At 39.3% G+C, this 144,179-nt stretch overlaps 4 protein-coding genes across 6 annotated transcripts in view; 2 read left to right on the forward strand and 2 right to left on the reverse strand.

The window, feature by feature from the left end:
- Positions 1-277: 277 nt before the first annotated feature.
- Positions 278-6,822, forward strand: cunh12orf29 (chromosome unknown C12orf29 homolog). Its single transcript, XM_036568240.1, has 7 exons — positions 278-530; positions 3,031-3,148; positions 3,328-3,423; positions 4,142-4,258; positions 4,481-4,678; positions 5,941-6,110; positions 6,267-6,822. The coding sequence occupies exons 1-7, from the start codon at positions 441-443 to the stop codon at positions 6,462-6,464; spliced, it is 987 nt and encodes a 328-aa protein (XP_036424133.1). The 5' UTR covers positions 278-440; the 3' UTR covers positions 6,465-6,822.
- On the reverse strand, positions 6,714-35,589 carry cep290 (centrosomal protein 290). 3 transcript variants are annotated; one of them, XM_036568237.1, is made up of 53 exons: positions 34,835-35,589; positions 34,260-34,337; positions 33,133-33,202; positions 32,996-33,042; positions 32,464-32,607; positions 32,197-32,250; positions 31,793-31,813; positions 31,477-31,623; positions 29,891-30,073; positions 29,633-29,722; positions 28,634-28,756; positions 27,329-27,452; positions 26,792-26,964; positions 26,198-26,360; positions 25,966-26,066; positions 25,596-25,662; positions 25,049-25,161; positions 24,751-24,835; positions 23,977-24,110; positions 23,566-23,730; positions 23,234-23,383; positions 23,021-23,136; positions 22,832-22,934; positions 22,386-22,616; positions 22,056-22,229; positions 21,068-21,179; positions 20,569-20,774; positions 20,257-20,408; positions 20,005-20,116; positions 18,892-19,347; positions 18,385-18,549; positions 18,092-18,199; positions 17,811-17,945; positions 17,256-17,519; positions 15,503-15,610; positions 14,975-15,174; positions 14,270-14,483; positions 13,925-14,062; positions 13,494-13,715; positions 12,877-13,011; positions 12,193-12,341; positions 11,918-12,073; positions 11,573-11,696; positions 9,918-10,052; positions 9,566-9,652; positions 9,237-9,401; positions 8,824-8,946; positions 8,543-8,715; positions 8,021-8,162; positions 7,853-7,926; positions 7,647-7,741; positions 7,496-7,554; positions 6,714-7,406 (listed from the first exon to the last, which is right to left on the reverse strand). In XM_036568237.1, exons 1-53 carry the CDS (start codon positions 34,928-34,930, stop codon positions 7,218-7,220), a joined length of 7,350 nt encoding a protein of 2,449 aa, XP_036424130.1. In that variant the 5' UTR covers positions 34,931-35,589; the 3' UTR covers positions 6,714-7,217. The 3 variants fall into 3 exon arrangements, with proteins under 3 accessions (XP_036424130.1, XP_036424131.1, XP_036424132.1); XM_036568238.1 differs by having other exon boundaries at positions 12,193-12,338; positions 34,835-34,930; XM_036568239.1 differs by lacking the exon at positions 31,793-31,813.
- A 676-nt stretch (positions 35,590-36,265) lies between these two features.
- Positions 36,266-72,468, forward strand: tmtc3 (transmembrane O-mannosyltransferase targeting cadherins 3). The gene is made up of 14 exons (XM_036568241.1): positions 36,266-36,379; positions 37,195-37,408; positions 38,993-39,211; positions 44,885-44,984; positions 50,727-50,842; positions 53,587-53,759; positions 55,708-55,960; positions 59,350-59,498; positions 61,347-61,467; positions 61,602-61,713; positions 63,434-63,537; positions 64,620-64,789; positions 65,534-65,760; positions 68,021-72,468. The coding sequence occupies exons 2-14, from the start codon at positions 37,220-37,222 to the stop codon at positions 68,914-68,916; spliced, it is 2,829 nt and encodes a 942-aa protein (XP_036424134.1). The 5' UTR covers positions 36,266-36,379; positions 37,195-37,219; the 3' UTR covers positions 68,917-72,468.
- Positions 72,469-119,080: 46,612 nt separating this feature from the next.
- Positions 119,081-144,179, reverse strand: part of kitlga (kit ligand a) — a 25,934-nt gene continuing 835 nt past the window's right edge. The window contains exons 2-10 of the mRNA XM_036568242.1: positions 131,403-131,510; positions 130,131-130,187; positions 129,873-130,028; positions 124,310-124,514; positions 122,560-122,595; positions 122,029-122,129; positions 121,639-121,745; positions 121,308-121,361; positions 119,081-119,246 (exon numbers count right to left, since the gene is read on the reverse strand). Of these exons, the coding sequence (XP_036424135.1) occupies positions 121,331-121,361; positions 121,639-121,745; positions 122,029-122,129; positions 122,560-122,595; positions 124,310-124,514; positions 129,873-130,028; positions 130,131-130,187; positions 131,403-131,510 (801 nt within the window). The 3' untranslated portion in view covers positions 119,081-119,246; positions 121,308-121,330. The remainder of the gene's footprint in view (positions 119,247-121,307; positions 121,362-121,638; positions 121,746-122,028; positions 122,130-122,559; positions 122,596-124,309; positions 124,515-129,872; positions 130,029-130,130; positions 130,188-131,402; positions 131,511-144,179) is intronic.

The following is a 144,179-nucleotide window of genomic DNA, read 5'->3' on the forward strand; positions in this document are numbered from 1 at the left end:
GCCACATCACAGTACCGCACGCCCTCTAGTGGCTGATCGCTTTATTCTGACTTGGGATTTCTTCTTTTTTTCCTTTTCGTTTCTTTTTTTATTAGCACTAGTAACGCTTATACTTACTACTAATTCAGTTTCTGACATTTATTTTAAATGATAAGAAGGCTAAACGGCTCTCTAATGTTATGAATATGGAGTTGATCTTTCAGTAAATGTCAGTTGAATCTTATTCTTATTGTAATGGCTCCGGACCACAAGGCGGCAGTAAAGAGCGTCGCTTCCCCGTCAGATTCAGCGTAGCGTGTAATATGGGCTGGTGATAACGTTATTTAGCCTGCTAACGCTGCGTGTGCTGAGTTATTCAGTTTGGCTCGTTTTTTTGCGCAGCGCTGGTAAATAAAATGTTATGAACTGAGGTGTTAAAGTTATTAAGAGCAGGATCAGCAATGCGCCGCCTGGGCTCAGTGCAGCGGAAGATCCCCTGTGTTTTCCTCACGGAGGTGAGAGAGGAACCATCCAGAAAGCGAGACTGTCAGGTGAGCGGAGAACAAAACGTCTGGCTGAAGCTCCTGCTTTTCCTCCACGCTGCTGTTTCTGTTACAGTGTGTTTCACACGAGGCTGAAGCTGGTTTCGTATTCATTTACCAGCTTCTGACTCGAATTGACGGTCCACCTTAAATTGAATAGCAGCTACATTCTGGCTCCTGGTTACAATGGGGCGCTATAACGCAGCTGCCGCATCATTTAAGGTGAAATGGGAAAATAGCGGGGTAATAAAAACATTTTTGCAGCGAGATCCAGAAAATAGTTTCTTCTTCTTCTTATTGTTATTCTTAGATTGCTCGTGGAGTCATATAGGCAGCTCAAGCAAATCACATTACTGGTAATACTTAACCACAGCAAGTGACTGCGTTCTGTACAGACATATTACAGCTTTTAATAACTTAAGTGCTTTTATTGCAAAGATGCTTTGATAATTTGAGCATCAACACTTGCTCACTTCCAGTCTTAGGGCATATGTCATCAGCTGGAAATTTAAAGGGCCCACATCCCCATATCCTACATTTTTCTTGTATTTTTTGTTTCTCCCGTTATACTTATGAGGTTTGCCTTTAAGACTGATAAATGTAAATCAGCAGGCTACCGTATATTTAAGGAATACAACCCGAGAGGGAGTGTGTTATCGCGAAATAACATCACGGCTGTGATTTGGTCGTAGATCATCACAGCCGTGATGTTATTTCGCGATTAACACACGACCTCGAGTTTTCTATTGCTTTTATACAACAGTTAAATAAATAAAGTAAGAAATTAATAAACTGGGCCGTGAACGCGGCATTCAATATGTTTTAATGACAGCAGGTCCTTCCGCCAAATTATAGTTCCTTAACAAGCAGCCTGTTGCTACGTCAGAGTAACGAGCTCCGCTCACTCGCTGCACAGCCGGCAGTTCGTTCTCCAGCTCCACACAGACCAACTGACAGTTTGGGAATTTAGTGTAGTCTCATCTCCAGACATCTTCCATGTCAAATGTGATCTTAAAAGTGTCCATTTTCTGTTTGTGCGCAAAGTAAGAAGTAAAAACGTTCAGATGGCCTGAGCGTCTCCTACAGCTGTCAAAGTCGTTGCTGAGCAACAGCGTGTCAGCGGAGTGATACAGTGTCTGTGCAAAAACCCGTGACGTTATGGCGAAATAACAGCGTAGTTAGAACGACTCTCAACCAATCAGCTTGCGTGGCCGGAACTAACTTGTATATTATGCCATATTCCAAAAGTAAACCAGTCTGAAACTCTCTTTGCTATAGTATGGATCGCTGTAGGCTGGATGGGTGGTCGTATGTAAATGTGTTGCTTTTCATGAAAAACAGTGCAGCTTAGTTTTCATATTGACCCGAATGATGGACTGAATGGTACTGAAATCTCAAAAACATTAAATTCTTTTGTTCAAATAAAGCGAGGAAAATGCAATATGGGCTCTTTAAGCCAGGTGAGGAGTGTCCAGAGGGAATGTTCCTTAGTTCCTCCTACTGGACTCATGAAAGCCAGTTGCATGGACTGTGAGGAGGCTTTTGCTGGAGGTGCATTCTTTTAAAGAAGGAAAAAGAAACTATAGTACATTCAAAATGTAGAAAGTACATAATGTAGAAGTGTAAAACAGCACAGTCACCTCTGCTGCTGTTGAGATCGACTCCACAGATGTCACAAGAAAAGAACGAGCCAAACTCCAAACTTAACCTACCACACAGAAAATCCAGGGTTAGATTGAAGCTAATTTCAACTGAATTTTAAAAAATTCTCCATAATTAAATGATTGAGATGTAGGTAAACAACATAATTCAGAGTGATTTGATGTGAAATGCTCTGTTCTAGAAAAACTTACAGAGTCAGAATTGTTCACAGTGGTACTGATAGGAACCAGACGTCTAAGGGATTTAATGCGTCCAGAAGCTCCCTCACAGAAGATTATTACAGTAAATGGGTGTGAATATGCTGCCTGATGTCTGGAGACATTGTTTTATTATAGTTTTGACATCAGCATTTGGGCTACGGTATATTTCTTTAAATCCATTGATGGCGGAGGGGTACGTACAGGGCGTTGTAAGGCAAAATAGTCCCCAAAGAAAATGGAAATTCTGTAAATTTATCTCAAATAAAGCATTTAACGTCAAACCACACTGGACGACTTTTGCAATGAATGAATTATATAGAAATTTTGAAAAATGAGTGGAGGTCCCCTTTTGAAGGTAGTAAGAAGTCCTGCTTCATGAGTCAGACCCCTGAACTAGAGGTGGGTAACACTGAACTGGAATAGTCACTAGTATTTCCACTAGTATTACAACCTCAATCGGGACAGCACCCTTGTAAACAAAGCATTAAATATTAAAGACAGGATTATATTTGGGGCAGGTTGCATGGAGTCATAATAAAACGATACTGACATGCTGGATCTGGCTTTAATATGGTCACTCTTTATGTTGCTTTTGGTTTTTTTTATTTGCTTTATTGTGTTAAATTCACCCCCTTGTTTGTGTTCAGCAATTTCAGGTGGTCGCTACAGAAAACGTGAATCCTGTGGCTCTGGAATCAGACATCGACTGTGCCCTCGCCACAGAGAAGCTGGATGGCACATGCTGCTATGTCACAACGTACAAAGGTACAAATGCACGACAGCCTGAAATATATCAACTAGAAACAGTTAACAGATGAAGTTCTGTGCTTGCACCGAGTGTTACTATGGAAACAGTAATTGTCTCACAGCTGTTCATATACTGTATAATATTTAGTTTTTTCATGCAGCTGTTTAAAGACAGTTCATTTTGTCTGCTTTTGAAGGTGAACCGTACCTTTGGGCACGCTTAGATCGGAAACCAACCAAGCAGGCAGACAAGAGGTTCAAAAAGTATCAGCACTCTCAGAAGACCTGTAAAGGTATTCACCTCATCTTCTCAAAGTTCAGCATATCATTGTTGTAGGAAGAAAACCTCGTATCTCCATTTTTGACATTTTTCAGTTTTTGACATAATTTGAAAAAACCTTTCAATTTGTTGTCCATTACATGGCATGTAAATTTCATGATGAATGTGCTAAAAGAAACGACCCAAAATAACTTGGGGGGGAAAAAAGTCTGGTTCCATTGACTTACATTAAAAGTAAAGTATGTTTTTTCCTTTTCCTGTAAAGTTACCATTTTGGAGATACAAGGTTTTCTTCCGACAGCAATAATTCAGCTTTCTCTTCATCAGTAGTACAGCATAGTGGGAGATGTGGCAAAAATTACATTGTGATACTTGAGGACATTTTCATGTAAAAAAAAAAAAAATCTGGTATTGTGACGTCTCTAATAAGAGTAAATAATTAAAGATAAAAATATAATGGCATAATGAGACGACATCCAAACAGATATGTATTACTTTGTGGTTTAAGGCGTTACTCTACACTGGTTGTTGCTGTTACAGGCTCTACAATTTGTCTTTTTTTATGGTGCATGCAGTTGTTTCGTTTTTCTAGAACTGACCATATACATGATATAAAGTTTGTCATAATTTATGTATAAATGGTCATCATATTGCCCATCTGTAGTAGATTGCCAGATAATATATCTGTGTTCTGAAGGTCAGATGGTGTGGTTTATGTTCTCTCATGACAGGTTTCACATGGAATGTAGAAGAAGATTTCAGAGCTGTGCCCGACTCCTGGATTCCTGCACACCGGGTCCAGCATGAGAACGGTCATCCAGTGCCTGATGAACATGGTCATATCCCTGGTAAACAGAGAGTTTTGCAATGTAGACACTCCTCAAAGCTTCTGTTGTAGATCACATCACAAGCAGATTCTCAATCCCAGTCCTGGGCACTCACATGTTCTACTTAATCACTTAATCAGTCAAGTTATCAAGACTTTTATTAGGCGAGGCAGATGTGCTCATGTACGTTATATTGCATTGAGTGGAAGCCAAGGTGATCATAAAACTGCTTTCACTTTGAAGGATGGGTTCCAGTGGAGAATACCAACAAGCAGTATTGTTGGCATTCCTCTGTGGTGAATTATGAAGCTGGATTAGCTCTAGTTTTGAGGCCTCACCCTGAGGATGAAGGTCTGCTGGAAATTGCCAGCGTACCACTGTCGGAGCTGATGGAGCAGACGCTGGAGCTGATTGGAACCAATATCAATGGAAACCCGTATGGTAAGCATCAAGCAGATTGGTGTGAAAATAGGAACCGATGGCCTGCAGCTGTTCTAATGTCCTTTGAAAGGGCTGTGTGACATAAGGCTAAAAATTGCAGAGAGCTAAACTGCTGTGGGCAGTTTATTGGTGGATATATTGAAATGTGTTGATTTTGATGACATCCCAAGAACAGTGATCTCAAAACAAGCTGTTTTTGCTTAATAGCTCCCTAGATGGACTGTATGGGCTAGTCCAGGGGTCAGCAACCCAAATATTAAGAAGAGCCATTTTGTCCTTTCAACAAAAATCAAACCACTTTGGGAACCACAACATTTCATGTCCATTTCACCATCTTGACTGTAAATATGTCCCAGTATGTGCTAATGTATTAGTATAGGCTAAAAATATAACGAAAATGCAGACATGCTTTGCTTTACTTTAAGCTTTAGCTCCGCTATAGCCACTTTTCTTGCATCTCTGGCAGGAAACATTTCCGCAAAAGTAGAACAGTTTCTTGTAAAACATCTCTCAACGTTCAAGTTTTTGTGAAGCTGAAGTCAGCTTCTCATTCGCCAGCTTCTTGTTCGAAGTCGCAAAGATGAAATCAGTTTCTTGTTCGAATTTTCCCGTTCCACCTTAAATGGTGCCTGAAGCACCAGAATGTAGCTGCGGCACCATTTAGGGTGGAACGGGAAAATTCGAACAAGAAACTGACTTCATCTTCATGACTTTTTAGTGTTTAACAGTTTCTCGTTGCAGATTAAACATATCAGGAAACCAGCCGACTGCTTCTAAATGCAAAAAAGTCTGTCCATTCGTCTCTAAATTATCAATGTTCATCTTAAATCTTTTTCTTTGCTTTGTCGTTAGCTGCTAGCTAGGTGAGACTGTTGTCTGCATTGCTGTGACCAGCAGTCTGCGTGCCAGGGTTCAAGGGTGAATTAGCAGATATAGGGTACATTAACTTAGTGTTAAAACTGTGTTAGAACTATTAATAGATCTTTATTTTACTGCAAAGGAGGATTATTTTATTTTTACCTAAAAATCTAATTTTGCTGAGGAGCCATAAGAGGGCAGTAAAGAGCCGCGTGTTGCCGACCCCTAGGCTGGGGGATTAACAGTACATTTTGGTACTTTAACGAGTTATTACGTACTACAACAAACTTTTTTTTATTTCAAAAAAGTGAGGAACATGGAACCGTGATATGGCCAACTTAAGACGTTTTTAGCAAAAGACAAAATTAACAGTGGTGTAGTGTAACTTTACTGCTTTTTCACAGGGTTGGGCAGCAAGAAGCATCCAGTCCATGTTCTGGTGCCCCATGGGATCCTGCGAGTCAGAAACACTCCTCCGGTGGAATACCAGCAGCTTTACTCCTGGTTCCAGGAATGCCACGAGGGCCGCGTGGAGGGAATCGTTTGGCACTGTAATGACGGGACTCTTATCAAGGTGATGTCATATCTCTCAGTCAAGAGTCTTGGGATTGTCCAGACACCAGTCATTTCTCAATTTTTTGTGCATAATTATATCTATTGCTTGTAGGTGTATGTGTTTGCACACCGTCTCTCAAGCTGTATGTTCCACTGATATTGGCTGTTGTTACAGGTTCATCGCCATCATTTGGGTCTGAAATGGCCCAACGGTGACACCTTTCTGAACTCCCGGCCTGTGGTTGTTCATGTGGACATGAAGGCGTATGATCCAGCGGGTTTGGCTGACTCACATAAGGACTTATTCTGCATACTGTCCGGCTTCAACGGAGAGCATTTCAACTCCCTCCGAGACATCCAGGTTGAAAACTGATAATTTAAGGTGGACCAGGGAAATACAAAACATTCCTGTATACTGTTCACCTTGTGCTTAAAATATGGTCAATGATGTTAATCTTTGCCAGCTCTTAAATGTTACCATGAGATCAAAGCTGCTTATTGTAAGTCTTTAAGAAGCCGCTGTGCATGTATTTAAGCACTTAATAATAGTAGGCACATGATGTATGGTAATGCAAGCTTTAAACAGTGGATTCATTCACTCTCGATTTTAAGAGGGAGAGTTAAAATGTATATAATTTATTTGATACGTCTGAGTTCTTCAGCACATCACCATCACTACAAATAAGTAAATAAATGACCTGATTACAAAAAAGTGAAAATATGAAATATATCCTACATGGAAACTGTTGTAATAAAGGCATTTAAACAGCTGGAAACTTGCTACAGACAGTCTCTGAGCTTTACTGTGTCAGATTTCACTGATGACTTATAGTACTGTACACATAACAGAGCTACTAAATGTAAAACAGCACATTTTGTAGGTACTTAATAAGGCCACAAAATAACCAGCATGGAGAAAAACACGCTCTAATCTTTGTGTTACAAAAGCACGGCTAATTTACAATGTACCTAAATATACTTCCACGAAAAAATTCTCATTAAAATAACTGAATCATGAAAACATTCCAAAGTCGTCATCCCCACACACTGTGTGTACTGTGTTTGGTCTTAATAGAGCCTTTTAAAATAATTTAAGACTTGCACCCTCCCGTACACATGTTTTGTGTTAGCTGAGCGATCCGTCTGTCGGGATGTCCACTGGTACTCCAAAGCGTTCTGAAAGTTTTTTCAGCTGTTCTTCCAGAATGATGTTTTTCTTCACTTCCACATTGTAATTGAACTTCAGATCTTCAAGCTCCTCAAAAAACGTTGGGTCAAAGTTTGCCAGTTCTTTGGTCATCCTTCTCACTTCATCCTTAGGATATGAGCAATTATCACATCATGTTAATGTGAAACAGTACTGTGGAATACAACACAAAAATGCTATGTTATTTGGAAAAATACCTGCAGCTGATTCTTTTCAGCACTGGCTACTTTTATTTGGGCCTGAAGCTCTTTGTATCCTAGAAAGAGAATTAAAGTTAGTCTGGTGAGCTAGCTTTGAGTAAGGTACAGATCATTTAATGGCATTCATTATTATTCAGTATAATGGTACCTGGTCCAGTTATGCTGGTTCCAAACTGCTCTTCATATTTCTTGATCTGCTGAAGAAGCTGAGCCTTTTCACGCTCCAGCTGATTGTTTGCGAGTCTGTAAAATGCATGTCGGCATGTGTGATTATGTGAGACTTTGGGAGTCTTTTGAAATGGATTACAATTATCTGTTTTCATTTACCTCCTCTCTACACTGTCTTAACATTACCTAACAGACTGAAACTCCACAGCAAGCCCCTCATCGGTAGTTGCTCCTATGGGGATATTTTTCAAGAGCTCTACCTGCAAAAATAACAAACAAAAATCGTATATATCCAGATTTTCACATAGCTAGATTTTCATATAAAATGGACCCCAAAATATCACTTTAACATACTTGTTCCTTCAGCTGTATGATGGTACGCTGTGCTCTCTGCTCTTTCTCGTAGGCCTCTGTAAGCTGCAGTTTAAGCTCTGAGAGACTTGCATTTTTCTTTGAGAGTTCACTCTCAAGCTCTTTCATTTTATTTTCAAACAGCCTGCAGGAAAAACAGGTTACTTTTTTTGGATTGTTGTGGAACAATATCCCCACTGATTTTTCTGGGAAACAAAGCAAGACCCTGAAAAGAATGCAGCTTATAATAAAGACAAAGGGTGGACACACTGAGTACTGAAACGCTTAATGTCATATTTAGTTGCTGAGACTTCAAATTTTCTGTTAAATGTATATGCTGCTTTTTTCCTTCTGATGCTCAAAAATGAACAACTTGTCCCTGATAGCTGTTTTAACTGGAAATGAAATAAATCAAAGGATGGCCTCTGACTTTTGCAGAGTTAATATTACACATTTAGTGACTGAGATCTTGATACTTCAAGGAAATAGAAATAAAAGGGAAAAGATTTATAGTCATTACAGTACCTGGTCACGACCGTAGATTTCCAGCTCTTGCTATCTGCCCTCTCTAACGATGGCCCCTTGGACTGAGCCAGCAGAAGCTTCTGGATGGTCTCCTCAAGCTCTGCCCTTAGCTTCTCATTTTTTACCTCCAGACTGGCCTTTTCCACTCTCAGCTTCTCTGCAGTCTCAGATTCCTGTATTGGAGCACACTACCTCTTTTACAATCCAAGTTATAATTTATTTTAACACATCCAGACGACTTTAAATTAGATACACTTCAGCCAAATGCTGGAAAGTCTTACCTTCTTGATATCCCTGCGTAGTCGCTCATTTTCCATCACAATTTTCTCCATTCCTTTAGTTTTTGATTCAAGTCTTGATGTCAGCTGAACTTCCATTTTCCCCTTCATCTTGTCATATTCAGCCTGTTGCCCAAAAATGAAAAAAATTGGTGGAAAATAAATATTATGTATAAAATGGACAAAAGAACAGTTTCAGGCTTCAAGATGACTACTACTGCTTTCAGCTATGCAAAATACTTTTGTCCATTTTTATAGATAACCATATGTCATACAGTGTCAGAAACCACACAAGCCTGTGTGTTTCAGATTACTTCACTTGATATGGATGCCAAACATGTCTTGGCTATTTATCTACATTCAAAGTAAAGGGAAAACAATGTAAATAATTTTTTTGGCCAAACTATCGCTTTAACCTTTAATTTCTCGTGTTCTCGTTCCAGAGTGGTTAGCTGCTCTTGTGTCGCGGCGGTCGAGCTCTTTTTCAGACTCTCATTCTCTTTTTGCACCTTCTCCACCACCTTTTTCATCAGTGCAATAGTCTTCTCCAGCTCAGGGACTGTTTTTCCACTCCGTCCAGACTGCACAAGAATGAGCTGTGAGAAAGCATTTTCTATCCAAATCCCTGTTTATCATGATGGCAGCACCACAAAGAAGTCAAACAACACAGATAATCCTCTCACAGCATACGACAGATGTTTTTTAATAGAAACCTCAAGATGAGATGACGGATACTAAGACCTACCCCACGGACATGCCCCAGCTTTTTTTCCACCTCTGCTTTTTCCTTTTTCAGCACATTACACATCTCTTTGAGGTCAGATACCTGATCCTGTTGACGAACAATAATAGGATTGTCCTCATTGTGCCACTTGTGCTATATTCAAAGCAAGCTATGTTGTTAAAATGCCTCAGAGGGCCTGTCCTAGATGTTTTTAAAGGAATATTTCATCCAATAAATGCTAATGTTGTGATTATGAATGAAAGCACGCAAGCAAGGTTACTTAGCACTATGCAAATAAGGTCAAGGTAGCTGGTCCACTCTCTGTTAGCATTTTTGGGGATGCATTCTCTTAAGAGTAAGAACTTAGCTGTACCTTAAGACGGGGCAGGTCTTTGTTGGCCTGCTCTAGCTGAAAGCGAAGCTCCAGGTTCTCTGTGGACAGTTTGAGGTTCTCTTTCTGTAGCTCGTGCTCCTTCTGTGATGGTGTACCAGAGCCCCTGCCGGATGTCTGTGCAGCAAATGACATCACATTTAATATGGAAATAACAAATTAATGTGAATAAAGTGAATAAATAACAATTCAGGATCAGGGTTTGACAAAAATGCGTGGCTGCTATAGTACGGCAAGATGCACAGCTCTGGGACACTGGAAAGGAACACAAGCAGGAAGCCTATGGAGCTTTCAGGATCTGTTATCTCTCTTGATGGAACACCCTAAGATCAAGTACCTTGGGAAACTTGGTTGGTTTCACTTTGCTATGCCTCCCCTGTTTATTTCCATCAATCATGGCAGCTCTTGATGGCACTGGTCTAAGGCCACCGTCTTCGAAGGTAAACTCACTCTCTGGCATGTCAAGAATGTTTTTGGGGTCAACAGCACTTGGGTCCCCATCATGCTCTGTGATGGAGGTCTCTTCAGTTTTCTCAATGGCTGGTTCTTCACACATGACTCCATCCTCCAAAGTACTCGGTCTTTGCTGCTCAATGGAGGGACCCTCTGTTTCTGACTTTTTACCGGTATGAGACTCTGTAGATACCTGCAAGTCCTTGTTTGGCTCCTCCAGGGCTGATTCTCCCTCAGTCACAAACGTTTCCCTTCCCTCTGTATATTGGTTGGTTTTACCCTGCTCTTGCTCGTCCTGTTCTTGTTCCTTAGGTTCCTCCTCTGGCCTATCTGGTTCCTCCTCTGGCCTATCTGGTTCTGTTAAGTCTTGCTTTATGGGAGCTGTCTCCCTTTTCTGCTCCTCCTCCTCAGTTTCAGTATGTTTTATTTCTGGCTCTTTTGCAGGCTGGCTTTCTTGGTCATCTTTAACATCCTCTTGCTCTTTTTGGTCTACCTTAGCCTCATCTATGGGCTTGTCATCACTTTCTTTCCCATCATTCTCATCTCCATTACGTTCATCTGTCCCTGCCAGGTCGCCCAATTCCTGGTCTGTACCGCCCTCTTTTGCAGGGATTGATTTATCTCCACTCTCTTCTGCAGCTGCCTCGCGTTCAGTTTGCGTTTCCCTGACCACCATGACTGTTTGCACCTTATCAGCTATTATCTCCCCATAGCGTTCTTGTGGATGGAAAGGTTTGTTGTTGCTTAATGTGGAAGACTGGATATTTTTATCTTGACTGTCATGTGTGACTTTAAAGTTCATAGAGTGAACACCTTTTGGAGACAAGCTGAATTGGGAAGATGAAACTCCACTTTTATCCTTTGCAAGCAAATGTTGGAAAAGAAGAAAAAGTAAAATAAAGATAAGAGAGAAGAGCAGCAAAACGTAAAGCAAGACGTTCTGCATGGCTAACGCCATGCATAGGTAGTATATGTAAAACAGGCTTTATCAGCCTGATCTTATTTGCTAAACAGCCCCTGTTTGTACAGTATTAGCCATTTTTGCCTTTAATGAGGAGTGAAATAAGTGAAAAGTGTTTCCTTTTCTTTATTCTTTATGGCATAACTTGTGTGTGAGAAATTGTGAAGAAAAAGGAAGAAGGAAAGAAAGAAAGAAGTAAATAAAGACGCAAAAGTGTGCTTACAGAAGGTCTGGATGGAGGCTCTTTTGCCAGCTGAGACTCCAGAGAATGAAGCCTCTCCTCCAGATAGCGGTTCCTGATGTTCATGTCCTCCATCGCAGCATCCCGAGGTAAAGCCTGTTGCTGTCTGAACAGTAAACAGAAAATTCTAACTATAACATTCTGACTGTCCCAAATACAAACTATAACACTGTGACTGTCCCAAATACAAACTATAACACTGTGACTGTCCCATCTATCAGCTTGTTTTCTAGTTACATCACATACAAATGCTATTACAACAGATTAGACCACAATCTTTTAACTAACCAATAAATGGAAGATGGTATGGTAAAATGTGAAACATACTTAATTATTTCAATCTGCTGCTCCAGCTCACAGTTCCTTTTCATCAGTGCCTCGATCTCTTGGTCAGTCTCGAGAGTCCGTGCACCTACCACCTGATCAGCTGTCACTCCACGACTTTTCAGCTTCTTCTGCAGGCCCACCTTCTCTTGCTCCAGCCTGCACAGCATAAGGAAAAGCACCAGCAGTGTTAAAGTCCAATTTTACATAATTTTCATCATCAGATATTTACGTATTTCAAATTAAAATGAAGTGGGATATGGTATCTTGTTTGTGACCTTCCATAGAGCTCTTTCAGGGTAGACAGCTGTCTGGAGAGGGAGTCTGTTTCTTTCTCCTTCTCTTTCAAAATGTTCCGGACTTTCTCCATCCTGGCCTGCCACTTTTTACCCTCCTCCCACCTCACCAGTTCTTCTTTAGAGGACTGCTAGGACAGAAACCAACACATTATCTGCAAAACTGCTTGTAGTTAAAAGTGAATATTTTTCTTAGAATATGTTGTCTACAATTCTTGTGATATGTTAATTCTTGTGATATTCAGTTGTATGCAAAAGTTTGGGCACCTTTTTTTGTTGATTTTTGAAGTGAAAAGAACATACATAACCTTTGCCCCAAACAAAATAAAAATAGAAAAAAGTAAAATAGTGATTGTGCAAGGGGTCAATAAAGATCTATTGAGTTAAATTGTGACTTTACAGCTAGAAGGGTGTCCAAACATTTGCCTGATTAAAATGATTTATTTTGAGTTAAATATATATTATAAAATATAATGTAACTGTGTATTAACATTAGCATAAAAATTTTCTTTTGAAAAGGTTGTGTTTATTTAACTATTTTGAACACCTAATCACCAAAATATACATTATTTATATATTTATACATATTTTACATGCTGAATTTTACCATTAAAAGGTATGTGCACCCTCACCTGACAGGTGATTAGAATTACTTTGCGTGCTCACCTTGTCATCCTTCACCGTGGTCTTTCTTTCTGCAGGCTCTGATACACTCTTCTTGTCCAGCTCAGACTCCAGCTTGCGGATCTTCTTCTGCAGAGCCTCTACAGAGGGGCCCTTAACTTCACTTTCAGCTTGACCCTGTAACACACATGCATTTTTGTATTAACATATACAGATGATGATGTAGAGATAAATGGCATACATAATGATACAGATAGCTTACTGCCTTGACATTGGCAGAAATACACTTTTGGATTTTTTCCCGCATTAGTATTCAATTGATACAAAAAATCTCTTTCTAGAAGCCTTAGAAGACTCAGACCCTTAGAAAAGTCACAGAGGAAAGAAAGAATGATGAATAGCAGAGCGTTGTCTAGACATATTTACTGCTGTAAAAGGGAGCCACTGTACTAGCAGACCCCATGTAAACGGGCTGTCACTTTTGGGATTCCCCTGATGCCTTTGCCTCCAATGGCATTCTTAGAGAATCACTGGTTCTCTGAGGCACTGTCAGAAATAGCTGTTTGTATTTTTAAGTAGCTACAGGATGATAAAGCGTGCTAGTTTTTTGGATAGATCAGGCCATGGGTATGACGATAAGCAATGGTATTCTGCCTGACCTGCAAGCCACTGCTGAGTCTCTTGACTTTCTGCTTGAGCTCCTCCAGCTGCTCTTCCAGAGTGTCCCTCTCACTCTGCAGCCTGCTCTGGCTCTTCTGACTCTTTTGCAGCTCCTTGTTGAGGTTCTCTACCTCCTCCTTCAGAGAGCTCTCTCGAGTTTTGGCCGCTCTCACATTCTCCTTCCAGCCCTGTAACTCCTCACTCAGCTCCTTCACATGGGCCTGACAGCAAAGGCATATTTGTACAAAGTAAGTACATGTAACTCACAGACACCGAAAGAAGGTTCACTTTTGGGGGGATCGGTTGCATAAACAAACATTGACCCTCAGCTAGTGTTTTCTCTGTGTCAATGCACATCCAAATGAGGCCTGGATTAACAGGCTTACTTTAAAATGCTTTCTATGCATTCATGTGTTTCCAGAGTGCTGACCTTGAGTTCTTTGGTTTGCTTGTCCACAATCTGCTGAATGTTAAGGGACTCTTCCTTTTGGGCTGCATTTGCAATGATCTGCTGCTCGGCGTGGGACGTCATCTCTGCACGAAGCTCCAGCAGAGCCTTACTGAGAGCCTACACTCAAAGACAAAGATACATGAACTGACAGCCCAGCTTTTCCTTTATGCAAGTACACCCAAAGCAAAGACTACCCAACTAAACACATTACTTATATGTCAAGTTGTGAGACGCTTCTCTCTCACAAAATGATGTAACAGTTACATAAGAGCTATTTTCCTAAGCCTTTTCATGTGCTTTCTGAAGCATGATAGTGAAATGTACCTTCTGTTGTTTCTCCTTGAGGGCCAGCTGGGCTTTCAGACGCTCAACCAGGTTCTTCATAGTGTTACTTGGTGAGCGCACGTTAGCCTCTTTCTGGGCCTCCAGCTCAGTACGTAGGTACTGTAGCTCTTTCTCCATCTGGAACAGCTGGGATCTCAGCTCTTCTGCCTCCTGAGACAGAGCCTTCATCTGGGAAGAATGCCTCTCCTCTAGCCTGGAAAACACAGCAAGTTGAAAATACCCAGGACTGTTGATCGGATATGAGATACAGATTCTATGTTAGCCAGTGCGGCACTTCAAAGGTTATAGTTGGAATGGTTATCTGACCTGCTGTAGGCAGTTACATGTAATCACAAAAATAATTAATTCAAAACGGGCTGTTTTTGCAACTTTGTTTCCATAAATCGAATATATGCATTAATGAATTTTGGAACTTTAATGCTTATATATGACCTCACACAATATTTATTTTAAATTGTGAGGAAAATCAGTTTTGCCATGCTATGGGCCCTTTAATGGAAAGGACTGGACTCAAATTCATGCATAAGTATTTCCAATATCATACTCTGACCAATTCATGGTTTTTTGTTGACATATAAATGCAACACTCTGTACGGCAATATTGAATTGGCACGTTATTGGGTGCAGTAACAGGTCAAACAGCTTTCCGAATCTGGTCTGCTTACCACATGCTCTGAAACTCACTTGGCTAATTGTGCCACGTGCTCTTTAGCCTGAGAAGCTGTGGCCTGTCTCTGTTTGTCCAGTTCAGCAGTCAGAACCTTCAGCTTGTGCGTTAGGGATGATAGAGATGTGTCCTGTTCTGCCACTGTCTGCTCCATTTCAGCCAGACGCGCCAGCTGCTTCGTGGTTGGCACAGAGATGGTGGGCTTCTTCATTAGCTCCTACAGAATGCAGCCATACGAGGAGTCAGTCTAATAGCTGGTATGATTCAGATCGTATAACTGAACTTGCCGTTTGATAAATTCCAGTGACATGAGAACTAAGGTACTAAACTGTAAGTGTTAAAATGTCAAGATGTTGCTTACATTGTAACTTATTTTTATATTTAAAAGCTCTGATGCATTCCAGCCATAGCCTTCCGCCAGGGAGACAAGAGATTTAAGTTTGAACTGCCTAAGGAGTACCACATGCCATATTACACTCTTGCACTACATCAGGGTCACACTATATGTTATAGAGCTATCTTTAAGACTGAGAACAGAAACTCACCAGAGCAGTCTTTTTGAAGTGGTCCAGAGACGTGTCTGTGTGTAGGTCCAACTTTTGGAGCAGGGTCCTCACTTCCTCCTCATGCTTTTTTGCTGTTTCCTCCTGCTCCTGTTAGAGAGAGAGAGAGAGAGAGAGATTACTTTATATTATACATTAAATTGTTAGATATTTTAATGAATGTACAACCCCATTTCCAAAAAGGTTTGGATGCTGTGCAAAATGTAAATAAAAACTAAATGCAATGATGTGCAAATCATTTAATCCCTATATTTCACAAAGACAACAAATCAAATGTTAAAACTGAGAAATTTTATTGTTTTTTGAAAAATATATGCTCATTTAGAATTTGATGCCAACAACACGTTTCAAAAAAGTTGGGACGGGGGGATGTTTCCCACTGTGTTTCATCACCTCTTCTTTAAACAAAACTCCTGTAAGCGTTTGGGAACTGAGGAGACACTGCTGTAGTTTTGAAAGTGAAATATTTTCCCGTTCTTGCTTAACATAGGGTTTCAGCTGATCAACAGCTCAGGGTCTCCTCTGTCGTATTTTTCATTTTATAATGTGCCAAATGTTTTCAGCGGTGACAGGTCTGGACTGCAGGCAGGCTAGTTTAGCACCTGGACTCTTTTAATATGGAACAATGCTGCTGTAATACATGCAGAATGTGGTTTGGCATTGTCTTCCTGAAATTAGCAAGGCCTTCCCTGAAAAAGACGTCATCTGGATGGCAGCATATGTTGCCAAAACATGTATATATCGTTCAGCATTAATGGTGCCTTCACAGATGTGCACGCGACCCATGCCATGTGCACTAATGCACCCCTATACCATCATGAATACTGGCTTTTGAACTGTGCACTGATAACAAGCTGGGTTAGCTCTTTAGCCTGGAGGACAAAATACAAATGGGGTTGTATTTATGCAATATACTTTTTGTCAGGTTTCAAAGTCTTATACTTAGTCTTATAATCTCAAACCATCTGTTACCAAAGCAAACACCAATATTCTTCCTAAAGAAAGCTGAGGGCTACTCATCACTGGTACTCAAAGCAATGAAAACACTGATATCTACTCAGTACAAGTGTTTTTGATATTCTAAAGACAGTAGATGTGTAATGCATGGAACTTAATTTGGGAACTGTACTGGCTGTTTGAAATGGATAAAAACCTGACTAAACTCTGGGCCTCATGTAGTAAACTTCTTGCACATGCATTCTGCCCATGTTATATACAAAACTGGCAGATAAGCCTAAAAACACAGTTTATGGGCCGTATGCAGGGAAAACGCAAAATGTGTTTCTCACGCTCAAGCATATGCAAAAAGTATGTGGATTGCACAGAGATGGGGTGGAGATATTTTGGCTCAAACTTGGTGATTGCTTCACTATTTCACCACTCCTTTTTTCTTGTCCTTGTTTCTTGTCCTCTGCGGAGCCTTAGTTAATTTGAATATTAACTGCAGACTCATTGTGAGGGCATACTGCTGTCATATTAAGACACATTTTGCTGCATCTGTGCTCATATATGTATCTGGCCCTCAGTCTTTATAGTGATATTTACATGACCACTGAAACCTCAGGGGAACGTATCCCAAAACAAGGCACCAGTGTTTAAACATCTGAACTTTTATTACTGAATTATATGAAATATGCTCCCATTTAGACATTCACTCAATGCTAATAATAATGAATAAGCTTTTATTCATTTTCAGCATCATTAGTATTTTTTTGATTAACTGCTTTTTAAGTACCTGTCTAGCCTTGGCTAGAAGGTTCTGGTACTTCTTCAGAACCTCCTCTTTCTGGTCCAGACGGCACTGCAGGTTGCTGATGGTCTGATGGGCGATCTTCAGGGCAGGCTGGGTGTCTGTGTCCTCCTGTTTGCTAAGGTCAGCGAGGAGCCTCTCCCTCTCAGCAGCGGCTGGAAGGCGGAGCCGCAGCTCATTGATGACCCGGTCTCGGGCCAACACGTTCTGCTCCGCCTGCCACAGAGCTGCTGTCTTCTCTTGCAGCTTCTGCTCACACAACATGAACAACAAAATATAGTGACGAGCATCACAAAACAGTGCAAAACTATAAATCATTTATTATATGGTTGTGAACACATTTAGAAGCAGATAGGTGGAGCATGAGTTGAAACAGTGCAAGATTATAAATAATTCATTATATGGTTGTGAATACATCTAGATACAGATAGGTGGAGCATGTGTCCACTTTTTGGAGTGATATTCATGTTTGTTACAGAGATGCTTCAGTTCATTCATTCAACCCTCACACTGTTCATTAGTAAATATTATACTACTGACCTCCTCCAGAGTTTTGCAAGTGGCTTGCGTCTCCAAAATGGTGCGAACGTGTTCCTTGATTTTACTCAGTGCATGGTCCAGTTGGTGGGCAAGAGGCTGGCTTGGATCTGGCAGAGAACCTGTTGCTTCTTCAAACTAAAACCAACCAAACAGGAAAAAAAAACGCATGCATTTTAGGTAAGAAGCAATCTTTTCAGCCAGCTGATGTAATGGAAAGAGTACTCTACATTGTCCAAAACAAGAACAAAGGTAAGAAGTCCAGAGTGAACTGCAGACAGCACCTTTTGTGCGGAACTAATAATTTGGCTCTGCTGTTTCTCATAGGCGTCAAGTTGCCGCTCCAGCTCCACCTCCCTCTGATCCCAAGAAAGCTGCCGCTCTTCCAGGAGCTGGAAGAGAAGAATCAAATTCTTTCACACCAGGTAATAAATATAATATAACCTACATTAGCTCTCTTAATGGTGATTCTCTTCACTGAAAATACTTCATAATTTTATCACAGGTCTTTGAAGCTAGCATTTTGTTGTGTTTAAGTAATTTCTATATAATTCAAAATAGCAAGTGGCAGTCGTACATTGTTCTGTTGCACTAGTTCTTCCTCCAGGCTGCTGATGGTGTGCTCCTGCTCAGCCACCATGTTCTTCAGGTACCTGATCTCCTCTTTCAGAGCTCCCAGCTCCCTGTTTTTCCTCAGTTCCTGCAGACGAGCTTCCTCCAGCTTTTTATGCCATTCACTAACCTTTAAAGGGCAGGGTGAGAAACACTCATGCTGAACAGAACACACTCACGGTGCCAGTGAAATACTACGCAACAATGACATTTTCTCAAACAAGTGAATTTTAACAAGTAGCTAATTGAAATAAATGAATTAATTCTAAAAGCTATTTTAAAAGCTATTATATATTATATGTATTATATGTTATATAAAACAATGCTTTTATAGGATTTCCAGAAACCAAACTACTCTGACATATCAGACATATTTAAAACATTAACAGTTACCTAACTACAGCTTTACTTTGCTACAACTCTTATTTGTAAGCTTATTTCACTAAACCTATCCCTGATGGTTAACCAGTACCTTCTGTGCTCCTTTGGTATCCTTCAGTGTTGCCATAAGCTCCTCCAGACCTTTTAGCCTGAGCTCCAGCTCCTGCACCCTCCCCTCTGCTGTCCTGTGCTCCTCCTGTGCCATGTGCGCCTCCTTTCTGGCCTTCAGTCTGTCCTCCTGCAACTTCAGCATGGTGTTGGAGAACTTCTCCTGCTGGGCAAGTGGCAGTGCCCCAGAGAACTGTGTGCGGAGGGCCTGTAGGGCGTGGCGGAGGTAACGGGCTCGCTGGCGCCCCTCCTGTCGTGCGTGCCACAGGGCCTGCTGCTGAGCATCCAGCTGCTGCTCTGCCCTCAGCTTCTGCGTCTCCAGCTTCTGCAGACGGGCAGTAGAGGCCTCCAGCTTGCTTATGGCTGCTGTCTCACTCAGCTGAAGGGCCACGATGTGCTGGTGGAGCTTGGCTATCAGAGCCTTCTCATCAGACTGAGCCTGGCCATGGAACATAGTCAGTATAATGTGATTAAAGAAACCGTCACTATAGTTCTTTATTATCTGTAAACACAAGAAGTATAAGAAACTAAAAGTATAGTATTTCAATATAAAAATGATTTAATATTGTTATTCATACTTGATCAGAACTTGATGCTTACATCATACAAATCTGTCACTTTTTTCTGTGTGTGTGTGTGTGTGTGTGTGTGTATATATATATATATATATATATATATATATATATATATATATATATATATTTGCACATTATAATGCACAGTTACTGTTTATTTGCTGAATGTAACATACTGGAAATTAAAATGTGGCCTGTAACTTATGGATTTTTTTCCCCCAATACCTTAGACTCAGCAAATAAACAAAAACTGTGAACTAAAATTTGCAGAAAGATGCCATATTTAAGTTGGTTCCCTCAACAAAACATGTCATTGTACATATTTAAAAATGACAAGATAATACTATTTAAAACTGTTCATGTCTTTTACAAATACCTGAATAAGTAAATGAAAAAAGTCTAGACATTTGCTTATTTGAATAACCATGCCTATCCGCAGCGACACAAGCATATCTAATGGACCAAGTGTGCATATCAGACATTCTTAACCACATACTCTGCTGAAGGAACAAATGTCTTACTTGATAATCGAGCACCTGCCTTCTGAGACTCTCCACCTCCTTCCCTCGGCATTGCTGTCTGGCTTCCAATGCATAAACCTGCATTTTGGCCACATCTGAAACCTCCCGTAACCTAAACATTTCACACTCAATTAGCACCCATGACTACCTTAAGTATGATTAATAAGATGTGAAAAGTACTGCAATTCCTGTAAAAAGGACAATAAATGAATTGCTTATTATCACTATATTACCATGTTTCATTGGGCTTACTTGGATGCCTCAGTCCTGAGCTGGGCTTCACTTTTCTCCAGCTCTGCAATGCGTTGCCGGTCTGCATCACTGACTTCTTTACTAACACTGTTGGCGAGTTCGTCACGTAGCTCACGCTCGATTCGCTGGGCCTCCATGTTTTGCTTTGCCATCTGGACACATGTGTTACAGATGACTTAAAAGAGACTGTTTTGTTGTGTTTTTATGCCACATTGTTAAACATCAGCCATCATTACAAAGACTTTAAAGCACTTGCAATGCCTCCACTTCCATTTATTTTAAGGTTTTACAACTGTCAAGCTGTAGACCGACCTCAGCAAACTTTGCCTCAAGCTCAAAGTTGCGCTCCTCCACTTGTTTGAGAGAGTTCCTCAGGTGCTCATACATCTTCTGAGCATGCTGAGCTCTCTGCCTTTCGTTCAGCTCCTTTATCTCCAGAGTGGTGATGCGTTTGGACACGGACACAATCTCACTGTTGGCCAGAGCCTTTGCTGCTTTGTCCATACTGCTCTCTCCACCTGTAGACAAACACAAACTTACCATCATCATCTAAATAAGCATAGCAAAGGTCCATTTGGCCTGCTCACTGGAATTTTATTCTAGTATTCAGCCATAGTTATGAAGCATCTCTAAGCAAGATTTAGGATCAGATACTGATTCAGGATAGGATCAGGTTCTCCCTGATAATGTAGCTGTAGTTACTAGGAGCCAAAAAAACCCACAAATACTGATTGATCCTAGATCAGCAATCTAACTCTGAAGAGGCTTCATAACAATGTAACTATGTAGAAAGTGAATTACTGAGCTTTACCACTGTCATTGATGTGTTCCCAGGCTTGCTCTAGACTGTGCAGCTTCTCTTTTGTGATTTCAAGCTCTTTGATGATGTAACTGATGTGCTCACGGAGAGAAACATTTTCATTCTGAAACCACATTAGTAACAGTGTGAGACTCAAGCTCAAAACACATTACACTGCAAAAATGATCAAGTGAAAGCATATCAAAATATTTTTTATTTTGAGACAGATGTAAGAATATTATAAGATTATTCAACCAATTACTGGATTTTTATTTCAATGATTTGAAATAATTATCATCTAGTGAACCAATCTTATTCTATTGGCAGATAATTTAGTTTGTTTCAGCATTGTTTCTGCAAACAAATACAGTCGTATGCACAAACTTTCACATATGACTGTATTTCACTAGATTGCATGACTTAAAACTAGTAAAAATATCTAGAAATACAGTCATATGCAAAAGTTTGGGCACCTGTGGTACATGTTTTGGTAATTTTCTAAATGAAAATAAGTAAACACAATCTCTTTAGACAACACACTTCTGCACATTTTAGTACACAGTTGCTGAATTTATGACATTCCTATTTTATGCGTTTTTTAATATGTTAAACAATAAACAAGCAAATAAATAGAAACTGTGCACTAAAATCTGAAGAAAATGCAATATTTAAGTCCTAGAGATCTATCTTTCTGCAGGTTTTACCTCCAACCTAAATTAGTCATACTTCATTCAGTTAATCAAGAACATCTAATGGTCAGGTGGAATGAATCAGGGTTGGATGTAAAGAGTAGGTCTCCAGACACAGGGTTGGTGATGTCTGCTGAAGAGGATCTTATTTCCACTTAGAATATCAACAAAACATTGTGTAATTTGAGCAAGGGTGTTCAAAGTTAAATAATCTTATGATATTTTTACAACAACCCCAGATATATTAACTAGATTTAAGATAATTCCTCGAAAATGATTAGACATGTAAACATCACTCCAAGACACCATACCTCCAAATGTTCTAGACTGGTGTTCCTCTGAACAAGGTGATTGTCCTTCTGAAGGAGATCTCTGTATTTGATTGTAAGATCATTATACCGCTTGTTTGCCCTCTCCAGCTCTGATGATGGAACACTGTCATCAAGAGCTTTCTGGAGTGCTGCCATTTTGAATGCAGCCATCTCCTGCCAAAGTCAAAACATACACACTTTGTAGCCAAATATACACTGATTTTTAAATTGCCACATTTTAAATAACTACAGTGTATAGACATGGTGTTCTCATGCCATATTTACACGGTCTTTTTGGATTTTGTAAATAAAAAAAAGAGAACATTGCACCTTGAATCTCTGAAGATAGCCAATCCTTTCAGTGACTGCAACCTCCATTTGGACAAAGTCATCCTTCAGCTTGTTATTCTCCTTCTTCAGGTGCTGCTCCTGCTCCAGCAGGGTGGTGTAACGGCGGGTCAGGGATTTCTCGTTCACTCTGAGCACGGTCATCTTACGGGCAGCCTCGGACACCTGCCTCCTGATCTCAACTGGGTCCTTCTCCAGAGCCTCCAACCAGTTCTAAGAATCCATGCACAACAGGATGAATGAATTAAATTCGAAATCTGGAATAGTAAGAGTTCATTTTGAATTGTATTTATAAAATTGACTGTATGTTGAACCACTTGGTCAAAGATAAGTCTTATAATAAGTCAGATATCTTACAGAGGATAAACTTTGTGCGTTGTGCAGGTACAGATGAGGCACAGATCATGAAATATCTCATGATGACTTACATTATACTCTTTTATCTTCACTTCATCCACCTCCTTCTGTTCCTCCATTCTGGCCTTCACTTCAGCAAACGAATCTCTCTCCTTCTGCCAAGACTCCTTCTCACTAAAACAAAAGTGGACAGTGCTCACATTAAAACAAAGCAACATTGTTCAGAACCTTCACTAATTTACAATTTAGGCTGCACAAACCTTTGATATTCTTTATACAGTAACCCTTGTTGGTGGCGGATGATGGCAGATTTCCTCTTATATTCTTCCAAGGCCAGACCGAGCTGCTTGCTGGAATCTTCTTTGTTCTTAATCTCCTAAAAATTGTTTGGTAGTTCCAAATATTAATTTAGTCTTTTAATATATTTCAGTACAGTCATATATACTGTATTATGTGGGTGGTCTGATGTGTACCTGTAACAGTTGGACTATATATTCGTTGAGAGAGTTAATGGTTTGCATACTGGTTGGTGCCATTTCCTTAGGTAATGAGAGAGTCTTATAAGGCACAGCTGTGCCAGCTGACAGCCTTACTGCCTCAATCTCACCCTCCAAGCGTGCAATCTGACCAGAAGAATTTGAGAAAATGAACAACCATCAACATTATTGTGCTCAAACAAATTTATAGCCTCTTTTAACTTTAGTTTTACAAGTGACTTTAATCACAAAGAATTTATAAATCAACTTCAAACCTACGTCACCACTGAACAACTCAAACTCACAAAAATTAAGAGTCTGAGACAAACCTTGTCATTGGCCTTCATTAGCTGAGTGAGTGTGCTGGCTGTTTCCTCTCTAGCTGCCTTCATTTCTTGCCTCAGTTCTTCATTCCTGCCAGTCAGCTGATCTACCTGTGCCCTCAGATGTGCATTTACATCAGCCTTCCCTTCTGAGTACTTCATTTCCAGAACCTGGACATAGTAAGATACATATTTGAATTAACAGCATAAGTATATATAATAACAGTGAGTTTGACTTTTTATATCATGTTTACTTTTTATTGATCAGGCTTTCATTAATTAGTGTTGTCCTATAATGTTACACCTCGTTGTCTTGCAATGTAATGTAATCTACTTGTACTGTACTAGTACAAATTACTAAGTTTTATTAACAATGTAGGTCAAGGCAGGCTTTGTGGTTTATGTGGAAGAACGTACACTGACAAGTCTCTCCAGGCTGGGAATTCTGACACTGGTTTGGGCAGGAGTTTTGCTCTGCGCCTCTTGGATGGCCTGCAGGATCTCCTTCATGCTCTGCTCCAGCTGCTTATTTTCCTTCAGCATCTCGTTCACTGCAGAGGGGACCAAGTAGTCAATAAACAACACAACAAAAGCTTTAAAGCAACATGCCACTGAGTTTTCAAAATGGCTGTAAAATTAAACAGTTAAGACAAACAAAGTCATTCAGAAAGGATTGATGAGAAATGCATGCTCCATTCTAGAGAAACTTACTGAGTCAGAATTGTTCCCAGTGGTGCTGATAGTGTAATGTCTCTAAAAGCTCACTCACAGAACGTTATTACATGAAATATTTATGCCTGAACTATTGACTATGATGAGTTTTATGAAAAGCTTTTCGCCTGTACATATTTTTTGAAATACATTCATTGCAGAGAAGTATGTGTAGGACATTGCATCCAAAGAAACCAGATTTTTTGGATTTACCACTGTTTTATCTTTATCAGCATTACATATAAAAACTGAGAAAACTTGTCATTTTACATAGTAAATAAAGTGTCTACATTTGCACTGTATACCCTTCCCATTACATCCACTGTAAAGAATTTTGAGATGAGAAGTTTCTGGACCATTTCACATTAAGCCTCTCTGAATGACTTGCATATCAGTAATTGAATTATTCAGAAATATTGAGAAATCTGTGGAATCGGTTCTTATTTAACATTGAAACAGGAAACCCGGGCTGGCACTCACGTTTGGCTTTGAACTGTGAGGATTCTGTTCTTTTCAGCTCCAGCTCTTTCTCTCTGCTGTTCAGTTCTCTCTGCAAGTACTCATTCTGAAAAAAGGGGGACAGGAAAACAAAGGCCAGAACTGTAGTCTGAGCTCAAGGTAGTACAAATCAAATGATGCAAACTGTTTATGAAGAGAAGTTTTTTTGTTTGTTATTCAATTGTTATTCAGTTATTGCTAATTTACAAACAAAACAGGTGAAAATGACTCTACTTTCGCAACCCGTCTCTGTGATGTCATCCCTTTCCTTGAAACTTACTTTCTGTTTGACCTGCTCATCAGTAGAACTGAAGCCTGGTCTTTCCCTAATGGACCTGCTCGGCCCCTCTTCGGCATCATCTTCGAGCAGTGAACTGTTGATCACTGTAATTCCTATAAAGAGGAATGGAAGATCGGTGAAAAGCTCTGCACACTGCTTTTAGACAATGTAAAAATGTTTATATTATTAAAACAGACATACTCTTCACTGAATCCAAATTTCTGCCTATTAATTCTGATCACTGATAGTTCATAGAAATACATCTACATTTACGACTTTTGGCAGTTTAATCACGTTACAGGCATAGATGAATATAGCATTAGTCTTGCCCAGGGACTCTTACTGGTATAGCAGTTGTGCGCTTTCTCTGGCAGCGAAATGAACCTCAGAGTTACCTGCACTATACCAATTAGTTAACTTAATGGCCACTGTGTAATCATCTGACTCCTATGTAAACAAATTTACAGTAGCCTACGTGAGAACCCCTGATTATCAGTCCTTGAATAATTTGTGGTTGGAAACGTACATCACCAACAAAGGCCTTTACCTTTGTCTTTCACCAGGGCACGGATACGCTGTTTCAGCTCCAGCCTCTCCTCCTCAAGACGTTCAATCTAAGAGAAGATCAAAGAGGCTGACACAACACACATCACAAAACTCTGAAGGTTGTTGCTGGTTTTATGTGACATAGATCAAAGTTTATTGTTGTCATCCATATTATTAGCACTTTAAAAGCAGTAGGGAAACAATCAGTAACCAGAGTACACATGTTGAGAAGCTCTAATTGGTGTGTTTACAATGGAAACTAAACTCTAAAGCATGGCTTATTAGACTTCTCAGGGTAAAAGTATACTGCACCATAAAGTTGATGTTAACAATATGCCTATTAAAAAGCTTTACAGCTTAAGTCTCAGTACCTCCTTCAGCAGAACCTGGTTCTCTGCTCTGTACTGTCTCTGTTTCAATGCTTTCAATCGCCGGAACTCAGTCAAATCCACTTCTTCTTTTGGATTTAATCCTAATAGCGACAATAACCAAAATATAACATCACAGAGACACTTAAATGTCTGAAAGCAAGAGAACAGAAAAGGGCCAGCATAACAGCATGTCTTCTGCAAGGTAAATATATTCATAATGCATGTGACTGACCTAGGCGCTCTCTCAGCTCTTCGTTCTCATCCAGAAGGTCATTGATTTTCAGTTCCAGTTGGTTTATTTCCTTAGTCATGCCTTCTATTTCCCGGTCCCGGATCCTGACCTGGGTTTTGACCTCTTTGATTTCAGCTATGGCAGCTTCCAGTCCATCAGTGCCCTGAAACAGAAACAGAAACATATATATTTTGTCCAGCAAAACATAGAGGAGAAAACGTACTTCAAAGAAAACATTCAAGTATTACATAATGTAGTACAACTCTGAATATGAGGTACCTCAAACAACATGTAGGAGATGCTGTCATGCTAAATTTTAGCTGCCCATTCTTAGTGACCCCATTAATTACTAGGCAGCCTACACATTATCCTAGGCCGCCAAATATATAGCATCAATTTGTGTGTTATACAGAAAAATAGAAAAAAAGTTTTCATTTCAGGCATAGACAAATTTTAATTATTTATTTACTAGCCTTGCTTTCAGAGATGTTAGTAAAAAATGTGGACTTTCAGTTGACAGAGAAAATCTTATTTACATCTCAATCATATCAATCCGCCAACCATATCTAGGTGGGAATCACTGGCTTCACTCACAGACTCGTAGAGGCGGATGCGACTGAGGCTCTCGCTCAGCTCCTTGTCTTTGTCACGGGCGTCAGCCTCAGCCAGGTGTGCAGCACGTTCAGCTTGCTGTGCCTTTCGCTCTGCTGCCTGTAGCCTGGCGTTTAGCTCCTCTATCTTCCTCTGCTGCAGAGTAGAACCCAGCCCTGCCAGGACCAACCCGCACAGTGTTATAACAGTAGTGTCATGGAACTGGTGGCACCAATGTTCTGCTGTTTTTTTACTGGATGGCTGAAGTGCAGGCTAGGAGGGTGTGGAATGCACATTCTTCAACATGAAGCAGCATACTCTACGATTACTCTGTTTTCAGCATATGGACAAATAAGCACTCATGAAGGGGTTAGAGGTCACTAACAAAATAGGATGTGTATGGTCACATTTACTGTAATATTTACTGAGTTACTAAGTTTTTTTCCAGCTGTTGTAAACAAAGGCCTTTGTTAACAACAGAAGTGACAAAAAAAGTAAAAACCCCATGATATTGCGTGTCTGTCAATAGCAGAAATGTACCTTTTTCTTTCTTCAGTGGCTTCTTGAGCTCCTCTATAAGCAAGGCATTTTTCTCCATCTCGCCAGTGTACTGCTCCACTCGTTCAGACAGCAGCTTGATCTGATGGTCTCTCTCTTGCACAGCCTTTGAATGGCAGATCACACAAAAACACATTCATCTTCAGTACAAATTATGTAGCACATTGATGTGAAAGACAATATAAGGGCAGTGTAGAGACAGAAAACAAGTGAAAATGCATTTACAAAAGGTACAAGGTCAAATACAGAGATGAAGCAGTTAAAACATAAACATAAACAAAGCTAAAAAGATACTTACACCACACAACTCATAAATGACCTGCATCATGCATGTAATGAGCCACAAAGAAAAAAAGAACAAGAGGACAAATGTGAAAGCATCATATAACTGAGAAACCAACAGAAGATGGACAGAGATGGAAGGAAAGGTGTCTCTTCACAAGCACAGTGCAAGAAATAAACAGATTTTGCTAAGCATTATATTCAGAAGTCAGTTTGCTGAATGCACTTTGTATGTAAAATGTGAGATGTGTATGAGTGGAAGAGCTGTTAGGTATGGAGAACATCTCTGCATATAGTACTTTGCAAGAAGTCAGAGACCACAGTCTTACCAGGTCAAAACAGCCATTAGGTACAAGTTGTTCATTTTTCAGTGTCTGGAAAAAACTAAATATTTATTTAACAGAAAATCACACAAAAGCTACTAAATACAAAATCAAAATTGTCAGTATTTGGGGTGCCCCTTATTACAGTTTCCATACTTTTTAGGAGACTCGCTTTGAGTTTTTCAAAGAAGTCTGCATAGATATTTTTCAAAGCTCAGTCTTAGAAAGTGGTTGCATTTTCTGCTTCTCATGATTCAAGCAATCCTAAACACATTTCATGAGGTCTGGACTCTGGGGTTGGCCAGTCCATTGTTCTGAGAACACCAGCAGCTTCATTGTTTGATTGGCTATTTATTTTTCTAAGTAAGGGCTTCTTGACATCCACACATCCTTTCAGACCCTTAGGGTTGAGCTGTCTACTCACATTTTTTCAGATCTAAAGATCTATCAGAAATATCACCTGAAAAATAAATCTCTTGTACTTAGTGGCCCTTTTGACTGATAAACAAATAAAGGTCTCTGTTTAGTACTTTTTGCACAATACTGTGTTTATGTATTTGCTGTTTTTATTGCAACTGAAATGAGGGTTTAACTGCTGTTTAGCTCCTAAAACACCACTATTAAAAAGCTTTGTATCTGGTCCACAGTGTGAGAATAGTAAGGCTTGTGATTAGCCCCGGACCTGCTGCAATGCGATGATGTTGCTTTTGTCTGAATCCATATGGGCAGATCTTAGCCTTTCTCTCAGGTCCCGAATCATCTGCTGGTACTCCACGATTTCCGCATCTTTTCCTGATAATACACTCTGCATACACACACACGCACACACACACACGCACACACACACACACACACACATGCACAACATTACACAAAACACACAGAGAAAACATTGAGAGTGACAAGTAACAACCACAATTAAATGGCTTTCTAAAGAAATGTTTTAAAAAGTAAATCAGTGTTTGTGTAAAATAACAGTTGGCACAAATCTGATGCTGATAGCATACAGATAATTAACCTGTCAACAGCTCTGACTCATGAGGCTAAGTGAAAACAATTCTTTAGATTACTCAGAGCCATGCTTGTTGTTTTAGAACAAAAAGAAAACAACTGAAAACACGCAAAACTGCCAGACTAGTTTTCCTTGAACAATGGACAGGCAGAGAACGAAATTACACATGTCCAACAAGATTTAAGCATACAGAAATTTTAACTTCACTTGAAAGAGTTGTATGTCTTGCGTTTTTTTGTTTTGTTGTTGTTTCCCCAGAATTTAGTCATGTCCAATACCACCCATTAGCCAAGTCTTCCCTTATCACACGACACAATCTGGGACGTGTGAAGCACCACCACATTTTCTCAAACTGCCGCTAATGCAACACCACTGAATAGCTTAGCATGCTTGGTGGAAAACACTAACTGCCAAGTATTTTAACAGACACCCATATTGGCTAGCATCACGCTGAGTGATGGGTTGAGAAGGAGGACCATTCTACCCACCCACAGACAACAAAGCCAATTATGCTTTCTTGTACTCTTAGCCACGGACGGATGTGGCATCAGCAGGGATGAAACTCATAACCTCACCATTTGGAAGCCTTCAGTTTATGGATGGGATTTAATTGGTGGTGGGAAAAACAACCACCAAACAAAGATGCGAAGGGTAGTAGTGCTATATTACCTTCCACTCCTCGACTTTAGCACTGACTGCAGCCATCACTGGATCATCCTCCTCAGCCCGAGCCTGGATCTGCTCTGTTAGCTCTCTCACCTATAGTGACAGTCAAGAAAAGACTGAAGTGAAGAATAATTTATTGTCAGTTAAATTTTCTCAAGCTCCTTTGGACTAGTCATTTTTTAACATAACAGGTCATAAAACCTCAAGGAATACTGCACAGCCTCAAATTAACTAACTGTAGATATAAGCTAATAAAAAAACCTGGAGCTTGGCTTGGTCTCTCTCTTTCCTCAGCTGGTCCATTATGCTGTCGGTCTGCTGGACCACAACCTTCATTTTGTTGTATTCATCTGTCATCTTTTCCATCTCCTTCACCGACTCCTCCAGATTTTTCTGCAAGTGCTCGTTTTCACTCTTCAGGTTGGCAGCCATGTCCTCAGCATGCTGCCAGATGAACATACAGGATGAATGGGAGTTATACCAGGCAGGCAGGCAAAATGTGACAATAAATTGTTTAACAAATGAACAAATACACAAAATGTAGAGCAGCTGTATTAACTCTGAAATCCATCTCATCTGTCTGGTAACCATGATAATTTCAGTGAGGATCTCATTTAGGAAAGTAGCTAATACAGAATAACATTTTGCCCATTATTTTTTCCAGACAGGACAAAACGTATTAGAGAAACATTCTAACTTACCAAAATCCCCTTTACAGTGTCGTAAATTTCAGCTAACTTCTATTTTAATCTTCCATTTTATTGAAAGTACAAAGTTACCCTGTAGCTAGATAACTACATAGATAACTTAGCTAACAAGTTCACTAGACTTCACTAGCAGGAATGAACATTTTAGACATATTTGCTATTGGAATAACTGAATTTTTAAACAAATAGTTTTAGAATATCCCAATAAGAAACTACTTTGTCATGAATGTGAAGCACCACTCTTCCATAGCACCCGTAGCTAAATTAGAGCTTTTTTTAGCCTAAGCTAACTAACAACCTACACCACCATAAAATAAACCATGAGATATTAGTTACAGTTCAATTCCTGATCTTTTGTCATATAATCATGAACATACGCTAATTTTATTATCTAGGAGTGTGTTAATGTAAATAATTTCACTCTATAAATATCCTTTATTTATCTGGTTAACAGCTAGCTAACTTACCAGATCTGCTAATGCTAATTTCTGCTAGTGGCCCTGAGGGGTTATGATGTCAGCGCCAAGCTAACAGTGTTGTACATTCAATTTACCACACTTGGTTTAATACTACTAGATTAAACACTGATATTTGACCACTGATATATTCTTTACCTTAAATGCTGCAGTTGTTTATGGTTGTTTTTCCTTTAGCATCAGTTTTAACTTAAAGCCTATCTGAGTGTTAGCTGTGCATGTCAGGTCGGTTGCTTGGTAACATACATGACAATTGACTGCCAACTTCAAGTAGTGTAGGATTTCCTAACTTGAGGTAAGATGGGATAATATGTACAAAATATGTACAACAGGATGTACAATAACTTTGTAAAAACATAGTTTAGGAACTATGTAAAAACATACTTCCTAAATTAGGTTATGATTTACTTTGTGGTTTGAATCCAAGAAAAACCTCATCTTGAAAAATCTTATCAAAAATCTTATCGATGCTGTATAAAATTATTCTTGATGTACCTCGATATTCAAATTCTTCCAATTTTCTCTACCATTTCCAAACCACTTTGAATGACTTTGCTGGCATATCAGTGATTTAATTATGAAGTCATTTTGAAAAATCATCCTTTAAATGTGACCATATATTTGCATGACAGAGATTAGATTGAAGCAGTGTGTTCCAGCTGACCTGCAGGTCTTCCATGCACTGGTAGAGCTGCTGGTTGGCTTTGTTGAGCCTCCTTTGAGTCTCAGTGCTCTCCTCTCTGGTCTGGAGGGAGTCCTTCTGCTCCAGCTCTTTCCTGTAGAACTCCACATCCTGATGGAGCTGTTCATTCTACAGGAGACCCAGCCAAAAACAGCATATATACAGCAAATCAATAGTGAACGTCATTTAAACCAGCGATCGTTCATTCCTGCTCTGGATGTTTTCTCAATTTTTTTTTCCAAACATACACACATACTAAGCTGAGACAGTCTGGTTCCTCTCACTCTGAGAGTCTTACCTTCTTCTTAAGCTGCTTTATCTTGGTGGTGAGAGCAAAGACAGCGACGGATAAGCGATGATAGTGCAGAAAGAAAAAGGCAACATGCAACATGCATAAAAATGAAAATGGGATTATGAAAACAAAACACTTGAACATGAACAAGCAGAAACAATGATGAGAATGGAGTGATTCAGGGATAGAGATGGGAGGGTAAAGGAAACACATGCCTGAAGCACCTGTGCTCGCTAGTGTCCATGGCATTCCCACAGAACAATAACACTTCGTCTTATTTCCACTGAACTACCAGTGAGAGCCCTAACAACCTCGGGAGCACATAACAAGAAATCTTATTTCAAATTAGCTTCTGTGTAAGCATGCATATGGGTATTATTACATGCGGAGAGACAGTGACGTGCATTTACCTCTCTTTTTAGCTTTCTGTTCTCATCTTCAGCCTCCTCTGCTCGATGTGACAGCTAGAGTGTTCAAAAAAAATGCTCGAAACAGTTATTATCTGGCCTTCAATCAACACGCATTAGTTGTTGTATTTACATGGTGGAAAATATATCACCAAAAGGTATCTGTCCTAAAAATGTACAGATTAAGACACAACAGATTAAGTAGTGTACTGTGCAGCTTTGTTTGAATGCATTAGTAGAAGAACTGGACAAGCAGTACAGATGTTGTACCTCCTCGTTGGTTTTCCTCTCTTTACTCATTTCCTTCTCCAGCTGGACCAGCTCCTTCTCCTTGCGCTCCAAGTGACTCTCCAGTTGGCGGATTTCGTCCCGGAGGAAGCGTGTGTCCCGCCCCCCCGTTGAGCGCTGTGCCATCTGGACATCCACAAGTGTAAATAAGCCTTAACAACACACCAAGAACATTGCATCTCCCTCTGCATGCATTACCTGCACTTCAGGATGGATTTATTTCACACTTATTGGCAGAGCATGTTATATATTCTGATTAAATGCACAAAATAGAGGTTAAACGAGGTATATCTGTAACTGACAACAACTCACAGCCAAAAAGATTAGCCTGCTAATCTTCTCAAGCTTGTCCAGCTCATAAGACAGAACAATAAAAGGCCACTGATAACACAGAGGTATTATTATTCTGTGTCTGGTGCCTCCCAAAGTTAGTAAACATTACTGCCAGGTTAAAATACTAACCCAGTGTTTCTGATTGTACAAGCTTTTATTTATTTTTGGTTCACATGCTTACCTCCAGCTCATTTTCCAATTTATATATCTTTGCATTGAGTTCGGTTTCTGTATAAAGAGAAAGATATTTTATTGAATCAGACCACATTTCAAATCTTTCTGACAACTTCTTTTCAGCGCCTGACAATGCAGACATACCAATTCTTGCTTGCTCGGTGCCAGCTTTGTCGACGACATCGTAGGCACAGCTTATTTCTTCCAACTTCAGCTGCAGCACAATCAAATCCGTTAGACTAGTGAAAACACAACTACTGCTAACACTACTACTAATAATGCTTTGTGTTACAGAACAGTTTCAGTTGTGTGCTTCATAATTACCAAAATTCAGAAACAGTAGAAAGGTTAAGCATAAATTAAAAAAAATAAATAACAAGTAAAAAAAAAATCAATAAGGTCATATAAAAATAAGCAAATGGTAAAAGCACAGCAAAAAGACTAGTATAGTGGTGGGTGATAGAGTAAAAAAATATCATGATATTTCAAGATGTTTTCACAATATGCATCACAATATTTTGTTCTTCTGTGGTTTGAAAAGTTCGAACAAACAGAACTTGTATAGCCACGTTAAAAAAAAGCTAGGGGTACAGAGCAATATCAGAATCATATCAGTATCAGCAGATATTTGCCTTAAAAAAATATATATCAGATGTTGACAGATGTTTAGATTTGGCCGATATTACATCCAATATTCGCTAACATATTTATGGTACTTTGGAAGAGCAGAATGTTTAGGTGACGCTGGGTTACTGCGCTAAAATTACTGCATTTTATCAATTATATCAATGTAACCCTACAATTTCTAAAAGTTTGGTTCATAAAACATGACAAATGTCTCCTAATTCTCATATTGGTGTATTTCTACAATATGCTCTCAAAAAATATGAATACAATGATTTTTATTCACTGTTTTACAAACTGCACTGCACTAAATTCAATTAAACCGGACCAATTATGCTTGCTTTGTAATGCAGTTGATCAGTCCATAAGTACTGATGATATCCATGATATGCTCAGAAAAAGTGTTGTGATGTAATGTGGCATAATTTGGCACGATAACGATAAATGTGGTCACGCTGCCCACCCCTAGACAAGTCCTTCAAACTTTCTTAAAAACAGCTGCTTTTTCTGAGGTTTAAAATCTGCACATGTTCAACTAATTACAGAAAAATGAGTCTGTGTTAAATATAATCATGATCAAAAAGCTTTTTACACCCATGAAAAAAAGAGACAGAGGAAAAGGAGAGAAAATATCTGAAGAGTCGTACCCTCAGTAAAGTCTGTGAGATTCTGAACAGCTGGATTATTTTCTCTGGCTCGCCCTCCTTCAGCTCTCGTGGATGGATCTGCAGAAGGACATTCATGTTGTTTAACGACATGCAGACAAGGATGAGCTGGGTTTGGCCCTCATATGTCCCTCATTCTGGTGAGTAGTGCTTTATAACTTTCTAACTATATGCCAGTTTTCCAAATAAACATTATTAATCAAGGGCTAGACTTAAGAAAAGAACTGGCCCATAGAAACCCACACAACAAACAATAAATAAATATAAGATTTCTATTTACAGCGTGGGTTAGTCCAAGCCTTGGCTTTACTTCCTTGAATCACTGCCCCAAATGTGGACAAATCCATATATTCCTCTCAGTTATGTCCTCAGGAAACTGGCCTCTGTTATATCCTCTAGTTTACTATTCCCAAAGTCTACGCCAGGAACTATATAGTTTACTGGTGACACAGTGATCATAGCCAAACATTAAAAAGCACTTGCATCTGGCAAAACTTTAACATGCTGGCTAGATGACTGATACTGTGATGTGCTACAGCTTACTTGGATTTCATTACCTTCAAAATAATGTCACAGATCTTCTGCTCCTCTTCGCTTCCCAGAACGTCAGGGTCCACACTCATCACTAGTTTCCAGTCTGTGGCTGGAGGCATCTTGCTTGTTTGTGTCCAAATTGGTCCAAAATCTTGGCAGTGGAGTTACACAAACAGCCAAGTACCTTGTAAAATACTTGTCTGTTTAAATTGAAGAGTATCTTGTAGACCTGGACACAGTCATCTACTTTGGGCTTGAGTTATGCAGGCAGTAAAACGTTACGGGTAATCTGATCAAGTCACATAACGAGCATATTTCCTGTGCACTCTGTAATATATTGCACTATTGCAGACTGCAGCGAAAAGAGTCACAGGATGTCAATTCTGTGGCCAGCATCAATGACAACAGTGGTCATTACCATCTGCTTCAAAGGTGCTGTTTTAGACATTTAGCTAGCACGCAATTTCAGAGCAACAGCCAACAAGACACTTAACGAGTTAGTTAGTTAGATACCAAAAGAAGAAAGAAACGGAGTAGAAGTGAACTGTTTAATTTAACGTTACTGCAAGGCGAACACAAACACAACACCGTTAGCTCAGTTTCTAAATGTATAGTTTGTTTATAGTCCACTAAAAAGCCAAGTCGCCAATTTCAATCTCTAACCAAACGTTAAAGAAGCTATTTATTGTCACACATTTCAGTCGGGCGTTTAAATTTAACAGCATATTCTCGATATCGTTAGCCAGCTAGCTAACTAAAACGTTCCATTTTCTCGCGCTGTTGCTAGGCTACCACTGAAAACAGTCGTATTTCGCTGGACGTTCGTTGCCGTTTCGCGTCATCGTCGTAAGATTGGGGAGGGAAAATCAAGATCTACACATTATGTGACAAGCAAGCCGCTCGTTCAATTTTTGGAAAGAATGATTTGGAGATCAGCAAACGTACAGCAGTTCTGCGTGAATTTGTTTTTCATATTAAAAGCAACATACAAAGAGCTCTTTGTAAAAATAAGATATGCCGATTAAAATGCGCGTTGGTTAAATCTGTTAAAACAGGCTACTTTAGCTGGCTGGCATATGCAATTTATTCACTAAAAAAAGACCTAACCTGAAAAAATGCGAATAAGAACCAGAATGCGACATAGACAACACATACTTTTTTAAACTCTCGTACATGATACTTTTCAATAACAATTTTGAAAATAATGTATTAATTCATTATTGTTTTTATTGTTATTATTTATAATATTTTTCTCTAAAATAATTTTTATTCCTCTGTGTTCTTTCCAATACCCATGTATTTATATAACATTCATTTATCATTTCTACTTATAATAATTTCTTTATAGATTATTTCCACTTTTAAATACTGAACTAAAACGCTTGGTACAGTAGTCGATATTGCCAAACAGGAGAGTTGCAACCCGGAACCTGTTTTTCGTTACACAGCTGGGAAAAAAGTCTATTAGCATCGAAAATCTGGGTTGCCGTTACCGAATTAAAGCAGCTGTGTTTTTTAAACCCATACTTACATTGTCTTTCCGAATAACTCCTCAAAGCCATGACAAGGTGGGTCTCCAGCGTTTATCGTTTAATAAGGCTCACCTGGGGCTGTTTTCAGTAGCCCCTTCTTTCAGTGCCGTTAGCCAGTAGTGGCTAATACAATAGCTGCCATAAGCTGCTCAGCCTTCACTCTGGGTGAGGACTGAGACTCAGAAGGTTTACATGATTTTAGATGACGGTCTTTAGATTTTGGTTTTTGGATGAAGGGGTAACGTTAGAGTGAGCCAAATTACTGTATGCTGTGATTAAGCGTAAATATTACTGTGTTGTTCACGAAGCATAACTTCAGCTGCTTTGATTTTTTGGGGAGGTTTCCAGTGTTTTCACTGAGCAGCTGAATGAAAATATAAATGATAGATCTACATCAGCACATCAGAGTGTTAGACATTCGAGTCACTTTCATATTTAATAACGAAAGTATGTTTAAAATTAGTTGTTTAAAAACCTGACTTTGAATATTCATTGTTCAAAGCCAAAGCCGTTTTGAGCTGTGACTTTCTGAAAACTGAAACGTGCCAGAACACATTTGTCATTCATTTTGTTAATGCCATGAAGTCAGTGCTTCTCAACCCGGGTCTTGGAGGTCCACTGCCCTGAAGTTTTTAGTGTTTTCTTTGCTCCCAACACACCTGATCCAACTGCTCAGCTCTGTATGAACCCATTATTACGTTAAAGTGGCTGTGTTAAAGCAAGAAAAGCACTAAAATGTGCAGAGCTGTGGGCTTCCAGGACCAGGGCTGAGTAATATGGTGAGGATTGTGTCAGTTTTGAGTGGACTGACTTGAATCTGTTCTGTGGACTCTGGTTTCTCCTCCTTACAGTGCTCAATGAGGTCACACGTCAGTGATGGCTGTGTTGTCGTGGAAGGAGATTTGCCTGCTGACCGGACTGGTGGTGGGCTGCTACTGGAACAGTCTCCTGTGTGGTTTCGTGTTTGATGATGTCTCTGCCATTTTGGACAACAAAGACCTTCGTCCCTCCACGCCTATCCAGAACCTCTTTCTCAATGATTTCTGGGGGACCCCCATGTCAGAGGTAGGGTCCCAACTGTTACAGAGAGGGTAAAATGATGCGTTATAATTCTGTCCTGTTGTTTGAGAATGCAAAATAGTGCTGGGTGATACTGATAAAGTTCAGTGTCTGTCTTTTCCAAGTGTCTCACAGTAACAGATTTGACGATCATGAAAGTTTAGCTGATGATCACCTGTAATATAAATAATTGTGAACAATAATTTGTTATTTTTTGTTGATTTGTATACAACTATTTAAATACAAGACTGAAGTAGCCAGATTGGCTGACTAGATATTTTCATCTTATTCAGCTTATTAGATTTTCATCTTATCAGCTTCCAGCTGAGTACAGAAGCAGCTGGAGCTCAAATAAACAAACATGACTCACTACTGCCCTCTAAAGGTGTTATTACACCAGTCTGAAATTTTGTCTTTTTTTATTGCACAAAATCAATTACATAGGTGTGTAAACATTTTCAGAAAGGAATCTTACTATTTATTAAGTTTTTATGTTGTCTAATATGTTCTTTCAAAACAATATGAATCACCATGTATGTGATATACATTGCAGCTAACTGTCAGGTCCTAGATACTATGTGTAAAATGCCCAAAATAGAATTACAAACTAAAAACAAATCACTTGGCAACAAGGACATGGCTATTTTATGGGCATTAGTTCAGTGTCTTTGCCTATCATTATCATCATTGTATATGCTCATTATCTACTTTGCAGAGGTCGGCGATATGGCATAAATATAATGTGGCAATGCTACAAGAGATTTTAAGATACATGAAATGTCGATATTTATTTTTTTCAGAAATCAGATCACTTGAAACTGAAGCGCTACATTTAAAAAAATAAAATGATTTTTATTTAATATTTTGCATACTTTGTTGCACTAAATCCACTTAAATGGGTCTGATTTTGCTCTCTTTATAATAAAACATGTAGTTGGTTAGTGTTCAGGCACTGATGATATGTTCAGAAAATCATATTATATTGTATTGTGATGTAATTTATCCCAGTAATGATAAATATTGTCAAATTGCCCAGCCCTGCTACATTGCTAAAAAGATAATTGAAAAGCAATATTATGGTTTGTCAGTATTGGCCTGCGGGCTAAATTTGGCCACTGAGGACATTTGATTTGGCCTAACAGAAGGGTAACCTAACCCCGCCTCCTCACCCATGGAGAGTATTTATCCTATATGTAACTTATTTTCCCTTTGAAATTCAATTGCACTATTATTATAAGTAACAAAGTGTAGTGTATCTTATATGTTTGTAAACTCTTGATTTGAAACCTAGCTATCTTCTTCATTTGTATGCTGTTTTGTCTTTTTGGGCCATTAGTCCACCACAAACACTGCAGACAAAAGTTTGTGCACCCTTGGTATAGATGATCTATCATCTAAAATATGAGAATCTGCTTGCTGACTGATCATGTAGGGTGTGCTCATTCTATTCCTGATTATCAGTCCTCCTCCAGTACTAATCTAACATTGGCTCTCAGTTAATGTTGAAGATTTGTTGCAGGGTTGGGGAGGGCAGGGTTGTGCAATCTTGGCAAGGATGTGTCTACCTGAAACCACTCTCTTTCTGTGCAGGAGAGGAGCCATAAATCTTACAGACCGCTCACTGTCCTCACCTTCCGCCTCAACTACCTGCTGAGCGAGTTGAACCCTGCGTCCTACCACCTGCTGAACGTGCTTCTCCATGCAGCCGTTTGCATCCTCTTCCTGCGCTTCTGCCGACTGCTCCTGGACCGCACGACCAGTGTGGTGGCCGCACTGCTGTTTGCTGTCCACCCCATCCACACAGAGGCTGTGAGTAAAACGCACAATAGTGCAGTTTCTAGCCTCTGAAACCCATATTCATATGAGTTTACGCATGCAGACGGTACATATTAGGGGTGTACAGATGCACCTCTGGAAGGTGCTGAATCAACTGCATTGATGTTGTAAATTCTCAGGCCATTTTCAAACCCAAGTAGACAAGATAACTTAGTGTTTTTATTGTCTGTCGCAGTGCTTTATAGATAGTTCCTCCAGTCCCATTTGTTTATTTGGTATATTTTTAAAAAAGTCCTTGAATCATTACAAAACCACTTTCACTTCAGATGAAATCTTGGTGAAATTTGAGTTTTCCTGATGTACTGAATAATTTCCTTAAGACTAACCATATGGAATCCTTTCTGTGTAGCCCTAGTTATGATTATTAAGTTGTTAAGTGCCATCAAATTGTTTCCGACACATGGTGACCATATGGATAGTGTTCCTCCAGAATATCCTGACATCTGTTTGGGTGTTCAGGCTTCTGAATGGCTGGTTCATGATTCTTCTGATTGTATCCATCCATCGTGTCGCTGGTCGTCCTTTTCCTCTTTTGCCTCCAATTCTTTCAAACATAACAGTCTTTTCCAATTAATCGGTTCTTCTCAGATTATGTCCAGAGTAAGATTTCAGTTCAGATGTCTGGGCTTTAAGTGAGAGATGCAGCTTAATTTGTTCAAAGATCCATTTGTTTGTTTTCTTTGCCATCCAGGAAACTCTCAAAAGTCTTCACCAACACCAAAGTTCAAAAGCATTTATAGTTTTGCTGCCTTTCTTGTTTATTATCCAGCTTTCACATCCATAAAGAACCACAGAGAAGACCACAGCCTGGACAGTTCTGATCTTTGTCAGTCTGTGATGGATCCTCTGTTGTTAATAACTGATCCGAGTAGACAAAAGCTGTTAACCTTTCCACATTTTCTCCATCAATGGAAAGTTGGTAGTCTACATAAATAAATGCATATATAATTTAGGGATGTGCTTGGGTACTCAAGCTGTAGGTTAAGCGTTTGAGATTTGAACACTGAAATCACTGTTTGTTTGTTTGTTACATTTCATCACAGGAAGAAGATTATACAGGCTAACAATTTAGTGAAATTCAAATTTTAGTTTAGATTTATACAGGACTGTAAAATATGGCAAATTTACTTGTATTTGTGAGGAAGTCTGTATATTCTAATAGCAATACTTTGCTGCTCTGAAATATGTGCCTTAATGTGGGCACATTAAGACACACATGTCTAAAAAGGCAGAAATAGCACAGGTTTATTTCTAACGCATGTTAGCTGTGTCCAGAAAGAGTGGAAATGAATGTCTCTGGCAAACTAATATGCTGCCACATCGTGCACTGAGGAGAAATGACCACCTGTAGAAAATGAGTCCTCATCAACATCCAGTGTTACCAGTTAGCTGTAGTTTTACCTCATTAAGTTGGCTGAGGCAGCCCCTATTATGTTACTCATCCAACACAAAAACCAACAGATTTCAAAGTCCATTTTTGTCCTTACCCAAAGTTAACTGATCATCTGCTCATAATCTCGTATCAAAATTAGTCGGAATGCACAACCCTAATATGAATGGGGCGAGCAAAATATTGAAAACAACGCATCAAAAATGAGTTCCATTGTAATGAAGGCTCTTCGAGATGGATTTCTCTCTGCAGACTCTCTCATTGGTTACTGCCTGAATCACACATTTGGTTATATAGTTGGCCAGCTGACACCATTCGGATTCATGAACGTCTTGATCTGTAAAAATCAGACATCACCGGTCACTTTGGAGCTTGTTCGGGAAGGCTAAAGGTTGACTTGTTTCCACTCTCAAACTACCAGATTGTTCATGTCACCACTTACTTCTCATCAAGTTTCTGACCTGGAAATTTGCGTTCGATTGTGAAAATTGGTTAAAATGGATAAAATGGGGTTAAAATTGGGCTAAAAATAGCTTAAGAAGCGGAATAACCCCATGAGTTTTTCAGTTACTCCATTCAGGCCACACAGCAACTACAGCGACCTCAGGTTAGCAGTGAATTTACAAAGGCTGAACATGGTAACACTAAAGTAACACATCAGTGTGTTACTATACAAAAAATCGATGGTGTATGCAACACTTTGTGATTGAGACTTCAGAAATAATAGATATTATCAACAGATGCCTGCTTTGAAAGACAGCTGAGTTTATAAAGCGACATTAGACGTGGAAAAGGTTTTGAAAGACATTAAGTAGAATCATAATTACTGACACAATAGTTACAAATTGCTAAATATGTTAAAAATCAAAATTATGTAAAATCATCATCAGTGGTATAACAGGTCTCACTTCCCAAAAACATCACAGTACTAAGATTATATTAAGTTGCTAAAGTCGCTGAGTTTATGGACTAGGTTTCTGCACACAGAGTCTTCTTGATCTAACATACTTTACCACTGGAGATTCCTCATTGGAAAAAAAAAAGTTAACCTTAAATCAAAATGTTTTTGGTCATATTAAGCAAAATTCTTTATATCATGCCAAATTTAAAAGACAGAATTTTTGATTTCTAGAAGATTCTGAGGAAAAAGTGTAGTGACTTTTGCCCATCTCTAAAATGCATTCTCAGTTTTGATTACATCACAGTGCACCAGCATGTGACTAAACAATAATATTAACCAATAATATCATGTTTTGCCTCCCCTTTCCTCCCCCCACCTGTCATCAAGAGAAAACCTCCCTGGTGGAAAAGTGTAATTGCACACAATGTGTGGAAGAACGTTTTGTAACATGGGTTGTGCTTAGGACTTGTTCACTGAGCGGATGAATCTGATGATTGCCAGGGCGTTGACAGAGTGTTCACAGAGAACTGAGTTCAAGCTTAGTGTTGCTGTCATATCTGCTTCAGAGTATTGTTGATTTTGCATTCAAGCCAATCTTCTTTTTGTGCAGTGTTGATATCTGACCTCACATGAAATTTGACCTAATACCTTCCGACTTTTTAAAGATTTATTTCAGACTTTGGTAGCTCGCAGCACACCATATTTTAGGTTAAATTCACATTGATTATAAATTACCGTTACACCGTGTCTGAAATCTAAGGTACTTTTAGGAAGCCCACACAGCTCATTATCTAATATAATCATATGTTGTTTTGCATTTCCATTTTTTTGCTTGGCCAGTGTGTACATTAATTTAACTGAACTGGAATTTAACTTTCACAGACCTCAAAGATACCCTACAGCATCAGAAAGAAAGACACTGTGTTGTTTTAGTGACCACTTGACCTTACTGGGTGGCAAAGGGCTGAGCTATATTTGCCAGGGAATTTTTTTGGCTGAGATGCTGAAACGAGGGCTCAGAGGAAGGCAGGCCTGTGATTTGTTATGTGTCAGTTGGTTGGTATTCATTCCATCTCTGCACAAAACAGGCTTTAGCAGCAGAGATTTAGCCCAAGGACGGTGGCGTCTGGATTGTCTCCCCATAAATGAATCTGGACTTGTGCATGATGATGCCTTTCATGAAATAATACAGACAACAGACTGTTCTGTTCAGGACTTCCTCTTCATGTTTATTTGTGTGAGTGAGCGTGGTGGTGTGTGTGCATGCTTGGAAGCATGCCTTCCTGTGAGATGTAGACAGTTTACTCTGTAATAAATTTGACTTTGGGGAAATGAGCCTCATCATTATTCTCATTGTAACTGATGGTTTTATTTAGTTATTGGATGGAGGGGACATGTGTGTGTTCAGACTATTTCTTCAGATGACTGGCCCCTTTTGTTTAAACTGCCATTGCAGACACCTCCATGTGGTGGCAGTAATGGATAGTTTGTTGTTTTGGTCTCATAAGCAGTGAATGGACCAGTGGCTGAAATGCTCTTCAGATTCTGTAAACGTGAAATGTTCAGGTCTGCTTACTTATTTCGTCTCATTCACACTACTGTGCAAAAGTAAGAGACCAACATTAATTTATTAAATTTCCAATTAAAACAGTTAATAACAGCATAATTCATTATTTTTCTGGAGATATTTCTGACGAAATTAGATATATACGATAATCCGCTTTCGTAAGTAAAGGAAAGGTGGAAAAACAGGAATTTCCGAAACTGGAGTTCAAAAAAGGTATTAAAATCTACAAAGAAAATGGGACTCGCTACATCCACCCAAGACCTGGCAGACCATCAAAACTGTCCCCGTCTGAGGAACAATAAAGCTTTCTCCTATAACAGAGAGGAGAAAATGAAGCTCCACTCTTGTTTCAGATCTGAACATATCCACAGGTTTTCTGTCCATCCTTCCACTGTGAGAAGACAACTCAGCACTATGAGACTGAAAGGATGTGCAGCTGTCAAGAAGCCCTTACTGAGAAAACAATATAGACAGAAGAAATCAAACAAAGAAGCTGCTGGTGTTCCCAGAACAATAGACTGACCACCCCAGAGTCCAGCACTCAACACCACTGGATGTGTTTGATATTACTTGGATTGTGAGAAGCAGAAAATGTGACCAACTTCTGAACTTTAGAGGTGTGGAAAATTTCCTGCAGATTTCTTTGAGAAACTAAAAGCAAGTCCCCTGAAAAGAATGGAAGCGGTAATAAAGGCAATACTAAATACTGAAAAATATATTTATTATTTATATATTCTGTTAAATGTTGTCTGTCTGTCTTTTTTGTGAGGTTGAAAAATGAATATCTTGTACTTAATAGTTGTTTTTGGATAAATGAAGGGTGACTTTTGCACAGTACTGTATATCTTCATTTATTCTCATTACATTTTACATAATTTTCCTCTTTCTGATGAAAATTGTAAAGTGAGAAAAAGTATATGTCCTTTCAAATATGCTTCCTTCTGTGCTCCAAAATATGTTTTGTCAGCTGTATTGTCTTACAGTTGTGTGTCATTTTGATGTTTTATCTGTGTTGTTGCTCCTGAGGTGAGAACATCTTCACTCCCCCCCTGACCCCAGATCCACTTCATCTGCTTCCCCACCCTCTTTGCTTCCTCCCCCTGATTCCCAGTATCTCTTCTTAAACCACGTCAGACTATTGTATTTATTGAACAGGTCACAGACTGATGGCCAAGCTGTGCCTCCTGACTCTTCCTGGTGAATTTCTAACACAAGCAATAATAACTGCTTATGTTATTATGTAATGATAAGCAATATAACTGGTTTTCACAGCTTTTATTAATTGTATGAATGCTTTGAATGAAACAGTGCAAAGCAAAAAAATACATTACCTGGATAAAAGGAATATTTTACACAAATTCAAAACTGAGCAACGTCTGCTTCTCTTGTAGTCCCAGGGACAATAGTTCTCAGTAACTGTTGCAGAAAAATCATTCTTGAATTCTTTCAGTTCATATTCAGTGTTTAGGGGAAAAATAATTTGCACTCAGTAACCTCCATAACCCTTACATGTCTGGCACATTCCATGCACTACTGGCAAACCACACTGCCTACTTTGCATTGCTGACAGTTGGTGTTACTCCGGGTCATAAATCAAGAGTTGTATTACGTGCTGATCTTATCGCTATGTGTGTCACTCTAATTCCGCAACATGGATTTAAGAGTTGACCAAATTGTTGTCCAGTGCAACATTCCTGACATGTATTCAATCTGCAGTTAAAATACCTGCAGAGTCAATTTTTCTCATAAGCGTCCAACACATCCCAGTTCTGTTTCTTTCTCTGTTAGGTCACAGGCGTCGTGGGAAGAGCCGAACTGCTGTCCTCAATCTTCCTGTTGGCAGCTTTTCTGACCTACACCAAGTCGAAAGGCACAGATCAATCCATTGGTAAGAATTGTCGTTTTTAGCCTTTTCAGTGTCACAAAGCTGTGCGTGCTTGCTGGAACAGGTTCACCATTAGGACACCCTGCACACGCTAGGACTTGTTCTTAGCACTTAAGCCTAAACTACTCCCCACCCACAGCCTTTAAGAACACAAACTTCAGTCTGTTCACATCTATCAAAGTAGCGTGTTGTTTTGACTCAGTACTCTATCACGTCGATGATTACGCTGCCTTTGACCAAGAACATCTACAGTAAGATCATTCCAGCCATTTTCTTTGGAAGAAGGAAGTACATTTCTCGACCTGAGATCAAGTGACAAGCCTTGCATGTGTTATGAATGACATCCCCTGCGCATGGCAGAGATATATGAGATAAATGATAAACTGGTTAGGTGCTCTTTGCTTGCACCATTAAGAACATGTGCATGTTCAGGAACGTGCAATGTTTTTTTTTTTTCCCATAACTGCAGCTCACGCTACTTAGGGCAGATGGTTGGCTAATTGTGTGTACGTGAGCTGGCAGCACCACTGTGGATTGACGGGAAACGAAACTAAACCATCCAACCAGAAAGCAAGGTCAAGTTGTGCTCAGCTGGACTCCCGGCCATGGATGGCTGTGGCACCATTGTGATTTAGATTCCATTGACAGGATGCAGCCTGCATCCAGCCCCCATCACTAGGTTGTTTTAATTCCTTACCTTCACACACTTGTTCATACTGCCATTCCTCATGCCTAATAACTTAATAACTCATTCTCAGTGTAATAATAATGCATACTTTTTGTATTGTTTTCTATATACACTAGTAGCCAAAAGTTACCTTCCCATACACACACACCTTCCCATATAAGGCTTTACTTATTTTTACTATTTTCCACAATTTAGAAACAAAAAAAATGTTAATTTTAGATTCTTTTTGAAATAATGCAGCATTGCACACTTTTACTGTTCTCTCATGCAGCTTCATTAGGACCTGGGGTGGTTTTCTAACAGGACTTTGGAGGATATACATATGCCATATCCCCAACCTTTTGCTGGGGGGCAATAACAATAATTATATTTTTTCATTGTTTGAATTTAAATTTAAAATTTTCTTTTGGAAATAATTCCATACAGTACTGTGCGAAAGTCGGAGAGCACCTTAATGTATTTAATTTTCTGTCAAAACAGACATTAAGTAGAGGTCATTCATTTTTCAGGTGATATTTCTGAGGGGAGGGCAGGGAAAGCCCAAGGTGAAAAAAACTGGAGTTCAGAAAATGACTAAAAGTTAGTGAGAAAAGGGAATCTTAACAACCGTACAAGGTCTGGTAAACCACCAAAAACTGTTACTGTCAGATAAACAGCACTTAAAGCTTTTCTCTTTGAGAGATCACAGAAGGTCAAGCTCCACTCTTGCTTCAGATCTGAAACAATCCACAGGTGTTTCTGCCCATCCTTCCACTGTGAGAAGACAACTCAGCGCTATGGCTGTAAAAGGATGTGAGGCTGTCAAGAAGCCGTTGAGAGAAACTGAGAGAACGAAATAGGTGAAAACAAAGAACATTTGCAGTTAAACAAAGAAGCTGCTGTAGTTCTCAGAACAATGGACTGAGATTTTGCAGTGTGTCTGTGGGAAGTTTTGTCCAAAGAGCATTTGTAAGGTCAGATACTGATGTTGGACAACAAGGCCTGGCTCGCAGTCTCCGCTCTAATTCATCCCAAAGGTGTTCGATAGGGTTGACGTCAGGGCTCTGTGGGGGCCAGTCAAGTTCTTCCACACCAAACTCACCCAGCCAGGCCTTTATGGACTTTGCTTTGGCTCAGTCATGCTGGAACAGAAAAGGTTCTTCCCCAAACTGTTCCTACAAAGTTGGTAGCATAGAATTGTCCAAAATGTCTTGTTCTGCTGAAGCAGTAAGATTTCCCTTCACTGGAACTAAGGGTTCTAGGCCAACCCCTACAAAAAACTCGATAGCATTATCCCTCCTCCACCAAACTTTACAGTTTGGAACAGTTCAGTCAGGCAGGTAATGTTCTCCTGGCATTCGCCAAACCCAGACTCGTCCATCAGACTGCCAGATAGAGAAGCCTGATTTGTCACTTTGAATGGTCTGATGATTCGTGGCTGAGTTGCTGTGCTTCTTAAACACTTCAACTTTTCAATAATACCACTCACAGTTGATCATGTAACATCTAGGAGGGAAGAAATTTCATGAACTGACTTGTTGCAGCGGTGGCATCCTATTACAGTACCACACTCAAATTCAGTGAGCTCTTTAGAACGACCCATTCTTTCACAAATGTTTATAAAGGCAGACTGCATGTCTAGGTGCTTGATTTTGTACACCTGTGACAGGTGGGACTGAAAACACCTGAATTCAATGATTAAGAGGTGTGTCCAAATACTTTTGTCCATGTAGTGCAAGTTTATTACTCGTATTTTCTGTTAAATATGAAATTATTATAAATATGATTTTTTTTCTGCTTTTTTCTTGATGCTGAAAAATGAATGGCAGTTTTCAGAGGAAATTAAATGAGTGAAGGGTGTTCTCTGACATTTGCAAAGTACTGTACATCAACTACACTATTTGTTGTAGAAAAAAAAATTTTCATTTAAGTATAAGCCTTTAGGTCAAAATGTCTAAGATTATGAAAATGCATATTTCAGTTAGGTGTTTCCAAACTTTTGACTGGCAGCGTAGCTACTGTATATTAAGCCTTATGTGCTGACATACCAAGAAGCTTATGAGTACAGTTACTTTAACTGCTGTTAATAGATCGTAACAACCTCTTGCCCTCTGGCACAATGAGCACATCTAATGCTGTCTTAAATGTTACATTCGCAGACATTTGTGCAGTTGGTGTGATGTGGTATGTTTAAAACAAGCCACTGATATTATACAAGACTCAAGCATTAAAATCATAAGATCTTAAATCTTTCGGTCATATTACTTTAATATAGGGAGTTTTCATTAGATGATTAAATAATTGAGAGATAATTGAGCTGAAGCTGACTTTCACTCACTGTCTAGCAACCGCATACACTTGTGCCTTTGACTCATAATGAAAATGAACTCATCTTCCTTTGTAGAAGCTGAAGCCCCACAAATCCCATGTCTCATTTTTCTGTAACTGGTAGAAAGCATTTGGAAAACCTGTAAAAAGACAAATATACGCTCACTGAAACAAAAGAACTGGGTCTCTTCTGGAAGACGGTGCCCTTTGATAAGTTGATGTGTTACAACCAGGAAGTTTTAACAAATAAACTTGTTGTAATGCTTGATCTGACAACTTGGGCACATCTGGTTGGTTGTTTCATTTCAAAATCTGTGAGAATGCAGTCAATCTTTTCATCGTCCTTTGAAAGGCATCTGGCAGTTCCAAATACTTTTTCACTCATCGCTTGTGTGTCAGATAAAAAGATTATGCTTCCTCTTTGCATGAAATGTCAACGTTCAGAATGATTCCCTCATAGAAGTTTACCAAGGTAAACATGTTTGTGATGTTTCTCAGAACTAAAATTCAGTGTTTTTTTTTTAAAAATTAAAAAAAAAAAGTCTTGATTAATGAATATCAGAAACACCTGCAAGATAAATCGTGATTATTCTAAGATAAAAAATCAGAGAAGATGCTGCATCCAACCAAGTTTGAGCAGTTTTGCCCGAATGCCATGAGAAATGTGGAAAAACCTGGAACTGCCAATCAAAAGGATGGACTGTTTTACAGAAATGTATGCTTTAGCATGTATTAGCAAGGCATTTTTTAAGATTAAGTATGAGTATGTTTCTTAGTACTTGTTGATACTGATAATAATACATACTGACTAACCTACTTGGAAGTAAATGTTGGTGTAAATTTACATTTACGGTATTTGGCAGACGCTCTTATCAAGAGCGACTTACTATTTGATCAATTTACACAGGTCGTTGAAGGTAGTGTTAGGAGTCTTGCCCAAGGACTCTTGCTGGTATAGTGTAGGGTGCTTGCCCAGGCAGGGGGATTGAACCCCAGTCTACAGCATAGAAGGCAGAGGTGTTATCCACTACACCATACCAACTACAAATGAGTGCAATGTACCTTAACTATTAAATCCTTAAAATCTAGCTGATTTCAAATGATGTGCATTAGCTAGCTGTTACATTAACTACCGTGAATCGAGTACAGTTGCATTGGAGAACCGCAGGTTTTGTTCCACATCAGAAAAATGCTTTTGTACAGATGTAAATAAAGTACGTTTCATAGTTTTGATCCCCATCTGTCTCTTTCACCAGTCTCCGTAACACAGTGACAACAGGAATCACATCCGAGGAGCTCACATTTTGAGTTTTATGTCTTCATGGCGTCATTTTGACTGGTTGAGCTGTAGCTGAAGGTCCTCTAAAGCCAGACATACACTGTGTGATTTAAGAAATCTTGTTCTTTGGTGAATTGCACTGTACGTTTGAATAGACCATCATGTATGGATAAAACCTACAACGGATAATTATTAATAAAGCCGTTTTGTTCAAAATGTCTGAAATGTACTCAATGTAGGCATTGCAAACACATTGTCAGTAGGGATAAGATCACTGCATACCTTACCACAACGCTGAGATTTGCTTCTTATATGCCAGCATCTTATTCCAATTACCTGTTCCACCTTAAAAAGATGTAGCAGTTACATTCTGCCCCCGCATTAGGCTTTCGTAAAGAGTAAGGAAGCGTAGTGCAAAGGTGATAAACCCACTAAATTATGTTGCGTGTGAATAGCTGAATAAAACTTCTTTTCTGATGCGTTTTCCTTGAATTTGATCTATGATTTGGTATTCGTGTTTATCCACATGCTTGTCATCTCTGCCAATGAATTTAGTTAGACCATAAGCTATGGATCAGCCAAAGTCAAGGAAAGCAGTTAGAAAACAGTGTATTCCCTGCCACAATGGCAGATCACCTCCAAAACACTGAGTTATGACATCACATTCCCAAGCCCTATAGCACCCCTGGCTGTAGAGCTGTATTCTGAGCATATGCTTGCATTGTGTTATAAATTGCGTGACACTTTTTAGAATGCGGCGACTCATGTAAATGTGTCTGCGTAGCTCGAAGTGTCTGTGTTCACGTTTCTGCGTGAAGTATGTTTCTGGCCTAACATGGTTGTGCGTCCGAGTACCGAGCAGATACGCTGAAAAATGCTGAGAAACTAGAGAGCTACTGCTGAGAGCTAAGTTTTGCTAACTTATACCACACTGTGCACTGAAACTAAAACCAGGCAGTGATGTACACTGTAGGACGATACATCTTCCAACAGCCTATTTTACAAAGTCGGCATGTACAGGCTTTGGTTCTGTAAATGTTGACTTTTTCACCTCCATTTTGCTAGTCTACGTGTGTTCCCCATTGGGGAAGTGATTGTGATTGTGTGTGTAAAGAAGGGCTAAAATCGCACAGTGTATGCCTGACATAGATATACCAAGGAAGGATGTTTAAAGTGACCAACAAAGTTTGTGTCTGACCGCCTCAGCATTAGCAACACTTCTCGATGCGAGAAGACTCTCGTTCACTGCCAGCTTGAGTTTGTTCTTTAGCGCGGCAGCATACACTATGCTTGCATCACTTGCATCACTTGGTATCAAATGTTGCCATTTTGCGAGTACAAGTAAATGAGCACAGTATCGGGCTGATACAAGTGTGTGTATTCATGCATTTATAAATGTCTCAAGTCAGATAAACAATAATAGCATTCTGTTTAGTTAAAATCTAACCAACAGCACTTGTGTTTCTTTCAGTGTGGACACCCATCGTTTTGACCGTGTTCCTTGTAGCTGTTGCCACACTCTGCAAGGAGCAGGGCATCACTGTGATTGGAATATGCTGCGTGTATGAAGTGTTTGTCGCCCAAGGGGTAAGACCATTCCCTCTTGCTGCGCTTAGTCGAATAATTAGCCTTGTTAATTAGCGTTGTAAAGTCTCTCAAGTGTCTAAACTGATGGTGTATAGTTAACTTAAAGCAACACTATATAAAGGTGTAATTCTATGTTATTAATGAAGGATGCTATTTTCTATCCAGCGCTTCCTGATAGTTAAACCTGCGCAGTTTACTTGAAACCATTAAGTCTAGGAGGTCTGTTTGTGATGTAGAGCAAAAGTGCTGCAGAATGTCACAGCTGCTTAGTTATCCTCAGGCTAGCGTCAGTCATCACTTGCTGCCACGGTTGTTGCAAAAGAAAATAACCCAATGCTGTAAATCACTTATCCTTAGATCATAGCACTAAAGAGGTCACACTTCTTTATTAGATGCTGAAATCTGTTATTTGTTATTGCAAATGTTGTCTTTGTCCCCTCTAATGGTGCCTTAGCATTTTGGCTCTTCCTCATTACCATCAGTAATTGGATGCGTAAAGCCACTTGACAATGCATGCTCTCACACTGAAAAACCAAAGTGCTTGTTGAAGCTATTCATCGTGGTGCATTAGAGTTTGTCTCTACACTGGGGCCTTGTGCTCTTTTGGCAGCCCATCGTGCCCTTTCAATTATGTAATTAGACTGCATTTTACATAATGGACTCTGTCATAATCCTCTTATGTGAACTGGCTACTGAAGGGAGTGAGAGTAGGCAGCTGTGGGGCCTTGCAGGCCCTTCAGACGCTGAGGCCTTTACCTTAAAAGTGCCATATTTACTCCACTTTTAATGGCTCTGCTCTCAGTTCAACCCTGTTATGTTATAAAGTGGGTTGCATCTAGAACGTGACTGTTGATTGTGCATCAGATGTATTGGGAGTGAAACATTTACATACAGCCAGGTTTTACTGGTCTAACAGTGTATTTTTTATGTATCTCTCTCTCTCTCTCCTCTGTCTCTCTCTCTCTCTCTCTCTCTCTGTAAACAACAAACAGAGCATAGTTTCTGCCATTTTAGGCCCTGTTTATACCTGGTATTAACTTCCATCTGTAGTGATCTGAACACAAGTGGACAGTGAGACATATTGACATTTCCAGACATTTCTATGTGCCTCAGAAACGTCTCCAGTGCCCACTTATGATCTAATTTCCTGACTGCACAAATTTACAACATCAGACTCTCGCTGTATGTGCTGCAAGATTGCAAGGCCTTGTTTGTGTAAATGTACATACAATGTAAAAACTAACGTGAGAGAAGAAAGAAAACATGCTGCTGCAATGATGCGGTTGTGGTCATATGCACTCCTGACCACTTCTGAAAGTGGTTTGAGTGGTTGGATCACAATTCAAATTGGACCCTGTTCACACCTGTACTCAGCACTGTCCACTTTTGATAGGACCACCCAAGACGTAAGTTAATTCCAGGTGTAAATGGGGGCCTTGGTACAATATGATCACTTGAATCTGGTCAGATGCTGCGTTCCTTTTGCTGCAGTCTGCTAGGGCTGGGTACTGTCAGCAACTTCATGATATGATACATGTCACGATACAAGCCAGTACAAAGTCACAATCCAATATGATACAATTACAAAAACGCCAGATATTTTGAATTTGTCCCAAAAACTACAGTAATAATGAATAGTTAAATAAGGTTGAGTAGAATGATTTTTTTGTTGTAATGTTTACCTAAAATGTGTAAGTACAGTACAAAAAAAACAAGAATGAGGAATATATGAATATTATTATAGAGATGATGAGCTCTTGAGATGCACAGGCTGGCAGAGGAGTGAACTTTTAATCACAAAGGTGGCAGCGTGGAGGAGGTAGTTAGTATTTCATCACATATGCATGTGCAAAAGAGTCTGCGGCTATAAAATTAACAGCGTACAAAAAAATGTTTACCAACACATGCTACAGATCATATACTGCGCACTAACGTCATCTGTTTAGTTATTACACAAAGCAGCTATACAAACACAAGCAGCTACAAACTAATAACTCACTACAACCATTAACTGAGCTGTGAAAGTGAAACCAACTTAGGTAATTAATTAACAGCGATCATACACACCTTAAAGACAGTTAATAAAGGCTATGCACTTTAAGTACATCCGAGGATAATTTAAATGAATTGACTTGAACATTCAATGCGCAGAAAGGACCTGGATGAAACTGAACTGGACCAAACATGAGATTTTTTTTTCTCCAGCTTTTTATACACATAATAACAAATAAAGGACTAAACTCTAATTGTATGTGCTGGATGCTATAAAATGTCACACTCTAAGTATCTGTTTCACTCACACACACGCTATGTAAAAGTAAATTTACCCATATTGATACAACCACAGTCTGATACATCTGAAAATAATGCTGTTCTCCAGTGTCGTTCTCATTGGCAAGTGATGAGACTATAATGAAGTGAAATGCAAGATTTCACAGGCTCAGCCAAATAAGTGCCAAACAGAGAAGCAATGTGTGTTTGAATATAAATATTCCAGTGTACCCTAGTTTTGCTGTGAGCAGTGATAGCCATGAGCATAAGAGAGACCATTTGCTGCTTGTACAAGAATCATAAATGATTTTTCCAAATCTCTCTATGAAATATGAGCATCTTTGAGTAATGATCATAAAACTCAGCATAGGTGATCATAAAACCTGCTCAGTGTAGACACTGGCATCGTCACTGGGGTTTGAGGGTTAGATCCTGACAATATGTAACCTGTCCTTCTGTCTGTCTGAACACAGTTCACGCTGCCTATGCTGATCGACACAGTGGTGCAGGTGGTACGAGGAAAGGACAGCTTCCCCTACGCCGTGTTGCAGACCCTGCTGAAGCTGGTGGTGCTGGTCATCAGCACGTTGCTTCTGGTCATTGTCCGAGTGCAGGTCATTCAGTCCCAGCTGCCTGTCTTCACCAGGTGAGCTGAGAGTGTCCACTTTTAATGACTGAACAAAACTAAACATTGCAAAATAGAATGTCCTTGTGCAAAACAGTGATCTATAGATTGACAGTGTTCTATAAACAATATAGACGGCAAAAGAGAGACCAACCTGTGTATTGGTGAGAGTTTTAACTGTCGATAAACATGTTGAATGTTTATTTTTATGTTTTTCAATACTGTATCTAAACTGTTAAACCTGTAGTTATTGTGAAATTCAGAGCAATTGTTTCCAAAACCAAAGCGTGATCTTTGTGGATAAGTGACCAATACACAGATGCTTTTCATATTTGTTATCATAGTACTTAAAGACATGCATAATTCCTGATGAAATATGATCTTGACACCAGTATCTATCTCCTTTACTGAAACTGATCCTGTGAGATATGAGTGCATCAGTCTATCTGTCTATCACCCTAAGCAGTGGCACTTGAAAGGAACACCAGGATTGGTTCAGATGTTTTTCCTCATACCATCTCTCACAGCCGTCTGCTAAACAGATGTCTGGTGATACTGGCCACATCGTAAAGCCGGGAGCAAAATGCGAATCCTGTATCCTCCGCCATACTTTTGTTCCATGATCACACACTGCTGATGTTGATTGGGATCAGTAAAGAGACATCCTCAAGATTTGTCAAGGATGCGATCTCTAATCCTTCAGACATAATCCACAGACTGTCTCCAAGTGTGTGACAGAAGGAGTCTTATCACTCAAACCTCTGGAGACAATATATTGGATAATACACGCTTTTCAGTTTATTTTGTCCCGAGGTTGTATTACGGAAGATTTTGATATAGCAGAAGTTGCCTAGCCAAAACACAGCCGCATTTCTCAAATAAAGGATTGTGTTTGTAGTGTTTTTTTGTAGTTTTCTTTTTTTCCAGTCAAATTCTTAGTATTTTGGGCTATGTTTTTTCCCTTACCTAATACATTGGAAAAGAGCCCCACTGCAAAATCCATATGATAGACTTCAATATGTATCTGTTTCAAATAGTGGAAATATTGAACCTTGACTAAAATTAATGTCATGTTCTCAAAGCTGCTCAAATAAGACTGCATGAGTGTGGCACATGTTCCCTTTTAGGAGTGTAGCACATGCATGTACACAGGCCGTGCACGTCTTCGTGATTAAGAAAAAAGAGAGAGTTTACACATTCTCTCAAATTGCCCTTAAATGCTTAAGGGGTAATTTGGGATTTTGGGGCACCAGCGCCTCACTTCTTTCTTTCTTGATCATGTGTCGGTCATGTTTATTTTGTTTTGAAGTTAATCCAGCTGTTCTAGTCTCTGGTGGTTCCTGTGCTTGCTCCACACTCTGCCCACCCACATTAACTCCGAGTATACCTCACACCAGTCTATTCCAGGATTAGCCTACACTATGTACCCTATACTTTGTTTTCAGAGCATACATTCAAAATCAGATTAGTCTCCAGTCCTTGATTCTATAGTGATTAAAACTTTGTTCTTAGCCAAAGAAAAGAATGTTCACCCAGATTTAAAAACAATCACTGGATTGTTTAAAGGTCTATAGTACTGTTTGCCCCTAAATTAACCCTCCACTTTATTTCTTCTTGTTCACACACACTTTAGACAGCTTTTGTCCTCACTGTAACCTGTGAGGCCTCTTGTATAAAGCTAGAGCACCACACCTCCAATGCGTTTACTGAAGCAGCATAACACACCTGGACTCAGTGACTCAGTTTAAGGTAGCCTTGAACTGTGTCCAAAGTAACTTGTGGCTTGATTTAAGGCAGCAGTGTATCAAGCTAGGACTGCTAGCCTACAAATCCAGCTTTTTGGGACCCAACCCAAGTGCACCCTCTGGACCAGAGCACCAGAAAGCCCATTCAATATATTGCTACACTAAATATGATTACAACTACAGTAAGAAAGAGGAGCTCATCCGAGCTGTTATGTTTCATCCAGGTTTGATAACCCAGCAGCTGTCAGTTCCACACCTGCCAGGCAGCTCACCTTCAACTACCTACTCCCTGTGAATGGCTGGCTCCTGCTAAACCCTTCTGAGCTGTGCTGTGACTGGACCATGGGCACCATTCCGCTGGTAGAGTCTGTGCTGGACCCACGAAACCTGGCCACTCTGGCTTTCTACATGCTGCTCGGCCTCCTGGCCTATCACAGCCTTCGTCACGGCCACAGCTCTGCCAAAACCGTCGTCATGGTAAGGCTGGGAGCTTTGTTTTGTGTTTGTTTCAAACAGTTTGAAAACCCAAATTAGCTCCGTAAAGAACTACAGATGTGTACAAATGCAGCGGTTAGAATGTCTGAACCTGTTGCCATGGTTTTACACGTCTATGCGGGGTCGTACACGTTTTCTGTTTTTTAGGGGTTTTTATGTTGTTTTTTTTTTTTGTTTTTTTTTGTTTTTTTTTTTGTTACTAAACCATGATGCTGAACTTAATCTGGCTTTATGATCACAGTAGCTTTATAAAATATTGAGATTCATTAAAACAAAAAATAATAATACATTCACAAACGTTGAAATTACAAGAAATGACACACATTGGTGGAGAAGTTTAAGTATCTTGGGGTCTTGATGGGAAGAGGGATCATGAGATCGACCGCAGGCTGGGACAGGCAGCAGCAATGCGGTCACTGTGCTTTATTGTAGTGGTGAGGAGGGAGCTGAGCCATAAGGCAAAGCTCTCTGTTTACCGGTCGGTCAACATCCCGACCCTCACCTGTGGTCATGAGCTGTGGGTAATGACCGAAAGAATGAGATCGCGAATACAAGCGGTAGAAATGAGCTTTCTTCGCAGGGTAGTGGGAATACACTCTACTTGATAGGATGAGGAGCTCTGTCATCCGAGAGGACCTCAGAGTAGAGCCACTGCTAATCTTCTAATGGCATCTTATAGCCATATTTGCCCTAATTAGCTCTGACAAGAAATTCTTTAATGATTCTGTTGTTACATAAAGCAGTAGGTGATATTCTTTTGACAGCTGTTAGTAATATTCCAAACTTTAAGAGGAAGTTCAGTGAATTACATGGTGTGGGGCTGTCCCCCCAGCAGGCATAGTTAAGGTGATACGGAAATAACTAGCTGCAGCCACTTTGTCCATAACAAGTTTCCGGAATGTGAACAAAGAGTAGCATTCCCAGAGTGCATGCAAGTGTATAAACTCTTTTGTAATCTCACATTCTTTTAAACATGTTTAACATCTTGCAACATTTTAGTGTAGATAATTTTTTTTTTCTTGTTTTTTCTTTTTTAATTTGACTAATTGCACATGACCGCATCGTAAAGATTATTAGCTGCATAAGGGCTATAGACTTGCTTTCTTAGTTTTTCCGACATAAAGGTTAATGGCTTCGGCTGAGTAAGTTTTAAAAAAGCTTTAGGATAACACTTCATCACACAGTGAATAATAGATTTCTGGTGTCTTGATGTGTAGGTTTCCTGATACGTAAGCAAACGCATTGTCTGCCTTGCATACAACCATGAAGGACCTTAGTCGTTTTTCCCCCTTCTTCCCCCTTTTTGTCATAAAAGATTTTATCTTCCCAGAGTCTGACTCTCCAGCATTACTGGCCACATATGTTTGGCCTTTGACAACTTCCACGTTTGCGAAAGTTCAGGATGTCACTGCTTCCCAATCCCCCATGTCAGCCATGTGTTTGGGTGAAAATAAGGCAAGAGTTCAGCTTTCTCTTCATTCATCGTGTGACAACGTTAGAGAGAAATCTCAGTGTGCGTCCCTTGTGGTGTCTGCAGGGTTTGGTGAACTTCTTCGCTCTGCTGGCACGAGCTGTCCTCTGAGACTGTGAGACCACAAATCATCAACGGATGAGGCGCAAAAGTTCGGCCTTTGCTGTTAATGTGCGCTGAACAGGTTGCATAAGGATATTGATCTATTTATTTTGGCCCAGCTTAGTTGTTATAGTGAGTGCCTGCGTGAGGATCGTCCACAATCATTCTGCACAAACAGGAAACATTATATAGTTCTAAGTGTTTGGTTAATTTCACAGAGCGTGGCTCTTGTTGTGCCAACAACAGAGCAAGCAGCTTGAGATTTACTCTTAAAGGCAGACCTTTTATCTTTTACCAGTACAATTATGTCTTTCATCCTGGTTGATTTTGGCCTGTCAGACAAAGGACAATTGGGAGGAAGATGAAGTCGCCCTCTTTCATACCTAAAGTCGTATTTTTTCGAATCTGTTAAATCCACCCTGAACAAGCAGAGCCTGAAGTTTTGATTTTTGACGTCTTCTGAAGCTGCTGCCAAAACTAATTTTATAATTTGCTTTTAGGACAGCATAAACTGAGATGAATAATTGATCTTTTGCAAGTGCATCCATAAAAATGCCATACTCAGTCTGTGGTTGTTTTCTATAAAACATAAATTTTGTGAAGAAGAGTGTTTGTGCTGTTTGTAAAAGGTGAGGTTCGCTGTGACCACACATAACCAAACGGGCCATTTTTCAAAGTCAGGTGTCAAATGAGAGCTGTGGGTGGATAACTGTAGCCCTTGTGGCATTCAGCATTGCAGAAACCAGAGATTCATCACGTTGTCAAAGGCCGCTTTCAATCAGTGAAAGCTGTAATCCTACTATTACGACTAGTGGCCCGGCTTTGATTGTGCAAGATGGCTATATTAATGTGCAGTTTCTGAAAAAAACATTGTGTTTGAAGAGAACTGCAATAACGCTGTTTCCCGTTAAATGAATCACAGTATATTTGCCAACAGATTTTCACCTGAAAAAGGATTTGACCTTAGCCGTTTAGTTGCGTTTTCATCCTTCTGTTTAAGACCATCTGGTTTGTTTGGGTTTATCCTGAGATTAATTGTTCTCATGGTTCTGGTTTCAGACAAAGCTGTGTAAAACTGACCAAATTTAGGAGTGATTAGCATGGAAAATGGCACAAGTCTGTCTAAACCTGAACAATAAGAGCATTTTAGTATACTGCTGTGCACTACTAGGGCTTTGTTTTGTGGCCCATTGCACTTGAGAAGGCTACTTTGGCTAAGCCCTGATTTGATTTAAGAGCGATTGGTGTTTCCACTTCCTGTCATAAGTCTGTAGAGGAGAATACCGTTTCTGCTGGCCCCTTATGTGTGTTGAGGAAAGTACAGTATGTGACGCAGTTTTCACTCTGGTACAGTAACGTGTTTTATATTACTTCCCTAACTACATCATGTTGGCACATGAAAAATTTAACAATGATGGATGCCCTCAGGGAGAGATTCAGCTCAGTTACTCTGCGTTATTAAGCAAATTACCCATAAAAAAGTGTTCCTACGCTTCTTTTGTGTAGGCGGTTTAAATGTACTTCAAAAAAGCCTAGGAACTATTTATGAAGTTTCTCATAAAATTAGCCAGTTCCTGTTTCCCATGTGTTTTATAGCTGCCATTTTCCATAGTGATCGACGGACCTGAGACAGGTCTACTGACTGTGAGGACCTCAAAATATGTTTCATGCCAGACCAAGTTCTGTTTAATTTTCACACAGGATAAGAACCATGAGAATTCAAAGCTAGTAGCACAAGTACGCTGGAAGTAATAGCTAATGGCTGGTGTATTTCATGTTCTTTGTGTCTCTTCCTCAGGCTCTCTCTCTGATCGTCCTCCCATTCATTCCTGCATCCAACCTGTTCTTCCCTGTGGGCTTCGTGGTGGCTGAACGCGTGCTTTACGTGCCTAGCATGGGCTTCTGTGTGCTGGTGGCCCATGGATTCAAGACCTTGACATTAAGATGGTAATCTCCCCAATTCAGAGGGTCATTTATCAATCCCTATGTATTGCTAATACTTACTATTTGACACCAGTTTGTGTATGTTGTGCATGAGAAGTTTGTTTTATGGGCCTTTTGAGATTCCTCTGATTGTATCCATCCATGTTGTTAGCTGGTTGTCCTTTTCCTTTTATACCTTTAACATTTCCAAGCATAATGGACTTTTCTGATTAATTGGTTCTTCTCAGAATATGTTCAAAATAAGATTTCAAGGCAAGGCTTTGTTTTCTTTGCCATCCAAAGAACTCTTAAAATAATTTCGCCAACACCAAAGTTCAAAGGCATCTACATTATATTGCCAAAAGTATTCACTCACCCATCCAAATCATTGAATTCAGGTGTTCCAATCACTTCCATGGCCACAGGTGTATAAAACCAAGCACCTAAGCATGCAGACTGCTTCTACAAACATTTGTGAAAGAATGGGTCGCTCTCAGGAGCTCAGTGAACTCCAGCGTGGTACTGTGATAGGATGCCACCTGTACAACAAGTCCAGTCGTGAAATTTCCTCACTACTAAATATTCCATAGTCAACTGTCAGTGGTATTATAACAAAGTGGAAGCGACTGGGAACGACAGCAACTCAGCCACAAAGTGGTAGGCCACGTAAAATGACAGAGCGGGGTCAGCGGATTCTGAGGCGCAAAGTGCGCAGAGGTCGCCAACTTTCTGCAGAGTCAGTTGCACAGACCTCCAAACGTCATGTGGCCTTCAGATTAGCTCAAGAACAGTGCATAGAGAGCTTCATGCAATGGGTTTCCATGTCCGAGCAGCTGCATCCAAGTCTTACATCGCCAAGCGCAATGCAAAGCGTTGAATGCAGTGGTGTAGAGAGCCGCCACTGGACTCAGTAGTGGAGACGTGTTCTCTGGAATGATGAATCACGCTTCTCCGTCTGGCAATCCGATGGATGAGTCTGGGTTTGGCGGTTGCCAGGAGAACGATACTTGTCTGACTGCATTGTGCCAAGTTTGGTGGAGGCGGGAATTATGGTGTTTTTCAGGAGTTGGGCTCGGCCCCTTAGTTCCAGTGAAAGGAACTCTTAATGCTTCAGCAGACCAAGAGAGATTGGACAATTTCATGCTCTCAACTTTGTGGGAACAGTTTGGGGACGGCCCCTTCCTGTTCCAACATGACTGTGCATCAGTGTACAAAGCAAGGTCCATAAAGGCATGGATGAGCGAGTTTGGTGTGGAAGAACTTGACTGGCCTGCACAGAGGCCTGACCTCAACCCGATAGAACACATTTGGGATGAATTAGAGCGGAGACTGCGAGCCAGGCCTTCTCGTCCAACATCAGTGTCTGACCTCACAAATGCTCTTCTGGAAGAATGGTCAAAAATTCCCATAAACACAGTTCTAAACCTTGTGGAAAGCTTTCCCAGAAGAGGAGCTGAAGCTGAAGCTGTTATTGCTGCAAAGGGTGGGCTGACACCATATTAAACCCTATGGATTAAGAATGGGATGTCACTCAATTCATAAGCGTGTGAAGGCAGACGAGCAAATACTTTTGGCAATATAGTGTGTATTAAGCACAGTTTAATGCTGCCTTGTATTGTTTGCTCTGCTTGCGTGAAAAGGACTGTTTATATATTTTTATATATATATATATATATATATTTATATATATATATATAATTTTTTTATGCCCAGGGATTTAACTAAATCCGGCACATTTTTATGATATCCAAAAAAAAGGTTTGCCTTCAAAGATCAGTTGACTTGTTGTTTTACTGTAGAAGTGTTCATAAAAGACCACCAAAATATTATACCTTACCAGCATATAGTCAACCAACATTTGTGTTTTTATAGGGGCCTGAAAAAGATCTCATGGTTCTTTATGGGGGTTCTTCTAATGACACATGCTGTGAAGACGTTCAACAGGACCTGGGACTGGGAGTCGGAGTACACACTTTTCACGTCAGCATTAAAAGTATGAACTGAGTATTTGTAAAGACACATTTGTAACAGATACTGCCAAATTTACGACTGAAGATCGCCAGAAAAAATTCTCAGCATTAATGATGTTTTCCAATATTCTGTCGTGTCAAAATTGCTTCTCTTCAGGTGAACAAGAACAATGCCAAGCTTTGGAATAATGTTGGCCATGCTCTGGAGAATCAGCATAATTATGAGCGAGCTCTCAGGTATTTCCTCCAGGCCACGAGAGTGCAACCAGGTATGATTAATCAGCAAGCTTTCTCTCACCTTTCATAAGGTCAATAAAGTTCACATCAGCTGGATTTGCTTTTATAATCATACATGATTAACATGTTTCCACAGTCTAAAGCAACCAAGTGCTGTAAAGTAGTATTTGGTTTGGCAACAATAATTATACATATGTTTGCTGACTTTGTTTCTTGCTGCTTTATGAAATGCTGGCAGTGGAAATTAATTAACAGGAAACGTATCTCAAACAAAACAAGGCTTTTGAGATTTTTTTGGAGTGTGCTAGATATTGTGGCTTTGTTAAGAATCATTATTTTGGTGATGTGACCGAGAACAGCATCCAACATTGCAGGGAAGCTAAATAAAAAGTAGCTGATTTGGAATTTCATGGGACTTTATAAAAGCATCAGCTGTTTTTTTTTCATTCTCAGATAGGTAAGTCCTCAGAACATAGATAAACCTCATTACTGCCAATCTACACACACGTTTGCCACTTCATACACAAAGATGTTTGTATTTCGTTAGTTGAGCTAACAGCATTTGCCACCCACAAGTGTTTTCCTAAGATCAACCATGTAAATACATGTTGGAATGAGGATATCCTGGCCTGCAGTTATCTTTATGCATCAGTTTGCTTCTCATAACATTGCCTTTAAACTGAAACAATTGTGACGTTATCTGCATCACACAGAGCTACAAAAACCCACTTTCCCCACTGGTCACTGTTTCCTCATGAGTTGATTTGTGAGAAACAGAAAATCAGATGTGAAAGCAATTACATGCATGTTTCAGTTCAGCAGATTTTTTTTTAAGTCTTGATACGCTTGGCATGTCGTCTTTAGGTGTCCCATTCATTTGTTATGTGCATTGTTTCTCTTGATTGTACAAGTTTGCCTGACTGCCCTGTAAAACAAAAAACGCTTCACTGTTTTTACTTAGAGTTGACTAACCTGGCTTCCTTCAAAATTTAGGTTGTATTGAACTTTAAATAATAATTTAATAGAATATTACAGAAAATATTGTCCAGTTGATTTACTATTAGACAGTCTGTGAACTCAAAATTTAGAAGGAATAGACAAGTTAAAACGAAATATGAAACTTACTTTAGGTTAAAAACTTACAGTGTATAAGACTAGTGTTGCATCGATACTGATACTGTATTGGTATCTGAGCCGATACCGACACTTAAGCACGGTATCCATATCGGTGATGGGGATACCGATACCTGTGACTGTCACGACAAAGCAAGTTCTGATTCGTGCATGCACGCCAGTAGACAGAACTTAACAACAAATTGGCAGTGTGGGATAATGCTCATGGCAGAATCTGTAATGGCAGTTTCTGGTGTGAAAAACACACTAGCAGAGCTGCTTACCCGAACAGCCAAGCTGCCTCTTTCAGTAATCACTCATCTGCCGCTATGTGGTCACTTACAGTCTATTTGTGATGCAGAACATAGATTTTAACAAAATAAAATATTTTTAAGATGTAATTGTATAAATATTAGGACCTATAGGTGAGTTAGGCTAGAAAGAGTTATCGGTATTGGTATTCTGTATCGGCGGATACCAAAGGATCAAGTATCAGTATCGTAAGGGGAAGAAGTGGTATCGGTGCATCCCTATATAAGACCTTGCGAGTTGCTACAAGATGCCTGTCCTGTTGTCTTGATTCTTTTTTGGTTTGTTCTGGGATGACATGAAATTTTTACAAGTCTCCGTCTTTTGTAGACGATATCGGAGCCCACATGAACGTTGGAAGAACATACAAGAACCTCAATCGATCCAAAGAGGCAGAGGAGGCGTATCTGGTTGCAAAATCTCTTATGCCACAGGTATGGGGTATGACAAGCCCTCATGGCTACGTCAGAGTCTATTCTCCTCTTCATGGAAAGTACTCAGCCTTGGATTAAAAGCAGTTATACACCTAGGCAATGTTTATGTCAAACAAATGACATAACTGTCATTCATAAGCTGTAGCTTATTCATTGTATCTCATTTGATTCTCACTAGACCTGAGTGCACCAGATTAAACAGTGCTGCTGAAATCTGAACTTAAAAGGTTAATCAGAAGATCAACAATATGTAAAAGCCAAAAATTAAAAAAAATGTTAAAAACAAATATTCTTTCTGAACGTTAATGATCAGTGATGTTCTTTGTAGATGTGAGTGGTGAGAAGATTTTGGCATGGAAGCTAACAAACAACAAAATTTCTGCCAGAAAAAATAATGAATTACTCTCTTGGTTGTGAAATGTAGCTCACGGAAATCAGGCTTAAAGGAGTGGGAGGCATATTTAGACCCAATAACAACAACAACAGTGTTGTGGCTGTGCTAAATTTGTAATTAATTAGTTCTCATGCCAACAGCAGGCATGTCTTTGTTTTCCAATGTTAATGTCACTGGCCTCTTTGTGAAACCCTATTATACAGCCACTGTTTCATCATAGGATATATTCTTACTAGACTCTGTATAAACTTTATGGCGGTGCTCTCGAGCTTTGATGCAGGAGAGCCACTGCATTCAACTGATAAGCTATGCTGGTGTTTTATTTGTTCTCAGTGGCTGAAGTTAGACAATCCTGCTTTATGATTACTTGGCAAAGCCAGATAAATAAGTATGAAGGAAGAGATCAGGTGAAAGTACATGAGCAAGCTATATATCAGTCGGTTTATATGACCTAAAGCGCAGTATCACAAAATATAGTGGGATGTAATGGTCTAATAGCCTAAAACTCTGAATCAGGCTGAAAATAAGGCCAGTTGGCTTAGGTTATTATTCAGTTTTATCCCGTGTCTTGAATTATGGTACCTGCAATCTGTCCTACTGTTTTATTTTGACTATAAACCATGGTGGCCTGTGCTTTTCTATACAGTGTTTTTTTTCCCTTTTTTCCCTCCTCCTTCCAATATGCCAGATAATTCCAGGAAAGAAATATGCTACTCGAGTGGCCCCCAACCACCTGAACGTCTACATCAACCTGGCCAACTTAATCCGGGCCAATGACTCGCGACTAGAGGAAGCCGACCAACTATACAGACAAGCTATTAGCATGAGGCCAGACTTCAAACAGGCCTACATCAGCAGGCAAGTCCACCTGGCTATGTTCTCTGGGTCAGGAATTAGCTTGTATTTTAATGTATGTGTACAGGCAGCCAGGTGATTACATTTTAAAACTGCATGTGTAACAAAAGTAATGCTTTGGCACTGGCAGGGTAGTTGCTGAACCACAATGGCATGACCTTTTCTGCTCAATAGAAGACACATGTTGCCTTGGTAAAGCTTTGGTAATTAATATTAATGTATTAGCCAGGTAGTTGTACCATTGAAGAACCTGTAAAATAGCAGTCTTGCATAATCATACTCCATTCAGAAATCGTGCTTGAAAATGATTTCAACACTAGTTTGACATTAATCAGTGTCTCCTTGCCTTAAGTTTCTGAGCAAGCGCCTAGGATCATGCGTGGACAAGTACGTGCAATATATACGGCTTTGTATAGTATTGGTTACAACGCCTGTTCTAATATCCTAGATCAACTTAGTTAAATCCCGTATGATTACATTACTCAACCGTTAGAAGTGGATCTTTCAAATCGTTAATCATTTTTGTGTTTGTCCTTTTTTATAGTTAGCATATTTGTTTGTTTTATGCCAGAGTTGAGTCAGGTTTTTCTTTTATTATAACTGCAAAACTGTCAGTTATTTTTACTCTAAGCTTGATGTCAACACATCGTTCACTGAAGGTGATGGATCACTGAAAGGGTCATGCCTCTTTTTAAACGCCATGCTGTTATATTTGTTTAAGAATTTATTTCTCTGTGTTTTGTGCAGAGGAGAGCTCCTTTTGAAGATGAATAAGCCCAACGAGGCACGGGATGCCTACTTGCGGGCGTTAGAGTTGGATCGTTCCAATGCTGACCTGTGGTACAACCTGGCTATTGTCAACATCGAGATGAAGGAGCCCTCCGAAGCTCTAAGGAACTTCAACCGCGCACTGGACCTGAACCCGCGGCACAAACTCGCACTTTTCAACTCAGCTCTGCTCATGCAGGAGTCTGGTGCGTGAGACTGAAAAGATTATTCAGTGAAATTTATCAAATGCTTGTGCAATGTTAAACTCCTCCAAAACCTTATTCCCTTCACCAGTCTTGTTTAAAATGGGGGGAAAAAAAGCAGAAGAATGAGATAAGCAAGAAATACTGCTTCAAATGCACCTTCCTGGTAATGCGTGTTTTGGATTAAAGTGAGATCTCAGATACCAGGAGAGAGATAGTGATGCTGAGGGAAACTCATTCATCATGTATTATTTACATTCTATGTTTTATTTATGTTCTATGTTTTCTCATACTTTTGGAATGCTAGCTTCTGAAGCAGCGTTTGTAATAGAAATATTAATCGTGGCTCGTTGAGAGATTTATGCCTTTTTTTTGAATAGCTGAAAAGCAGGACAGATTCACATGTTTCCAGAGAGGCTTTAGTCTTTAGTGTTCGTGAGTTTGTCATTTGCCCCGGTGTTTACACACCTACGCTGCTGTAATGTAAATAATGTGAAAACAGCACCTCTATTGTCTTCTTGTTTATGTTAGTTTGATGGGAAACGTTCTGTCTTTATTCAGGTTGCAGTACTGTGGGCAGGACCTAGAGTGATCTGTCAACTGTAAATAATTGGGGCTTAAATTTGCCCAATGCTAGTTTACAGACCTGAGTTGCTGTGGCAGAGTAAGTGTAGGATGGGCTTTTGAACACTAGGTAGCAAACTCTGAAAAGGATTATTGAGATAAAAGCTTAGTTTTTCAAAGGTTAATCAATCATAAGGCTGGCTTTACATGGTGACATTTTCACGCAACTTGAGTTGCTTTAAACTTATGTGAAACTAAATTTTGCTTGCGTTGCATAATGTAAAGCCTCCTGCAGTTATTTTCACGCCTGTTTAATAGTCAGCTAAAACAGCTCCAACTGTCTTATCTTTGTGAAGAAAGCTGTAAGACACAGGCAGTTGTCTCTTGGATTTTACTTTCTTCTGCTACGCAGTTAGCATAACTAGCTAGCTAATGTTATTATGACATAACATGACTGCTTGTGCCAGCATTTTGCTGCTGTCGGAACAAAACCTAACATCTCCATTTTTCAGTATTTGACATAATTTGAAAATGCCTGTTGCCCTTTTGTGTCAAAATTGAATGATGAATGGACCAAAATAAATGGCCCAAAATTACTTGGAAAGATGTCTGGTTCTATTGATTTACATTAAAAGTAAAGTAGGATTTTTCCATCTCCTGTAAAGTTACTGTTTTGGAGATACAAGGTTTTGTTCCGAAAACAGTGATTTGTTTTGCATTGCTAGCCTGATGTCATCATAGTCTGCCCTATCTGCTTGGTTATTTATTATCTCCTCTTATGATGCTCACTAACAGTAAGCAATTCAGAAAATCGATTGTTGATATTTGAAGTCAACAGCAAAAGAAATACACCCCAGCTCAAGTCAGCTTATTTTTGCCAGCTTCTTGTTTGCATTTTCTCATTTCACCATAAGTGGTGCAGCAGTTACATTCTGGTTACTCAAGCTAGCGTAACTGTAGAAATAACCGGAGTCTGCGCAACCAACGCAGCTGACAGGACAAAACTGTCCTCCTGCCACACAGGTGGATTTTTAAATATGCAGTAAAAGGGGCTGCATTGCGATCGCTTTTGTAGTTCTACATCATTTCCTTTATGCGTTATTTTTACTTTCAGCCCCTGCCTTAAGCACCGTAGGTCATGAAGCTTGTGCAGTGTCAGCTAAGCTTAGATTAGCGCACAGATGCCAACATGCTAACAGAAATGAATCCTCAAAGCGTTGACAATAAACCACATTAATTACAGCTCTACACGTTCACACAGCGAGTTTATAGCAAAGCAGGAGACAAAATGTTTTTCATTGGTGAAATAGATAGGATGAGGCTGAAATTGGCTTCCTATTTGCCAGCTTCTTGTTAGAATTTTTCCGTTCCACCTTAAATGGTGTAGCAGTTGCATTCTGGCGCCTCAGATAAAATATGGCTCATATGTTTTATGTCGCTGATCAGCTCTCAGGATCGGCTAAGTTAGAGAAGTATCATCTGATTGCCAGTTGCATATTTGGGCTGAGAACTGGCTGATACACATAGATAGCCAATCAATCCTTTCATCTCTATTTAAGTGTATTGTATACCACTTATTTCCAGATATTGGACAAAAAGTTCCATGCAGCTCACAACCTGAAACTAGCTGCGTGTACGTTTATCACATAAAGCCAAGTTATGAATTTTAGCCCTTTTTATTGATTGTCCTCTGTTGTAGGTGAGGTGAAGTTCCGTCCCGAAGCCAACCGCCGCTTCCTGACCTATGTAAAGGAGGAACCTGACGATGCTAATGGCTACTTCAACCTGGGCATGCTAGCCATGGACGCCAATGAGAATGATGCTGCCGAGCGCTGGATGCGACAGGCTATCCGGTTGCAGCCGGGTTTCCGGAGCGCCCTCTTCAATCTGGCGCTGCTGTTCTCTCAGTCTCAGCGTGAGCTGGAGGCCCTGCCCGTGCTGGACGAGCTCCTGCGGCACCATCCAGAACACGTCAAGGGCCTCATACTGAAGGGTGACATCCTCATGAACCACCGCAAGGACACTCAGGGCGCCCGAGCCTGCTTCCAGCGCATCCTCCAAACAGATCCCGGCAACGTCCAGGCCAAGCACAACCTCTGTGTAGTCTACTTTGAGGAAAGGGACCTGCCACGGGCTGAGCGCTGCCTGGAGGAGACTCTGGCCATGGCTCCGAACGAAGAGTACATACGCCGCCACCTGGCCATCGTCCGCGGCAAAATGGCGGCCATGAGCACTGCCGGCCAGCCGCTGGTGCCAGCAGAGGGCGCCGGCCTCCCGGAAAAGCAGCAGCAGCATCACCAGCATCAACAGCAGCAGGAGGGCCGTGGAAAAGGAGAGGAGGAGGACGAAGAGTGGCGTGCTGCTGCAAAAGCAGGAACACGGGAAGGGGCTGGGAACGAGAAGAATTTGCGGAAATCCTCCCCTGCTGAAAGCTCTGGCGGCCTGGGCAAGGGCAAGGTGAAGAGGCTAGACGCTGGCCAGCGTGACAAGCGGACTAAGAGCAAATCCACAAAAGAGATTAAAGACATAGAAAAGAAAAGGGAGGCCGCCTTGAAGAGACTGGAGGAGATTGAGCGCATATTAAGCAGCGATTAACCTCGTTGTTTATCTACTACCACCGGACTACTTTTATACAACTATTTAAAGTGCAGGGATAAGGCTTGGAAGTTTTTCCCCAAACAAGACCTTGTTATGCATGCGTTTAAGGACCCCGACCGAGGCGACAGCCGTTTGTTTTGGTCTGTTTTGCTTACTATGTGAGGTAAAGCCACGTTCCTGTGGCTTTAATTAAGTGAAACTTCAGATCGTGTGAGTGCTCCTCGCATGAAAGACGAAAAGCACAAAATTAGGTACCTTTTTAATGAGTAAGAATCATGGATGCAGAAATGCAGCATAACTGATGGAATGTGTTATTTTTTTTCTCTTTTTTTTTTTTTAAACAAGAAAAATCTTTTATTTGGCATTGCCTTTTTTTGAATCACTGGATGAGTTTTTAAGATACTTGCAAGACATTAATCACCTTTCCACTGTTTATGATTAAAATGCTTTAGATAATTATCACAGACAATTAAAGGAAATGACTGTATGAGCACTAGACCCAGCTTGGGGCAGAGCGTTTGTTTGGTCCACCGGGCTGGGCTCAGGAGGCTATTTTCACTGTGCTGATTTCCCCTCACATGATGGCATCGCGTTTCCTTGCTTCCTAGCCTGCTGTTTATCTCACTTTTGCCCCCAGTGCTCTGACTCCCCCACACCTCATGGTGTCAATGTATTAATTGTGTCATCCTGACATCATCCAGGATGTTGATCTCACCGTTAATCAGGGTCAGCTCCTGCTCTTGTTAGTAGCTTTGCGATGATAGTCTGTCCCACCCTGTGTTCTGCCCCCGGGCTGTACCTTATGGCCGCCTGCATGCCCCTGTGACTCCCCCTCTTGATCAGTGATTTTACAGCACGGTCATGCCTCAGCATATTTTCCTTTGACTGGGGTGTTATGGCCTAGTTTTCACAGGGCTTGCTTTTGATTTTTCACTGACTGTTGCTTGTTGTCACTGCATAGATCAAACACGAAGCTCATAATCAGGCATTGAGGGAGAAACCATGATCTTCTGTGATGGCAAATGTTAAAAATCCAACTTTAATTTTTGTGGGTTGTGGTGGACCCTTAGCAATCGTAGTTATTCACTAAGAAACAAGTCATTCTTGGAATTATTCACTGAAGTGTGTTGTTTCTTTAATGTTATAAGGTACTGTATGCTTCAGAACAGGCAATGGGATCATATTAATGAGCTTATACTCCTGTGGAGCTGACATTCTGTTAATGCACATCCTCCACTTAAGTAGAGGACAGAATTTAACTTCCATACCTGCTAGTTTACTAATTCATCATTCACCAAACTCATTCTATTAGTCTTTCGCTGTCCTTTTCATGTCTGACAATCCATTACTGAAGGACTGCAGTTATCTCACAGTATCAGCAGCAAGGTTGTTTGGCTTGGATTCCTCTTTTATCACTACCTGAGGCAAATCGGTATCTGGCAGACCCAAAGGTCCTTGAACCTTTACAGTGTATTTTCACATGCTAATTCGCTAATGCACTCTCCTGAGTGATTCTGGAGCACATATGGAACTGTGTTTTGCACTTTTGCTGCATTAAAACACTACAGAAAATAAAGCCACTCAAAGCAGCACAAAACTGGTAGCATTTTGTCCCTGTGAAAACAGTAGACTCACAGTGGCCTCCTACAAAGCAGATGAACTTCAGAATGGTTGTGCTTTGCAGCGTCCTACAGTTCTGCTGCTGCTGCTATGTCCATGTGGGTAAAAGTTAATTGATTATACTGTGTTTTACATATAAAGTGCACTGTTTCTCCAAAAGTGTTGCATCAGGGAAGCCCCTCTATGGATCTGGAGAACTGGAGTTCAACATTCTTTGTTGATTTCCTTGCTCAAAGAGACCTGATTCTCCTCATTAACAAATTACCAGGCTTAGTACATCACTAGGGACGTCGCCAAACTGTGCTGGACTCCCACCACACAGGGCCGAATCTGGGCAACGTTGGCCTAGATCATTTAAACTTACATATGACCCACTAATACAGCTAAACTACTGCAGACTCACTTAAGAGCCATAAAACTTGGGCTACCAGTCGTATTTCAACCTTCCTCCTCTCAGGATGACCCCTGAGAAAGTATGCTATTCATCAGTGAGCATATGCAGTGCCTCCTTCAAGGATGTCCTGCCCAGACGTGAAACAATGGCTGTACTTACCTACTGCTGTGCTGTAAGCTAAACCACTATATATTTTAAATCCAAGTGATTTATTGTATTTAACCCTTTTTTTTCTTTCACATATAGACCAGAGTGTCATTTGGCTCATAGGTGGTAGCGGGGCGTATGGTTTTCCAATAAAGAAAGTTTACAACGAGAGTACACTGTTAAAGGTGTCACTTTTTTGGCGCTCACTTTGAACAGGTTGGTTGGTCCAAGTGTGAATAAAAAGTAAGTGATTTCCTGGAACAGGGAAGATAATGTGGTGTGTGTGTGTGTGTGTGTGTGAGAATCTTTGTTTTTGTAAGTTTCTCACACCTGCTCTTCATTCTGTTGGGTGATAGCGGGTCTGTGTTAATTTAAATACACACTACAGCCAAAAACTTGACAGTCTAGTGTTTTCAGCAAGTGGCAGAGAGCCAAAATAGTTGTCTGTCTGGGCTGTTTTGAAGGGTTAGCTGCATGTTAACTCGATGTTAGCTTGATTTAGGTATCACTGTACAGGCTTAAAAAGTTCCTCTGATAATGTATCATTTTGCATTACAGTTCGGCTGATAAGAAGCGTAAAGGCAGAAGATACTCTATCTCAGTACTGCTTTCTAATTACTCTAATCTCTTAGATGCTGCAAGCAGACGTAGTACTGTGCTAAAATAAGTTTCCAGTTAAATACATTTATTTAGTTTTCAGTTAAAATAGCCATTAAGTACAAGTTCTTCACTTTTTCAGAATTTATTTCTGAAGACCTTTGATATATGACAAGCAGTTACTAAAATTCATCTTTGAGAGAGAGCAGAAAATCAAGCTCCACTCTTGCTTCTGGAAAAAAATCCATAGGTACTTCTGTCCATCCTTCCACTGTGAGAAGACAATTCAGGGCTATGGGTCTGAAAGGATGTGTATCTGTCAAGAAGCCTCACTGAGAAAAGGAAATAGACAAAAAAGAAGAAAATCTGTAAATCAAACAAAATGGTGTTCTCAGAACAATGGACTGGCCACCCCAGAGTCCAAACCTCAACATTACAGAGTGTGTTTGGATCGTGGAAAGCAGAAAATGCAACCAACTTCAAAGACTGAAAGGTGGACACACTAATTATGTAAAATGATAGAATATTTGATTGAGTCATCTGTGTAATTTTCTGGTAAATGCGTCTTGGGCCTTTTTTCCTAATGCTGGAAAATGAAAACCTCAATGGCTGCTTTGACTGGAAATTAAATAAACAAAATGGTCTCTGAATTTTGCACAGTGCTGTATATTTACATGTACTTCAGTATAAAATGTGGTGGTAACTTCATAGCCAGCCACATTTTTTCGTGTATGTTTTGTCTTGTAAGTATTCAAGCTAGTATGCTTCTTCTGTTAAAACACTAATACAATCCTACAAGTAATGAATCATTTTATGTTGAGTGTATATGTGAGCCTCATGCTGTTGTAGTGTTAACCAGTATCATACCTGTAGTTCATTCTTTCATTGTTTCCTGGAACTGTCCCTTAAGTGGAATTTCGTCATCCGTAACAGCTGGTTGTGGGCATCAGTATTTGATCATCAGCTAAACGGAATGTACAGATGTTACATAATAGAAAATGTAATTTTGCAATCATTTATTTAAAAAAAAATTGAGGTCTCTTTTTTTCTGTAGGGTTTTCTGTTGGAAAAAAGTTCTCACCAGTACCACCCCCCCGGCTTTAGAAACTAGTATTGCCCTTTTTGACAAAAACAACTTTATGTAGGCATCTACCAGTTTCCAGCATCTACTTGGAGAAATTTTGCCCACTACTTCATGCAGAATTATTTCAGCTGTGCAGCATTTGCTGGACTTCTTATATTGAAATCCCCCTACAGTATTTCAAGGGGATTCAGATCCACAACCATCTATTTCTTCCTTTCAAACCATTCTTTAATTTGGGAGTTTACGTGTATGTTTGGGATTTTTATCCTGTTGGACAATCTGTTTCTTCAACTTCATTTTTTTGGCAGATGGCCTCACATTCTCCTCAAGCTCTCTCTGGTTTGAGAGAGAATTCACAGTTGATTCTATGATTGCAAGCTGGTCAGGCCCTGAGGCAGCAAAGCAGCCCTAAACCATAACATTTCCACCACCGTGCTCTATAGTTGGTTTGAGGTTCTTCTGATCAAATGCTGTGTTTTCACCTAACATGGCTTCTGGTACTGTAGCCAAGCAATCTTTGACTCGCCTGTCCATAGCACATTGTTCCAGAAGTCCAAGTCCTTGCCTAGATTTTGATTAGCAAACTTTAGTCTGGCCCTCATGATCTTTTTAGACAGCAACCTCCCATATAGGTCAGATACGTGCAGTCTCATTCTTATGATAGATGCATGCACTTTGACATCCACTGAGGCGAGAGCTACTTTTGCTGGGCCGGCCTGGCCTGGAGATTTTGACAGTGGTTTTAAATCTCTACTTGTAGATGCTCTTCGGGACAGTGCAGTGATTGATTTCTAATATTTTGGAAATCCTTCTGAAACTCTTTCCCAGACTCACAGGCATTATATCACATTGTTTAACTTAAGACCAGATATCTGTATGTCCACATATGCTGAAAAGGTCTTCACTTTGCACTGTGTACTATATATATATATATATATATATATATATATATATATATATATATAAAATGCGCAGTTAAATCTGCAACAAGAGACTGTGAAACACTAAACAGTTGCGAAGATGAATTTGCTTCTCTTTCGAATTTTCCCGTTCCACCTTAAATGGTGTTGCATTTACATTCGGCGCCTGAGTCAGAATTTAAGGTGGAACGGGAAAATCCGAATGAGAAGCTGGAGAATGAGAAGCGACTTCAGCCTCGTAAAACAGTCGAACGCTGAGAGACACTTTACAATAAGCCGATCTACTTTTGAGGAAAAGTTTATGTGTGTGTATGTGTGTATATATATATATGTATATATATATGTATATATGTATATATATATGTATATATGTATATATATATATGTATATATATATGTATATATGTGTATATATATATATATATATATGTATATATATATATATATATATAAATGTATGTATAATGTCTAATGAATTATAAACCCAGAGAGCCCAAACTCATAGAATTCTTAATGCATGAAGCAATATGTTCATTGTACGGATATTTTGATCACACAAGATGTTTAATATGATTATGCTGTGGGTCCATGTGATTGGATGATTTATATTATTATTGGATTTAAGACTCAATGAATCTTTTGTGGGAGTAATTCCTGATTAAGTTTTAAATGGCCATGTCTGCAGTTGGGGCATTCTTGAACCAGTCAGTGCCCTGTGGACGAGGGGGAGTGGGGATTAGTCCATTGAAGTGATACAATAGAAGGCTGTCAGACTGTGCATGGAGCCGACTGGACGTCTCCATGGATGTCCAGCTACAGCACCTTGAAAGAAACCGTCTGTTTAGCATTTTATCTGCCTTTTTTAGCTTCAAGAGACTTTAACTCAATTTGTAATTGGGGATGCTTTTGCTTTCAACCTTAAGGGCCAGTTTTCCAGACAAAAGTTAAGCCTAAGCTTAAAACTTCAAAGGATTTTCCATGGTGAATCGCCATTATTCCAAGATTAGGCTTGATTAGGCCTGTTTGGCTTTGTTGCAGTGTTAGAGCTTAAAAATTAACTTTATAGTCAACCTGAAATCAAAGCTGACATTAACTACCTTTTTAGTTTTATGTCATTTTAAGTCTGATTCATCATAACAAGCCATTTACAAGCCATTTTCCACTTCTTTTAAAAATGTAATGACTTTTATTTGCCACTTAAGCATCTTATTTTTGATTATATCGCCATGCAATCCGGTAATATCACATCACAGAACAAAAGGAAAAACCCAATTCACATAGAAAATCAACTAACTTTAAATACATCTAATTATTATAAATCAGGAGAAATCTGAAACACAAAATAATGCATCATAAAACCAGCACATTGCGCAATGTCTTTTAATTTTTTAAACAAAGCAAGTTAACTGCCTCAAAGCACTGCGGTCACCTAACCTGTACATAAGCACCAGGCTGAGCAATTTCACATTTGGCTGAGAAAATGACCTTATTTGGGCAGTTATTTTTCAGCACTGGCTATTCAGGTATTAATGAAGCCAGTGTTTTTGGACCCGGTGTAGAGCTGAAGCAGGTCTCTGCCTGTCATTCTCACTCTGAAAACACACCTCTTCCAGCCACTGTTTGATTTTTGCATTTTATTATGTGTTTGTTTATACGCTGTTTACTCATTCATTCTGATTCTTTGATGTTGCCAGGTGTTGATCTGACTCAGTTACATGCTTTAGGTATGAATCAGTCTGCGTTGGCCACTGCCCTTACTGCAAATATGAGGCAGTCATGATGAATGGTTCACCTCTCAGGGCATGTGGGTGTGCAGAAGTGTAGGCAGAATGGGATTTAGCAGAGGCCTCATGAGCACGTGGCCACCTGATAGCATCACACTTAGTCAGGTATGTAATGAATTGGAGAACAGCTCTAGCAAGCTCAATAAATGCTGCATTTTGGTCATGTTACCAAACAGTGTTTGAAGTAGACTTTCATCAGTAGTTGGCAGAATGGGGGGCCTTCAATATAGCTTTCCCAGAACAATGGCCCAAGAACCACAGGCCTTATTAAACTTCCTTTGTAGATGCTGAAGCAGTGAGACCTATTTAAAGCCTTTCAGATGCATAAGGCGCTGTTCATGGAATGGAGGTTTGAATTTGTTCTACATAAATGAAAACAAAACAAATTTTCAGAGTGTAATCAGTTACGTAGAACAAGATCCCCAGAGAAATACAAGGCTGCATCTTCTGAAGCTTTGCGGGCAATGATGTCAAACCAAATGGACTTATTGTGGGGCCAGGAATCTCGCACAGAAGGTGGAGATTACAAAACTCTTGTAAATGGTTACTTTTTGTGATTTACTGATGACAGATGTCAGCGTTCCAACTGAGCTCCCTGAGGAAAACTCTAGTTGTATCATGCTGTTGTTTTGTCAGCTGTAAGTTAGTACTGATGGAACATTCTTACTGTTTCTTCCTCAGGTGAGTCTCTAATGGATGTGTTCCCTGTCCTCAGGGACTTAACTGCATTTTTTCAGACTTTAAGAAACGTTGTTAAACTTTTAAAGCACGCTAGCTGGCTGACTGGAGTTTTCTTGGAGGCACGTAAATATGTCTGTTCTTGTCTGTTTTCATCTCTCTAAACTGTTGATGGGCTTGATATCTGATTATGGCGTGAATCTCTGGGATGCATTATGATGATGTGGGAAAGTCACCAGAGATAACAAAAACAAAGAGATGCAGATAGTGTGTGATGTATGGATGTGTGTAGGAGGTTGCTATTATTTAAGGACAGATTATCTGTTTGTGTGAAGGACTGGGGATGGGTGTCAACTGGTGATGAGATATCTATTCACAGTTTTATTCCTCTGTTAAAAATACATAGGACCCTATAGGCAAAGACCATGGCCCTGTTGTTCCTTCAGATGTGTGCGAAAGAGCGAGGAATCTCACAGCAGGTCTGTACCCTCCATTAAGTTTAGAAGGGCGGCCTCCTCGCTGACCTACTTTCAAACATGTTTTAAGGAAAATAGACCTCAGGAACAAAAACGTGTAAAAATCCATTAAGTGATCGTTTTGGTTCATTCCCAAAATGAATGTACTATTCTTGATAGATGTTGGAGAGGATGAATTTGCTTTCTGTAGAGATTTGTGGGTATCCTCTTGTCTTTCTTTTTTCCATGCCAGCCGGAAATCACAAGATTTGCTATGACCTCATGGTACCAGTGATGTTTGATTTAATAAAGTGATCACATGGGTGTGGTTTGTCATTTGTTAGGAAGCTTTTGGGCAAACTGGCTTTACTCCCAAGCAAGGCTTGTCAAGCTTGTCTGCACCCCAAGCAACAACAGGACAAAGGCAAGAATGAAGATATAACACCCTCTATATCAAGAGAATGCAGTACAGATTGACTGGCTTAAAAAAGGGTAAAAAGGACCGCTATTGTGTCATTGTGCAAACAGGCAGTTTTTTGGCATAGTGCAATGTGGATTGACAGCTCTGACGCCTCCTTGCTTGTGTGGGAACCTTAAAGAACAAATGTATTCGTTTATGGGATGGAACAGTTTTAGATCTTGCGCTTGTTGCCTGTCGTCAGAGCATTCAAACGGCGACAAGTGACACATTGTGATACCATGTTATTGTTCAGCTAAATGAGTGTCACTTGCATCAGTATAGGGATCTTGGTGGTGACTTCCTGATTTTGCCCTGGGAACAGTTATTTTTGGCACTGTAGTCACTCGTGGTGTCTCGTAAGCAGCGGCGCAAGGGCCTTCGCCAGAACAATTGCGGGAATTCCCTGAGTGCTATCTGTGAGTTGGCGCTCGAGTGGCTGCCTTCAAGCCCCGCCCTCTCCCGGCCCTGCCACAGCTGCAGAGTGAGGGTGGCAGGAAGCTCTTCCGGCGACCACATAAGCCACTGGAGATGTAGGGTTTACCATTGACCCTGAGTAAGCGTTTAGGCGCGGGTGCTTAGACTACTGTTTTTAAAAAATTTGAAATCACTTTTTTTTTATACTTTATATACAAAAATAACATACGCAATGTTGATTAAAACATTATTAATTAGCCAATAGCCACCACTAGATAAGTTTAGGCGTTTTATTCAATATTTCAAGTACTCTGGAAACATTATTAAATAGTTCATGAAATTGTTTGTATCTGTTTATAGCATTTTTTTGTGAAAAAGACTTAATCCAGGCATTCCAAATGTTCAGTTTTATAGCTTTATTTTTCACTATTTTTAAACTTGAAAACTTGTAACATTTTCATGTAAACTTGTTGGAAGTTGCGAAGGACCAGCATACATATTAGAATCTTTTAAAACATTTATCTCTAACCAATTTGGTTTCATATTACTGAAAACGTTGGCCCTCATTCATCAACCTTTCTTGAGAAGAAATTTCTTTTTAAAACCCACTTACGCAGTTTTCATGAAGATTCTGACATTCACCAATGTTTTGTTATTTGGTATTTGCTCTAAGGTTAGATCAGAATCTACACACACTCAAGAACACAAAGGTGCGAACAATTCTGTGTTTAAAAGAACATGTCATGAATCTGATGTAGGCTTTTTCTTAGGACTTGTTTCAAGAACAAATTTAAGAAAAAAACTTTGGAAGATGTTGGTGAATGAGGCTGGTTTAGCCCCTTTTCAGTCCTTCATTGCTTATAAAATCTCACCATGTGATCTGTAAAGAGGTCAGATCATGAAGATGAATGAACAGATGCCTCTTGAAAGGGCAACAGACTTCAGACCAGACGGTCTTGCATGTGGTAGGTCAGAGTCCACAATGAAGTTTGAACTTAATGCTCTCTTAGCATGAGTGTTACTAATTTGGAGGAGAGCACACAGTTAGGGTCACAGATTAATATACTGCTACTCTTCTTCTCTTAAGAGTCTCATATGTAGATGTGGAGGAGGCTCTGTTATTTCTCTGTAATTCTCTATTTTTTATTTCTCCTTATTTTCTCTGTTATTACTATTATTTCTCTGGTGCATCCAGTCCAAATCCCACATGACTCCTTAAGGATTCCACAGATCCACTGTTGCTGTAAATAGTGCTTTCTTGCAAATACAACAATGTCGCAAGTATGTGGTAAAGCCTGAGTCACAAAGGCAGCTCAACAGTGTAAGCACACTCTTACTTCGGCCAGTATACATCACTGAGAGAAGCTGATCGTTCAAACTGCCTTTTCAAAATGATGGTCAGGGACCCGGCTAGTAAACATTATCATCATGCATCATCATCTTGTTTTCCTGCACAATTTTCTCCTCAATTTAGTAACTGCCAATTACTCACCCACTGGCTAGGTCTCCCACAATGTCAACACAATGATACGAAGCTGCAAGGGCGAAAGCTAGCACAAGCTTCCTCTGAGACACACGCATGTCCCCTCCACTTTTTGAAATTTTGCAGAATTTCAGGGATCCCGGGATGATTGTCACAAAAGGTACACAGGCTATATGAGTGATGACTTTTCTATGAAATCTCCTTCACCAGTGATTTCATGTTGTCATTGTGAACTTAAACAGGGAAGCTGTGTGAACGAAGACATGTCGTACACACTGAGCAGTATGAAAGGCAGCCTCTGTCAGTGAGCAGCAGCGCTCAGTTAACCTATCAGCCAAAGCCGCACTACTTTTTGCTTCTATCAACACTATGTGATTGCTGTTCACCCCTTGTCCTGGGGTTCTCTGACGTGAGCGAGGAGCGGGAAATAGAAAACAGAAATGCTTTGAGCAAGGAGTGGAAATGTCTGCCGCTCCACTCCGCTCACATGCTCTGGTAGACACATCGCCTTACTTAAAATGGTGGTGTGAAATGGCTGTTGAAAGTATTCCTAGTAAAATTCAAAAGTAAAGCCAAACACTGATAGTTCATGTTTGTTCATGTAATTCACATCATTAAAATTGGCAATGTCGGGGTCAAGGGGTTGAAACAATATTTTTGAGGGTCATCGTTCAAAACGTTTGAGGACTGTGTAGCACTACTGTCTAGAAAACTGTTGTGACCCACTGTTATTAAGTTCATAATAAAATGCACTAAATATTTGTGTGTGCACTAAATACAACAAAGCCCAAAAACAAAACCTTTCCTGTCTTTATTCATAAAATTTTTTGCAACACTAGAATCATTTGCTGACTTTAATTCGCTAGCAATTCCCTTTTTTTTCTTAGCTACTGTCACATTTATCATTATTAAAGTACATGTACACAACTTGCTGATCAGACATCTAATTTATTTCAATGTATTTTGTTCACAAACAATGGAACAAAACCCATACTGAATATGTATCAGAAAATACACTCATGGGCAAAAAAAGGTCAAGCCTAAAATACAATGGTTTTTACTGATGGTTTTGGCTGATCAAAGTCCAGATTTAAACCTTATAGAGAATATTTGGTCTCACATTAAACTCAAACTAGCTTGACAATGTTTTACAACCATCTGAAGCCACCAACACTGAGTGGAAGAATACTGTCTCTTCTTTCTGTAAAAGGTTGTCTGCAAATTTACACCCAAAATTTCAACATTTAAAGAAATCTAAAGAATTTAAAGAAATTTAAAAGCTTAATGTTTTGCCATTTTTACATAAAGATATCACTGTTAATAATATTGTTTGTTTTTGAATATTTACAAGCCATTTAGATCCAAACACTGCTTGCTCCACCCCCAACTTTCCAGATGGAATTTGCACTCCTGAAGGCCAATCATGCTTACTGGACCCCCAGATGGATGAGGCACCGCTGGCGATTAAACTGACTAGTCAATAAGGTCATTGCTTAGACGCTTGCGCCACTTGGGAGGGAGCACACAAGGCAGGCATTTAACCAATGAGCATTGTGGTGCTGGAACTCTTACGAGAGGAAAGACTGCAGCTTTAACACATTAACTGGGTTGCAATCCCCTAATTGCATTGCTAGCTGTCTTTATCAATGCGTTTGAACTATAAACGTGCTCACATTCACGCAGATCCGTATGACTGCACAGACAGAGTTCAGCAACCCTGCGATCAGATCTAAGGTTTACCACTCTAAATGGGCACATTAAGATGACCCCTGCCTTCCACTCAATAAAGCTTAAAGGCGTAGAACAGGCTGTATGTTGAAAGAAGGTGGCAGGATGTGCGGGGTTAAATGGTTACCATCTGTGTCTCATACCATGCTCAGCTCAGAATTCCTCATGAGGAGTTCGTTTGCATGAGAATCTGGGAACGGTTTTTGCATACTGGACTTGGGAAGGGGGTCATACTGGGCAGACAGCTTTTGCTTTTCAAGTGGGAAGAAGCAAGTTATTGCATTAACTAATGGTTTCATCCTCTAAGGCCGCTTGTACTTGTTTGTTCAGACTTGGTCATGAGATGACGAGGATCCTGTTGGTGTTCATGAAGAACCCCCTATGGTACAATAATGAGAACAGACTGGAACACCAATTGTGTTAGCAAGAGGGTGATACTGAGATGAATCTTAATGTGGACATTAATAGACTTTACATCATCTTTAAGAAATACTCAAAAAGATGAATGAAAGACAAGCAAAGTCCCACAAATTGGCCTTCATAGGCTTTCGTTCGTTGTAGGCCCCATTAGCATTTTGGATGAAGCATTCCATCAGTCTGACAACCATTCACACTCGCTTGTTTACATTTCACTATGGTGTAAACAGTCATTCAGTACCACAATGATGGATTATAAAATGATCGCAAGTCACTGGGTGCTGTTTTGATTCAACTAACTCATCTCAATATCATTTGAATTATTGTGTTTTGATGTGCAGACTTTCCCCCAGCGGTTTCGCAGTAAGCATTCACTGGCATCTGTTTTGCCACAATTATTTGTGCACTGTTAATCTGTGGGCCTGAGGGTCAGCATGTGTGGAGTCTGCTTCTTATTTATAACACATTGTGGGTCCACAGATGCAATTGTGGACTCCTGAGGAGAAGTAGCTGCTTGTGTCGGCCTCTGAAGCTCTTTGAACGATGTAGTCATATGAATATGGCGTGCCTGAATATTAAAGACAGTACATTGTGATGAAGGTAGATTTAGGGTGATCACTGAAGGTTATTAGGAACTGCTTGGAGTCATGAAATCGTCCTCGCTTGAGCCATTTTTGTCTTGGGATAGTTAGCACTGTACAATTTGGATTACAGATGATAGGACAACTATGACACCAGTATAGAACCCTACCTCTTTTTTACAGACGTTTGTGCATTTCATCACTTTTGCTGAACACAGTTTTTATTTTATTCCCATTTACAAATGAACCATCCAGTTTCAACACTGATCCAGCCAGCCTGTAACTCTAAGACACATTTGAGGCATAGGTAAATGCAGCGCTGCTTAACACATTAGTAAATCCTTTCCTCTGAGGTGTTAAGTCAGTGCCAAATCTAACTTCAGATGATGGGATGTTTATAGTTGTTCACAGATGATTTTTCACATGTGCCCAATATGTTAACAGATCAGTCATAAAAACATCTAATTGAACTGATCATCATCTTTTTCAAACTTGTAGCACTCATAAAAAATCAGGCCATGTTATGCAATGGGTTTTATGGGCACATACCCGAGGGGGCTGACCCACCAGGAGGCCCCTACTCTGTTTTGGCTCATTAAGGGGGACTTCACTAGTGGGACAGTAGAAAAATGAACTATTTTGCCACCTCTTTCCTGAACATCAGCTTAATTTTCTTCTCCAATTACTGCTTAGCAAGCCTTCAGCTATCCTCCATTACTTCAGTCAAGCTCTCAGGAATCTGTAAAAGCAAGATCTGATACTTGGACAGATTAGCGGACGCCCATTTCCAAAGCCAAATATGAATCATCAAGATACAAATTAACATGGGCTTTATGATGTTGCATTGGTTGTTGGAGTTTAAGCTGTGCTCTCATGAATGTGTGCATAATCCTGCTATGGTTTTTTCTCAAGGGGAAAAAAAGAAAAATACGCACTGCGGTGACATGCCCAATGCAGCGGTTAGTATGTTTCTGTTGAGGTATTGCATAGGTCTCATGTATCATCACCAAAAAATCACTGTTCACCCAAAAACACAGCCAGCAAGGGACCCACCAAATCTCTGTGGCCAGGGGCCAGTAACTTGATCTGGGCCTGCAGTTGATCAGTTAAGATGTGGCTGACCTTAAGCCTTAAAAGGCAACCCTTTTCTAATCGTGTCTCTAATCATGCTTAGCCAACATTTTTTATTCAGGCAGATATTCAAAGATGGTCACTGTTGGTTTAATGATGGCTGGACCTAGTTGTGTAGCCCTAAAATTGTGTTCACTGCATCAATAACCCATTAAAGTTTTTTACAATTTCTAAGAAGCAATTTTCAGTACCCAGTTTTTTTAAAAACGCTTCACGCCCATCTCTGCAGAAACATGCAGCTGGACGCAACAGATTATTTTCTACCCAAAATGCTTTACAGCTATAAAACGCTGCAGAAACATCTCTAAATAAATTCACTCCACCTAAACATCTACTGTTCGTATAACTGGAATTCTTTCTCAGAATATCAGAGCATAGTCACCTAAAAAACACTAACAACTGCTGGCATTAAGGATAATCTACTGTTTTATTTACATCTGTGGAGGAGTAAAAAGTTATTTGCTTCCACTGAAAGTATTTATTAAGTTTTAAATAATTTTTATAGGTCAATTTAACAAATGACTTTTTTACAGTGAATGAAAAAAATCATTACATCAGAAAAACACTACAAAACAGAATGGTCTATTTGTAATGTATATGAACAAAGTAAGAAATTAAATAATAGAAAGCAAATAAATCCAGTACTTTATATCAGGGATTCCCAATCTCAGACCTGGTAACTCTATGCTCTGCATATTTTTGTGTTTTCTGTGATCTGCACATCTAACCAAGCCAATGAGGTGCCTGTGAGTTGAATCAGTGAGGTTGATGAGACAAAACACAAAAATGTGCATAGTGTTCGGTCACCAGGACTGGGAACCCCTGTGATGTGCAGATATAAGGCGAGAGGCAAAAAAAAAAAAACAGCAAAAAAGTGTTAGAAATAAGTGGCAAAGATTTTATTGACTTGCAGCAAAAATCAGAGAATAACAGAAAGAAGCTATAAATCAAGGCATGAGATCAAAGATCTGAAGATTAGAGAAGAGTACAGGGCATTTTAAGCACCGAGTGATGTATCATAAAAGGGATATTATAACCAATACCAAGGTTATTGGTTATGATAAAAATTTACTAAAATGTGACTGGAAAGGGTTACGTTAACGGTCTCTCGATAAACTAAGAATTTGCACATGCTTAAACATAAATGGCTACCAATAACGTAAATGTCGGAACTAATGCCATAAGTGGAATCTAACCTTCTAGAAAGGTTTAATTTAATGTTTACATGCCAAATTAAACGTCCACGAAGGCCACCTGAGGTAAGCTAAGAGAGGTGAAAAAAAAAAAACGATCCACAGTAGAGATAAAACGGACACAGGAGGAGACTAATTTTCCACGGATCTGCTCTTCTAACGTGGGGAAGCAAACGTGTGAGGTAACATTTATTATTAACATAAGGAGGAACTTGTGTAAAAGCCACCTGTCCACATATGAGGAAAATGCCCTTAGGCAGTGCAGTTTCATTAGTAATGATACAGTCCATAAATGGGAGTAGTAAATTGGACAAACAAGAGCTTTTGTGTCCTAACATGCAAGTAGACATAAAATCTACACCTTGATCTGGAATCTGAACATTAAAAGTAAGAGAAAAACAGCAACTAACATTTGCAGTTGGGATTACCTGAGTAACCGCAAGAACCAAAGTTCTACTAGTAAAAGATATTTTAACAGGAAAGGCAGTGAACTGGCGATAGAAACAAGAACGAGTGAATATAGATATAATTACAAACCATGCCACAGGCAAATGTTTTTGGAAAACAAGCTGCATCACTAACAGAATGTTTTGAACAATTAGTAGGCAGGAAGGCACCAGAGATTGAATATACATAAGCATTAACTAGGGTTTTCTGGAACCTGGAAGTAGATGCCAGCTGAAAATATTCCTTGTGGTGAGGAGAGGCTTCCCTCTTGAAATCGGAATTGATAGCCTGTATAATGTTTGTGTCATCTCATACCAACATGTGTGCTTGTTGACAAGTACACACCTTGGGTACTTATCCAATGTAACTGACCATCTGAGATCCTGCACAGCTTCCCATTCATCTAAAGATAATGAAAATGGGTAAACTTGAGCTCTTAGGTAGGGCTTGATAGACTCTGCACTCTGAATAATTCATTTGATCTGCATAATCAATCATGAGAGAAATGGCAGAGTGTGCTCTGCAAGGAGGAAAGCTACAACCCAACACATGGTGTAAATAAGTACATGGTACTTAAGAAATGGCTTAAAATATATAGGAAAATATCTAAAGACCCAGCCACTACAGCGTTTTCTGCAGAGAGGAGAAATGTTAAGCCTGATAGACAATGCACTGAAACGAATTACAGGAATGTCTAATCATGAAATTCTAAAAACCATGGACCCAAAGGATTTAATAAAACCTGCAACTGAAAATTCCACAAAATCAAGCACCCAAAGCAAAATAATCTCAGTCTTCTCTGTGCTTTTCAGCCAGCCTATAATAAGAGCATTGGACCCCTCTAAAACAAGGTGGTAATGAGTCAACAGGGCAATCTGGATCTAGGAGAACCTTGTGTAACACCATAACTCTATAATACCACTCAAACACCACACTGCTGGCCAGTTATGAGAACAGAACAAGCAAAATTCCCCTAAATAAAAGGAAAAACAGCAGTCATTATTTGTTTAGAGAGCCTACGAAAACCCTCTAGAGTAACAGTTAATTCTTACTCTATTTGGATAACCAGTATTCCAACTGAATGCACAAATTCATTAGGTTGAACTGTGTGATAATCTACAGAGGCCCTGAAGGGATGTGGTGGTTTTTTAGGAAAAAATCTGGTGCGCACCAGATACTATGTGATGAGCACCAGATACTATCAGGCGTACACTCTATACTCCCCTGATTGTAATAGGTGCTCACCACTTAGTATCTGGTGCTCACCACATAGTATTGGGTACTCACCTGATAGTTTCGGGTGCTCACCACACAGTCTCTGGTGTGCACCAGATTTTTACTTAAAAAAATACACCCAACCCTTTTACCCCCCAAAAAAACAAACAAAAAAAAAAAACCACGTCCTTTTAGGCTTTTAGAGGCTCGTACAATGACAACATATCAAGTTTTGAAATGTTGAGAAATGAGAAAACCACTGTGTTGCATCACCTCTTCTTTTAACCACACTCTGTAAATGTTTGTGAACTGAGGACACCAATCGCTGTCATTCTGAAAGTGAAATGTTTCTTGCTTGACATAGAATTTCAGCTGCTTGACAATTTGGAGTCTCCTTTATCGTATTTTTCTTTTCATAATGCACCAAATGTTTTCTAAGGTGACATGTCTGGACTGCAGATAGGCCAGTTTAGCACCCGGACTGTTTTACTGTGGAGCCATGCTGTTCCAATATGTGCAGAACGTGGTATGGCATTGTCTTGCTGAAATAAGCAAGGACTTCCCTGAATTTACTTAGTTGTAAGATGTTCCACCAGGTGTTTTTTAGCATTACACCACTTTTTGGAAATGTGTTGCTGGCATCAAATTCAAAATGGGCATATATTTTTTCAAAAACAATAAAATTTCTCATTTCCAGTATTTGTTGTCTTTGTACTATTTTTAATTAAATATGCAAGTTAAATGATTTATTCTATTTTTTTACCTTTTGCACAGCACCCCAGCTTTTTTGGAAACAGGGTTGTATATGGACATTTGTCCTTATTGTGACAGAAGAGATGTCGCAGAGACTACTGCGTCACCACGCCTTAAAAGGTCTCCTGTCATGATCAAAATAATCAACCAAGTGAGCGTCTCCTTCAAGTAAGTAAGACAAAAACAAGAAAAAAAGAGTAATCTTCCACAGGAATCAATCTGGACTATGTGGTTGTAGACAAGTTCTGGCAATCCAAAGTCCTCAGCAAAGAGAATGTTTGGTCATCAGTCTGTGGAGACCTTGTGACTCACTGGAGAGTGTGACGATCAATCTTAATGTCTAGCCCAACACCTGAGTAGAAGAAGGCCCCTCCGAAGTCTGGATTCAGTTCTGCTGACCATGTGATGGAAGCTTTTCATATTATCACAGAGACAGAGACCAAAAGGCCCCACTACCACGTCCTAAGAGCAGTAAACAACAAAAAATGAGAAGCAAAAAACCTCCCCAAAATACATAAACAATCGCATTTCAACACCGTTAGAAAACACTGGGCGTCTTAAGCTGTCAAACCCGTGGAAATGGGTACAAAACCGTATTAGCAGGGTAAGAATCAGTGTTAGGGAGAAAGGAAAAAGTTTGACTGGGTTAAATGCAATCATCAGTTGTCTGTACTTTTGATCAATAGGCAAACATTATGTGGGTAGTCTGTGTTGTGGTCCGTCTTACTTGTGGCCTGCTGGCCACAAAATTCAATAGAAAAATAAAATGAAACTTGGCTCGAAAATACATATATTTTGTTCTCTTCACACAATCTGAACATAAACTAATTTAACCATACTTGTCATAGTATCAGGTGGTGAGCTCTGTCCTATATGTGTCAGAAACCTTATTGTTTAGTTCATTAACCCTATAAATCATTTAACTCTCCCTCACTAGATGGCATAAAACCTAAATCTGAATGTTTTGGGGTATCACTATCATGCAACAGTGCCTGCCTTAGGTTGCCCCAACTATGCATGTGGTGTCTTACTTGTCATCGACTCTTCAGCCTTCCTTCACTGGCCATGAGTACTCCAACTTCAACACTGCTTGATCTCGATACCAGGTGAAATTCCCCACCAGAGTGCAAGGGCCTGCCAGACAGCAAGAACTATATTTCCGAAGATTTCCCAAAAATTAAAAGCAGTTTATGGCCAACATATCCAGTCTGAAAATAAACTACAGTATCAAATAATAACTGAATAGTTTGTCCAAATTTTTTTTTAATTTGCACAGAAGCAGCGAGAAACATCATGGTCATCCTCTGTAGGGCAGTATAAAGTCTCAGATTTGGTAAACTAATGAAGCCCAACATAGGAATTAAGACCCTGGAGATATCAGAACGGCCCTCCCCATACAGACAAAAATCCAAACCATAACTCACTCTTTAATATTTATTCTCCCTTCACAGTCTGATTCCCCTAGCAGATAAACTTTCTTTACATTTCCTACATTTTCACCAGCACTTACTGTAATCTCTAATCTGTACTTTGCACCTTCCTGCACTCTTACTCTAACTTTCTACATTTCAGTGCTATTGTAATCCCAATATAACATACATACATACATACATCATCTAAACTGCTTATCCTTCTGGGTCGTGGTGGGGTGCTGGAGCCTATCCCAGCTGTCATTGGGCGGAAGGCAGGATACACCCTGGACAGGTCGCCAGTCCATCGCAGGGCAGACAGACAGACAAACACATTCACACACTCACTCACACCTAGGGACAATTTAGCATCTCCAATCAGCCTGACTGCATGTCTTTGGACTGTGTGAGGAACCCAATATAACAGTTATTATTTATTTCATTAATTTACTTTAATTAAAGGAGACCTGTTCATTATAAGATTAAGATAATTCTCCATCTAAGTATGTCACAGAATGGTCCACGGTGAATAAGCACAGTTATACTCATAAATACAACATCTGTCAATCACTAACTATTTAACAGTTCGAATATGACCTGGATATGATGTTGCTTCCATTTTATAATCTCAAACATATCAAGAATATTACAAATTTAATTAAATGTAATTGAATTTGTAATAATTTAAATTAATCCTAACACAATAGTGTGCAGCGTTCTGCATTCTAAAATGAGACAGTGAATCCGTGTCTGTGAAAAACAGGAAGTTCACCCCTCCTCTCTCTACTGCAGCCTGCCGTGCTGAAGAGAGAACAAAAGAAAGCTTTCAAGAAGAATGATTTCACTACAGAATGAAGAAACTCTCAACTTTACCTCTAAAAGCAAATATATATTTTTATATAGAATTATCCATTAATGTCCAAAATTTATATATTGACTTGAATTAATCTCAATCAGAGAAGACGTGATGTTATCTAAACTGGAATGAAAACAGACTCTGAATGGCAGTGGCAATCCTAGAGACGCGCAGCTACCTATGACTACTTAAAACTGTCCTGTCCTCCTACTTCCTACTTCTTATTTTAACAACAGCTGGAGAAATAAATTCCCTCTTCTGCTCATTTGCTGTTGTACTTCTATAATGTGGCACTGGATAATACATTTAAAAGCAACACCATTCGAACCATTCTCCCAAAGCAGTCAATCAAAAACCTTGCTACCCACACAAAACTCTTTTGCTTCTCTATCTTTTAAACAATTTTTCTGTATTTTGACCACCCAAGTGACTGCAGACAAGACCTTAAAAACCGCTCCTCTCACAGACTAAGCTGAACTTCACGGTTTATTTAAAGTAAAACTGGACACAAACGTTTACCTCACAGCTTGTTTGCTTAAAACAAAAAGCTGGACGTTTGCCTGCGCGGGACTTCCTCTCACAACACAGGCATCCCTCCTGTCTTGGACTTCATCCTACAAGCACTGACCTGCAGGGACTAACTTCACGTTACAGTTCACCTTGTATTTTCACCCAAAAATGCCCTGGAATAATATCAGACCTTCAACACTGACCACAGTGTTGGACCTCACAAAACCGACCACAGGAGGATACCGAGGTTATTGGTTGTGATAATAATAAGCTAAGATACAAATAAGCTAAGAAATTCAAACATGCTGAAACATGATTGGCTACCAGAGCTAATTCTGATCAGATCGGGAAGTTAACAAGTCTGGAGCGTTCAAGAAAACAACAAAATGACCTTTAAAAAGCTCTGAACACACAGAAAACATCAAACACAATCAAATAAAATGCATATTACCAACATATCATTCTAGTTAACCTTAAATTAGAAGTGATTAGAAGTCAATTCACAAAACATTAACGACACATGTACCACATTCAAATAATCATTCTCAGTTAACTATCACAGGATAAATTAACGATTACTTAATATGACTCCATATCAGTATTTCCTTAAAATCATTTTAACTCATTACTTGTTTAGTTGATGATGAAAAACTTTCATTGATTTGTTTTAAAACTTTTAACAGTAGATCCATCATTCAAAAATCTCATCAGACCAGCCTGCTTCATATTATCTAGCAAAGAAAAAGTCACACGTACTGTACGTGTTCCCTCTAGCTGATCTGCATCATTTGGCCACATGTTCTCTATTGTTTATACACCTACAAATCAGTCCTTGCTTTTTATGTGCTGGGCCCATAATGCACTGTCCATTATGAACAAAATAATTCAATAAGTGGCCCCTTCTTATAGATGGTCAACACGTTGACCAGACATCAGCACAAATGGGAATCGGTTGTGATTGGTCTTGTTTCTACACAATCAGCAGTTCGTCTTTATAACATTACCATGTTTTGGCCTTTGATTGCTGTCTGTTATGGTATTTGTAATTTAGTCAATTGATTTGCAGTTTATTTTCATGTTAGATTCTGGAGAACAGTGTTTGAAATAATCTTTGCAAGCATTTGAAAACAGCTCTAGAAATATACTGTTTTGTTAAATGTCCCCAACACATGAGGAGTTTCATAAATGAGAACTCAATAGTGAAAGCTTGTTAGCAGTACTAAAAAACTGTAACACGATACAATTTTAACTGTACAAATTTTTTAAATGCATTTTTAATGTATTTCCTAGATTGACTCTTCTAACCATCTTTAATTCCACTCTGAAGCCCAGCCACTCATGCGCTGTATTTATTAATGTTTTTTTGTGTGCTGTGACAGTGATTCTGGATTTGTCTCCGCAAACACAGCTTTCAAAAGGCAAGACCCATTACTGCATAATATTTTAAAAATGTGCAGCATTAAGCCCTTGAATCTTATTTTGCTACCTTCCTGCCAAATGTTAAGCCACAGTGACTATTTCTGCCATTGTAGTGCCGGGTTACCCGTTATCATCTAATGGCCGAAGATATAGACCGACAGAAAATAATAGTGATAAAAGGCATCAGAGGCCTAAAACAAAGTTAGTTCCAGCTACTGTCAGGATGCATTTGTTGATTATTAAAGTATCATTTACAGGCAAAACACACCACTGATGTGGCAATGTCAGTACTTCAGCTGGCTGTACTGGACAGTGATTGCTGGAGAGTCATTAAGAGGAAGTGGACAGCTACAGTTCTCCTTGGAACCAGATGCAACATAACAGTATGAGAGTGAGAAGCTAACTAATCAAAATTATGTAATACCTGTCACATGCAATTGTGCTACATGTTTCAAAACTGATGTTTTTCTTTGACTTGACCTGTGAGGCAACCCTCTCTGCTCGGTCTTGGAAAAGGTTCAGGCTATGCAATTATAAGTTTTATGTCTCTGACAAAGGTTTAATTGAGAGTAATGAACATTGCATTGCACTCACTTTGCACCCTTCTATTCTAAATACTTAATCTCTACACAGCTCCTTGTGTTTTACCAGAACATGCTGAGGTCTTGCTTTCTCTAGGCAGCACCTCTCCCATTGGACTGTGTAGGCGAGAAAGTTTGCTTATTAAGGGTACAGTGGCTTGGTGGCTCTTTCTCAATTCCGCATCCGGTGTTCTAAAGGTCTGGTGGCCTCCTGGGTGCAGTTTAGGGTCTCCCTGCAGGAAACTTTAGGGTAGTAAAGATTCCAAAGAAAACTCCAAGGCACTGTACAAGAAGTATAGATGACAGCGCTTCAGCAATTTAATATTATCAGTCACAAGCTACCAGCACGTACGACAAACAGTCAATGTCTTTAGGTGCAATGACTAACTATGTCTCCCCAGTACGATAAAGAATATCTCTCCTAAGAGAGACATGATACAGGATGTCTCTTTTTATAATGACTCCTTCCTTGGAAAAAAACAGCAGATATATACGGAAATCTAATTTCAACTAAACACACACAGAAAAAAAGAAGAGTAGTGTTGGTTTGGGCAAGGCGGCTGCTTTGTGTTTCTGTCATAATTGAAAACAACTGAAAAAAGGCAAAAAGCACTGAAAAACATGTTTTCTGTGGATACAGCCCCTTGCTTTCACTGCTTCTGGCTTGCTCATGTCTGTTTCCGTGTGAATCCATATTTTTGCAATGGAATGGGGGAGAGACCAGGAGTCTTTGATGTGGACCTGAAGGCTCTTCAATGAAAAACTTTTCAGCAAATTCAGCATGCCATTCTCCTGTGTCTTATTCATTCCTTCAGAGAGATGAGGTTTTGAGAGATTTTATTATGGAGCAAAAAAGAAGTCACAGTGCCTGTTCTTGTGGCTCATATTTTGTTGGAGAGGAGCCTATTAGAAGGGTACACTGCTTTGTGAATGAGCCAGGGGATGGCTAAAAGAGGAGGGCTCAGTGGCCTGGCAGTAGCCAGCCATCTCTAGGACTAGGTGAGGTCAGCAGTCAGCAAAGATCAGGGGTGAGGAGCCAGCCTGAGCCACGGTCATAAAAGTCCCAAGGTCCTGCAGACACTTAGGTGATAGGAAATCAAAGTGAGTTCCTTTGCCCCTGGGCACTGAGAGATCCACTGCTTTGAACAGAGATTTATCTGCTGAAGACAGATGGAGAGATTGTGTAAGAGAGCAGTGAGTGCAGAATGCTGAGGGGAGGTGAGGATGACTGGAGTTTATCTGGGAAAATGAAGGATGTGATTTTTTTATGAGCAAAGGTTTTGACCTGGAAGCAAAGTAAACCTTTCAGTCTGAACTTGAGATATGGAGTTTCGCCCCTCGGAGCTGCTCTAATGGGTTCACTGCTCTGTTAATGGGTCATTTTTACTCATAAACTCTTTCCTGTTGTATCTTTGTGCATTGAGCATGTTTAAAACTGTTTGCATAATAACCATAGATGCTCATGCTGGTCAACAAGACACTGCTATTTTAAGAATTTGACCAACAAGACAAAAATTGACTGGTCTGCAGTTTTTAACAAATGGCCCACCATGCTGAATATCCTGAAGGCACTCTTTGTGACATAAATTAGGACAATCTGATATTTTGGGTCAAAAAAGGGGTTAATAGTTACTTGACCTTCCACCCTGAGCAAAGTGGTGTGCCTTGTGATCTTTCTATCCATGTCGGAGTGTATTTTGAGAACAAATAAGATATTGTACTATTGGTTCTCTGCCTAGGGAATCAAAGGACTGGTACGCTCTAAAATAACAGGATGTGAAGCATTAAAAGGAAGAGAACTAATAATCAGTAGGCTGTTTGGCATTTTATGAAGCATCAGCCTTCAGAAAGGCAAAATATTTATTAGGGATCCAGGCACCCAAAGTACTGTAAAACATATTGTTTTTTGTTGAAAACGCTCAATTGGAAGCAAAGTCTATAAGGCTAGAGGTTCTAAATTCTCTAATTTCTTTTCCCACTTTTCAGGTGACTTACCATTTATTAATGCTGATTCAGTACCACAGTATTTTAAGCTTTGGCCAGTATCTCCTGAACCATGAGTTGAACAGTCAACTTTCTTTCCAGATTCATTTGCTTGCAATACAAAAAAAAACCCAAGCATGAAACATTTCCGCCACATTGCATTTCAGGATCATTTGCATCGCATGCAAAATCCACTTTTGCCCTGCGCTATTCACCAAATCTGCATCAAGGTAGGCTTGAATGAATCCAGCTGGCTTTACAATGTAAGGCAAAGATGTTCTGAAATGTGGGAAAATATGGCCACCACATGCCAATCAAAGGCTGGAGGATGTGGCATATTCCTCATAAACAAGTATAATCCATGATCTCATGTTCCAATCACTACCAAACTTCATTTGTTTATGCAACATGACTCACTTTGGTAACAAATAAAAGTGACTTATATTGAGTATTAGGGGCATGAACTAAAAGTCTTCTGAATTTCTGCACATCACTGGATTAATATAAATAAATCAGCAAAGCAGTACCTCAAAAAACACAGCTGCCATCAGATTTTTGACAGGCTCAGTAATCACTGGTCAAGACAAAATTAGGTAGACATATGTAGTGTGACACAGAGAACCAGCATGCAAAATATCACAAAATATCAAGATTCCTTTTATAGTAGAGCAGTAGAAATGTCAGTGATAGAAATTAGATTATTTTTATTTCAGATTCTTTGTCTGCAGGTAAGCCTTGTCTTAAGCTTAAGAACATTAGACTATATGGATGTCTGAATTCTATTACCACCACTCTGAACAATTCTGACTGTTTCTCTAGAACAGACCATGTCAAATCAAACCACTCTGAATGACTTTCTCTATATTTTAACGAATGAGTTACACAGAAAATTAACAGCAAGCACTTTTTAACAGCAAGAAATAATGAAATACTTAATGGTTCTGTACCTCATAAACCTATCAGAAAACAAAGATAGATCATGAATTTTTAGTCCAACATGCTTCACATTTGACATGCAGCAAGATCCTTTAGGCTACAACAAAACACAGCCTCTGACTATCCAGCACTTATCTTTAATCTGCTAAAAGGACACACTGGCTCATGGTGTTTGGGCTCTTTTGATTGCCACTTGTGACAAATTTCATATTTGGTAAAAGTTTTAGGGTGAGGACGGTAGGGTAGGACGTTTCAACATATGAACATATGCTCAGCACTGATTTTGTGTATCACTGATAACTATAGTTGTGCTTACAGATAGAAAAACCGGTTATGTGCACTGGATGCCATCTTGTAAACCTGGTGTGCCCCTGGGTAAAACAGCTCTCATTTGACTGCCGGTCAGAAATAAATCAATTGATTTTTAACAAATGATGAGCACTTGATTTCGACTTCATGTGATTTCGTTCCTCAGACGAGCAGGCACCAAAAGGTCTAGAGAGGAGGTATTTGTTAATGTTCCACCCATTTGCGTTTAGATATGCTTTAGTGTGCAACACACAGGAGGGAGGGATCCAATTTGAGTAGAAAAAAAAGCAAAAAATGATCCGGCCCAAAAAGTCCTCAAGCACTATAGTTCCCTATAGAACTGAAGTGGAGTTCTTAGTACATCCACAATATGAGCCTAAGTTTGTTAGATGCTATTCTTTTTTTAATTATTCTTCTCTTTCTAGTCTAAAACGAAACACTGAAGCTTAAAAGTGAGAGGTGTGCCCAACAGCAAAGAATAATGAAATTAAACCCCAAAAAAGGAAATTAGGAGCTGTTGCTGAAGCACTAAAATAGAACTGACAAACGGAGATTCCTTACAATGACTATTTTGCAACAGGCTGGTTTTGTTGCTGTCTTTAAGACTAAGTAAACTTTGTCCTGATGGGCGGCCCTTTACTGTGTCTCATTAAAAAAGCAGCCCGAGCTGAAAAAGCCCTTATAACATGGCCCTGTGAATGGGCGAGCCTAACCTACATAGGCTGAATAGGTGATTGTTTTTGTGACATAAAAAAATCACGTTGTTTTTATAGCTCTTACAGATGTTTATCTTGTGTAGCTTAATAGTTATATTAAGGTAATATAAGTTTGGAAGGCAGACTAAACATTCATTCAATTACAGCTTAAAGGGGAACTCCACTGATTTTGCAAAATTATTTAATCATTCAATGGTTTAAATGTAAACAAAATAATTCAGTGGTTCAGTGTGAAATGCGCCTTTCTACAGAAATTTCAGATGTGTTCACCATTATGGTACTAGGAGCCAGATGTCCGAAGCATTTAATGGCTCTAAAAGCTACATCCCGTTATTACACAAAATGGTTATGAATGTACTGCTTGACACCTGAGACATTGTTTTGTGATAGTTTTGTTATAAAGTTTTGGCCTAAACTGTACTTTCATATAAACTAGTACTCCAGGATTAATTTTGTGTTTCCTCTCAAAACCACATTCTCAACCGAGATCAATGTCCGTAGAAGTTCTTAAGTAGTTACTAGCTTGTAGCTATAGCTGTTTAACATGGCTAACGCCAGCAGCAGCTTCTGTTTACAGTTTATTTTTACAGTTATCCTACCTGTTTTGTCTTCGTCGGTGGAGTGGTCACTACAAACCCTAAGTTTGTAGAGTTGTTCGACTTTGGTATTTGTGTGTTGCTTTAAGACAATTAGTCACAACTTCAGGAGTTCTGGTACTTGTAATGGCAACCGGAAAAAAAATGCACCATACTTTATTTTCTCAATTTATTTTTGAATCCTGGTACAGCACAGTTGACCACCATTCTGAACAATTAACCATCAAGGTGCAACTGTGATCTATCGCAGTTCCTCTGACGAATACTCATAAGCTATGAGTTTTGCTGACAACAGCTGACGTTTTGCTGACAAGTTATTAGTCTCGCTGACAACGCCACCTACCCAAAGAAACATTTTTTTGAATTTGGCAGAATTTTACATCAGCATGACATATAAAAACTTATAAAACATTCGTAAGTTCAGTGTTCATTTTGGATAGCAGATAAACTGTGATATTTGTAGTGTAGACGTAAGGACGTCTGGCTCCTAGGACTAATGGTGAACAATTCTGACTTGGTAAATTTCTTTAGAAAGGCCTTTTTTACACCAAACCACCCTGAATGATTTTGTTTACATCTAGACCATTGAAAGATTAAGTAATTATGAAAAAAAATCAATGGAGTTTCCCTTTAAATAGTTTGCACTGAATAGGTGATCAATCTACTGCAGCACCCCCAGCTAAGCTTCATCAGACAAAGCAATTTCAGAGCCTTCCGTTTTGGGTTTAGTGCTGCTGTTTGCTTTTTAAAGTCGTGGCTGCAAGGGCTCCAAGTGTCTTCCTGCCAAGCTTGTCCTCATGGGAGTTCGCTGTCCTTGCGTGTCTGTTGTTGTTTATTTACGGTCCATGTACAAAGCAGAAATGTACAGAAACTCACCCGAGTAACTGTAATTTAACAAGCTGCCATCTCTGCTTGAGAAGACACTGCTTATTGTCTTCTCATCTTCTCAGACACGCACATGTTTTTGTACAGTCTATCATCGGTTCAGAAATGAAGCAGTCCATTCACTGGCCACAGCTGGATGAATAGTTTACATCTTGCGCTCTGTCAATCACTCAGAAAGTGGCGAATGGTATGTATCATTTGATTATACAGCAGGTCTGTTTACCTTGCTGTAAATTAATCAGTCACTTATCATTTTATTGCAGAATGATAAACTGCACACTACACACTGAGGGTTGTTGGCTCAAAAGCAAGCAGCCTAAAGCCTTTATCTGGTATGAACTGTTCAGTTTCGCTCAGCAGAGCTTCACAGCAATGCGCTGTGCTGTAGCTTAGGAATTTATGATGATGTGTTTGATGAGAGGGCTGTCTAAATCAACATCTGCTGATATAACTATTAGACTGCAGACTCGTCGTGCTTCTTCTTCTTCTTCATGAAAAGTAATGAAAAAGTACAACACTGTGAGCCAATATATACTGTCTCTGCATATTTTTATTCTACTATATGTTGTCTTTAGGACATGTAATAAACATTTTATGCAAATTGTGGCCGTCTGCAGCTGCACTGCAATGTGCCAATAGGACTTTCTGCTGTTGTAACATAAGTTGGTAATAATAATGAGAGACGATTTTGTTTGTGCCAAATATAACTCAGGAAGTATTTGCATCTCTTTGTTTCTCTCTTCTGCGCGCTCTCCTTTGATCCACTCAAAGCAGCTCCAGGCTTTTGCCTCTGTTTATCCTCATATGCACGTACACTCTCACGCCATATGCACATACATATACACTAAAGTTTGGAATCACTGTTTTCAACCATATAAACTAATTTTGCTGCGGACATGTGTAAAATGGTTCTGACATGAGGCTAGTATTTTACAGGTTTGTAGGAAGCTGTAAATATTAAGAAATATTCAATGATGAATGGAGCTGTAGATGATTCCATAGTAACTGGGAAAGCTGCACAGTAGCAAGAATGAACTTATAATAAAATTAATATCCAGAATACATCATATTCAAAAGAGTAGTGACCAAATCACGCTGATCAAACAGCTTTTCATAGTAATTTGAGAGAACAAATGAACGGATAATTATTATTTTACTATTTAATAACAATTACTATTTTTTGCCATGTTGTAACTCTTGTTGTTCTCAAAATATTTTATGTTGTAAATAAACTTTACATAAAATTATGTAAATAATAAATGTAACAAAATTTACATTTTGTGTCTGGGTTACAACATTTCTGTCTACATTGTATTTTTGAATAAAGTTCTTTTTGAATAACAATAATAATTATGACCAGTGATTCCTAACTTCTGAATGATCGTGCACATATCCGTATATGTATATATGTATGTACGTGTGTCAAATTTATGGGTAAGAAGAAATACACTTGGTGCATCGTGCATCACTTTGTCATCTTCTACGGAATGTGTCAGATCATTTTTAGCCTTTGTATTCTTCAAAAGTTTTGTTATTATTCAAAGTACAGCACTAAAAATAAAATTGAGGCCTCTATCCATTTATATCTAAATGGTTCCACTTCATTTTTATAAGCTGCAACAAAAGACAAATGACACTTGAAATGTCAATTCTGCTCACTAATTAAATCGTTAAGTTACACAATGATATATAAATTAATGTAATGATATGATTATTGTTGTTATTGAAATAATAACAGTAACAATTTAAAGAAAGCAACAGTATTCAACATTTAATTGTTAAATGCAAATGATTATAAGACATGACAGAGCAGGTCATATGTGGATGGAACTCTGCCAAGCTGCAAAACTCACATACAATATAATCCGTCAAGCAGGGCCGGTCCTGACCTCCCTGGGGCTTTAAGCAAAATTCTACAAAGGGGACCTCTTACGTGACCTGTCAGCCATGTAAACCGTGTGCCACACAGTCACACTGACACCCCAGTGATGCCACTACAAACACCCCTCCTTTAAAACAGTTTGCTCCATCTGTCACTCTTTGAATAAATAGACCTATAATACTATCATTAATGCTATCAGCCACATCAGGCCCATTCAGACTGGCTCCCCCAGCTTTCCTTGCACACATTTTCAAATATAAAATGCAATTTATACTATGGCCTGGCTGAGTACTTGATAGTTATTATTTACTGAGAGATGTGCATTCATTGCCCAGTATGCCACAAAGCTTAAGTCAGCTTCTTATTCGCCAACTAAGCTTCATCAGTATGCTCAGAGCTGTAACTAAACACTGACTGAGAAACTAGATGATCATTGTCTTGTTTTAAACAGATGTGCCCCATGAGGTGTGATCCATCACATCCATATACTGTCTGGACTGGACTGAACTCCAAAGATACTGCTGCTGCAAAGCGCGAGTTTCATTTCTACATGGCATTTGAACACATATTTACGCGTGGCGCGGTTGTCTTTTCTGAGCTGCAGTTTGTAAACAGCACTGCCCATTGGTGTTCATAAGAAGGTAATAAACAGCTGTATTTCATTTTTTTTATTATCACTTTTTTTGTTATTTGTTGACATCAGATTTGGAGAAAACACAAGTTTTCGATACTCGATTGCTGTTCCCACTATTCACTCTTATTGTGTTTTTTTTCTTTTTTCACAACCAGACAGATTTTACATGAGGGACCCTTGCGTAATTTGCAGGGCCCTACACGATGTGCGTAGTGTGTGTAAAGGGCTGACCTGCACTTTTGCAAGAGCCAAAAAAATCTAGCCTAATTCTAGCTAACGATCGTTTTTGCGTGTAACATTAAAGCTTGCTAGTCAGTGAAACTCCAGTGTGTTTTTATGATATAAATCTATCTGAAGCAGTGACTGTGGGTGCATTACATTAAAGTGAGTTGAACTGTACAACTTCTTTGTAAGCACACTGATACTGTTTGTAAAAAAGAAGCATTTATTATATCAAATACACTGATCCCTTTGTTTGACTACACCCATGTTAGATGAAATAATATGATAAACAATGAGGATATCCTGATTAGTACTGATAATGGAAATACAACAGTGCTGTGCATAAAACCATGTCTTAGCTCCAGCAACGTAGAGAACCTGGTACTGAGTATCTCCAAGAAGCTTTAAAAAAACCATATGATATATGAATATGATGGAGAAGCATATGTTCTACAAGCATCTCCTAAATCTGGCATGAGATGAAAACTTAAGCTGATGATTCATGCCACCTCCCTTAAAAGGCTGAGATTTGGAGATAAGGGCTAAGTTACAAACGATGCTTTTAAACTGGGAAAATGTATTATCTGCGCTCAGCCCATGATTCGAATTGACTCATAATAAAGGTTTCTCGATTCTGTATTCTCACAATAATTTGAACAAAACTCAAATGACGAAAAGCAATGACTTTAATCATATTGTTGAACAATGTACTAATGACTCTAGAGTAGGAGGAGCGCTAGGGGGAATCACTGGCTGTGTTCACATGCAAAGATTTTTGCCAATCCGACTGAATACATTCCGACTACAGATTGAGACTGAGGTGTTCATATGCACTTAACACTAGAGTCTCCGTTTACATGCACAATACAAGCACACACACATCACACATCATCTAAACCACTTATCCTTCTGGGTTGCGGGAGGTGCTGGAGCCTATCACACTACAAGCAATCTCATAGAAAATTACCCACATGCGTAGAGTACCACTTAGTGTAGACGTTACCATGACAACAAGCATCATGTGAGTCCAGTCAGCGTGAGACGAGCAGCAGTGAGGTACGAGTTTTAGAGTTGGTGCGCTTGTGTTTTTAATTACTTCAAAATGATGTCAGACTCAGGAAAATGTACTTCACATGTACTTAATAAAGAAGAGGCGAGAGGAAGACATCTTGTCCCACCGCCGTCTTTTAAAGCTCAAAGCATAAACTTCGTCTCCTGTGCAGACCAGTTTTTGCTCCCGTCATGCTGAACGCTATAAACTTTTGCTATGACGCGAACACACATGTGCAGAATGTACTTAAACTTTAATCAGATACAGGCATTTACATGCCTATTATTCTTCTATTTAACAGATTATTTACAGGATTACCCACCTCGTTCAATCAGATAGAAACTGTATTCCGAATCCGTTTACACGAATGTATTCTATTCCGATTGAGCTATTAGTCAAATTATTAACAGATTATCAGGGTGCATGTAAACATGGCTACTATCATGGTTTTGCATTGTGATATCATGTCACCATGCATTTTTACACCCCTAATCTGTATTTCCATGGAGTGGATCCAGGTGGTCATAAAATGTAAAGTTGGGTGAATGAGGTCTTCAGTGAATTCCTATATCCCAACACCTGACCCAAAAAAAACCACACTGTTTTCTTCAGCTGTTGTAAGCCCAAAATATCATGATTATAAGCCCAAACACAAGAGCAAAGTCAGACACGCACATATGGAAACTGTAAGATATGAAGTGGATTTTATGTGTATAACTCACATTGCTCATATTCAGTTCTATACACTTTAGTCATTTCCATCTGGAGATCTGGGGTTAAAAGGGGATTTTAGATGTCCAGTACTCACGAAAACATCTACAAGGAATGCCTCAGAGCTGTAGTGTGAGACAAACTGTTGTGTATCTGTTGTGTGTCAGCCTCTCTTTCTCTCACTCTCTCTCCCTCAGGTCACAGCATGTGGGAGGGTTGATTTGAAACACTGAGAATGCCGCAATGTCAATACATCAAATCAAGCACAACCCATGATATTTGAAGTGGAGCAAAACATAGTTGTCTCCAAAACCACAAATAAGTCGAGCAGCCTGTGAGAACTTGGCTGAGCCGAAGCAATAGCTTTCTTTAGTTATGAAGTATGAATGATGCCCAGCCGCATCTCCCGAAACGATTTTGTTGGACCGGTTACAGGTTAGAGTAGCTGAATTTTTTCGAAGCTGAAAGAGTGAGGCTGTTTTCACACCTGTGTATCTTTTTTCATTTGCACACTGCAATGCCTAAAGTCCACTAAATTACACCTGGGGGTGTTTGTTTGTTGGTCAGAAATTTTGTAGGGATTTTGCAGTGCTGTGTTACTCTTACATTTGCCACCATGAAAATAGATAGTAGAAAAACAGAGGCTTAACTGTCTAAGTGTATTACAGTGAAAGGAATAATAATGAACCTTACTTGATATCTGCTTTTTTATGAATGGTTTGTCAATTTAACCAATCAGGTCATTGATGCTTGGCTAAAAACACCTTCCGCACTCTATGTGTGAAATTAATCCATATCTTCTCTATTACTTCATTGCTCGTCTGCCATGATTAGCAGCAGCTTGTGATCCAAGACAGCTCACTTGGAAACAGAACGAGACTGCGGATCATGGGTCAGTTGTTTGGTGCGAATATGGGTGAAGTGTTCACACTGTTCAAAATAGATCAAACTAAATAAAAAGTTACATAGGTCTGCACCAAGCAAGAAAGATGTGATATAGGTGTGGGAATATTCAGGCACGTCACGATTCGATTAGATTATGATTCAGAGGGCTGCAATGCAATTATAAAACGATTATCGATGCATCTTGATGCATCTTTTTTCTTTACAGGATTTCTTTTTTTCTCACTGTGTGAGGACTTGGTACTTTTAAAGCAAAGTATTTGCAATGATCCACAATCAATTTACTTCCAATATCTTTTATTAATAAAACAAACGGAAGTGATGTGGCAAGTCAACTGGAAGGTTCTCATTCACTGCTCTTGTTTGGAGCACATGAGACACCAGCTGCCACTCATCTGTGATAAAATGCGCTGTTACGGTGAAATAAGATCCTGTGGCAGAGGATGTCCACTCAGCACGTTACAGCTATCCTACCTGTTTTCTTGCAATTTCATAACTTCGGTTTTGGTCTCATTGTAGAGAGTGGGGGGGATTGCTGTGTCAGTAAAATATCTTTGAGACAGGATGCTGTATCTCGGCTCCAAAGTGTGCAACACAGCGCGAAAGCCCTGGTTCTCAACGCCTGAGTGCAGACGCAAATCCTTGGTAATAAAAGTTGTGACAGAGTTTGTAATTCGCTTTCGAGTTGGGTGGAAGCTTTGACATCACTTCTTTGTCCTCTGGTTGGCAGCAAGTACAACCAGACGGAAAACGGGTGGAAACGTGTAATACAGTTTGTCATGTTTATCATTTCCAAAATATTTTAGTTTAGTGTGACACAACTTGCATATAGTGTGGCTCTTGCCCAGGTCCCTTTTCCCTTCAACTTCATAGAAAAAAGTGCTTCCATAGCTCAGGGGTTGGCAACACGCGGCTCTTTTACTGCCCTGTTGTGGCTCCACAGCAGAATTAGATTTTTAGGTAAAAATAAAATAATCCTCCTTTGCAGTAAAATAAGGCTCTGCTGATCGTTCTAACACAGTTCTAACAATAGATGGTCTTAAACGCTGTTAATTCACCACCCTATAACCCTGAAGGCTGGCGTGCAGACTATAGGTCACACAGCAACGCAGACAATCTCGCCTGGCTAGTAGCTAACGAAAAGGCAAAGAGAGAGATTTAAGACGAACATTTAGAGACAAATGGACTTATTAGCATTTATAAGCACTGCAGTTGGTTTCCTGATACGTTAAATCTGCAACGAGAAACTGTCAAACACTAAAAAGTTGCAAAGCTGAAGTCAGCTTCTCTTTCAAATTCTCCTGTTCCACTGGCAGAATTTAAGGTGGAACGGGATAATTTGAAGAAGAAGCTGGCGAATAAGAAGCGACTTCAGCCTTGTAAAACAGTCGAATGTTGAGAGACATTTTATAAGAAACAATTCTACTTTTGAGGAAAAGTTTCCTGCTGGGGATGGGAGGAAAGCGGCTATAGCTAAAGCTTAAAGCAGACCAAAGTAAGTCTGTGTTTTCGTTTATATTTTTTAGCCTATACTAGTACATTATCACATACTGAGCCATACTAGACATTAAATTTTGTGGCTCCCAAAGTGGTTTCACTTTTGCTGAAAGGACAAAATGGCTCTTCTTAACATTTGGGTTGTCGACCTAACCTAGCTTTTATTGCAGAGGGTGCCGGTCGGATTTCTCGCTCATCCATTTGTGTTTTTGTTATGTGCTGCTACAGACTGTCCGGGCACTGTATTTCCGCACTTCCAAGTTCCTTTTGCGATCCGTCAACATTACGTTATCAATTAAAATTTAGAAAATTGAATTTTGACATTTGTGAATCGATTCAGAATCGTCCACATCAGCATCGTGATGCATCTAAGAATCGATTTTCCCCCCACCCCTAATGTGAAAGCACACAGAATGAGAACAACTGGTATGAATCTGGGCAGTACGGCTGGGAAATGTAAAGATATTTATCGCTATCATGATAAATTACATCACATTATCTCACAATATGCTTTTCTGAGGATGCTGTAGATACCGTCAGTGAACACTGGTCAGCTGGATGTTTCATTATAAAGAGAGCATAATTAGTCCTCTTTAATCGGATTTAGTGCAGTTTAGTCATATGTTTGACAGTAGTATCACGAAAATGTCTTGAAGTATCTTGATATATCAAATATCTGAGAATAGCAGCTGAAGCTCTTTACGTATCATTCTACCTTCTTTACCTGTGACCTTAAAACGACCGCCAGCCATTGCAAAAAAGTAGCGGCCGCACCAATTAACAAGCCTGCTAAAATGAACTATAACCAATTCACCAAATGTACCGGCTTTGAAAAAAAATAGTTTAGATTAATTACTGGATGATTACACTATAACCAGCCTGGACTCAAATGAACTCCAAATGGGATGAGGCTTGTCATGCTTACAAATGTTCTTGATGCGCCGGAAAGCCAAAATCTAATAATAAATATCAGTAATAAAACTGGTATAATCGCAATAATATGCTTGAGGTCCTGCTGGGCATCACACAAATGTCTGCATTGCGGTTCTAAAAGTTCACTGGAAACCAACCCCTTTATGAGCAGCATTATTTGGATCATGTCAGTAGTTAATCCTCTTCCCCAGAAAAGGTCCTTTTGAAAGAAAATGAATAACTTCGCACTGTTCCAATGATGGCCTTTGTAACATTGAAACAGCGCCAACTTCTTGGCCACACCCTTTAAGATAAACTACAGGACATCTTCAGCTGAACTTCAGATTACCAGTCAATATGATGAGTGTGAAGGTTGGGCCCCTACATGGCCCATACAACTATTACATATGTTACAGCCTTTAAAAGGAATGAGGTTCTTCAATGAAGTGAAACCTCTGACAGACATATTGATGAAATCCTGGTCTTTTCCACAGACCTTTTTCTCCTACTGATGTGACCTCTGTTTGGTCATTTCACTTTTTGTCACCATTTTTCAACGTTGACAAAATGAACTCTATTATGTTCTCATACAGTAGATAAATGCTCTGCTGTTAATACTGGTTATCCTTCATCTGGACAGTCTGGGACACACTCTGTGTTTGGATAAACTTTAAGAGGCCCATGTTAAGATGATCCAGTAGGATCTGCTCCATTTAATTAAACATTCCACCTTCGCTCTCATTCGCTATTCATCACTCTTTTGACACCTTGACATAAATGATACATGCGCCACAGTGAAGCTGCTTATTTTGCATTTATGCTTTTCTTTGGCACATGCCCAAGCCATAATGCTGTTTAGAATCCTTCACGCTGGCAACCGATACACAATATCAACCAGCAGGCTACAACAGCTGCTGTTCTTAGCATGTATTATTCTTAAATAAATTCTTTAATGGGTTTATCTACTTGGCACATTTCTCATATTTGATCGAAATCTCTTCACAGTGCTGGGACCCCCCATTTTTCTGTTGAGTAATATATTTATTATCATTTACAAAAAGAGATAAGAATAATCTCATAGGTCAGCACCCAGAGCTGGATCTCTCTGACGTTCACCTGAGTTCACGGTAAGAAGTCACGGAAACGATTACTTTTGGGATCTATTTTCTCAAAAAAATTATTTTGAATAGTTCTCTTGGGAAAATGCGGGGCGAGAACTAAGGGGAAGAACAGACGGCTTAACAAGTGCTTTTAAAACCTGAGGGAGTCATCTGAGTCACACCAAACCTCTGTGACAAAAAGACCAACTATGTTGCTGTCGCACTTTGAAACACTGTTTGACATGACTAGACTTGAAAGATCTAATATCAAACAGGCATAGAAAGTGCACGCAGCTGCCAAGTGAGCAAGGGGATAACTGAATATTCATGCTATCTAAGTAAGCCTGAGAATGATGGTACAGTGACGATATAGTGTGTACCACCCAGTGAGAAGTTGGCAAGATTCTTTAAACCTGAGCCAACATGTTTGCAGAAATATGCTGTTTATGTAAATTCCCATGTGATGAGTGTCAATCTAAAATCTAGTCTGCTGGTTTATGTGTCCTCACAAAAGACAAAAAACTATAATTACAGCATTGTTCCTCCTGTCTATACTGTAGAAACTGAACAAAACTTCACCATTTGGCTGAAAGCAGCAGGCAAGCTAAACAGAAGTTTGAGAGAAGTTTTGTGGGAGTACTTACAGAAAACATTTAAGTAACTACTTACTCCTAGAGTGCGGTAGCGACACCTTGCCACTCCAGTTCTACACTAAAGAAGCAATGTTTTCTTAAGCTGATAGACTGCAGTGGAAAATTGCATAAATCTGATTGTTTGCCAAACCATTGTCAACATGAAATGGAAATCATAGACTTGTTTTCCTTCCATACTATGACATATTGTGCGAAACATGGTTTCATGAGGGTCTCTGGGCTAGCTGAGCATTTATCCTTGAGGACAGGTAGGGGGTGAGGGGTAGAGGTGAAACGTGATATTATTGGCTAATATTATTTTGCCCCATCTACTGGTGCATGGCGGTGTAGCTGAGGACATTTCTGAGACAGGTGAAAGTCATGACACTTCACGGGAAATCCAGAATTTTGTCTTTTAAATGATACGATGAATTGTAGTTTAACCCCTTAACAAACCAAGGCCTGTCAGTGGGCCCAAAGTTTTATTTACACACTTCTATAACCTAAGAATAGCTCAGCCGATTTGCACTGAAGTCCCTGTAATTACTGAATAATAAGCCTTAGTATGTAACAGAGGGGAACTGTCATGGCCCTCTATGCCCTCAGAGAGGGCCTAAGATATTCTAAAAATAACATTTTAAAAATGAGCAGTTCTAATTTTATCTGATCATATTTTCACAATCAACATCTAAACAAATACAAATCTGAGCAAATAAATCCTTCAAACCTGCCTATTCAATTTGTATTGGAATGTGAAGGGTTAAATTAAAGAAGCCCCTTTGTCTCCACTCAGAATTTTGCCACCTCTGCTGTTGCTGGAAAGACTGTTGGTGAGTGGCGGTCCAGCTATAAATTTATAGAGGGCCAAGCAATAGTAATTCAATGAGAGAGCAATCAATTAAAATGTCAGCAAAATTGACCAATGATGTCTTCCCTCTAAATGGGGGGGCTTTGTTATCTCTGACTTTATCACAAGTTCCGCCCACTGTGGGAATAAAAAGCTAGCGAAAAAAGTTAGCTAGCTTGTTGGGTTGTAATGGAAGCCAAGAGTAACGCTGTCGCTAATGAGGAGAACATCGTTGCGAATTTATTATCCATGCCATTTTCTAGATTAACTTTTGATGAAACGTTGGAGTTTTTGGCAAAGGATGACCTACACCAGAGATTAATTTGGTGCAAAAGGCATGGCAACTCCAGCAATTATACCACGATACCCCTGGATGACAGGATTGACCAAGGAGCAAAAGCTCTACAGCTGGGATTGCTTGCTGTTTGGCGTGGAGAGTGGGTCTTGTTTAGGTGGTAATGCTCTCTGTGTTATTTGCTTGTTGCTTTTCTAAGGCTGAACCATCGTCTTCATTTTTGTTCCTTAACTTTTGCAGTATTTTAGGAGGTGACACAGTAAACTAAGTTGTGTTTTTTTCAGACGTGGGAAACAGGGTCAGAGGGCCGAGGTCTAACAGTCACGGTTCGCCACTGTAAATTGGACATTTCTCTCTATTGTGTTAAATAAAGGTTTCAACTGGACAGCGGCACCAAACCGTCCCTCTTTTTGATGCGCTCCAAGTTGGCAGATACAGCACGAGTCCAATCGCAGTCACAGATGAAAGACACCCTTTCAATCCTTTATCTCCATCAGAAACAAAGATCTGCACTTTGAAGTCAGTGGACTGGCAGTGAACAGTTGAGTAACAATGTCCAGTATTCCTTACATAACCTTAAGGAAGTGCTGTCGAGCAGTGACTTCTCTCAACATGAAAGTATGCCACCTATTTTGGAGGCATTTTTCGACTTAGTCCTGTTAAATAATGGCGCGTTGCTCATCCCAGATGGGCTGGCGATGAGGGTTCCCATTAAAATCTGAATGCCACTGAACTGGAGTGAACTGTGCAGTCTTTATGCGGTGTCTCTTAGCCCTGCTCGGGTGTCGGGCGTGTCCCCCTGCGCCCCCGCCGGGCAGATGATCTTCAGCACTGGGACCCCAGAAGAGGTGCAGTGTCTTTTCTCCCTCCATCTCTGACTCATTCCACCTTTCACTCTCACACGCCCACGCAGCATCTCTCTCTTCTCCCCACGCCCTTTCACATTCTCGCTCTCTTTCTGTTTTTTTCTTGATGACGTTTCAACATGGAACAGTAGTCTTTTAAGTATTTGCTGTCCTTAACACTTAGATTGACCACATATGAATCACATATGAATATATGCCACGTATGGAATATCAGGCCATTTGGATTTGTTGCTTGAGTTTGTTGCTATTTGTTGTAATTATTATTATGATTGCTATGATAGTGTATTGTTTTTATATACGTATATATTTTATGTCCTTTCTGTAGTTATTTTAATATGTTATGTTTTGTATTTGTTGTTTCATTTATATGTTATTTGAATTCTTGACCAAGACTCCACTGCAAATGAGACATTTCTTTATCTTGGTCTCTCTCTCTATCTCCGTCCTTTGCTTCCCAACAAGTGAATGGCTCTTGAGACCCCCATTCACCCCCCCCCCACACACCTTTTCTCCGTAGGCTGCTGAGGGGCCATGGCGTTCTCCATTTCAGCCTCCTGTCCAGAGAGAGGTGGCTATTGGGAGGCGCTGGAGGAGGTCTTTCACAGGAGTATTAGAGAACAGCGCCGGGCCCTGATAAGCCTCCGGTTACGGCCTCCAGGGAACGGGCTTGTCCGCCTCCGCTCCCCACCTGGGGGCGAGGGCTTTCTCTGCCACTGCGGGGCAGGGCTTTGTAAAAAGGGCAAAAAAGCGCGCAACACAAGGCTATTGGTGGGAGCTATTAGTAACCTTAAACCACATGACCTGTGACTAAGGTCCTGTGCCCATTCCCACTGCTGAGGGAAAAAAAAATACACACAGTTTAAATTTATAAAGACCTTTGTCACACATTCAAAAGTGAGGGATAATGCCCTTTTTTGTTAATGTATGCACTGTCACAGGAGAGGCAGGCATTCAGAGGACGAGCTTTTAGTCTCATCTGCCTGGGCTCTCAGCCTGCCCACACAGACACTCACACAGCACTCCGGCTAACGCAGAGAGAGCGAGAGAGAGAAAGCAGTGTCAAGAGGTCTGAGACACAGACAGTTATGCAAGGGAGAGTTCCATTTATATTTACCCACACGCTAAAATCCAAGATCAACACCTGAAAAGGTGATGAAGGTTAATGTAGTCTGGGACCAGAGTGCTATACTTTATATTAGCATACAGATAAATGCCTTTTCAAGAGGTACATTACGTTTGTGCTGCATGTGTGCATGTCTGTGTATGTACCTCCAGTCTGCAGCATCCGATATACAAGCTGTACAGTTTGTACATAAGGCCAGGGTGAGAGGGGGGATCTGCTTTTTTCCCCCTAACATTGATTTAACATGGATTCTAGCTACATAACACAACACAGGTGCTTGCTTTAGTGGACTGAAGTCTGACACTTATTAGATTTTCTTGCTTATTTAATCTAATGTTTAGAATCTATATTGATGACAAAAGAATGTGTCCATTATCCCAGTCGATATGGCCAGTACAGTACAAAGCACAAATATTGTTGTCAAGTATTACTGTCCTTTCCATGCATTGCCATTATTACATAATCACCTAGTCACAACTTTTTGAGTTGGTCTTTGACTTAAGTTATTTTTTGTTTACGCTGTAGCAAGCAAAAAAATAATTGGATGCAGCAAATACAGGTAAATAAAAGAATGGTAGAAAGCGAGACAGCTAACCAGTCTATTTGGCCACGTTAGGCTTGTTTTGTAAAGCTGCTATATACTGTGTTGTACTTAACTGCTTACATAATCAGCTTGCATTTCATGATCATGACATGCCCACTCACCTTCAGTATTTAGTATACTTTTGTTCCTGTCTTGCTTACCTCCTCATCAACTGACATCTCTGAGGTGGCATCCACCTGACTCACTCTCTGACATGACCACCACCTGTCCCTTTCTCTCCGACATGACCACCACCCGTCCCTTCCTCTCTGTCATGGTAACCACCTTCCTGTCTGTCCCCTGACTTACACCACTGCAACAGTAAAGCATTTCTATTACTAAAATCTTTAGCAGAATGTAAGCTGAGAACCAAACAGTTTCATTTTTTGCTTAAAAACAACTGTGATGCCACTCTTTGTCTGCTCATCTCCAAATCAACAGACTGTGTCTTGATTGCAAACAGTACCCTGTTGTTGTACAAGCTCCTGTGTTAAATTCTGTAGCTAGAATACATGTTAAATCAAGGTAAGGGGAAAAAAGCAGGCACTTTGGCTTTATGTATAAATTGTACATTTGTTGTTTATCTTAATCAGTTTGAAAGCACTAACAATGTCATGAAGGAATACACCACAATGTGAAGCTTTTTCTCCTCACATGCCACAACAACTGATTTCTATATTATATAATCAGCTTCCTTATGCAATACCTTTTACTAGCTTTTCTTACTCAGGTACCAAATGATCTGTCACTTTGCTTAAAAGGGAAAAAATCCACATAATTAAATGGTTGAGATGTAAACAAATCATTCAGAGTGGTTTGCTGTGTTTTGTTCTAGAGGATTTGCCGAGTCAGAATTGTTCACAGTGGTGGTGATAGGACCCAGATTGAATGCCTCTAAAAGCTCCCTCACAGAAAGTCATTACATGAATACAATACATAGTTAGATATGCGCTGCCTGATGTCTGACACAATGTTTTCTGATAGTTTTGTGACAATGTTTTGGCTTAAAATGTATTTTAATCCATTCATTTTGATCCATTCATGTCGGAGGGGCACATGAAAGGTGTTGCATGAGGCAAAATAGTCCCCGAAGAAAACTTATTTTTTCAGATTTCTGACTATTTTACCATCATCAACATTACATATAAAAACTCAGAAGGCATGTGTAGGTTCACTGGTGCTTTCAGATAGTAAGTAAAATGGCTATATTTCTGTGGCAGACATTGTGAGCCCTGGTCCCTATCATCACCACTGTAAAGAAATCTGAATGATTCTGTTTACACCTCAAGGACTGCATTATTTGGAAATTTTGAAAAATTTGTTGAAAATCCCCTTCAATATCTGCTTGATGATGCTGTGAATGAAATATGAGTGCTGTATAACTAAAGGCTACCTGATACAGTGAGGTCAGTGTATGGCTGAATCCAGTCTGTGACCTGCTAACATTAAAACTCAATTTCCTTTGAGTTACTTTGTTACCAGATTGCCTTTATTGTTCTAAAAAGGCTATGTGGTATCACGGTCCTCACAATAATGACAGAAAACTGTAGCTATACAAAACACGTCTTATAGAAACACTAGCTATATAACTAGGCAGAAAAGATAACGTATAAAAATGACAATAAACATATGCGAACTAACGTTAGACGTTAGACAATACTGCTAGCTACCATAGCCAGCTAGCGAACTAGCTATCGTGTTGCAGTATATGCATGTTTTCTTTAGCAAAATTCTCGCAAAATAATTCAAGCCAGCTATGATAAAGAGCCCCTTGTAATTTTGGGTAAATATGGACGTCAAATGGACACACGAGTACAGTTAGCTTAGCAACAAACGAGAGAGCGAGCTACCTGGTGGCTAGCTAGCTAGTTAGCACGCTAATGTAGCTAGTTAGCTAGAAGGAGTCCATAGGAGTCTACGGTCACCACATAACACTTACATAAACAACATTATAAGAATTAGTAGCGTAGTTAAGACCGGTCTCAGACTGCTCCATTTAAAAAATTAAAAAGCTTTTAGCTAATTCATCAATACATTTTTGCCTCTATAAGTCAGGCGACCTAACGTTACCTTTATAATTCTTGAGAAAAGTAAAAGTGACGAAGAGGGAATCAAGTTCGAGGCAATGTTAGCGGTAAAGAAATGGTATGGTCCGCTGTAGGGGTGTTCAGAATTGTATTACATGTGTGTTGTGGCACAGGTAAGGATACATTTAGTATTTACTCCTAAACTTATTTAGTATGCTTCGTTTTTTTTTATATTCCTTTTTGTTTTCTTCGGTTAAAGTTTTAACCACCCCCTACAGTCTTCCCACCAAATTCTCTCATTTTTATGAAAGCCCACCCCCACCACTCAAAATAAACACTCCAGTACCTAATTATTATTTTTCATTATTAAAGGAATTGCTAAGCCATTTTTTGTGGTACTAAGTCATTTTTTGAGATATCTCATTATTTTGAGACTCTAAGTCATTATTTTGAGAAACTTTCTCGTTATTTTGAGATGCTTTATGCTTTTAAGATGAAAAATATAAAAAAACAGATTTTTTTAAATGAAATTGTTACTCAAATAGCGAAAGCATCTTAAAATAGCAAGATAGTATCTTGAAATAATGACTTAGTTTCTTAAAATGATGACTTAGCGTCTCAAATTAATGAAATAGTATTTAAACTAATGACCTAGCATCTCAAAATAATAAGAAGATATTTCAAAATATCAACAAAATAATGAGATAGGATATCAAAATAATGACTTTGTATCTCAAAATAATGACTTAGTATCTCCAAATAAAGTAGTACTTTAAAATAAAAAAAGCATAGAACCTCACCTAAGGATAAAAAATAATAATGGCCTGAATTTATTTTTAGACGGTGGGAATGGGCTTCCATACATTTTGCCTTACAGGACTTTATCACCAAACATTACGCTCTGTTTCTGTTTCACTGCTTTATTGTACTTTTTGTCTCCTGCTGGGTGAGAACACTGCTGGAATGTTATAAAAGCCCATATGTCTCCAGGAGTGAGTGCAAGGGCCAGTGTTTACAGGGAGCATTATCCTATAGGGCTATTTATAGAGACCGTGTGTTCATGTGCAGGGCGGGTTCAGCTACGTCCAACATAATTACTCCCTTTGACCGCACAGGGAGAAAGTTATCACTGTCAGGAAGGCGCTACGTGCTAAGTCAGGTTAATGCCGCCGTCGCTTAATGTGACTGTTCGGCTCCAAGTGTGAAGCAAATGGACAGCACGCACGACATTATGTCACATTTGTTATTGTAAGGTCTTATAAGGTTACAGTTATTCATTATTAAGGTCACACACAGTGTATAATGGTGCTGATGTAGGGTAACAATGAGGCTGTTTCAGTACGGCTCATGGTTCTGCTCCGGATTATTTTCAGCGCATAAATAAAATATTTTGTGGTTGTGGTGGATGGAGTGAGTGTCACCTGCTCCTTGTTACAAAGAAGGTAGTTATGTTCCTCTCGGGTGACAGCTATGGAGAGACATAGAGTGGGAAAAGGTGTTGGTTTGTAATAAGCTAAAAGTTAATTAGCTAAAAGTTACATACACTGTTTCTAATTAATGAATTGCTCCCCCATTGCTGATACAGGTGGTCAGTAGCACACACAGAGCTTGTATAATATCCGTAGAAAAGCTTTGCCAATAGAATGGAATTACCCCCTCCTGGAAAGGAAGTCACTTAATAAATGCATTGCTGTTCTGGACAACACGTTACACCCACTCCACGACCTACTGGTCAGACAGCGATCACACTGTACAACACCTCTTCACTGGACGTTATTGTATACTGAGCCACTAACAGGACAGGCTCACTGAGCACCTGCTGGACTACATCTCTCTACTCATATTACTAGGCTCTGCCACTTTGTTTACGCATCTATGTATACTGCATAACTATCAATATATGTTATTGTACTATCGTTTACAGTGTACAGTCACCCAGTTTGTGTGTTTCTGCTTGGATGTTTTTAGATGATTCACTGGATGTGACAATACAGAGTCTTTACTTATTTATTTACTGCACATTATACTTTTTTATGGTTGTTTTATTATATTCGTATTGTATATCTTTACTTCTATTTATGCATCTGAATATTATTATAGTGTTTTGCTTTTGTATTTATAATGTTTATATTGTTAATTCATCACCATACCATGTGCAATATAATCAATACTTCATGTGCAAAACTCCATGTGCAATATTCCATGTGCAAAACCTGTAAACTAATATATATATATATATATATATATATATATATATATATATATATATATATATATATATATACTATATATATATATATATATATATATAAAGTATATTTTATATATATATATATAAAGTATATTTTATATATATATATATGTATATATATATATACTTTTTTTTTACTTTTTATTTATGCTGGTTATATTGTTCATTTTGTGCAGGACAGAGTTTATATGTGTATATATATATATATATATATATATATATATATATATATATATATACACACACACACACACACACACACACATATATATATATATATATATACATATATATATTATCTTTAGTACTGTATATATTGTCTATACAGTAATAAGTAACAAATTGTAACCGAGTTAAGTCATTAACAAGGTTCATTACCTTGTTTGTTAACTCTCTTCTTGCTACTTCTTTTCTTGAGTGCCTTGCTGTCCCTTTGCTGCTATAGCACTGTGAATTTTCCTGTTATCTTATCTCATAGCAAAGGGGGACTAACTCCCTACTAACACGCTTGATTCCAGAAGAATTGTCTTCCTGATTCTTCTCTCTCATTGCTATAATTCAGCCTCTAGAAGAATATGTATAGGTTAGCTGGGGCTAGAATTGTTTTCACTGCAAAAAATAGTATCTTGTCAAGTGAAATTATCTTAATTCTAGTTGATATATCTAATAGTTCTTATTTTAAGATGTTGTGCACTTATTATAAAATGGTTTAGCTTATTTCTAGACATTTTTACTTATTTCAAATAATTTTATTATGTAAAATTATTTCACTATACTGGCAGATAATGGCAGACAAGCACAGTATCTGCAAAATTATCTGCCAGAATGTTGGGAAATAAGTTAAATAATCTTAAAATAAGCTTAAAACAATCTCAACAGGACAAATATTGGCTATATTAACTACATTTAAGATAATTTTACTTGACAAGATGCTGTTTTTGCAGTGTTCCCACTCCTACCCAATACTACCCTGCTCAATATTTTGAGAATCATTTGTGTATAGATATGAATTTAGGCATTGAGACTACAGGTATAAGTATCAGTGGGTTTCTATAAAGGTCATACAGGAGACCATGACAAGGCACACATAATTGCTTAAGTAACTAAATCATTGATGAACTAATATAAATAATGACTAAGGGTGTTTCTAAGGGTGCATCAACATGGTTCTGGGCAGTGAGTGCCAAACTATCGTATGACTAAGATTATTAAACTGAAAAGAAACTGATGAGGATCTTCATTTCTGAATAGTGTTCCTACCACTATTGACCTATTATAATATTTTAGAGTAAGCTCAGTCACGTATCCTGTTGTTAGCCTAGCAAATTGTGCAGTGAGGTTTAGTCATAAATGTATTGAGTATGGTCTTGACATTTCATGCTTTTTGAAGAACAAAAAGCATGACCTTCATGGATGACGGAGAGCCTTGTTCACAACAAATTGTACTGTAAAATCAGCACAAATCCTGTAAATCAGCATACTAGCATGATTTCCACAAACTAGCAAAGCGCAAAGTTAGCATACTAGCAAAGCAGGCATTTGTACATTGCAGGAATGTGATGAAGTAAATCCAAGCAATTGAAGCCATAACCATTTTGGATATATGTACTTTATTCACATCTCATACATATATTTTCATTATATGCATATATTCATATAAAAATACAGAATACAGCAGACTGTCACCCAGATATCAACTGGGCCACAATTACTTATTTGCTTTTGGCACCCTGACTATCTTCCTGACTAAGAGCCTTGTTTTGTGACCGTCCAAACATGCAGGAACATGAAGCTGGACTTGACTACGGCTGGTGGGATGAGCCAAACATCAAACGTCCTGGTTCAGTTTCTCGTCTCCTTCCTGGCCTTGTATGTATCAAACGTCTTGGAGTACATGTGCTGATCTAGGTTCGCCTTTTACGTCCACGTAGGTTATGATGATACAGACGGGGGCTTCGTCTAGATCGGGCGTTTGATACATATGGACCCAAAAAACAGTTTTTCCAGGCCAAAGATAAGAGACCAAATTCATCGAGGCCACTTCTGAGCTGTACATTTATGACGGGTTTCAGGACAGTGGTAGTAATTTCTTTGGCGTGACGCATACTGTCCACGGCTTTTGAGTTCAGAGGCTCTTAGGCGGCTAGAAAAACGGGGAATGCCATCATACAATGTTTCATTCACAGCTTCAACCTGTTTCCACACACAAGAGTCAAATAATAGGTAATAACTTTACACCTGCTGAGATTTACTTAGAAAAATGTCTATGATGATAAGCATTCTGGTACAGCTTTTCCTCTTGCTTGAACTTTATCTGGCAGCTGGCACAGGCTTTCTGTCCTCTTTTGTTTTTCTTCATGAGTGAATGAAACCCAACGTAACTTGACTTCTTGAGTCTCAAGTCCAAGTTGACAAGTACACAGGCACTAACATCGAAACTAAGCCATCTTACAGCTTTAACACAACATAACACTTGACCACATGAGCATACACACTGTAACATTGCAAAGGTTTTTTCTTCTACATCAAAAAGCAGTACTGTATTTTTTTTTTCTACACATATTTCATGTCTGGTGGATAAATAGTTCTCTGACGAACTTGACAAATGCATTACTGATACAGAGATCAATAAACTGGTTACTTGATATGATTTATCGTTTTCTTCGACAGCGCTATGGAAGTAGAGCATAGTTTGCAAAAACAAAAAGTCACTGCCATACTGAAAATAAGGCTGTAAACGTTCATAACTGGCAGACTTCACCAACTACCGCCCACTGTCATTGCCCACATTGACACATTTTGGCTTAAGAACAAACGCTTGATCAGGGTGACAGATTCATATCAGGTTTATCAGCGTGGTAAAATGCACAGAAGCAGGCAACAGGTCATTCCTACGGAGATCATTACAACCAGTTGGAGAATGCACACATGCATGAGCGAAGTTATAATGATCTCATTTGAAATGTATTATTTCCTGCCTATACTGACAACCACTATTACAAATAATCAATATGCACAGATTAGTTTCCAGTAACAGAAGAAGAGACAGGAGCATGCGGATTACTGATTCATAATTTGCAACAGAAGAAACTGTTTAGATGAGTCATATTTTGCCTAAAGCTATTCTGAACTCTGAGAATTAATTGAAATGTCTTCCTTATGTAACTAGTGCAACACTGTTTTATTTACTAAACTCACAGATCTTTCTGGAATAAATATATGGCTGCATATCCAAAAAAAACAATATATTGGGGAAATCTGTGTACAAAAGGCACAAAATGATGAAGGTATTAGCCTAGGGTGAAACTTAAAACTAGCTGTGATGTCAGCAATCTACAGAAATCATCATACTTAAGAAAGTAAATAACCTGGTAGACTTTGTTGAACTTCAGATGGTAAGTTATTACACAAATTATTCTTCTGTTTATTTACTATTGCAAATCTTTAAGTTAGCCAGCCTACTTCCTTTTTTAAGTTATTTTACAGTGTAAATACTTCTGAATTGTTCGGTTTATGCTTGGTATATCGCTGTTGTCAGAAGAAAACCTCACATCTCCAAAATGACAACTTTACAAAAAAAGGAAAAAACCTACTTTACTTTTAATGTAAGTCAATGGAACCAGACATTTTTCCAAGTCATTTTGGGCTGTTTCTTTTAGTCCATTCTTCATGAAATTCACATACAATGTAGAGGCCAAAAGACATTTTCAAATTATGTTAAAAACTGAAAAACAACAAAAATGGAGATACAAGGTTTTCTTCAGACAGCAGCGATATATTGCTTTAGTTGCACCTTATGCTGTCTGCAGAGTTGCCTTGACATAAATCCCGCACCAGTTGTGTGCCGTGGTTTGATGCGTCATTTGTCTTTTCTCTTGTCTTTTTAGTACGTAACGTACAAATACAGCCATAAACTATTAGAAAACCAACATCTAATCAATTCCGGTAAATAAAATGCTGATTGTCCTGTACGATTAGCAGCCATTAAAGGTTTTCTTTCACTAAATTAGTTTAAAACACTGAAAATAGACCCTTAGTCATGATACCATGTGAAAGTGAATTGAATCATAGGGGCACGCTGAACGCTGGGCCTACTGTTAGGAATCCAGATTAATGAAGATGCAGAGAGATGCATTCCTTAAAATGTCACTGCTGTCTCTCATATAAATGGTAAGTAGGAAGGGTTAACCAGTAGTTACAAGGCCCAGGGTTATCTAGGACTAGAGTTATCTTGAGGGCTGCAGCGCAGGTGCAGTTAAGGATTATGGCGTACAAATGTAGCGTTTCTTTTTTTGCTTTTTTTGTGTTTTACAGGATCATCTCAATGACTATTCATTTCCATGCAGGAGCAGCAAATTCTCTTGCCGGCACATAAACATAATCAGAAAATAAATAAATTAAGTCCACACCACCAGTTTAGACAATAAAAACGATACACAATTCAGATGATACAATTGAAGAAGATCTTTACTGATTAAAGCCACTCAAGGATGAAGCAGTGTCTAGCTGGATGCCCAAACCAAGAGCGACAGAGCTCTATGAAGGAGGACGCAGGAGGCAAAAGGGCCAATGCGACTGGAGGTAGTCGTATCTGCTTCGCTCCCTCCAGCTTACTCGGGAAGTCTCGGCCAATTTTTTTTTTGTTGTGCTGGAACGAAACTCTCAAGCTCAGACAGGATCATTTGTCGCAGTTCTTATTTTAGCGCCACTTCTCTAGGTGGATCCACCCCCCCCTCCCAAAAAAAAAGAAAGGCCAAAGGATCACTGTGCACTGCAGTCGTCCAGTACAGTCTCTCCTTGCATGCATTGCGGTGGTCAGTAAACCTCCAGGAGGAAAAAGAAGCTTTGCCCGCAGTAACACGTCTTGATTGTCATTTTTCTCCCCCACCAAAAACCGAGCCTCATTCGCACCCAACCCCGCCCCCCCCCTCGGAAAACGTCCATTCACTGTTCTTAGAAAGAGCTTTGGAACTCAGTGGGCAGTTCTTTTGTTTGAGGCCAGCACATGTCCCTCGCAGCTGAGAGTATAGGAAGAGATGTGTGTGGTTTTTCAGTGGTCTCGCCTTGCTGTCTTCTGTCCACTGTACAATCTGGAAAACAGACAGACAGTGTGAGAAACCGAGAGTGAAGAACAGATGTATGTATACTGCATACATTGCTGCTCAAAAGTTTGGAATCAATTGCAGTATTAATAAATTATGTTATTTTAAACAATGCTAACTTGGGTGGAATTTTTAACATGAAGTTTAAGTTAAACGATTATTAAGTTGAAATTAAATGATTATTATTTTTAAATGATAAAATAATATCAGGGGCCGCCCACACCCCCAAAAGTGGTGCGGTAAAACATACTGTTTTAAAAAAAACACCTGGCTAAGTGATGAAATACAATTAGGCCACTGCCTAAACCCATTCAGAGGTGAGTAGTAACTAGTTAGATTTAATCAAGTACATGTACTTCAGTAAAATACTGATTTTTACTCTCCCGAGTGCTTTCAAATCATATTACTTTCATCTCTTTTTACTCCGTCCCATTTTAGCTATTCGTATTTAGTTACTAATTCCTGTACTGCTTTGAGATTGATTACATCTCTGACCTTGAAGCTTCTGTATTTTGATCAAAAGAATCCCAAAAAGAGAAGAACAGAGTTGCACAGTCTTCAGTTCCTATGCTGATGAATGCTGGATGTAGTCAGATGTTCCACTGCAGTACTTAGTACTAATGTATAATTTTGACCTGCTACTTTGTATTTCTACTCAAGTTGTTTGGGGAAGATACTTTGACTTTTACTTAATTATTTTATGCACATATCAACACTTTTACTTTAGTAATGATCTAGGCTCCTCTACCCACCTCTGAACCTGATCATGAACAGTGTCAGTGTTTGTTTTGATGCTGCTTCAGTAAGTGCAGCCTCAGATAGCAGTGTTTGTTAGCTAACATCTCTGAAGACCTTCAGGCTGTTTTCATACCCAATTCATTTTCTAAAGACCCACCACAGTTTGTTTTTTGTGATATTTTATCTCTCTCCCTCGGTTCGGATGGTGGACTGTAAGTGGACTAAAGTGGACCAAATTACACATGTGGGTGTTTGTTTATTGATCAGAAGATCAGAGTGCTTGAAGGGATGCAAGCACTCTGTTACTTTCACATTCACCACCATAGAGATGCTTATCGTCTTTGTGTATACCAACTTAAATTTAAGCGATCAGGTCAATGATGCTTGGCCAAAAATATGCTCCATGGTGCATAATTAGACGCATATTATTATTATTTTGTTCCTTGTTTCTCAAAAAAGTTTGACAGGCCTGAAAGCACCTCTCAGCTAAAACGGAGATTCTGAATGGCTCTGCCACTGAGTTTTATTCTGTATGTTTGTGCTGGTTCGTGCTTCATGTGGTGTAGGGAAAGTGGAGCTTTTTATGTGTGTGCCTTGAACTCAAAAGGTTGTGGGGTGTCGCCACAGTACTTTGAAAAGTGGTGGATCAAATGCCCGCTTGCCACCGTGGTTCCAACGCCCCTGAATAATATACTATCATTATCCACTTATAGTAATTTCTTGGTAAGTTATCATTACATTACAGATTTATTCTCAGTGTTAAACAGGTTTCTCTGTCATCATGGAATCATCAGCTCTGTTCATCATTCTGGACACATCTCAAATTTCTTCGTTATTTACAGCTTCCTACTAAATAGTTGAAATCTGTGTATTTGTAGAATTTGTAGTCTTAATTATCCATGCATGATTGGAATCATCCAAGATCAGAGTTGGCCAAGTTTTGTTCTATACAAGCTTATTTTGGTCAATCTGTATTGCAATTGTATGATGTAAATAAAGGCAGGTAAGTGCACTCACACTGTATTTGAATGCTGCTGCTATATCGGTACTAAAATGTCGTAGCATAATGCACAACTCACTGTGATTAACAGTCACCTCTTACTTCCAATTTAGCTGGTTATTTGACTCTTGTTAGTTAAACTGACAACTTCAAGTTAGTTGAACTGACCATTTTTTCATTGATGTTTCCAATTATTGGTCGTATGAGTTCATACTGCATAGTGTCCTACATGTATCTGCAACAAACTGGTTTTATATAATGTAACAGCTGCTAACAGCTTGCATTGATTATTATCTGAAGACACATCTCACCGGTACTGATGAAGACAGATGATTTACACCTCACCGATCATGGTTAATCTGTTCCTGTGTATACACAAAGAAGAACATGGTGAATTCAAGTAACAGTGAGTAAAAGTATTATTTTTACTGTACACAATAAACAAGAGGTTTTACTATGATCTGAACCTTGAATCCAGTTTCTGGTCCTGGATTTTAAATCACTGGTAGGTATGAAGCTTGCTGCTCAATCGGTTCCATCTATAGTTTAGATATTTACAAAACAGGAGATAGGAAACTGGATTCAAGGTCTGCATTTGAAGGTCTGCTGCAGGTAGTTCAACAGGTTCTTGGCTATCATTACTTTTCAGATACATCATCTAATGGTGGTGCGCTGGCCTCAGCTTCAATATACAGAGGAGGGCTTTCTGAACTTCTATCCACTGGGGGGGCATTTCTTCTGGATTTCACCTGCATGACGAAAAAGAAAGCGTGAACTTATAACTTTTATCACTACTTTAATTACACATTAACTTTACAAGTACATCAGTACATAACATACTGGTTTCATAGTAGTTACTGAGTAATTCATAATAGCGAATAATCTTAAGGCTTATTTATTGGTAACTGCTATAAAGTTTTTTATAATGTTATGAAAGTTAGGTGCTTGCAATTTAAAAGCATTTCAATCTGGAGAATTTAAGCACAATGGGAAGAAGTCTCAGAATGCCAGCATTTGGGAAAAATCACGCACCTTCCAGACGAGCAGGAATGCCAGAGCGATGAGAGGAATGAAGAGAAGAGAAAGGAGGCTCCTCTCCAGCACCTCTGGAAGAATCCTCTGATTTGTAACCCCTGCAGGTAAAGCGCATATGCGTCAGCATTTGGCTCGTTGGCTAAGCTAAAGGCTCTCGCCTGTCTCTCTGAATCTCAAAGCAGGAGGTTGATCGGGTGGGGCAGAGAAATGAGACGGCTAAGTTGACTTTCCCTTGAAAGTCCAGAGGGATTGACCTTGCAGACAGCCAGGTAACAGAGTAAATCTGCAGAGATGCTGCCAAGAAAGCTAAATGCCACACGGGCACTCACTGGCCTGCAATTACTGAACTGAAGGTTGTGAACTAAGAACTAAGTTGTGACCAAATTCTCAAGAAATACAAACTTGTGATTATGAGGTTTGGCAAGCTTTCCCACAGTACAATCATTTGTGGTCATGAGTTACAAGAATATGCGACCACACCTTGCTTTTTAATGTCCACTTCACTTTTAGATTTGTGTAATGGCTCACCTTCCTCTGCAGTGCTGTCCTCAGCAGATGAACTACCTGTAAATACAGATACAGAGAGAGAGAGAGAGACAGAGAGAGAGAAAAGAAAGGGTGGAGCATTAATACACTTAGATGAAAACGCCTCTTTGTGAGTCGGTAAAGAGTTCATCACGGCCTCCTTTTCTTTCTTTCCCACAAAAGATGTGTCGGCTCTTGGAGAGAAAGAGACCGCGCTTGGGAAGATCAGAAGATTGCGCTGTAATCAACACATTGACAATTGTGTGCCGGCTCTTTTCTTCTTTTCATGTGGTCCACCAGGGAACATGGCAAGGTTTTCAAGCTCAGCTGAGCACAGTCATTATGGGGCTGACAAAAACCATGCTACAGCTCATGTTTTTGTTTCGCAGGTTTGTTTGAAAAGGTGCCGTGCAGGACAGTTACTGACACACAAGCACGCCCACACAAATGTAACCAAACATACAATACCCAAACAAGTGAAAATGACCCTAAAAGAAGATGGTAAATATCTACATTTTTGGTCACGGTTTATTATACAACAGGTCATTCATCATTTGTTCATTGCACAAATAATACAAACACATCTGCAACAGTTTTGTTGACGTGTCTATTCTAATTATCTTTAGTTATCTCAAATAACATTTGATACTGTCCATGTCGCAACACAATCCTTTGTTGTTCCTTTATTGTTTTTTATTATTTGTGAATGCCAGATGCCCTTTATATTGTGTGAATATTTTATGATGAATGGATGAATAGAAATGCTCCAAAATTCCTTGGAATAAAAACTTTTTATATTAACTTACATTAAAAATTCGGAACATTTTTCGGTAACACTATTTTGAGTGGTCCTTTGCTGATGATTCATAAACTCTTAACAGAGTATCAGTAACACATCAACAACATATCAGTGAAGTAGCAGTAGTGAAGCACCTGAACACATTGAAATAAATATCTTAAAGATGTTCTGTTGATACTTTACTTACATTAAGTAGATGTATTGTTAATATGTTACTTTCATTCTGCAAAACCTGACCTTATCCTAACCCTGGCACTAAACCTAACCCCAACCTTAACCTCAACCCAAAACGTAATCCTAACCCTGGTCCTCTTCCTAACCCTAACCTTCACCTCAACCCAAAACATAATCCTAACCTTAACCTTAACCTCAACCCAAAACCTAATCCTAACCGTGGTCCTTATCCTAACCCTAACCTTAACCTCAACCCAAAACCTAATGCTAACCATATGCTTTTGACATGTTACTGAGAGTCTGTTGAGTGTTTGTTTCATCTAAACACGACCACTCAAAATAAAGCGTCACCCATTTTTCCTTCTCCCGTGAAACTACCATTTTGGTAATTTAACAGTATTTTAACAGTAATTTGGCAGTATAACAGTATTTTATATGATATTGTGATAAATTATGCCACAATACATTTTTCTAAACATTTCGTCACTAATCAAATGTTTTTTTTAATTACAAAAAGAGCATAATTAGTCCTGTTTATAATACACAGACTGGCCACTTAAACAAGTACACCTCCCTTTATCTTCTGTCCTTGTCCAATTTAACAGGTCCACTTAACACATGGGTGCACTTTATAGCTCTATAAATATAGACTGTTGTCCGTCTCTTTCTCTTTTTCATACTTGTTAACTTACATTTTTAAAACATTTTTCCTTCCATAAAGTTGCCATATTGAAGATACTAGGCTGTGTCATGAAATCAATAGGTACTGAGCCACTCTACCTTTCGATTGATGTGCCGACACTGTTGTCGTTATCGTCGTTGTTATTGTTGTTTTCGGTGTCGTGGGACACGGCGGGGGTTCACAGTCTACATCTTCTCTTGAAGAATTGGCAGTATTGAAAAAATCTTCCACAAATTCAAAGTAGCGTCCTGTGAGCCACTTTTCCTCTCTGTAGTGGCAGTCAAACTCTTGCACGGCATCCTCCTGAAGAAGAGAGGAAACAAACCCAGATTTGTGCCAGGAAAACACTTCTAATGAAGGATAAGGGAAAACATTTGTCATCCATTCTGAAACAGCCATCACGCTTTGAGCGGTGGACCGTTTGCAGCACTGTACTGCTTTATTTACTGCCTGACCATGTCACTGGAAAGGCCTCATTCTCATGATCACCATTCAAGCTCATAAATAAGGGTCAAAGTCATGCCACTTGTGTGCGAGTGTGGCAGATATATTTTTGGCATGTGTGTAACCGTTGGTGCAGGCGCTAACCTGGCATGGAGTGGCATAATCAAAAAAAGGTGTGGAGTTTGAATGAATACATTATTGGCTGGTGTGATTAGGTATGCTGTGGCAATAAATCAGCCCCTCTTATTCCCTTAAAAAGCCCAGTATGTGAGGGCAGAACAGCACAGTGAGATTATCTTAATGACCATCACTGCAGAAAACAGATAAATTCCAATAATACTGTATAGTGAAAAAAAATCATTTTAATAAAGATGATTTAACTTACAACAAAAGCATGTTTTGTCTTCTTGTGTGTGGATGTTTACTCATGTTTTATTGGCTGTAGACAATGCATTACAGTTTTTCTCCAAGGGTTATTTTGTCCTTTTAACAAAAATCTAACCACCTTGGGAGCCACAACATTTTATGTCCGTTTTACTGAAGTAACGTTTTTTATCATCTTGGCTGTAAATATGTCTCAGTATGTGCTAATGTTCTAGTATAGGCTAAACATATAATATAAACGAAAACACAGACTTACTTTGCTCTGCTTTAAGCTTTAGCTAAGTTATAGCTGTTTTTCTCGCATCTCTGGCAGGAAACTCTCCCGCAAAGTAGAACTGTTTCTTGTGAAATGTCAAAATTTCATGATAAACAGACCAAAGGAAATGGCTCGGTGGGAAAAAAGTCTGCTTTCACTGACTTAGATTAAAAGTAAAGTATGTTTTTCCTTCTCCTGTAAAGTTACCATTTTGGAGAAATGAGGTTTTGACAACAGCAAACTATTTATTTTTTAAACTAATTACAACATACTATCAATAGTCCAACAATAATAATAATAATAAAATACATTTTGAGCAAGGATTATAGGTCATTAACAGTGGGCTGTTCCTGTAGCTCCTGGTCAAAGATTATTCCATAAACAGCATGATGGTCTTACCTGATGCATTTTGTTAGATATTCTATTGATTCTATTAAACATATGATGTTGTGTACATAGGGTCTGTATTTGTTATGGATAAAATAATAATATTATGGTAAATTAGGTCAAGCTGTAATAATTTATAATAATAATAATTTATATTGAAGAGAGTGACAGAGTGTATGTCCATAGAACTGTTTTGAATCTGAACATGTCTTTTTGCCTGAGGCTGAATGTCATGGCCCCTGTGGCTCCACTCCATCCACAACAACACTATCATATCTGATCACTAAAACAGCTACTGGGTGCAAGCTTGCACCCTACCAAAACTTGCTTCTGCATGGAAACAGACCCCTAAAGCTGTAAGAGCACTGCTGTGATTTGCTGTTTTGTCAGTCATCCGAATTCAGGCCACAGTAATGCTAATGTAGTACAGCCCGTCTGTGTTTAATGAGGTCTCTTACACATGTTAGGGGATAAAGCTTCATAGCCATCACACTGCTTCTTGTAAAATACCCCCTCCTTCAAAGTTACCATGACAATCCCTCAAAACAGCACAATGAGGGCAGTATTTGAGTATGTCTATCACAAGTACTGCACAAAGAGTGCTGTTCAAATACGCAGAAGGAAATCATTTATAGTTCTCAGTAGGTGGACGCATCAAACGAATACGTTGCCCAAAACAACCTCAGGTTTAAGAAATGAGGGCTAGAAAGGGCTGATTAATGTTATACAAATGAGATCATGCAACACAGCCTCCGCATGCCTTCTTTTGTTGTCAGGCACATTAGCATTTTTGGGTGAAGCATTCTTTCATGATGTGCTTTTTAAAGGAAGAAATGTTCCTGGGGCTTGCACCGAGTTGGATGCCAGCCCAGACTCACAGATGATTCCAATATTGAAAAATAACATGTTGAAAATAGGATGGCCAGTCTTAATTTTTCTCGCACTGGAACCTCAATTATACCTAAAGCCTAATTTGTGCATGTGATGTCTTGTTTTTTGTCATTATCAAACAGATCTTCCACACCCTGTTAAGTAAGCACTGTTAACAGTTTCTATTCACACCAAAGAATTGCTCAACTTTCCTCTTCCCTCAGCTGCCACATAGCTTAATCTCTGGGATCAATGCATATGTCTAAACCAAGCCACCAAATAAGGTTTGTCTTTATTTCCTTCAGCTTTTTTCTCTGTCACCTCTCTACATATCCTACCGAAAAAAAACAGCCCTGATGCTGATTTAGCTGGTTACCAAGCATGGTCATAGTGGATTACCAGCATACTCGCATCCAAAACAAGACACATGCTGGTTTTCCTGGTAATCAGACACGCTGGTCTATGTTGTTTTTTTCTAGCAGGAAATAATAACAGATCAACAACATCATAACCCACATCAAATTTGTATATTCATGTGTTATTCTACTGTTTAAAGTCACTGACACTCAGGACATGAGACACACTATATTTAATTCTAAATTCTTGGTTGGGTCTATGCTAACAGCTAAATGAGATGATAAACATAATGTACACTGGCTCACCAGATATGCACAGAGATAATGGCTCAGTGGAAACAATGTGTTGTCTAAACAGTGTAAGAGTCACTTTCACTGTCGACTGCATGTCAAGTGCCTTCAGACATCCTAGACACACCTGTCCTCATTCACAACACACCTATACAGGTCATTAATTCCAGCTACGGATAAACACACTCACACCAAAGCAATGAATGCTTTTGATAAATAGTTCATTGACATGCCGTACATTATTTTCTCTTCTTTTTTTTTTTTAATTAATAAACACATGACATATGTCACATTATTCAAAGATACCTCTTTTATGTGAAACAATTTTCAGTGCATCCATAAAAAATAATTTTAGTTTCTTTTTTGCCTCCGAAAGTTTAAATATGTCAGTAAATAAAATTCTAAATAAAACAGTTTGGCATGATTTTACGTTTGAAAACTTATATGCAAAATAACGCAACTTTAACTTAACACAACTCACTTAAAACTTTTGTCTGCAAATTCTTACTTCCTTAAATGTCAGGCGGCACAACCAAAAACAAAGAACTGTTATTTGACATGTTTTTATGAAAGAGGGGCCATCATATTGCATCATAAAGAAGACCCCAAGTGACCTTAATGGTGCAATGCCAAGGTCAGTAATCCTTTCACACATTTTGGAAAAAATATTATTTTTGAGTCATGGTTAGAATGGTGCAGTTTACCATGTCAGGTGGTCTGACCTCAGGAAAACAATGAAAATGTGTAATTATTATAATAATGTTTATTTAAAAAATGTTAGTATGACTGAAGTTCAAGCACAGAGGGTTTTTATGGGATGCCTGTTTAACTTGAAATTAGTATGAAAAGTCAGGTGGCACAAGTCAAATGGTACAACCAAACCAGAACAGTTTTAATAACCGAAATAATAATAATAAGCGTTGATATCACAAACTATATTTAATATATAACATATATATATACCAATATCAAAATGCACAACATGTCCTTTTTGATAAGATTATTAAAAAATTTAATTTCAATATTTGTCATAGACCTATATACGAGTAAGAGGAACATGTATGGGTACTTCAGTACTCGCTAACCTCTTTAGTGTTTGGGTGTTTGTTTTGATCATGGAGAAAGATGGAGAAAAGAAGCAGGCTAACAACTGAGGAAAAAGCTGATTTTTTGTTTAAACTGCGAGTGCAATGCCAAGGTTGTGTTGTTAAGGACGTAACTGAGAAGGCAGAAAAAGTGCAGTGTGGCTTTTTCACTATCTAGGCTAACTAGGCTAACTACTCTATTTGATGTTAGCTAGAACTAGAAACAGTGAACATATATTTCTCTAAAAAACTAACATTGGCACATTGTCCACTGAGGAGAAAAGACCTCATGTAAAAGACAATAAGTCCTCACCAGTAGCAGAGACGTTATAAAGTCGGCAAGCAATGTTAGCATTAGCTCATTAGCTCTTTAAAGGGTCAGCTTCCTTTGCTCATCAGACACAAAGCCTACCAGTTTCCCTCAGCTATTTTTGAGTATTAAAACATTTTGTGAACGTCCAGTGCTTCACTACGTTTGGCTGTTTTCCCCCCTTTTTTGCTTTCTTCTTCCCTGAAGTTAACCGTATTTCTATTCATTTACGCTTATGGATACCCAAATATAAAAATTAGCCGTAATACACATCCCTGTCTATTCCTCCTATTCCTATATGTGACTTCTTGCTAACATACAGTATAATGACTACAGTTAACCAATGTTAACTGTTAACCAAATCAGTTGAACATTCCAGAACACACCAATCCTGTAACTTACACATTCTCACAAATAAACACAGATGCAGTTAGCTTGTACTTTATCTTGTGCATCTGACCATATGTCACAATAACATTCTCAAAACACACTTTCGCAACCTTTTTCAATTTAAAGCAAGTTTCTTCTGCTAAGACAGATTTCCACGGACACTTATTAGAGTGTTAGAGATACCTTATCTAGAGTGATGAATCTTTTTGACGTCTTTAACATTCCGAAAATAGCAAATTGAAAAATGTGTCCTACTGTGCTGTAATATCTTGCATTATTTAACTGTCTGGCATTCAGTGATCATGATTCAATGTCCTTGAACAGGTTAAAGGTGATCCAGATTAGCTTACAAGGTTACTGATAAGGTGTAGCTACAGAGAAATGTGATTAAAATCAAAATCCAATGACGAAAAACAACAAAGCTAGCATATGTCATCCATGTAGGAATAATGTTTTGTATCATATTATATTTATATATATATATATATATTACACATATATGTTTATATATGTTAATATACGAGTGAAATATATGTCCCATATTTCAAAATGACCAATTTCAAAAGGGTTGGCATTTATCACATACTTGTCCATATGTGACCAATATAAGTTGGATATGCATATATGCATATATACTAATACATGTCATATATTTGAAATCAAATACTGCCATATATCATATTTTCATATTTAGCTTTATCGAAAACCAAATTGAGACACCACTTTTTTGAACTAATCAAATTCTAGATTTTATGTATCATTACACCCATAATGAATACATACAGATTTATTATTATTATATTTGTACATTTCGCATGAATCATAAATGCATGGTGAACTTTAGCATAAATTAGCAGTCCTGTAAGTTATAATGAAATGACAACTCACCAAGCCATGTCCAATATGATACCGCATCTCGCGCAACATTTGGACAAACGTTCCTATATTATCTTTGTTGGAGGAAATGTTCCCAAACTTCTGGGCCAGGACTTTTAAGCTCTCCTCCAAGTGGAATACATTTAGCTTCACCCAGCACATTCCACTCTGAAGGGGAAACAGGTTTTCATTTAGCAAGTAATACTGTGGAATCCTTATAAACCAATAGTAACATAATGGTATTTTCAATAATAAGGTTTAATGACTTACCACTTCTTTAGGCAAATAATGTACGGTGATCTTGTAATCTTTTGGAATATTCTGCTTCTGATGGAGAGACAGAAAAACAACTGTAAAGCTTTTGCCAGTGTCTTTCATAATAACAGCTTTTCCTGGATTTTTGTGCATGTGGAAGAGAGCAGCACGTGAACCTGAGCACTTGTAACAGGCACCAAGCTCGAAACAAAAGGTTACCATTAAGCGGCCGCATACATGCTAACAGTTTCTGCTAACACATGCGTGTCTTGGTATCCTTGTGAACTATGAGCCACAAGGATGTAACCTACTAGCTAACAACTTCCATGTACTCATAAGGAATGTTTACTGCTACAGCTATCACACATATTGTAAAGTCACTTGGTATTATTTGTATCTAAGGGCTGCCATCGCTACGTAGGTGGTAGTCTGAACATTAGCAACAGTTTTAGGTGCAAATTTAACAACTTTCTTGCATAAGACCACTGTTAAAGTATTTATTTTACTGTTGAAGTAAAACTAATGCTCTCAATGACTTATTTTCTATTAATGTTACTCTTACAATAGCATTACTGCAGGCCCACAAACAATTGCAAAAAAATCAAGACTAATGCAGATAAATGATAGATTGTGACCACATACCAGAATGTTAATGTCAAAAAACAAACAGCATAACCTTTTAAGGGAGAATCTACATTAAAATAATTAGACAGTGAGCTCTGACGCTACTGCCTTATATAAGAGACCTGTATGATCACAGGCTCTCTAAGGCAATAAATAAGTTAACAGAACAAGCAACACATTTGGAAAGAACGGCAAACAACATCAAAGGCTGGAACAAACTGCTACTAAGAAGGCTGTACTGGACGAAAAATGCGCTGAAAATCATTCACTATACCTTACATAATCAAGAGTTACGCAGAAACAAACTGTCAACACTATTGATATAAACTCTCTTTAGCTGAGCTTCCCCTTTCACACTGGCATAATGCTTTAATGGAATAAAAGCTCCAGAGAAGTCATGATTTTCTCAGATTCAGCCCTGCCTTTGTTCTTCGTGCATTAGTTCCATATCTGTCACGGTAATCCCTCTCTGAAGCAATAAGATGCATACCTTTCCCCTCAACATATGAAAGACATTTGAGCTGTCTGTCAAAAGTACAGATCGCAGAGACACACTTACTAAATCGCTCACTGATTGCTTTCTGTCTGAAAAACAAGCTCGAACAAAGCACACGTTTCCTCGCCATGAGGAGATGTTTGACACTGAACTTCTTTAGCTCTTACCAGCAATGAAATTTTCTTGATGTCATCTGTTATGGGATTTCCAATTTCACTGGAATAGGCAGCAACTGTGATGTAGAGTAATAAATGGACACAGGTGCGTATCCAAATCTGCAAAACAACAAAACAACACTATGAGCGCTTTTGATTGACTCATCAAATGAGACTTAATCATCAGCAGCACTGAGCTCGTTGACACATAGCAAGGCAATGCAATTAGAGACTGATTACAAACAATTGTTTGCAATTTCTTGTCATCACATCTGGTGGGATCATCATAAACACAGCAATCATTATGCGTAATATAAAAATAAATTTACACGCCAATATATTACAATGAAATGACTTTATGCAATTACGAACGCAACCAGCGCTGTCTGAACAAAATCAATGGTCATTTTTGTTCGGCCTACGGAAGCTTTTAGTTTGCTGAAGCCAAGATTTCCTCACAGCAGCTTAGGCCTAATGCCCGTCCCCTGTTACGGCTCTTTACAGACCTGTGATCCCAGCGCCTTACATAACATGGTCCAGCTTTGCTCTTAACCCTGATTAGATGAAGATCCCACTCAAACTTCATAAGAGCTTAATAGGAAGGAAGAGGGCGGAGGGCTTTTAGTGTTGTGATCGGAAACCAGAGCAATCTGGAAAAACCCCCTCTGGAGAAGGCCTCAGAAAAACTTTGATGGCCAGAGCTCCCTGGGATGTTATTTGAGGATATAATCATAAATCTGCCAAGAAGAAGCTTTTGTATAATCTTACAGCCATCAAAACATCTAATGCATATGTTTATTCTGCCATATCCCACAGCCAGCTAGCTCATACACAGTGAATACAGCTGGAACCTTTTACTGTTTGGTTGGGATTCAGTGGCACTTCCTATTTGACTTTCAGCTGGACAAACACTAATTGTCAACAGAAGCCTCCACACTGTGTACCACTCTTTTTATCTTGATGATATCAAACCTTAGCTAGTAGCACTTCTTGCACAGTCACATAAATTAGAATTATTCCAATTAATATGATCTATTATCAGATATTATCAGACAAACTCTACAGTCTATTGGTTTCAGTTGAGAAACCACTTGAGAAGAACTGTTTTTTTTAACATTTAAAAAGCAAAGGAGTCAATATTAGCCTATATTCTCACTGAAAATGCCAAGCTACTTTGTTCAAACTGACAATAAAAAGAAGTCTCCTTACAGCTGCCAACACATCATCTCTTTTTTCTCTTTCTGAACAATTCCTTTTCCATTTCGTCAAGTTCTGCGGAATGTAGGCGGCTCCACTGTCTTACAATGTTTACTTATTTTATGCCAAAAGTTATAGTCTCACCCAAGCAGCTATGGACAGAGTTCAGCCCAGTTGGGACTTCTTTGGGTGTACTGGGAATGCAATGCTTCAGCCAGAGGAGCTTGTCTGGGGTTCAAGTATGTGCATTCTTCTGATCTAAAACGATGCATTTTTCAAGCTTGTGAAATGTGTTAAAGATGCTTTCAGTTAATTCAGTGCACTATACTGCCAAAAGCTGAAATTTTGGCCAAACAGATATCAAGAAGTTTACTTCACATTCTGCCAGCCTGGAGTTGTGAACAAACATGAAATAAACACTTTCTCAACATCATCTGCAGAATTCCATGCTATTATGCTCTTTAATGCAGTTCAGATAGGTCTTCATCGTGCTACCTGCTAGTAAATCCTGGGAACTGGTAGTTGGGTTCAAACCTACATGAAACATGAATGAGATGCAGCTTTGAGCTCATATTCAAGTCTCAATTATGAAGTGTGAGACTTGTAGTGCAATGATAAGAAGACGTTTTCATATATGGCCTTATGTGACACTGTTTTCAGTTCTAATGAACCCTTGACAGCAGAGTGTATTTACTGTTCTGAGTTTTTTTGAGAACTGGTTTGGCCTGACAGTCTGTGCTCGATTTTTGCATCTGGTGCGTGCACAAAACAAAAGGCTGAGATTGTGAAACAGCTTCTCGAATATTATTTCTGTAATAATCCATCTGGAACTTTGTGGAAATAACCAAAATCACATTAGTCATCAAAGTGTCAGTAAAGACAACAGGGTGACTGAGTCCACGGCTAGGTGACTGGCTCATCTGAAGGTGCAGTCGTACGTGGAGATGCCAGTGTTTCCAGGAATAAATGAGTTACTAGCGTTTCCAGGTTTGAATGGATTAACTCTTATGTGACAGGCAGTACTGTGCAAAAGTCGCAGACCGAACTTCATTAATTCCATTTCTAGTCAAAATGGCCATTAAGTACTAATAATTAATTTTTCAGAAAGCATATATATAAAAGAAAATTACACAAAAAACACTGAATATAACATCAGATTCTCCAGTATTTAGTGTGTCCACCCTTTAATACAGCTTCCATTCATTAGACTTTTTTTTTTTTATTTTAAATATCCCTGCAGATTTCTTTCAGTTTTTCAAAGAAATCTGCAGGGATTTTAAAAAAAAAACAAAACAAAAAAAAACGTCTAAAGAATGTTTGAAAAACTGAAAGAAATCTGCAGGAATATTTTGCCACACCTCCAAAGTTCAGTCTTGCATTTTCTGCTTTTCACGATCCAAGTAATTCCAAACACATTCCGCGATGCTGAGGTCTAGACTCTGGTGTGGTCAGTCCATTCTTCTAAGAAAACCAGCAGCTACTTTGTTTGGTACAATTTTCCTTTTCTTAGTAAGAGCTTCCTGACAGCTACACATCCTTTCAGACCCGTGGCGCTGAATTGTTTTATCACAGTGGAAGGATGGACAGAAACAGCTATGGAGGTTTTCAGATCTGAAGCAAGAGTGAACCTGGATATACTCCTCTCTCTCAAAGATGAAAGCTTTCCTGTTTATCTGATGGGCAGTTTCAGTGGTCTATTAGGTCTCACATAGTTGCCCCATTTCCTCTGTATCCTTTAATCATTTGACTCCGGTTTAGGAAACTCCTGTGTTTTTAATGATTTCCCTTGACTTTCCCCTTTCTTATGCAAGTGGATTATGTTGTATCTAATCTCCTCAGAAACATCATCTGAAACATTAATAACTTGGACCTGGACTGAAAATGGAACGGTCTCTGACATCTGCACAGTGCTGTACAATGTCAACCTTTACATTTAAAAAAGGTCTCCTCACTTCATGCCAACTTTTTAATGATCTTAATAAAAAGAAGGTGTGTTTGTCGGTCGTTGCTCTTTACTGAGATAAAAAAGCAGTCTGTGACGCAAAGCATTGAGAACACATTCTTTGCTTTGCGGCAGATTAGTTAACACTAAGTCTATTTATTTAATTTAACTTTCATTTTAGCAGGAAGAGAGCCAAGGTTTTCTTTGCGGTGGGGCTGTGCATACGCTATACAAACATATATAGAAATTATACAAGGCCACAGAACCACAGACATATATACAATAGGGAAAACAGGAACAATCATGAACTGAGCTTTAAACAGAGAGTAAAGCACTTTATCTGTAATGTGAAACTCGAGGAAATGTCTGACAGATGTCTGATTAAGGCACTTTTTTTAACTACAAAATGCAGTGGTTGTCAATGGACTTATGAATGTAAAGCAACTCCACCTGCAGGTGAAGCGATATGTTCTTAAACACCAAGAGAGCTGTAAAGTAAGTCGGCAATTCCAACAATAAGGCAGTGTAAACGAAAACCAGGCGAGACTTTAAAGTCCCTGCAGTAAGAGATGGCCAGTTTGAACATAAACCACAATAATGTCAAAGGAAGGGGTCACGCCTAATAAAGCACAGTGAGCACACTGTGGAAAACACTTTTACTGACAAAAAGAATAAAACCCAGCATTTGTATGGATGCATATCTTAAGTTCTTTTGTTCTACGCTGATTTGAAATGGCAGCTGACCACCAATTAAAGTGCCCAAATAACAACACACGCCATGCTCAGCATCATTTCCATGCATATATGGCCTTGTTTAATACGTGTTCAACGCAAAGGCAGTTTGATTCAGTTGGTTGCGTCTTCTGCAAATAAATAACCCGTGCTGGGCATTATCAGCATCTGGTGCTTTATTGGACTCTTAGGCCCGACTCAAGCAGGCCTGGTTAACCCCTGCCATGCAATAAACTATAAACATGTCAGACATTAACAAACGTAAAGAAGAAAAAGACACTGGAGGAGAGAACGCGAGAAAAAGGAAAAGAGATTCACCCTGCATAAGAACCAGATGCGAGCTTGATGAATGAGCATACATTACAATATGCATGATCAGTGACTCCTTTCTTACGTGTTCACTGATCTGAGACCAGCAATGACCCACTGTGTCCCTCTGCTATGGATTTAGGCAGTGATTTTCAATCTGGCATGCAGGTTCCTGAGGGACTATAAGTGGAGCTCTATGATTTCATTTCTCATTTTTCGTGCTCAGCACGACTCAATGCACAAGACAATTACTGACGGAGGAACAATACAGCATAAATCCATGGCTGTGTTGATGGGGCGTGATCCAGGACTGCCAGCAGAGCATATTTGACAACTTTTAGCGAAACCATATCTGGAGAAGCAGCAACGAGTGTAACAGGCGGTTTGGCAGTTTGGAGATGAATACAGAACCCGTGTTTGTCACCCGTTTGACCACAGGAGAAATTCAATTTCAGCTTCCCTGGAATTTTTAACAGCCATAAATCGACCGAGGCCAAGCACTTAAACACAGGCACTGACAGGGTCAAACGGACAGGACAAAAAGCCCACAGGAGGGGGAGAGTGAAGAGTGAGGAGAGAAAAGATGTTTCACTGGAAAGATGGATATCAAACTTGTTAGGTAAATGATTAGTGTCTGCTCTGCTTATCAGGGATATGCTGTCAGCCTTTCCTCAGAAGAACCATAAATTACATAAAGCTACACTTCACACGTCTATGCAATTACATTTAATTCCAGTGTGGGAATGGTTTTATAACCTCAAGATTCACTGCCTGCCAGTTCAGACCTGCTCTTCTAACATGACACATGAAATCACAGTATCATACACATGAGGAATATGGACCTGCCTTGAGGGAATCCTCAGTGGCATGAGATCTTTCAGCATCGACTCAGACTTGAGAGACAGCCCTGAAACAAGATGTGTTGGCCGAAAACAGAAAGTAATGAGTAACACGAGAGAAACAAAAGCAGCTGTGTAGAAAAAACATGTTCTCAGAAGAAACAGAAATTCCAATGTTTTCCTGCCCCAAGCCTTCGGTTCGAATCGGGCACAACAAAGACCCTGGGGCACAATGCTATCTCAGGCCAACTAAGTGAACAGAAACTGATGTGGACGGAGATAACATGAGAAAGCAAGAGGTTCACTTTTCCGCTCTTTTGTCCATCTCTAAGATGACGTCCAGCAGTAATCCTGTGAACTCCTGAAGCAGATAAGTGCCTGATTCATGCACAGCAGACACTCTGATCGTTAGGCATCATTAACTTAGCAAGCTCTCCAGACACTGCGCTGGGTATATAGTGAACAATGCTCCATTCACTCCGTAATCTCATTGACAAAAACAGGGCCTAGCAATAATGCTACTGCCAAAGATCAGTCCGTGTTCCGTTTGTCTTGTTAGGAAAGAGCTTCCTTTAATGTTTGGACAGCTATTACTTTGAAAGGAAATCAAATTGTAAATCACTGCACTGCAACAGCAACCAGAGCATCCCTGACAAATGTTCCAGTTGTGCGCAAGGCTGTATTAACCCAATGGGCTTTAGCATGCTGGCCACCAGAAAGCATTTTGAGGATGATTATCAATGGAATAATAATCAAATAACTGGAAAATATGGATGCGTTGACAAAGATTTGTCCTTTTAGAGTCACCTTTATGACTTAGCTAGCTTAACTAGCCTAGGTTCATTTTACCTAGCTGTATGCAATGCTGATGGATGTGACTGTTCATTCATGTCAGTATTAAATGTTCTTACTAGGAATTTAACAGTATAAGGCATCATATTGTATCAAATTTTGTTGCAACATATAGCTGTAAATTTGTATCATGACTAGCACGTTAGCTTCTGGATAGTGTGTTAGCTTGGAGCTAGAGAATTAGCTCAGGACACCATAAAGCACAGCTTTTGTGTAAAATATTGTACTTTTATGATGTTGAATGCGCTAATAAACTAAAAATGGAAACACATTAACACACGTTTTGCTGTATTAAAAAAACATATTAAATCAAGGCACCGCTGTACTGTGTCAAGTCAAATTCTGAATTTTGCGAGTTGTTACACCCCTGCTAGCTTCTGTTAGTCTACTTTAGCTTGTGTTCATTTTACTTAGCCTAACCTGTACTTGTAAGCAATGCTAGGGGAGCAGGATCATGTGTTAATGTAACTTAAGTTGTTTTACTGATGTACGTCAATGTGAAACAGTCAGAGTTCTTCGACTGTTCTAATTAGAATTTCTTTCTCTTTCTCTGAGCTTGTTGTGTTGACAGAGGTGCGGCAGAGGGCCAAGACAGATTTAGCCCAGGGCCCCGGGACGCCTTAATTCACTCCTGGCTAGCACTAGCTCAGTCATACTCTTCAGTTCCTCAGACTGACAAACAAGTCAAATACTTTGGTTGATTCCACACACACAACTGTGAGCAGGACTCAGGGGGTCTTTTAGCGTGGAAAAATCCGGGGGCGAAAAAGAAGCTTCATCAAACCGTCGTCCCAGAGCAGCGAGAGTGCAAACATCATCAGTGGCCGGAAAACTAGCATAATCATTACAGCAACTGAGATGTAGGCTGAGACCCGCGTCCACTCAAAAAGTGCCTAAATCGAATTTGCTTCTGCAAATTGCACTCTTGTCTGTCTGTTTCCATTCAGGTGCACTTAAAGGGCCTTCGACTAACTGAATAAACACTACAAAAAAAACACCATGGTATCATATGTTCTGTGAATACATGCTTTAGCTCATTGCCCATGAAGGAAAGCACCGCAAACATGCCGCTTCCTCTGGATCCCTGTCTGTATAGACGTAAACATGACTTCCTCTGCTTGACTTCCAGTGTTATTTTTGTCCAGATGTAAATGAAAGGGCAGTTGTGACTTAGAGATGAAAGTTCTCTGGGTCACTTTCAAATGCGTGTGGTCACAGCGTGAGAGGAAAGCTTAAACTAAATCAAACAATAAGGAATCAAGCCGTAAAGAAAGTCAACATGGAGGAAAAAATGCAGCAGATCTGTTTTTTTTTTTTTTCATTGACATGTGGAACATCTCACAAAGAAAAGACGCAAAAGAAAAGACGTACTGACATGGTCTATGGAAAACACCTGCTGCGGTGAATTACGACGGGCTGGGGTAGTACAACGGAGTCTAGGCAGGCATTTTTACAGAAACCATTTGAGTAAACTCAGCGCCAGTTCTGGAGCATACTGTATATGTATGTTTGCTTAATGTGTTTTTTCCATGTTTTGGAGCATATACAATTTGAATAAACTCAACACTGAAAAAGAGGCACAGAGCAAAACACAATTAGCCAAGTTTACTCAAACGGTGTATGTTAGTGGTGCCTTGGGTCTTTAGAGTTGCCCAGACTTAAATCATTCTACTGATTCAATTTAATAACGTCAACTCAAATAAGCCCTTCCATAAAACCATCGTCCTCAACTCAGACATTTGGATTTTACAACGCACCATTTTAAAAATTGTTACTAAACATGCTGAAATGACCTTTTCAACCAAAACTCATTGTGTGAGAGACGCTGAAGCCTATGAAATGAAAACCATTCTCAATTGCTCTGGATGGGGGTTTTGGTTTTGCTTAAAAAGAAAGTAATAACAAACTCATTTGTTCCCATTCCGTCCATTGGAGAAGCCAACAGGCCACCTGAGTCCAATGAAACATGATCTGGCTACTGGATCACTCATTTAGAGGGACACTATGACTGGGTGGGGGCATCAACAATAGCTTAATGCATTTGCTTCATCTGGAGGGTGAAGGCCTTTCCGTTGCCATGATACAGAGAAGTAAATAGCTGCACATGGCAGTCCACCAAAGCACTGAGGCAGTTAAGTTGCAAGGAATTCTGTTATGGGAAAAAAAGGAGAAAACGTATAAAACTTTTAATATTGAGAAGTGGCAAGCGTTGAAGGTTTTGCCAGCAGCAGAACGAGCCAGGCCACATGGGTGTTTTTTGGACTTTGACGCGAAACACGATTCCAGTTGTAAACACAAAACAACATGTTACTAGTATTACAGTCCTAGTGAGTAGGTAAAAACAAGCTGTTTTCTTTTTTAAAGGAAGGACTTCAGAAGCATTTTTAGTAGCTAATAAGTAATAGGTATTAACGTTGAGGCGATCCAGATCATCGTGTTTCTAATCTTAAAATCTAAAAGTTTGATAGCATTCTGAACAATGACATCCAACATTGCAGGTCAAGGACCATACATGAGAACGGCATTTGAAATCAGTTGATCGGTGGAAAACAGCCAACAGTCAACTTCAGATAAAGTGAATAACTTAATGCTAACACCAACATCAACACCAACTCTAGACTTCCTGCTATGAGCTACGCAAGCGAAAAAGCTCCAAGTAGGTCCAGGATCAGCTCTACCAGTCCTAGTCCTACCATTGTCTACAAGAAAAAGTGCAAAACTGACCTCAGTGCACATTAGCTAGCATTCTTTTGAATGACAAGACTGGAATCAGCTTTTCTAGACAGGTGTAAGGTAAGCTCACTCTGCTGTTAGCTGCAGAGCCAGGATATGTCAAAGGGCTACGTCTGTAGTAGTTCTGTTTTCTTAATATACTTAGGGCCGGTTTCCCAGACAAAGATTAATCTAAGCCTAGACTAAGAGGGATTTTCAGTGGCGTATCACCTTTGGCATTGCAATTTAGTCCAAACCTGGTCTTAATCCATGCCTGGATGTATACTATCTCCTAGTATATAGCTGTAAAGAGGAATTGCCTTCCATGGGACCTCCATATCTGAAGATATCTGAAGCCTTTTTTATTTCATTCTTGCATGGTATGGCCACTATGTGACCACTGCAGCATGTCCTTCACTGTCACAAACCAATGTCTTCATAAATTCAGGAGCGGCTACTGCTCAAAACCAGATGAACCGCCTGGGGCTGGAGGAGCTACATGAAAGATCAAACATGGGTGGGGTTCTTGCTTCTAGAGTTTGACACAGTTACTCACAGGACAAACTAAACGTCAAGTAAATATGTAAGCTTATACAATGAGCTTTTCCTGTTTGGTCGGCGTGCAAATTTGGTCACTATCACTATTGTGACCAGTTTAGCATTGCAGCACGTCCATTTGCACCACTTTTGAAAAGACTGTGTAGAAACAATTACAGGAACTAAAGGAACGATGAAAAAAAGAATATAAATGTAAAAGTCTTACAAAAAAGCCTGTAGATTTTTTAAGCTCATTACAGTTCTTGGTCCTAAATAAAAGCCTTAAAGAAAGGCCTTTATAATTCATCCAGTTTCGAATTCTACTTTCAAATTAATTGTTTCTACTGGAACTAATGAGGCATGTTTATTCTTTGCAAACACAGCCTATGATGATATGATAGGATAAGACACAATGCAATGGATAAATAAATCTAAATGAATCAGACCTGAATCAGATACACTGCAGTTTCTCTGTAAACACTTTCTGTAAAGGCAGCAGATTAGCTTTTGTTAGTGTATGTCCATGGAAAATTCTAGTGGATTTTCCATGCACATACATGTGTACATCTATAAAACCCTCCTGAAACACAAATAAAACCAAACCTTTTCTGAATGTTATTTGAGGCGTAAAGATAAACCTTTAACAAAAAGGGTCCTATCACTTGTAACTATAGCAGAACTCTTGTTGGCGCCATACAGAGCCATTGTTTTTCTTCAAAGAATCATATACAACATCATTTAACCTTGCAAAGAACTGTTTATGGACTCATATGGTTCCTTGAGTGTTCAAAGTTCTATATCTAACTACTGCCTCTACTAAAGAACACTTAAGGACCCACTTTTTCATGGCTCTACGTGTAAAACATACGGCATCTACAGTTGAATGTGCATCATATTTCTACTGAAGGTTCTAAAGCACCAATTGCATGAGCACAATTTGCGATCATGCTTAAATACTGCTGCAGATTTCCTTCTGCAGATTTGTCATTTCTGCCATAGATCCACACCCACCCCAGGTCCAGCATGGGAACCAATAAATATTTTCTCCAGCAAATAATTAGCTGAAGAACATGGCACTTTCTATTTTAGCAACTGCGTGAATTTTTAACTCTAACCCATTTGCTGTGTCATTACTGCCAAGATAAGCATCAGTGGACAGAGAGGGCCAGGAGAATAACTCGCGCCCCTAAAATCTTAGATTAGTGACACATAATAAGGAAATAGCGTGTTCCAAAAATCTCCAGCGATCATGGTCCACAGTGCACTTCCGCATGGTTGCATTATGAGTTTTGAAGTGGAGTGATTCATATCTCTGTTTGGAACATGCTGAGTATAACGGCTGGGGAGTTTTTCATGACTGGGTCTGCTTCTATTCCCCTGTTTGTGGCTTGTGAACGGGGGCCTCTTTACTTCCTTTACCTTTCGCTACCTGTGAGTCACCTCAGATAAGCCTGATTTAATACAGAGGAATAAAAGCATTTAGCATTTAGTAGAACAGCAAGCTTGAATCTCTCAATAAAACCCATCACGGATCAGTTATTATGTAAAAATTAAAGCATTTATATCTACCAATCAATTCTATTGAAGCATCTGACCACCATGTGCAGGCTTTGCATTAGACCTTTGGCCAATGATTAACCTCAATATTTATAAGGTCATTATTGATAGCAGACTTCAAGAGGCACTTCAGAAAAGGTCTCTTTCATAAACAGAATGCGTGCTGACCTGCACAGTAAGAAGGACCATGGGTTGGGCGCTGGCTTTACAACCTACTCTGTGCTAACTCGGCTTATTTAGGTCAATAAATCCATCTACGTACGATGAGTTAATCTAATTTACAACTGCGTCTGAAGGTGCATCAGTAGCCTAATAGCAGCTGCATTGAGTTCCAGGGGCTTTACAGCTGGAGAAGTCATGGACGGTCAGATTTCTGACTTTCGCATTTAATGTTCAGGAAATATCTAATTATGTGTGTGATGTTTTCTAGCCTCAAGACACTCCAGCCACCAGCTCAGACCCCACTAGTCTAGTAAATCTTCATCTGTCTCAAAATAAACTCTCCCCAGCTCTTTTCATAATCCCTCAATTTCTATCTGGCAGTGGAACAAAGTTAACAGCCAATAAATTCGCCACGTTTGGAAATCTTTGCCCTTAATAATGAGCAGACTGCATCGTTCCATCATCCACAGTGTTCCTGGCTCTTCCTCTGGGGCACAGTAAAAACCGTAGCGAGTCAGGGGCACTCTAAGAAGACCATACTTCCTCTGCGGTGTGTTTATTGTCCCTCAGACTAAAGTGAAAGTGTCTCAAACTGCTAAAGTAAAGCGGTCTGTCTAGGGCTGTGACCATCGGTTATATTAACAGCTGAGAGACTTTTACAAAGGCCAAATAATGAAAACAAGCCATGCAAAGAGAATTTTAAAAAATGCACAATTGCCAACTAACAGCATGGAAGTTTTCAATATTTTTTAATCGAGTATTCGAGTTTAATCGATTAATCGCAACAGCCACCACTAGTGTTATCCTCAGCCTGATGCTGGCAGGAACAGACAGAGTGAAAATGATTTTCCCAAGCCAGAGCACAGTGGTCGGGGGGGTAAAAGCATTTGCAAGGCCGAGCCATAATCTTGCACAATCTTCTGAAGACAAGCACGCTGCTGCTACCCCCCTCTCCAGTTAAACCAGAGCGCGGGTAAACGAAGTTCTCTCTGTACTAAACACTCCTTAACAGCTCCTTGGAGAAGCTAAATGTGATTTCCAGTGGAGCTTGTGAATCGCACTGTTTTCAGGGCTTTTTTTCTCTCAGTTGTGTTGCGTGTCTTCTAGAGCGGACATTAAATCCAGACATACTCTTTCTCATCAAAATAAATAAATAAATAAATAAATCGCTCAACACACAAAATACCAACTTATTCTAATTCTAATATTTTTTAAATATGTTTTCCAACATGCACAGTACAAAAATATTAATTTAAATGGTTTAATTTATTTTGAATTATAAGCCATCTCTCACACAATAAATATTTAAGCCATCTCTTAAAAAAAAATAATGAAATAAATAAATGTTAAGCCAAAAATTAAGCCATTAATTAAAATCAGATGGATGACAATAATACCCAGATGCAGACAAAAAGAATTTTAATTTGATTTCTTACTGATGCATTTATTTCTTCATTTCTTTTCCTGATATCTGTTGACAGTGTGCTCTACAAGGACGCCAGATTCCAGAAGCTAAATGCATGCTTTTGGTTTTGCTGGCATTCAACACGGAAAGTTTGCAACCGAGCGCTGACAAAAAACTGTCCCATGACACATCTTGTCTCATTCAAACAGATTCGGGGTCCAGATAAATGCACAGGCATGTGAATGAAAGGCAAACCAACAGGCTGAATCAGTCATGTACCACACTTGACCTGTGGCACCATGAGATGGACATGAAGGCCAACAGGGCTGCTGAAAGAATGAGACCGGAGCCTGGAGCAATAACACTGGAGCTACAGCAGCCTGGACAGCTCAAGACTATCACAGTATACCCCCAGGGCAGGAGTGCCCAGTATACCACTCCTTAATCGTTATCGCAGCATTGGCCTTTTTTTCTTATATTGATGTTAGAAATTGTTGCACTATGCATATCACTCTCTTTTACTGTCCTCACCAACTCTGACACTA

Source organism: Colossoma macropomum, unplaced genomic scaffold (assembly GCF_904425465.1).
Source record: "Colossoma macropomum unplaced genomic scaffold, Colossoma_macropomum, whole genome shotgun sequence".
Taxonomy (NCBI): domain Eukaryota; kingdom Metazoa; phylum Chordata; class Actinopteri; order Characiformes; family Serrasalmidae; genus Colossoma; species Colossoma macropomum.

Coding starts and splice junctions, on each gene's coding strand:
- cunh12orf29 (XM_036568240.1), top strand. CDS start 441: ATGCGCCGCCTGGGCTCAGTGCAGCGGAAGATCCCCTGTGTTTTCCTC. Junction 3,149..3,327: donor CTATGTCACAACGTACAAAG/GTACAAATGCAC, acceptor CTGCTTTTGAAG/GTGAACCGTACCTTTGGGCA. Junction 6,111..6,266: donor ATGACGGGACTCTTATCAAG/GTGATGTCATAT, acceptor CTGTTGTTACAG/GTTCATCGCCATCATTTGGG.
- tmtc3 (XM_036568241.1), top strand. CDS start 37,220: ATGGCTGTGTTGTCGTGGAAGGAGATTTGCCTGCTGACCGGACTGGTG. Junction 63,538..64,619: donor CAAAATCTCTTATGCCACAG/GTATGGGGTATG, acceptor CCAATATGCCAG/ATAATTCCAGGAAAGAAATA. Junction 65,761..68,020: donor TCTGCTCATGCAGGAGTCTG/GTGCGTGAGACT, acceptor CCTCTGTTGTAG/GTGAGGTGAAGTTCCGTCCC.
- cep290 (XM_036568237.1), bottom strand. CDS start 34,930: ATGCCTCCAGCCACAGACTGGAAACTAGTGATGAGTGTGGACCCTGAC. Junction 23,137..23,233: donor ATATAGTCCAACTGTTACAG/GTACACATCAGA, acceptor AACAATTTTTAG/GAGATTAAGAACAAAGAAGA. Junction 17,946..18,091: donor TTATTAGTTCCGCACAAAAG/GTGCTGTCTGCA, acceptor GGTTGGTTTTAG/TTTGAAGAAGCAACAGGTTC.